The following is a 144,179-nucleotide window of genomic DNA, read 5'->3' as shown; positions in this document are numbered from 1 at the left end:
CACAAAGTAAATGGAAAGATAACTAAAACCAAGCCAAATTCTAAGTAACTGAAGAACCAATGGTATAAGAGAATATATGATTAATTAGCCCTCCTTCCTCATTCATGAGAAGTAGGGAATTTCTGGGGCAGAAAAGGATCCTAATGCTGATCTACAGATAGTCTGAATTGCTCTAGAAATTTCTGGAGCATTTACATAAATACTTTCAACTAATGCTTGAGTGTCATGAGTCATCTTCTCTTTCCTCAGTTGGTCATCTCATCTCCTCCAATCAACTACCATCTCTATCATGCTTTCTAATAAATATACCCAGCCCTAGTCTCCCTCTCCTGAAATTCAGTCATTCATCACTAATTGATGTTTGAACAATTGAACTATGTCCCAAACTCATTATGTCCAAAACAGAACTCATTATCTTTTTTTCCCTCAAAACTTTTTCCCTTTTGCAAAATTGTCCTTCCTAACCGCTGAAGGCCTCCCATTCTCCTAATTGCTCAAATTCATAACCTTCATATGAGTTTTGTTATCTCACTTTCCCTCATTATTCAATCAGTAATCAAATATTTTTTTCTTGACTGTCAGATATATGACCTTCTCTCTATATGTCAAACATACTAGTCTGCATACTCTTCCTAGACACTAATTCTATTTCCTTCCCTCTATGTTTCAGCTATTTGTCTAGCATACCTAGGATCTTTTCCCTGCTTACTTATACCACTTAGTTTCCCTGAATATCTTCAAGACTCAGCTCAAATTCCTCTTTCTGTAGGAGACTTTTTGAGTTGTTGCATCTGCTAGTACCTTGGAAATTAGTTTTCATTTTCACTGTATATTTACATATTGTTTCTCCCTTTAAAACAAGAGCTCTTTAAGGGCAAGGAACATTGTTTGATTTTCTTTGGGTTTCTAGGACAGTGAAGCACAAGGCCAGGACACATAAATATTTTCTGACCAAACGACTGAAACCAGAGGACTAGCTGTTTCATAAACTTAATGTTCTGTTTCCTGCTTGTGTGATTTGCATAGATATCCTCAATCTTCTGGTTCAGTGAAAAGACAATGAAGAAACTAGCATTCAAAAAATCTGACTCAAATTCCTGTCTGGAGTACTTTAGACAAAACACATCAACTCTACAGGCTTTAGTCTCCTCATTTATAAAATGGGAAGTTAAATTTCACATTCTAAAAATATGAACTGCCCTATTTCTTAAAATACTAATCTTCACTCCAGGCTCAGCTCAAATGTGCCTCCTCCATGAACTCTCCCCAACTTAAGTTGCTAAAACTCACACCCTTTCCTAATTACCTTGCACTGTACTTTTCTGTATGTTTGTTGAAGATTCTGATACCCCTAATGGTGGGTAATCTCTTGTTTTTCATATTATTGTGAGATGTGTGTGTGTGTGTGTGTGTGTGTGTGCTTACTACCTTACATAGTGCTTAGGGGCACCCTTCAACTTGCAGGGCAGGTGCCCAAGAGAATGGTGCTCTGTATCCACATCTCATAAAATTATAGCTTATGAGTCTCCACAAACATTTTTGGCCTTCTTAGTTATTTGAAGACCACTAAGAATATAAAAATAAAAAGAAATACAAAGAAAAACAAAAACAGGGTCCCTGCCTTTAAGGAGTTCATATTATAACAGGAAGTGACATATCTACATATCATTTGTAGATATGTCCTACATCTACAAATACATATATTGAGAGAGAGACAGAGACAGAGAGAGAGAAAGACAGAGAGAGAGAGAAACAGAGACAGAGAGACAGAGAGACAGAGAGAGGCAGACAGAGACAGAGACAGAGAAAGAGACAGAGATTTTTAGGGGTTTTGGAAAGGTCTCCTACAGAAAGTTATATTTGATGTGAGTCATGAATGAAGTCAGGGTAGCCAGGAAACATAGATGAGGGCAGCTAGGTGGCGCAGTGGCTAGAGCACCAGCTTTGAATTCAGGAGGACACGAGTTCAAATCTGGTCTCAGACACTTAACACTTCCTAGCTGTGTGACCCTGGGCAAGTCACTTAACGCCAACCTCAGGGGGGAAAAAATGAATTCGAATCCCAAACATAATTAATCCTGCCAAACTTTTAATTAATTAAAAACTATCTGGATATGGAGTGGGCTAGTAGAAATTTACAAGATGGTAATGAATAAGTATTCATTAATGTAATGACATTTTATCTGAATTGATAAAGATGAGGTGTTTAGACTGCTTAAAATCTAACAACTACTATAGAGTTTTTGTAGAGATGACTATTTTTATTATTTATATTAAAATATAATATAAATATAAAATGAAATAAAATAATGACAAGAATATTTATATATTTACTACATATTCCCTTACCTTAATTTAGTTTTTAAAAAAACATGAATCATACATACATCTACACATATAATAGCATTTTAAATTTACCCTAGGTATTTATTCAAAATGTGGTGTCAGGAAATCTGACAGTCCAGTTTTCCACCATGGCTACTGATAAAATATATAGATAGAGATATAGAGATATAGAGAAATTCCTGTGAGTATAAGAGGTAGATGCTCCAGCCTATCTCTGCCCCCAAAATAATAGAAATAGCAAAGTATAAGACTCCAGATAATACAAATGAGTACTTTCAGGATTTAACAAATAAACCTTCTCTCTTTGCCATCTCTAGCCTCATCAAGATATTACCTAAAGTTTTGAGTTATTGCTGACAATGACATGCTGCTGGAGAAGATTACATTGAGACAAACGATAATTTTATTCCAAAGGTAGTATAATATTGTTTGAAAAAATAGAGAGATGGACTGGTAGATGACCAGTTGCAACAGGCTTGGGAGGGAGGAAGCCCAATAATTATAATCTTAACATTATTTAGTTGTATGAACTTAACTATTTGGGGATCCATTTTAAAAATACAATGAGTATCTTGGCCAAAATTAACCCAATCATACTGTCAACTCTAAAATTTAATGAGTCTATGAATCCCTTTGAATTCATTTCCCACTTTAAAATTCTTAGTTTCTTTCTAATCCTCACAGAATGCCATTAACAGCTCCCTATAAAGTGAGATGTATTACAGGATTAGTGTCTAATATATGAGTCACAAATACAAGCTACTGAGAATTTGGTATAATATGAATAATAAAAGGATGCACTAATTCTAAACATCAGAGTATTTGCCTTTCCTCTCCTCTTCTCCTTACTCTGAACACAAAGAAAAGCTATAGAGTAGAGTAGGTCACTGTGTTTGTAGTTGATAAATTAACTTCAAAATACCCTTTACATTGTTCTCTTTGAGTCCAAGGATGAAATCTTCATCACAGAAAAGTATCATGAATAAAAGATGCCTCATTTACATTCATTGCTTTGTCTACATAGGAATTTGGTTGTTTGCCAACATCTTAATGTCTTGAGAAAGCTGTAGGTCATTTTGCAGCCCAGAATTTGATGGCATGGTGTCACCAAATCTCATTTAATCTTCCCATTTTGTCATCAGTTTGGGGTTCAAAATGCATTCTAAGTGATGAAACATTAATAGTATATAAATGATTTTTGTTTTGTCCCCAAATATATCCTTACTATAGAAAAAACTCTATGAACTCCTTATCCCCAGCACATTTTATAAAGATATTCATTCTAGCTAAAATAAACCAACCACAATAAAAACAACAATACATCAAGCACTTTGACGATAAACAAAGAATAATTTGGGATAAGGGAAAAGTTATATAAACTTGATAGTTTCTATTGAATAATGTAAGAAAACAAAGAGAAGCTTTGAGTAAATCAAAATATGAAATAATAAAACTTTTAAAAATGAGTCTTAAATATGTTTTTTGAAAAATATATAGTCATTGAAAATGTGGCCAGACTCTTGATTTTGCATTGGCCATGCTGATATTAATCAGTATCTCTTCAGTGATGTCACCTAGTTCAAAAAATCATGGGATAAATTCACATTGGCTGTTCTCTTTGACAAAAGGTAGATTTATTTAGGGGAATAGGTTACAGACAAAATGAAGAGATACAATAGACACCAGAAATAGTAAATATGAAAGAAATGGGAGAGCAGATAGTCTAAAGAAAAAAAAATGTTCTCCAGGAAAACACAATTATCCAGGGGAAAAAAAATACTCCATAAGGTGGGAAAAAGTCATTATCTGACCGGTTACACTGACCAGAGTTAGCTAGAGTAAGGAGAATGACACCATTAGAAGGAAGACACTATGAGAGAAGGGGGGGGGGGGAGGAAAGAGAGAGAGGGAGGGAGAGAATACCTCATATTGGGCTTAGTACTGAAGAGAGCTTAACAAAGATTTTTTAAAAATCATAAATAAGAGCTTTTATAGCAGAAAATAACATTGAGGATTTCCTAGGTGTAAAGGCACAAACTCAAGAGGGAGGGGAGAGGCAGATTAAGGAGGAGAGGAAGTGTCAGTTAGCTCAAAAGTGAGGAAATTGAGCCAGATTGAACACACCTGGCAAATGTTCCCAAACCTGTCTAAAAATATGCTAATCAATATTTCAAAAAGTTGTTTTAAGATAGCCAGGTTAGGAGATTGATAATGGGAGTTGCTAAAGAGTTCCTTCCTAGATAATTTGGGAATTATCTGATAATAGAATTGTAATAGTTTCTTCCTGACAGGGAAAGAGTAAATTACATCACCCAGACTTACTCAGCTGCCTAACAGTGCTAGTGAAGAGGGAGGGAAACTGTTCCCTTCAAGATTCCCTTTATTGTGTCTCCTTTTCTAATCTCAGAGATCAGGATCTCCTAGGCTCCAAGGAGTCTAGAGACAGGGCTCATCATCCCAGGATGAGAAAAGTAATACCATTCAGGGCAAATCAACTCCCATAGATCTTTTTGGAATTCTAAATTCTCATTCAATTGAGAAATCCTGGTCTGATCAACTCAGGCTGTCCCAGCCCCACAGAGATGCCCATATAACAGCTTCCTTCATCTCATCTCCTTGCAGAAGGCCCACGAAATTTGCTAGGACCCTTCTGCTCACTGAGAAAGCATTCTCAGTGCCAAATTCCATTTCCCTACTATGTCTTTGCCATTATAGAAGTCAGTACCTTAGCAAACTGGTTTCTATCCAACAATAAACTTTCATTTTACAATTAATAATTTGGGAGCAAGTGAATTCTTTCGCTTTAATACCTGCAGCCAATTAAAAGGGGATTTTAAATAGCTATCTTATTGCTACTAACCTCATCACCACCAGGAATTGAGGGGATTCAAACCTCATCACTAAAATTGGAATCAGGTTATCTAGGATAGACTACTAATTACTGACTGGAGAATGTTGGGCAAGTCCCTTAACCTTTCTTAGCTTCAGTTTCCTTATTTATAAAATGAAGGTTCCAGAATTGTGCCACTCATGAGACCAAGTGCTTTTAAAAATCTTATATTTCTATAGTAATATGAAGTCTGATCATCATCAAATACTTTTCCTCTACACTACAGCCAAAATGATATTCCTAAAGTATATGTAGGATATGTAGAATAAAGACTCTGTCCTGTTGAATTAGCTCCAGTGGCTTTTTTACTCCAAGATCAAACTCTATTTGACAGATAGTCTTTTATAATTTTGGCTCCAATCTATCTTTCCAGGCTTATTATACACTCAACTGAGCCATGCTAGTTTTCTTACTCTGTTTCTTCATGCAAGCATTTCCAGAAAACTTGGAATGCATTTTCTCCTCACCTTCACTTCTAAGAATTCTTAATTTCTTTCAAATGTCTTAGATGAGATTGTTCCTGACTTTTACTTGCTAGTGCTTCTCCAATAAATTGTCTAGTATCTTTCTGTATATTTCTGTGTGTCTCTGTCTCTCTTTATCTCTGTATCTCTCTCTCTCTCTCTCTGCCTCTTTGTCTCCCTCAACTCTCTATTACATACATACCCACACACACATCATGTATATGTCTCTTATCTTTGTCTCTAGCTCTCTCATTTCTATCTCTACATAGCTATAGCTATAGATATTGGGATGTTATAGGGTCAGCTCTTACCGACTCATGAAAGTCAAGACAATTTTCCTTTTCTCATCAGTGGATCACACCATCCTAGAGAACTTGACTTTTCTAGACTCATATCCTATTTCACAAGTGGAGAAGTCTCACAAGTGGAGAAGAAGTTTAGATTTAAGAAAGTAATGGAGAAAATATTAATCATGCATATTAAACTTTAAGGTATTTCTTATTTTTTCTTATTAAACATTTACTAGCAATCTATATCTATATTCTATGTATATATCTGTATTCATATCTGTATTTGTATATAGGTCTCTATCAATATACATTTTTGTAGCTAAAGTTATTAGCTATAGTTAATTCATATTAATATCTACATGTACATTCGTACTTATTATTTTCCCAGAGCATACCAGCTACTTCAGGGCAGGGATGCTTTCATTTTTGTCTTTGTATCACTAGCTTTTGTATAGTACCTGGCACATAGTAGGTATTGAATGAGTGCTTGTACAATTAGGTTCATCATCATCATCCTTATTATCCTCATTATCACCATTACTATTACTTTTTCCACATGTCTTTTCTAAGTGAGTGGAATCAGATAAACCTTGTAGTCAAAGTTATCAGATAATTGAGACAATTTTTGCTCCACCTCTACTATTTAAATATTTCAGATTTTTTTTTATGTGTATGTTTACATATACTATACATATATGTATGTATTTATGTATGTAAGGGATAGAGCTCCACCTTACTCTGCCTTTCTTCCTATATGCATACTTATGAAATATTTATATTTAATAAAATATTCTATGGCCTCATACTTTTAACATAACAATCAATATAATTGTGTAAATAGGATTGTCAGCATCCTAAATCTATTGAGTTGAGTCAGGTAGATAAAAAGCATGAGTAGGTAAGGTAAAGACTAACTTTAAGCATAATAAATAATAGCTAGGACTTATATAGTGCTTTAAATTTTGAAAAGTGTTTTCCATACATTATTTCATTTGATCTATGTAACAAGCCTGTGCATTCAGTGACTTGAATGGGAACATAGATAGCAAGTTAGTGTTTGAAGCAGGATTTGAGCCCAACTCTTTCTGACTTCAATTCTAGCACTCTATCTAAATTTTTTGAAGTATTTGACAAAATACCCCAAATCAAGTCAACAATAGCTAATTTTTATATATGGCTTTAGAGCCTATAAAACATTTCACCTTCAGAAAAGTGACATTGTTTTGAGTTGCTTGTTGTTCAATTGTGTCTGACTCTTCATGACCCCATTTGGGTCATTTTCCAGCTCATTTTACAGGTGAGAAAACTCATCTGTAAAATAAGGTTAAGGGTCACACAAATAATAGTCATGAAGTCATGTTGGAACTTATATACTCTTAACTCTGAGACTGGTACTCTATCTATTGCATCACTTAGCCACCCCAAAAGAAATTTAGATATCTATGAAGCTCCTTCCAACTGTAGATACCAATGAGATATTGGTATAATATGTCATTATGATATAAATTTTTAAAAGAAGTTATCTCTAGATAAGCCAAATTTAAAATAATATTTTAAAATGCTTCCAACTAATATACTTCACCAGAGCTTCATACAAAATAATGCTTTTATAAAACAGAGCTAATAAAGCAAAGAAAAATTCTAGGTAGTTAGTCTCCAAAACAATTGACAAGCTTTGATTAAATTCCTATTGTATGCCAAATGTTGTTTTAGATGGTAGGGATATAAATACAAGAATGAAACATTCCCTGCCTTGAAGGTTTGGTTTTCTTTGAAGAGGTAACCTAGATGTATATGTCTACATACAAAACAGATACAATATCACTTTGGGGATGGAGTACTAGTAAGTACAAGTCCTCATGTTACAAAGTAGTTTTGAAAGGGAGAGGAATAAGGAGTGCATTCCAGGACAGGAAAACAATCTATACAAAGGCATTTTGTCCTCATATATGAGGACTAGCAAGAAATCTAGTTTGAGACCTCAGAACACTGGGAAGGGGACCAATGTATAATAAGACAGGGAAGATAGTTTGGAGCCAAGGCTTCAAATTCTAGACAGAGGATTAATAAACAGGATCTTGTTTGTTTGTTACTATGATGGAGCCTGATTTTACATGAAACATTACAACTGCATCAGTTTTGGTTCAACTTGCTCCCATGATGGATTGTAATAGTTTGTCAGTCATTTAGTTAAAATTGATACTATGAAATTATGATGTGCAAGATTGGCCCCCAAAAAGAGATGTGAGAATGCACATTCCTCTCTTCTTTGAAGATATGACAGACAATAAAAGTAGAATATTGTGAGTAATATTGCAATTGGTCAACAAGTTGGTTAATTTTGTTGAATTTTTTTTCTTCTTTGTTAACAAGTGATGGTTTTCTGGATATATGGAGACATGCATAAAAGGTAATATAAAAAAATAGACATCAAAAATTAAAAATTAAATCAGTATTTCAAGGATATCATCTCTAATAAGGAAAAAAAGAGATTATTCTTTAGGTCCACATGCTAGTAATAGATGTGTAGTCAAACATTCTCTGGTTTGTGTAAGAATTTCAGTGAAGCATGTCTCAGAGGTATTTTATATAAATATAATTAATATTAATTCAGTTATTAGAAAAATGGTATCATATGTTCAATGGGATGCTAAGTAATATGATTACATTTAATCATATGAAATAGATTGTGCTATGTGTTTTGGTCTTGTGATATGTTTTTTTTTTTCAAAATATAATTACATTATAAACTTTTAGCCAACAGTAATAAATCAGCAATGATGAATTTATTTGTTGTTGTTTTTTCACATCCACCCACATCAAGCACAGATGTTCAGCAAAAGATTTAGGAAATATTTTGGAAGCACTTCTCTGCTAAGGTAAATTAGCGGACTATTTATGATTAAATTAAATTATTCATTTTATTTGCTTCCTTGATTATTTTATACTCATCTCATATCTCAGTATCTAAAGCAGCAACAGATGACTGGTTTGACCTTTAGGACATCCTTACAGATGCCAGCACTAGAGAGATACATCATTTTAATATTTTGTTTTAAATGTTTTCCAATCTAAAAGTGGAAGTTTGAGGACTAAATGTCACCAAGAGCATCTTGAAATAAAGCCAAAGTACTTAGTCACCACAGAACTTCCTTCTTGATATAAGCCCTAGTATCTGCAATAATTCTGAGGTAGCTCAGCACAGTTTATTTAAGTATAGAGTTAAACATCTGGTTTGAGCTAGGTTTATCCTGGTCCAAGGAGATCAGTATGAAAAAGAGACTTCTGACCTATTTAGAGAGCAAGCAGAAAGTGAAACTAAAGAGTTCTCTACTTTCTGTTCATTCTGATTTTGTTTTCCTTGGTCCTGATCAAATTGCTGCCATGCTTCAAATTTCATACGTAGACTAGAATCCTTAAGAGACCTCTAGATTAGGTTGTATTTCCTCCCAAGATTACCCATCCCATCCTTAGATTGGTTTTAATCTAAATCTGCCTCATCAATCTGTGTAGGTATCTATTGGGATATTCCCACATCTAACACCTATATTATAGATCCCCTCATGCAGAACATTTCTACCAGACTTGTTAAAATTATTCTAAATTGTCTGAATGCAAAATGGGGGGGGGGGTTACTGGTCCAGTTTGTCTTTTTCTGTTACTTATGAGAAGGTTTCTCTTCTTAGGACAAAATATTTCCCAGAATATTCTGGAAAAGTTTATTATAAATATTCTAAGATTATTGAAAGGTCATGGAATTCACAAAGAAACAAGGACATATCATGACCATTGTAGTTGTTATTTTGAAGGACATTATTTGTGTCATTAAAAAAAGCAAAAAAAGAAAAACAAATGTTGGGGATTTTGTCACCTCTATTTTTAAAAATATTTTTGAAAGTAGCAACTTAGCAGTTTTTAAACCTGATTACTTTTAGCTAAATGATGATTATTAAAAATTTGTGGGCTTCCAAATTTATGGAGGAAGGGTGGAATTAACAAACTTTGGTACATCTTACTTATATAAACCAAAATCATTTTCATGATGTCAAAAAAGGAAAAAAAGGAAAAGATTAGCATATGTTCATCCAAAATATGTGCACATGATCTTTGATTTTTATTCTAGTAACCCTGAAATTCAGCTGCAAAATTGGCCTTCAAGGCAACCTTCCCTACCATCCCGTTTTCTCAGAAAAGAGCAGCTCCTCATTTACTTATCGCTCTTATCACAAGGCCAAGCATCTGGTAAAAGAAATAACATTGACTGGAGTTTGTGTGTGTGTTTCCTTTCAACAAAATATATCAAATATTTTTCCATGATATATCAGTGATTTTCCAAAGATAATTGTGACTCATCTCCACCTATGGCTCCACTTCTGTATTCTTTAATTTGTATTCTGAAATACTATTCAGTCAGTGGAAGCATCTCAGGCTCAATTTGTTTTGAATTCTAAAAATTATTTATGATCTTACAGCTGGAGGACTGAAATTCAGTTCTTAAGATGCTTTGCCTTTGAATATCCACAACACTTCTAGAAAACCCCATCTATCTTTTTGGTTATACAATATTATATAATACAACCAGTTATACAATATTATAATCAAAGAACCATATGGCATATTATATTATAAAATGTATTGGCCTTGGAATCAAAATAAAGGTATTTTTTCCTTTGCTTCTTCCTGGTTGTATGACTTCAGACAAGTCACTTTATAACTCTTCTCATCTGTAAAGTGAAGAAAATAAATGAGTCAACCAAGTTTTTTTTTTTAAGTGCCTACAACTGACCAAAATCAAAGTAGAAATATAACGAATGAAACAATATTACTAGCAAATAATTTACATTCTAGAATCCTTCTCTGACTGCTTTGCCATAAGATTATGAGGCTCAAATTAAGTAATGTATGGTTTAATACATTTAATACAATTAAATATTGGATGATTTGAAACATTACAATTACAAAGTGTAACAGCAAATAATTGTAAGTTATTGTTTGTAAGGATAGCCAGATACAATGTAGAAAGTGCCAGGTCAGGAGTCAAGAAAACTTATCATCCTGAATTCAAATGTGGCCTCAGACCTTGTGACCCAAAAGTCTATTAACGCCATTTGTATCAGTTTCTTCATTTATAAAATGAGCTAGAGAATAAAATGGAAAACCACTCTAGTATCTTTGCCAAGAAAACCTCATGTTTTCTTGATAATAATAATCTCTGTCAAGATCACAGAAAATCAGACATGATTCAACAACAACAAAGTGTTATTAAAGACAGGTATATGAAGTACCAATTATACAGAGATGAGAATTATTCATCAATCATCAAATATTTATAATAAAGATTTACTATATTCCAGACATTGTGATAAGCTCTATTAATATAAAGGCAAAAACTACCCTTGCCCTTTGTTGTTTTGTTAATTGTCTGGACTTCAGGAAGAGAGGGAAAAAATATTAATAGTGTAGATTAAACATAAAGTTGTATCTAGTATATATTCTTTTTGTCAGAGGGTTAGTTGTTAAACATTTACCAGCTTATACTTGTTTCTGTTGTGCCACAGTTCCCCTAATTGTCCTGCCTCAGTTTCCCTAAATTATTATGCCTCAATCCCTCTGGTTGTAACCCTCTTCCTGACCATCAGGATTGAGACAATTAGGGCTGTAGCTGGCCATTCTGGCATTCCAAAAGATAAAACTTCAGATGTTCTATCTCAGATACCTAATTGGTATCCTCTATCTCTAAGTTCCAGACTTTATGTCTGTAACCAAGTACTACAAGTTTATCCAAATTTATGGTCCTACCCCCCAACCTGTCAGAATCAAATCCATGGTCCCTGCTGGAAATTCCCCTCATTTGCCAATGCTTGGATTCCACCCCTGCCTTTGTCTACCCTGACCTATGGAAACATATATATTTCATTGGAAAGTCACATTCCTTGCTGATGCTAAAGCTGAAGCTGCTGCTGAATACTTTGAGATAGCAGTCCTGGGACCAAAATGGATCCTTTGGTCCCAGAAAACTCTCCCTCTCAGAAATCCAAATAAAATATTAAAAACTCTCTAATCTCTATCTTGCCTCAATTTCTCCAGCATTACATTTCTTATTCATAATCTTATTTCCCCTTTCTACAATCAAATTGACTTTCTGTACTTTGTATAAGAAGACATACTTTCCATCTCTAGGCTTTTGCACTGGAATGTATTCCCTCATTGCCTTTGTGCCTTAGAATCTCTAGCCTCTTTCAAAGTCCAGTTTTAAATCTATCTGCTACATGAAGCCTTCCTAATATGAATTCCGTCTCCAAATATAATTACTTTGTATGTACTTTGAATCTACTTGCACTTGTCTATTGAATGTTTATTCACATTTTATCTATAAGTATTTACCTACTTTTTAAACTAGAAATACTTATACACATTTTTTCATCTATAAGTATTTATATATTTATCTACTTAAAAAAACACCTATAAATATTTATTTACTTTACATTTCTCCAAGTAAAAAGTTATCTCCTTGATGACAGCAACTATTTTGTTATTAGTCTTGTATCCCTAGTGTCTAGTATAATGTGTGTGGGACAGTGACCCTCACCCAAATTAAAACTAGAAACTTGAGATAAAAAGCAAAAAATAATTTAATTAAGATCTCTGGAGAAAGGGCAACTCCCAACAGACAAGGTGTCAGTAGAGGAGTACAAAGTACAAACTACAAAACACAAGATTATATAGACTCTGAAGCTCTCTTCTCACCCACCCCCACCTTTTCTCCCATTATCTGAGGGTTACACTCTAAATGAGGAAAATCTATGCTACAAACAAGAAAATATTAGTGAATAACAATCTCTTTACTCATCAAGTACTTAAATGCTAATTAAAAGTGGGGGGAACAGGAGGAGAAATGTTCATTCAATACAATGGAACATCTGCAGCTTTTTTGATATAGGTCAACTTGTTTTTGCAAAGTATCAAGGCACAATTAGGGCATAAGTCAAAGCCACATCCTTATGAGAGGCCTTCACTCAGTTTATCCCATTCAAATGTTTTATCTCACAAGTACTTTGTTGTTGATAATCAAAAAGAAATTGGGGAAAAAAACCTTTTCCTTAAGAATCAAAGAATCATAGGAACAGAATTTGAAGGCTGGAAGGGATCTTAGAGATTATCTAGTTTTTCCTTCACAAATCAGGACTTTGTTAAATCATCTGATAGTTTGTAAGTTGTGCCCCTAAAGAAGGAACCCTGATTTCTTGGATTCCATTTGAATTTGGTCATAGGAGAAGGCTTAAATTGAAATGGAAATGCACATTTTCAATTAGGGAGCTATAAATACTCTTTCCTGGATGTCATTTGGCAGTGGAGCTAGTTGGGAATGTGTGCAAGTACTACCCCATAGGAAAAAAAAGCACAACAAAAACTAGGCATGAAATGAAAAAGCAACTAGACCCTCAGTTTTTTTAGATTCTAGTCTGCAGAGGATCTCTTTGTAAGTAGGGTGGCAAAGTTCCAGGTCCTAAGTACTTGGCTATTGCATTAGGATTTAAAGAGATCCCAAGTCATAAATTCTGGTTGCAATTAGAGCTGATGAAAAGAAAAATGCCCTAGGAGCAATAAATATGCAAATCTAGTAATTTGGGGAATGAGATTAGACCAAGTTAGGGTTTTTTGAATTTATATAATCTAATTTGACCTAAATTACATCACACTTCAATAGTTCTGCATAAATTTAGGGCAAATTATATAATATTTTTTTAAAAAGAATATAGAGGGAGGGAATATCATGGAAGAGAATAAAAGAAGAACACATATTTAGGCTCTAATGTGTCAGATAACCTCTACAAATTCAAATCAGCACTTTCTCTACAATTGTTGAGTGACAAACACATAGTCACATGACTGCATTTGTCAGAGGTAAGAATTCTGACTTTGAGAATAGTTATCTAACCACTAAATCATGTTTCCTTTTATATATTTATGTTTATCTACTTTTTAATCTAGAAAGACTTATACACATTTTTTCATCTATAAGCATTTATATATTTATCTACTTAAAAATTATAAATATTTATTTACTTTGTATTTCTCCAAGTAAAAAGTTAGCTCCTTGAGGATAATGACTATTTTGTTATTGGTCATGTAGACCCAGTATTAATAAACCTAATATTGATTATTGTTGTTGTTTGCTCTTCATTCTCAAAGAGGCCCATGACATCATGGAAGTGATGCCATCATATGCAAGTAAATTGGATTAAAGTGAGGGTGGGCTGTGCAAGGTCATCTGTCTCACTTTCCCCTCCAGAGCCATCTGGGTCCAGTGGCAAGATATAAATCAAGGTTAATGGAGATGACCCTGGATAAAATGATAAACCTTTACCTTTTTTTAAACTAAGATCTTCAGCAGGTCTCAGTCTAACTGAAGTAGCACCCATTCAGTGATTAAGGCTAGGTAGCAATTGAGGCAAAGAATCTCCTCTTGAGAGGGGAAGATTCTGAGGGTTTCTGGCCAAAGAAAAAAATAATTGCTGTTTATGTTCAATCTGAGTCAAATTTGGTCTGTGATCAAGCAATATTGTAATGATGATCAACAGTGAAAGATTGAGTTATTCTGATCAAGACAATGATCCATGATCCATGATATTTCCAAAGGACCATGAGGAAAAAGGCAATCTAAATACAAAGTGAGAACTTATGAACTCTGAGTCCAAATTGGAACATATTTTTACTGCTTTCCTTTCCTTTTTTTTTTTTTGTTTATGTTTTCTTTTGAAATATGGCTAATATGAAAATTGAATTTCCAAATACCCTACTTCCCATATTTCCCTTATGCTTGATATTGCTTACACATATGATGATATGAAAAAAAAAAAAAGCACATTGAATAACTTTTCTGAATGAGTACCTTGCTAGCCTCTTTTGAGGCTTTTTGAGATTAATTCAAACTTAAACTTGAAGATATTTTTGTCAAGACTTCTATTCATACCAAGGTGAGAAAACTTGAGAATAGGCCTGACCTCTTTTTAGAGATCTCTTTCTCCCAGGACTGAACCAAGTCCCAGTGGATCTGAAGAGGAATGGGGAGGAGTCCCCCCTGGGGCAGGATTAGTTTGGATTAAATTTAGTTACAGTGAAACTCGTTTTAATTTAAATGTTATGTCCCTCTGTTTATCTATGGAAAGAAAAACTATTTGAATCTCAGCTTTGATTCTCACTAACTGTGAGATCACGGACGAATAAGTTATTCAACTTATCTGAACTTTATATTTACAAATATAAAATAGAAAGTGTATATTATGTAATTGTAACTAGCATTTATATAGTGCTTAACATTTTCAAAATGATTTATTTATATTAAGTCAATTTATTTACTTATATTAACTCATTTATGTTACAATAACCCTATAACATAGGTGCTGAATATTATTTTCATTTTATGGATGAAGAACCTGAGGCTGAAAGAGATGAAGTGGATTAACTAGAATCATACAACTAATCAGTGTTAGAGGTCAGGATTTGAACTCAGATTTTACTGATTCCATGCCCAGTATAGTACCACCAAGCTACCCTATTATATTAATATATAATATAAACCTTAGATATGTATATGCACATTATTACATCCAATAATAATTTATTGGCAAATTGTTTTGTGATATTTCTTTTTTCTGCTATCTGGCTTCTTTTATTATTGAATCTTTCTTTCTTTCTTTCTTTCTTTCTTTCTTTCTTTCTTTCTTTCTTTCTTTCTTTCTCTCTTCTTTCTTTCTTTCTTTCTTTCTTTCTTTCTTTCTTTCTTTCTTTCTTTCTTTCTTTCTTTCTTTCTTTCTTTCTTTCTTTCTTTCTTTCTTTCTTTCTTTCTTTCTTTCTTTCTTTTTTTTTTCTGAGGCTGGGGTTAAGTGACTTGGTCACACAGCTAGGAAATGTTAAGTGTCTGAGAGCACATTTGAACTCGGGTTCTCCTGAATTTAGGGCTGGTGCTCTATCCACTGCACCACTTAGTTGCCCCCATTATTGAATCTTTAATATATATTTTCTTTGTCTGACTTTGTAAGCTCCTTTAGGAGAGAGGTCATGTTCAGAATTCTCATGTATGTCTCACATGTCTTTGTTGGCTGATTGATATGTCTTCTTGTTTGAGAAAATTTCTTTCAGTTCTGTCAGAACTTACAAAGTACTTTAAGGGCCATTCAAAACCAAATAAAATATCAACATCCTTTAAAGTAGTTTTGTCAGTGATACAAGAATGAAATTATCAACTCTTGTAACAGTTAAAAAATCCAACTGAAGATCTTAAAGCAATGGGTCTTTAAAACAACAGAAGGTCCAAGAATACCAATTGACACACAAAAAAATTGTTCTTTTGAGATATTCTTAAATTCTGGATTTACTTTTCAGACAAGGACACAAAAGTAGAATACAGGTTTAATACAGTTTATTTGTTCTACTTTACAGGAAACATCTAATCAGTATAAAAAGCATGTTTATTAATTATATAAATCTGTAAGGAAGAAAATTCAAGCATTATTATTATCTTCATTTTAGATTAAAAAACAAACAAACAAACAAACAAACCTGAGATTGAACAATGAAAAAATAGCTTTCCTAAGACTTAGATATCTTAAGATATCAGAAACATGAAGTAGAAGCAAATCCAATTTGATTAAGGACCTGCTTATGTCAATCAGTCAATAAACATTTATTAAGCAACTACCATATGTAAGGCTGGGAATATAAAAGAAGCCAAAAAATAGTCTTTACCCTTGAGGAATTTACACTGTATGAAGTGTTAGATTCAAACAAAAAAGACATTCCTCATTCTCAAAGGATCCATAAATTCTGCGACTCGAAATGAAATGAAATGAAAATTAAATTTAAATAAAGCAAAGGTAGCTAAAATAAGAAGGAAAGAAAAAGATTGTAGTCTGGGGAATGGTTTATAGATAATTTCTCAGATAAAGCTTTCATATTTCAATATACGAAGAACTTTGTCAAATCATTAAGAACATGAGTATTTCCTCAAGTGATAAATGGTCAAAGAATATGAATAGATAGTTTCCTCATAAAGAACTCAAAACAACTTATGGTCATATAAAAAGTCCTAAATCATTATTGATTAGAGAGATGCAAATTAAAACAACCTTAAAATATCATTTTATACTTCTCAGATCGACTAAAATGGTTGAAGGGGAAAACAACAATTGTTGGGAAGGATGTGAAAAAATTAGAACAGTAATTCAATATTGGTAGAATTGTAGATTTTGGAGAGCAATCTGGAATTATACCCCAAAAGTTATTATATTGTTTAGACCCTTGGACCAGTAATAACACTAATAGACTTATTTCCAAAGAGGATTACGGAAAAAGGAAAAGAACCTATATGTTCTAACATGTTTACAATAGGTTTCTTTGTTGTGGCAGATTACTAGAAATTGCAAAGATGCCTATCATTTGGGGAATGGCTGAACAAGTTATATACCTATAATTGTAATGGAATACTACTGTGCTACAATAAATAATGAACTCAATGATTTTATTAAAATATGAGCTTAATGACCTTGTTAAACCATGGATGTCCAAATTAATGAAGATCAAAATGAGCAGAACCAAGAAAATATTGTATACAGTAATAGCCATATTTTTTAAAATTGGAAATATTTTTATTTTTTTTCCTCTTTGTAGTCTACTTTCATTCTTTTATAAAGCCTTTTATTTTCAAAACACATGCATAGTTTTCAGTATTTAACCTTGCAAAATCTTGTTATAATTTTTTTTCTCCTTCCTTTCCCCCTATCTCCTCTCCTAGACAGTAAATAATCCAATATATGTTAAATATGTGCAATTCTTCTACATATATTTCATAGTTATTACGAAGCACAAGAAAATCCAGATCAAAAAAGGGAAACAAATGAGAAAGAAAACAAAATGGAAGGAAACAACAACAACAAAAAAAGTGGAAATATTGTGTTGTGATCCATATTCAATTCCCACAGTCCTCTCTCTGGATACAGATTAGCCATATTATTTTAAGAAGAACTTTTGCGTGATCAAGTTATTTTGATCATTATAAATGACCCAAAATAATGAAAATAGATAAATAATAAAGAACAGATGAAGAAACACATTGTATGTACCCAGAGAAAGAAGTGATATATAAAATTATGTATAGAATAATTTCTGTGTATGTATGTGTGTGTGTGTGTGTGTGTGTGTGTGTGTGTGTGTGTGTGTGTGTGTGTAATGATAGCCATCTTTGGGGCGATGGGGAGCAGAGGAAAGGATAAAAGGAGAAAAAAGAAAAAGAAATTTACACAATAACTTTATTATACATTTAAAAGATAATAAAAGGAATAGTAAGTTATATATAATAGATTTTTAGTTTGATGTGCAAACGTCTTTTTTACTATATCATGTTATGAAAATGCTTGTTTTATTCAATAAATTAAAAGTAAAATAAAATAATTGTTTTAAAATAAAAAAAAAAGAAATTAAATCTTATTTCTAGTATGCTGTGTTGTTTCTTCAAATCTAATAGTTTTGAATGGGCAAAATCAAAAAAGAGGAGAGCCTATCCCCAAGCATAGTTGGCATCTATATGCACATATGTTTGTTTCACTATGTGAGTCTAGTAAATTTAGAAAGATACATGAACTCTAGATAATCGCTTATTCTTTTCTATGTTCTTATGAACATTATCGACTCTAAATAAAAGAGATTGGATGATAAAGTTCTTAAAAAATGATAAATTTCAAGTGGAAAGGGACTTCAGAAATGATCACCTCTAACTCCTCCTTTAACAGATGAGGAAAGAGGCTCAAAGAAGGTAAAGATATTTATTTAGGGTCTCATAGCTAATAAATCTCAAAGGCCTACTACAAAGTCTTCTTGGCTTTCTAGCCAGCATTGTGTTTATCACACCATGTTGCCTTTCTAACTCCTTTTAAAAAATAAGCTCATTTTTGGGCTAGATTAGCTATATTCATCAATATCTCCCCCATTTTCACTAAGAAGCTTCCCAATCAGTATAGACTTTTATTTTAAAGGGTGTTATTTAGATTCTAAGAAAACAGAAAAAGCGCTGTCTTCATTCCTGAAGGACAGCTGAAAAAGGTTACTTGAAATGAACTTAGATAGCTTCTGTGTAAGTCTTTCTCTCTCCAAATTCCCATAATTAATCTTCTCCAGGGTAGCTATAACTCAACAGCCTCTAGCTCACAGGCACACAATTCATGTGTTTTCTCAGCACTTCAAATAACTTATTACTAGATTAAAGAGAAATTGAGAGTGATACTTCAGCTTTGTGTAGATTCCTTGTATTTGTCTTCAGAGCCAGCCTAACTAAACTGTGACAGATGGTGTACATCCCCCTACCCTCATGATGGAGCTATCCAGAAATGTCAAAGGCATTTAAATTCTTGGGAGAGGGTGAGCTTACTGATTACTGAGTTTTTTACCTCCCCACTATAATACTCATAAATGACAACACAAATGGAATTTACTTTATGCTAAATTTTAATGATGTTTTTGAAAGAAATTCTGTGATTTTCCTCTAATATCCATTCTTTAAGGACTCCTTGCTAAATGGATATTGGGATACTTGGATCACAAGCTATAATTTATATTAATTATAATTTGTGTGTTAAAAATGGACCTTATATTCTAAAATAAATCCAATATCTTTGAACCCTAATTGATTAACTTCAAGAAACTTGGGCAAAAAGAAAATTGGTTTATTGACTATCAGTATAGTCAGTCAATCTATATAATATTAACTGGCACAACTTGCTTTTTTAAACCTTTATTTTACAAAAACAAAAATGAAAAAAAGTCAAACTTTTGGGTAAATCTCATTTATATAGGTGATTGCCCTATCCAGATTTTCCCTGTCAGAATCAGTCAGATCTGTTCAATCTCTTAACTATTCCTTCAAGGTTCAATGGGAGCCTTGAGATATCTTGGAAAGGATACTGAAATTGGAATCTAAAGGCCTGGATTTCCATCTTTGTTCTATCTTTCATTCTCCATGTGACTTTGGGCAAGATGCTCTAGTAGGTATTTCATAAATGCTTGTTGATTGACATTGAGTCAACATACTACTGAAGAACTGAATTTCATGGTATTCTCATGCATAAACAAAACAGGAAGGAAGAAGCAAGTATAAGCTAAACTGAAGAATGAGACACTGTTTATTTTTTCAAATAAATAAAATTTTTGTAACAATAACTTATGTAAACATCCAGGTGTTTCTTGATGAGAATATTTGTATGGGATATTCAGGAGGACTACCACCTCTGGTGTGATGGCTTGCCAAGACTTTTTCAAGGTTGCTTATCCATCTTTCTTGTCCATCTGATTCACTCAATTCTCCCCTGTGGCTCCAAGAAATTGTAGTATGCACAGTAAAGTTAAAACCATCTTGGCAGACAGGCTTAATCATGTTGGGTAACCAACAAGCCTCAAAGCAGTTGATGAATCACGGGGATGTCTACCCCAACAATGTGATTATTATGATGAATGGGCATATGAAAATAATTTGTTCTTTCCTGAAACAGGCACCGTGGAGCACTTACAGCTTAGATGACACCAAAGTCATCTCCCACATCCTAAGTCATTGAAAGTTGTCTTGACTTTTGTCCAGCGACTGGACTTCAATGACTCTGGAAGTGAGAAGTTATTGACTTTATGCAACTCTATTTCAATTCATGCAAAACTGTGATGTCACTGGTCTGCTTCAAAAATGAAGCATAAATAACATTTGTATGGAAGGGGAAGGCTTTTGCAAGCAATATTCTCCTATCCAAATGTTTATAAAATCCTTTTTTTTAATTTAAAATTTTTCAAAGATTTAAAAAATCCTGCCTTTTGCCAAATGTTACAAAATAAAGAAGTTTTTCAATCCTGTGATCATTATTATCAGGTAAGGCAGATCTCAAAAGATTGTCTATTTATCTCAGTTGTTCACCAAGATGATGGGGGAAGTCTAGGACTAGGATCAAATTGAAGATGTGGTAATTATTGCAGGATTTGCTTTAAGAGATCTCTAATTACTCAAATATGGTTGCCAAATTATAACACATAATTACATGAAACAATCTACAAAGGTCATTCAAATATATTTCTGTATGTACACAGATACATATACATATACACATACTTGCATATATATATATTTATCTTAGTTAGACACTGCAAATAGACAATAAGTTGAACCCAAAAATAAACATAAGGAAAAGAGTTAGCTAGACTAACTTTAAGAAATGGCAAGATTTCTTTAATGACAATATTTATTCCTGAAACAAAGGTCCTTCTTTTCAATACTATCCTACTAAATCATTCTCTAAATGATTAAGAATGAGTGTCTCTCAGAGAAGAATGAAAAGGTATGTGGTAGATAAGACCAAGCTGCAACAGAATAAATAAGAAGCAATAAGAAAAAGAGAAAAAGATGTACTCAAGGAAATATATGATTGAAAAAGAAAATGGTCTGATTTTTTGAGAAGGTTCAGTGATAATTGATGAGTATCTTATGTACTCCATTTTTAACTACCCTGTATCAGATGGGGGGTGATCAAAAAGTTTCCAGAAATATTGGGTGCAACAAAATCTTTCTCACCTACAATTGTGATCTCTTTTGAATGTGGGCAGGAGTCATAAAAATGACTAAAAATGAGAGTTGCTATCTTTACAGTAGAAGACTGTCCATTGATAAAATTGGAGATTCATTTGAGAATGTATGAATCTTGGAGGTAATTAATATGCATTCCATAGCAAAAACTTCCTTGTCAGCTTTTTAAAGGGAGTCTTTTAATCATTATTTTTTTCAACTCTTAAATGGCTTCATTTCATGTGTTAAGCTTATCCAATCACTTAATATTTAACACATCTATGTTTTAAAATTATCCAGTGAAATTCACTTTTCAACATCTAATCAGTGTTATTTTTCAGAAAACCAACAGGAAGGATAATTTGACTTCCTTTATAACAACTATTTTTGCATATTTGTATAATTAAAATATTAATGATAAATAGAAATGGGAATGATGACTTTTTTTCCTCCACTGGGGGAAAAAGTATTGTTTTGAGTTTGATAAATGTATAAACAGTTCTTTGAGAGAAAAAGTATCCTTGTTAGGCTTCCTGGCAGAGGTGATTAGAAAAAAGAATTCAATTCCAGTCTGTCCCAATTAGTTTTGGGACTGGCCTTGGAAACATGGCTAACAGTTCTGAGTATATTTAAATAAGCTTTTGATTCTCAGGTTTTCCATCTTAATTTATGGAAATAAAGGGGAACAAGTAATATCTCAAGAATTTTTCTTTCCCTCTTCCTCTGTCCCTCCCTCCTCTCTCTTCCTTCCTTCCTTATCTTTTCCTCATACCTCCATTTATCTTTATCTCTCCCTCCTCCCCCACGTCCTTTCCCTTCCAACTCCCAGAAAGAGAGTTGATTTTCAGGCACAGAAGAGATCCTTTGACATAATTATGGCTTTCCTAGAAATAACAGGGTCTAGGGGGTCAGGCTTTAGGGCTATGGATGAAGTCTTAGGGAAGGAAGGTGAGAATTTTGGGTATACCAGTGTCTAAGATCAATGAAACACTTTAAATGTCTATAGCAATGTCATAGGTCTGATACTCTAAGAGCTCTTTTGACACTTCTGAACTACAAAGTAGATAAAACAAGTCCTGATTCTGGAATTATGAGATTTGGGTTTGTAATGCCAGAGAAACTGAGGCCAGATAGATTAGAGAGTTTTAAATAATAGGAAGGGGTCAATTCAGGGAAAAAGGCAGAAAAGGGAAACTGTGGCATAACAGCTTAAAATTCTAGTTTTGCCATTTAATTCTTTTGTGATCTTAGATAAACATAGCTTGACGAGGGGAGCCCCGAAACTTTCTCATTCTTTCTCTGACTTGGGAGGGGAGCATGAGGTAGAAACTCTTTGAAGGAGACACTCTCCTTGAACCCTTCCCTTCCCAAAAGACCCACCCTATGGAATCAAGGCAAGTAGTTTCATTCCATTATATTGAAGTGGATTCCCATTGATATCCATAGGATACCAGGATATCCTGAGTGGGTTCAGTGTTATCCCACTGATAACACTCACTACTGATTGAGTTGAAAATTAGTCTAGACATACTCATTCAATTCAAAGATTATTCTGATTTCAACTCAAACTGCCCCCAATCTCTAGCCAAAGTTTCAATTATAAAAAGAGGCAACTGGGCTCAATACCTTTCAGAGGACCTAAAAGCCAGAATCATGCCAGGCCAAGGAATCTCCTATGGCATAGGTGCCTGAGAGGACCCTCTGCCCACTCTCTTCTCAGCATCAATCCCTCTTTATCTCTCTCACCTATTTCCCTGAAAGGACTACACCCCTCTTTACCTCTCTGTCATGATTTGTCTGCTGGGAGATTCTGCTAGGAACTTTATTTCTCTCTGCCAGCACTCCTCTGTAGGCCTTTACTTCTCTGTTGGGAGCCTTCCTAGCAAAGGCTGGCTTCTCAGTTCCAACAATAAACTTCTTTTGCCAGTCTAACTTTTCAGGTTCATAAATTCATTTACAAAAGATCTGCCCTGACCAGAAGGAGTTCCCACAACTCTCTGCCCTGTGTGGAACTTCATCAAACTCACTGGGTTTCAGTATACTTTATGTGTATTGTGCCACAGTTCTGTTTTAATGTCATGACCCAGTTTCCCTAATTGTCCTACCTCAGTTACTCTGTCCGAAGGCCTCAGGCTATAACCATTCCCTCTTAATGTTAGATAGGATAGAGGTCTTATATATCTTAGACATCATTAGAATATCAGGAGCCTCTCCAGTACCTCCCTCCATTATATCATCCTAGGTGCATTCCCCCATTAGTTCATCCTTATCTCATGTCAGTTTAATCTTCACCTTTGAAGATAAAAGATCCTATCCTTGGGTATTTTTTTGAGCAGTTTTAAAATTGCGGGAATTAATTTTACTGTTGTCTATGCAGGCTAAATTTAGTTATCTTTGAGTATAAGATCTTAAGAACTTATTGAAGTGAAGTTCTGTTAACTTGCCTGAAGGGCAATTAAGTAAAGAAAGGTCTGACTTTTTCTAAAGGCTCCAACTCTGGCCAAAGTTGGAGCTTAGGAGAAGTCCATTGGGAATAATGCTACATGGGGCAGAGAGAGAGAAAGAAAAACTTGCTGTTTAGTGAAATTCATTATTTGAAATATGCTAGCAAATGCAGTTTTATATTATTGGGAATTTAAAGCTGTATTTAGTTTGGTTCAGAATTTGTTCCATATATTATAACATTATAAGTTATGCTTTAAATTCAGTTCTGTTGGGCATGTGGGTTTTATGGAATCATTTAGCTATCCACTGTATAGTTTTGAAAGTGATTTAGGAGAGACTAAAAAGAAAATTTGCATGTGGAAAAAGAGGTTGGGTGACAGGGTAGAATCTTTTGTCTTCAAAGGTGAAGATTAAACTCACCCCCCCCCCACCTCCCCACCTCTACTTCTCTCTCTTACTTTAACAATGGAAAGTCTAGTTAGTCTGGGGTTCAATTTAGCTTGCCTTCCTCCCCCCTGCCTCTTTGGAGGTGGAATTCTTCCCCTCCTTCCCCCTTTCTCCCTTACTAAGTATGTTCTAACTGCTTTCTACAGAGGCTTGGTGTTGGCAAATGATTTCAAGAGATAGGCCCATTTTTTAAGTTAATTGACTGAATATACATAATGGTTTCCTTGGTTAATGAATATGGTCATAAATGTGATACATAATTTGGTAGGGCTATTTCTAGAATCTTTCAGATTCTCTTATGTGGAATTAGGATATTCTATATAAGTTTTACATGATTGTATTGATTGTATCCTAAGGTCATGCTTATCATTTAAAAGGCTTCTGATATATTGGGTATTTTAAAGCAAACTGATTTGTATCAATATAAGATTATGGTAAACATCTGTTTAAGATTTATCTGAAACTTTGGTTAATGGGTTTTGTTATTGGAAGTAAAATTTCTTGGACTTGTAGTTAATATTATTTGGGAGATTTAAAGCTCCATTGGGACAATTATCTGGAGTAAAACTCGGATAAAGTGGCTATTTATCCTATATGAGCTTAGGGATCAGTTTTGGTTGCTTATGTTATGTTGTAGTTATGTCCCTGCATTTTTTCCTCCTGTAATTGATTTCTATAATCAGAGGAATGGTCAATAAGAAACTGTTAATGCAATTCAATTATGTTTCCAATCTGGTTATCTGTAATCATTATATCCTCAATACTTGAGCAAATAAATATTTAGTTCTGGTCATCTATAAGTTACTAGATATTGTGTCTGGATATTCAAGTTTTGTTTTTTGTTTTTTTTCTTAAGGTTTCTAACTAATGAGAGGCCACATCTTGTAGCAGTTCTTGTGGACCAGTCTTTTGCTCTCAGACTGTTCTAAACTTTCTTTGTTAGATTTGTTTTTTGTTTCTAGTTTTGTTCAAATTACAGACTTGCTTCTGGGACCTAGATAAGCTCTGATTATTAGCAATCCACACCACACCCATCCCCCTCTCTGGACTGAGCATCTCCAACCATCTTTAGGGAAGCAATTTTTGAGAAGACCATCTCCCCTGCTTCTGATGTAATTTGGACTGATATGGGGGAGTGGGAAAGTGATTGAATTATTATTAAAATTTTAACTGTATTTCTGTGTTTAAGACTTGTGATGGAAATTGTTAAACTTGTATAATTATCGCTGTTTTGTTTGAGGGATTTTTAGTCTGTTATGTTTAGGAAATTTGATTCACTCTTGGGATTTATATGTGGAATGGTTATTTGATAATTCCTTTCCATGAGAAAGCAAAGGGAAGAAGAGATAGGAAATTGGGGAAACTGGTATATTTTTCTTAGGAACTTCTGCCCCACCCCTTATCTCACTAGTTCAGATTGAATTGGAAATCCTTTAAACAGTTCTTTTTGTTTTTACTCCTTGCTTAAATTTACTGGACTATGATTTGATAGTTATGCTTTAACTTTGAAATCCTTTATTCTGTTGGAATTGCCCTGGCAGACTCAGTTTTGGGGATTATTTTTTTAGAAACAACCAGAAATCAGACACCTGTCTTGGGACCAGCAGTCTCTCTGAACTGTTTGTCCACTCCTGTAACCCCAATTCCTTAATTAGTATTTCAACATTCTCAAAACACCTTGCAGTTTGGTGTCAGGGCTCTAAAAGTTCCAGGTTTTCCTGCCTTGATCTAACTTTGCACTGATCAGAAATCTGGATCCTTTCTGAAGCCTTGTCTCTTCCTCTGGGAGGGAAAAGGTGGAGCTACTCCAAGCCTCACCTTTCTCCCCTGGAGTGGGTTGCTCCTCTGATAAGCAGAGGCTAAATTAAGAGCACAAATGACTGCAGACCATCTAACTCACAGTGAACTGTCTATCTCAAATTAGATTTTCTGGCTAAGATGCTCCCCAACTGCAGAGGACCTGACTTGATAGCCTTTGTATTGCTGATTAACTCTGGGGTTATCAGGGAGGGACTTGTCCTCACCATAAGTCCTTACATTGTTCTAGTTTTATTTTTATTTATTTACTTCATATAGGGTTGGTCAAAATTATGGTGGTAAGACCTATTAGAGGAAGGTAATTCAATATTTTGAATACTCAGAAGAGAGAGAATGTGGAAAGTTATGCCACAGTTCCCTTTTAATGTCTTGACCCAGTTTCCCTAATTGTCCTATCTCAGTTACTCTGCCCCAAGACCTCAACCATTCCCTCTTAATCATTAGAATGTTTGATAGGATAAAGTTCTTATATCTTATACCTCAGGCTATAATCATTCCCTCTTAATATTTGATAGGATAAAGGTATTATTTCTTAGCCATCATTAGACTATCAGGACTCTCTCTAGTATCTCCCTCCATTAGATGCCTCTCCCCATTACATCATCCCCATCTCAGATACCTCCCTCATTATGTCATCGTTCTTGTTACTCTATAAAAGAATATTGTATCTGACATTCATTGCGGGATTCTTGGAGATGATAGTCTCATTCAGATCTGGGACCAAACCATGGATCCATTTGGTCCCAGCACAATCTCTCCCTTTCAAATAAAATATTAAATACTCTTTAATGTCTATCTTGCCTCAGATTCTCTAGCATTATATGTGGAAAGTGAGGAAATTGAACTAGGAAACCTTTAATATCCTTTCTAAATTGATGAGCTAAGTTTCTGATTATCTCTTCTAAAGGACTGGGTTAGTGGCTAGCCTTGCCTTCCCACTGGACATTTTGAAGCTACCTAAGGCATCAGAGAAAGAAGTCAATAACTTTGCTAATCATTTCTAAAAAAAATCCATGCCTGGAATAATAATGATGTGTGCAAAAGAGGACTGATTGTAAAAAGTAAGTTGTTCATACTCCATGTAGAGCCTGATGTTTGTCCTCTTAAATTCAACCCAGAACCACAAACACACACACACACACACACACACACACACACACACACACACACACACACACGCAATTTTAAAGATTTAAAAGCAAGTAATTTATTCTTTCCCAAAGAGAGAAGGTTCCTAAAGGACAACTGAAGGCTGTGATGTTAGTTAGAAGATGCTTTCTGGAAAACGATTCTCATAAAACCTTCTGTAAATCTACCTGCAATAACAAGCCCAAATAGTAATAAAGTCTGATTGTTTTGCTTTAGTGCCCCTAAGAAGGTAATGCTTTTTGATGTCTGGGGGATGGTATTCTCTTGATAACTCCTGATTCTTCCCAAGAATTACCATACAAACTACTTGCAATACTGTAAATTAGAGAAATATAAACATAAATTAGCACACTGGCACTTGACAATTGAACTGCAACAATTGAGGGCTGTACTTGAAATGTTGTAAACAGACTTGTAAAATGCATGCAAAATAATTGCTTTTGTGGAGAAGGCCTAGAAGGGCCCCTCCCTCCAGAGTGCAGACTCTCCAAAAAGAGAGTAGTTTTCTAGCCTTTAGAGTTTAGACAGCAGCCTGAATAATGAAGAATAGGCTGTGTATAGAGGACCTGATAGAGTCCTTACTCCAATTGTAAAGCCATTTCTCTTATTAGTAATAACTTAATTGTTTCTGTTTATAATGGAAGCTATGTCTTGGCTGTAGATAAACATTCTGCCCAGAACTGAGTGTTGTAAATTCTTTCATGACTCTCTAACATGTCTTTAGTTAAGTAATAATAAAGAGATCAAGAAAAATAATACTACTTATCCTTTATAAAGTTTGCAAAAACACTTTACATATGTGGTCTGCTCCTCTGAACCTCACAATAACTTTTGAGGTAGGTATAGATATTATCTCTGCTTTATAGTTGAGGAAACAGCCTCTGGGTCTGACTAGCCCAGAGTCACTTAGCTCTTAGGAATCATTTAGATTTTAGCGTGGAATCTACCTCAGTTTATCCCTTCCATATTTCCACATTTTGTGGTTTCAATATATCAAAGGTCAGCATAAGAAATTTAGGGTTAAGATTGAATTGAAAGGATTAGGGTTAACATTAGTTGTTAGGAGGATTAGGTCTAGGGTTAGAGTCTAAAGGCATTTAGGTTAGGGTTAGGTTTAGGGGCATGCATTTTGGGTTAATTTTAGGGGAGTTTTGCAGAAAGTGCAACAAAAGTTTAGAAACTCAAAAATATGTATATAGTATTACATAATATCAAGATATTTTATCTTTTAGTGCTATAAAGATACCATAAAAGAAAAATGAAAAATTTCAGACATTTGTACAAAGGAAAGGTCAAAAGTTTTCATGCAGATTTTCCAGATGGTATAGGGTCCAATGCCTCTAATCCCTGCAATATGAAAGGAATAACTGTACATTTTCTGTATTCTAAAAACCCTATAATCTAAATATAAAAGAGAATGAAATGGATCATTAATCTCTGTTCTCTCTCCACAATGTATTAGTTTTTTCTTTCTTTCTTCTTCTTTTTTTTTTTTTTCTAATAGGATAATTTCCTCCTTCCCTACCCTATTATTCTAGACAGTTATTCTCAGTCTCAGTTTATATCTCAGCTGGTTGCCAATTTATTATTCCTTAATAAGAAATTAACTGATAATTAACTGATAACACCTAGAGATCTCTAGGTATATGGTTAAAAACAAAGACCTCAGAGTTAAAATTGGAAGGTCTGAATCACAAATCTGCCACTTATTAGGTTACTGTGCATGATCTCTGAACTTCATTATTCTGCATTTGTGGAATGGGATTAAAAAATAATATTTGTCTTACCTAACACTCAAAATTGTGAATAAATAAAATACAAGGTAATGCATGGGGAAAATACTTTGAAGTCAGACACATTTATTAAATGTGTCATATACTATGCTAAAAATACAAGAAAGGTTAAAAAATCTAGTTCTTGTATGCTCAAAAAGTTATCAAACTGTGGATACCCTTTGATCCAGCAGTGTTACTACTACACTTATATCCCAAAGAGATCTTAAAGAAGGGAAAGGGACCTGTATATACAAAAGTGTTTGTGGCATCCCTTTCTGTAGTGTCCAGAAACTGGAAATTAAATGGATGCCCATCAATTGGAGAATTGCTGAATAAGTTGTGGTATATGAATATTATGGAATAGTATTGTTCTGTAAGAAATGACCAGCAGGATGTTTCAGAAAGGCCTGGAGAGACTTATATGAACTGTTGCTGAGTGAAGGGAGCAGGACCAGGACATCATTATATACTTCAACAACAGTGCTATGTGATGATCAAATCTGCTGGACTTGGCTCTCTTCAACAAGGAGATGAACCAAATCAGTTCCATTTGTTCAATATTGAAGAGAACCAGCTATGCCCAGTGAAAGAACTATGGGAAATGAGTGTGAACCACAATATAGCATTTCCACTCCCTCTGTTTTTGTCTGCTTGCATTTTTGATTTCCTCATCAGGTTATTTTTACCTTATGTCTTAGTCTGATTTTTTTTTGTGCAGCAAAATAACTGTATGGGTATTTAAATGTATTTAACATATACTTTAACATATTTAGCATGTATGGGTCTACCTGCCAGGTAGGGGGGGAGGGAAGGGGAAGGAGGGGAAAAGTTGGAACTAAAGGTTTTGCAAAGTCAGTGCTGAAAATTACCCATGCATGTGCCTTGTAAATAAAAATCTATTAAAAAAAAGGTCACGGAAAAAAAATATAGTTCTTGATTTCAAAGACCTCACTGTCTAATGGAGGAGAAAACATGCAAATAACTATATGTAAATGATATACAAGATAAAGTGGAAATGATCAATAGAGGGAAGGCAATATAATTTGGATGGTTTGGAATTTTACCTGGCACTTAAAAGAAGTTTGGGAAGCCAGAAGGCAATGATGAGAAAGGAGATCTTTCTGGGTATATTGAACACCCAGTGAAAATGCCAGGAGTTGAAAGTAGCAATGCCTTATTTGAGAAACAAAAAGGAAGACTAGAAAAATAACGTGTGTGTGTGTGTGTGTGTGTGTGTGTGTGTGTGCGTGCGCGTATGGGGGTGGGGAGAAGTTATGAAGGGCTTTAAATGCCAAATACAGGGTATTATATTTGATCTTGGAGGTGATAGGGAACCAATGGAGTTTACTGAGCAAGGGAGTGAAATGATGAGATCTTAATGGTGAGTAGAGGATGAATAGGATTTGGGAGAGACTTGAAGCAAGCAGACCCACCAGCAGCCTATTGCCATAGTCCTGAGTTTTAGGTGATAAAGGAATGCATGAAGATGGTGGCAGTGTCAGAGAAGAGAAGGGGAATATGGGAAATGCCACAAAATATAATTAAAAGACCTTGGCAACAGATTGTATTTGGGGGTGAAAGAAATTAAGAAGTGGGAGAATAACAACTTGTAAATAGTAAAGTAGTATACAAATGTAAGAAATTTCTAATAATATTCTATTTAAAGTATGATCCTCCTCAAGAGTAATTTTTTAAAGGGAATTTTAAATTCATCTAGTATTAGAGCTGAACCAGACAGAGGATTTTTGTGGAGGGTAATAGGAAAACCTGATTTCTGCTTGTTTATACCAACTACTGGGTCACTAAATCTAAGTGAAACATAGCTAATTAGTATCTCCATTCTTCCCCAATCCTTTCATGGCTGTCTTTTATGAAAACTTGAACTATATCCTTATATCAAAGAATCAAAAAACAAAAAACAAAAACAAAAAAATACTCTCAATGCTAGAAGCTACTTTGAAGGTTATCTAATTTAGCTGGTACCTAATCAAGAATTTGTATCAATTTACTACTTATTAAGTACCTATTTTGTGCAAGATACTAGATAATTCAAAGACAAATTACAATATAGCTCTTGTCCTCAAGGATCTTATATTTTACTTAATGAATAAAACCTGTATGTGAATGAATACAAAGTAATTACAAGAGGTAGAGAATGTTAATAACTGGGGGCAATCAGCAAAGGCCAGATTGTTTTAAAGGAAATTTAGTATTTTAAGGGGAAGAATAAGAAAAGTATATTCCAGACAAGACAAATTCCTCTTATACTAAGACTTGGAGGCAGAAGATAGAATGTCACCTATCCACTTTGAAGCATTAGGCCACTTTGATTAGGAGAGAGGGTATGGAAGGGAAAAGTTAAATAAACTATAATGGTAATTAGGAGTCTGATAATAAATTATATAGAACTTTAAAGGTCTAATTATAGAGGGTTTTAAAGGAGTGGCTAAGGATTTTTTGTATTTTTTCCCTAGAAGTACTTGAGGAACCAATGAAGATTTTTTTATCAGAAAATACTGTGTGTGTGAAATTACATTAGGAATATTATTTTGGTGTAATGGGAAATAAAAATTAAAGAGGAGAGAGAATGAAAGCTTTAAGCCCAATTAGAAAGCTATTCCTATAATCTAGGCAAGAGGTAATGAAGACCTGAAGTGGAATGATGATCATAATAGTGGAATGAAGCAAGTAGATATCAGAGATATGGAGGCAAGATAAACAAGAGTTGGCAATTGTCTGGATGTGGAAGATGAGAGAAAGGGAGAAGCAAAGTTGTCTCCAAGATTATAAAGTTAGATGTGACTAAAAATGATCATGCTGTATAAATAAATGGGAAATCTTAAACGAAAAATGAAATTGGAAAAGTGAAATGAGTTACATTTCAGATGTGTTGAGTTTGAAATGCCTATGGGGCATCCAATTAGAAATATATGAGAGGCAAGAGTTGATAATACTGGACTAGAATTCAGGAGATAGATTATAGATGACATAAAAATTTGGGTATAATCTACATTCAGATGATAAATGAAGGCGTGGGAACTGATGAGATGATCAAATGAGACAATTGTTTTTATTCATCCTTTGTTTTCAAAGAGGACCAATGATGATAGGGGTTGAGGTCCCTTTAAGATTCCTAATTGCCCAACCCCCATGGCTGACCTTGATTCACAAATCCTGGTCAAAAGCACCCTTTTGAATATCCGGGGCCCAGCCCCACTATCAGCTCAGCTTCCCCCAGCCCTCACCTTATCTGAGCTAACTGAAAAGCCCACCAAGAACTTGGAGTACCGCCCATCTCCTTTTAGGTACAAAAGGGCTAAACTGGAGCTCTCTCTTTGCAGGAGCCCTTCCCCCTTCCAACACATGGTATCCTTCCGGCCTTGTAAGGGTTCCTGCCCACCCAGCGGCCACCTTCGGCCCTGGCATCTTTCTAACTGAACTTTACTTCCAAATTCCTACAATAAACCTTTTATTTATCAATCTAGATTTTCGGGCCTGTAAATTCATTTACAGGGAACACTGTGCCTCATGGGATTATCTTACTATCTTTGCACCAGCAAACGGGGTTCCCCCTTTCCTTTCCCTCATCAATGATACCTTGTGTCTTGACTTGTACAGAACTTGGATTTAAGTGAGATAGTTACACAAAATTGTCACCCTCTCTCTTCTAATAAAGAGAAAGCAAGATCCAGGAGAGAGCTTTGGCAGGATCCCTTACTAAGTGAACCTGAGGAGAAAAGGAGACAGATAAGTAGGAGAAGGACCAAGAAAACAGAATGAGAGAAGTCAGAAAGTCCCAGATGAGGGTGGGGTTGATAGTTTCAAAAGCTACAGAAAGTATAGGAACTGAAAAAAAAAAAGTCCTTTGGATTTAGAATTCAAGACATCATAGGTTTATTGAAGTGGGCAATTTCAATAAAGTAGTGAAGGTCATGAAGTTCTGGTGAGGAAAGGGAGACAATGTAAACGATGTTTTCTAGAAGTTTGTCAAGAAAACAAAATGAAGAAGAGACATAAAAAATAATTATTTGAGAGGATTGGAAGATTAGGCAAAGGTTTTTTAAAAGGTGGGGAGATAGGAAAGCATTGAAGGAGAGGAGATCAGGGAATGAGGGAAATGACAAGCTTCCAAGAAAAACAAGAAGGGAATGGAGTTAATCCTGAGATGAAGAATATTTTTTTCTTCTCTTTTACAAATTTATCATTTATTTATTTTGACATTCTTTAAAAATACTTTTTTTTTTTTATTAGAAGAACATAGGATAGTTTATCTCTCAGACCTGTGGAAGAGGGAGAAATTTGTAACAAAAAAAAAACTAGAGATTTAACATATTTAACATGTATGGGTCTACCTGACATCTAGGGGAGGTGGTGGGGGGAAGGAGGGGAAAAGTTGGAACAGAAGGCTTTGCAAGGATCAGTGATGAAAAATTATTCATGTATATGTTTTGTAAATAAAAAGATATATATATATGCATATATGTACATATATATAAATGCATATATATATATAAATCAATAACTTTTTTTGTTAAAATTCTTTCTCTCCTTTGATTCCCTTCCCCACCCACTGAAACAGCAAACAATATATCAATTAGACATGTGAAATCATGCAAAACATTTACACATTAGCCATGTTGTAAAGAAAAAAAAGCAAAAAAAACTAAAGAAAATGAAGACATTATACTTTAAATTGCACTCATAGTTCACCAGTTTATTCTCTGATTTGAATAACCTTTTTTTTTTAAATAAATATGTGTTTATTATTCTCTCTTTAAACTCATTGCCATGAAAGTGAGAGATTCAAGCATTCCTCCTCTATCCCCAATGGTTTTTTATTTTTCTTTCATTAGATAATTTTCCCATTTCTAAAGAGAATCTTTTCTACAGAATTCTCCAACAATAGTCATATACCTTTATCTGAAGACTTCGAGTGGGAACAACTCATTATTTCCCCATTCAGACTTTTGCTAATCTTGATTCTGTTCTTTGGAGCCACGCAATTTTGTTCTCTTTAAATATTTGAAAGCAGTTAAAATGCCTTTTGTTCTAAATCTTCTCCAAGCTAAATTTCCATAGTTCCTTTATCTTAGCATATCATAATTTCTGGTATTCTTGCTATCCTAGCCAGATTCCTCTGAATGTTTATTAATGTCCTTGATGTCTTCTGCCCAGAACTATACTCTGGATTTGGGCTGCTCAGGACCATAAATACCAGAACAAGCACTACCTCCCCTTTTCTCCAGTCATGGACTCTACATTTCTCTCAATGTATTTGAAGACCACTTTAGCTTTCTGTACTTATTATACAACAATGTTGATTCATATGGTACAGGACCAAACCATGGATCATATATTTAGTTGTTTTTCATTCACATCTGACTCTTTATGAACCCATTGGGAGTTTTCTTGGCAAAGATATTGGAATAGTTCATTATTTTCTGCTCCAACTAGTTTTATAGATGAGGAAACAGGCAGATAGGATTAAATGTTTTGCTCAAGGTTGCACAGGTAATAAGTATTAGAGGTCACATTCAAACTTCTGAAGATAAATCTTCCTGACTCTAGGCCTAGCACTTTGTGCACTGAACCATCTAGTTGCTTATGGAAGACACCTGGACCACTCACGATCAAATCCCCATGGAGATGAGTGTCAGTGATCCATTGTGGAGATCAGGGTCAGAGACTCCTATGGAGATCAGGTCAGAAACCTCCCCTGGAGCGGACCCCGTGGAAATCAGGGAGAAAGACTCCACATAGAGATCTGTCTCAGAGACCCAGTATCGAGATCAGAGTTCCCCCATGGAAATAAGACTCCAAAACCACCTAGGGCAAAGAACCACTGTGGAGATTGGGGTCACAGAGTAACCTTGATCAGGGGCATAAATGAAGGTTAAGGTGCAGAAGTCACTATTAAGAATATAATCTAAAAGCCTATAATTACCAAAATTCTGGTTTTTTTTGAGGGGAGGGGTGGACCTGTGACTTCTTAGATGTAGGAAATTCCTAGTAAGGAAATGGCCTCCACTGATATACCTTGACAACTGTTCTAAATTTTAAAGGTCTTAAAAAGTTGCCTGCTTTGTTTCTTTGGGTGGATTCTTATGCAAGATGCACATGACCAGCTTAGAAATAGCTATTGTCCACGTGGGTGTTTCTCTTTTATTGTGGTTGTTATTAGTTCCATTTTGACTTTTAGGATTAACTACACTGAGGATGTTTGTGGATGCCAGAATCTTGGTTAATACCATTTTTTTCTTGCTTGCTCCTTCAAACTTCCTGATTTTACTCAAACATTTCACAATAGGTTTTTGGTCCAAAAACAAAGTAAAACAACAGCAAGCAGCAAGAACAAAAACTAAAAGTATTAATGAAGTCTGATGATCTTTTAAGGTAGACTGATAGCTCATTTAATTAAAAATATTTGAAAGCACCTATTAGGTATGAGGCACTGTGCTAGGAATCTCAAAATGCTTAAGTTGATTTTGTATCATGCATAGGGGAGGTTCAATCATTGATTCAGAATCAATAAGCATGCAACATTTCAATGAAATGGTCAATTTTATCTAATATCTCTTGCTTCTTCATAGTGGGTGAATATACAAATTGTACGAAACAGTGAAACGCAGGCTATCTCTGTATGTGTGTGTGTGTGTGTGTGTGTGTGTGTGTGTGTGTGTGTGTGTGTGTGTGTATGTGTGTGTGTGTGTGTGTGTGTGTGTGTGTGTGTGTGTGTGTGTGTGTGTTTTCCTGTGTGCTTCCACTTATAACATTAAGGGATAATTGAAGCTTTAATTGCCTCTGATGGAGAGGTTGTAGCTGATAGGATCCAGATGGGGGCAGCGATGATGTGCATGCCCCTCTACTTAGTATTACAGATTGGAAACTAGAGGACTTTCAATAAATGGGGAAGAAGCTAACTATTATCTTAAAGCCAGAATTGAGTCAAGAGGGTTCTAACAGTCAAGTCATCCTCCAAAACCAGGAAGTCAGACTAAGGGTGGGGAGAAGAGTGTCAAAATACCACAGTATGAAGAGGAAAGGAAAAATTAACAAAGGTCATACATCATTGCAAAAGGTCAATTGGCTTGCTGGACAGGAAAATCCTATGAGGTAATCTTAAAATTACCTTGAAGAAGTTCATCTCCTATTCATTTTACAGTAGACCAGAATTAGGGACAATCAACTGAAGTGGAATGGGTATTCAGAAAGATGATATTCTCATACTTCTTCTTTTACAGACACCAATCTTAATCTTGATAGTAATGTTAAGAACAGAGAAGAAAGCTTCTTTCTTGTAATCATGATCCTTACACCAGCAACATTTTTCTCCCATTGAAATATTGATATCATCATTTCTGCTATCCTACTATACTGGTTATAGAAGGGAAAGAGAACAGATATTGAAAAAGGCAGTGAGGTGGTTTTTGTTGTCTATTGGTTACATAACTTTTATAACAAACTCAAATCTCTGATAAGCTATACAGTGAAAGGTACATTATCTTTGAGAACTGTATCTATAGAATCTGAAAATCTGTTAGGATAAGACACAGGGTGGGGGAGGGAGGCAGTGAGGTCCTTTCTCAAACTGAACTGCCAGGTATTACAACTCTACTGCAGAAACCACAACTCCTTTGGATTGGCTGCATTGTTTGAATGCTAAATGTATGCTTGCCAAAAAGATTACTTTATGGAAAACTCACATAAGGCAAGCACTCACAAGATGGTCAGAAAATGTGATATAAGGACACTCTAAAGGTCTCTCTAAAGGACTTTAGAATCAGTTGTATGACACGGGAGACACTGGTACAGGACTGCTCAGCATAGTGTGCCCTCATCAGAGAAGGTGCTGTATTCTATGAGTAAAGCAGAATTAAATTGGTCCAAAAGAAATGTGAGATACACAAAATTAGAGAAGCCAACCCAAATATTCATATGAACTATCTGTATCTGACCTGTGGCAGAGCATTGTGAGCTCATGCTGGTTTGATCATCCACAGTCGGACACACTGCAACCCAGCTCTTAATACAGTGATATCATTTTGATTCTCTTAGAGAACATACAATAACCAACCAACCAACCAACCATGTAGTAATAATCTAGGAAATGTTGATATAGTATCTTTTATGTTTATTTCTATATTCTGTTTTCCAGAAATTTTCAAAGATGAAAAGCAGAGAGTAATGATAAAATTCTAGCTCTAGATTATGCCATCTTTTTCATGCACAAGTTATATCACTTCAAAATTTAGCCATTCAGTATCAAAAGCAAAGAAAAAATGTTGAATAAAAATTAGAAATCTAATCCATAAATTCAGGGAACTTCCTTTCTTTTCAAATCATGTACTTACTTCAGATTCCCAAAGGAACAGCTGCACATTTTCCAACCAAAAATAAGTGGGTTGATATATGAGACTGAAAGCAGCACCAGACTCTTACTTCTGACTTTGTCAATAAAAGTTCAAATCAGTAAAGAAAGAATTAGAAAACTCAGCTTCTACTGTGAATTGCCTACAGTTATTTATTGATGATGCAAAAGGGAGGATTTCAGATTCCATCACCACACCTTCCATCTCTCAAAATCAACTGGCAACATTTGAATAAAGTGAAAATTAGCATAAGAAATGCATTGTTTTAAAATTATATATCTTTTGTTTCTATGTTATCTGCATTTTTTGGACACATTTCTCCCATTTTTTTCATTTTAACAGTTAAAAAAAATTATTCCTTTTTATTTCCTATTGGTGTTTTATCCCTTTTAAGTTTCCATATTTCTATTCTCTATAGCTAAACAATTAAAATGAGGGCCAGAGAAATTAAATAAGCTTATTGAAGCAGCATTGGTAGTAAGGAACTTTGTCCAAAGTTAGTATACAGCCCAAAAAAACACTGTTACATCCTGTTCTGCTTCTAGACTGCTTCTAGACTGCTTCTAGACTTTCAGCCCTCACATGTACAAAGAAACCAGAAGTTAAAGAATTGTATAATGACACTAGATTTGTTAAAGAGTTACTATGAGAATATTCTTCCTATTCTAACACCTTGTGCTTTAACACATATAAGTTGTTATTTATTTATTTATTTATTTTTATTGTGGTGTCTAGCATTATTTTGCATAGAGGATTGTACTTTCAGGAATGTTTTAGCACATGTGAGTAAGTTTAAAGTTACAATTACAATGGTGCTGAAAGGAAATCGTGCAGTAATTATAAAGAAGCAAAATAACTGGTGGTAGATGAAATGTGTGGAACCAACTGATCCACAAAATGTCTTTGCTGAAACATCCTTCTTTGGCAAACTGAATTAGCAATCTTTTAAACTAGGGAAGATGTGTTAGAGGTAGGATGGGCACTGCACTGACCATACAATAAATATTTAGCTTCCTTTATAGTTTAACACAACTATTTTGCCTAAACTGAAATTGTAATTTGAAGAAGAAAAATTGGAAGGAAAATTTAAGCAAAACTTTAAATTCCCTCCCCAAATAAAAGTTTATTTAATATTAAGGGCTATAATTCTTGCCTTTTCTAATCCAGTGAGCCATAGAATGTTACAGTTTGAAGGATCATCTAGTCTAGCCCTCTCATTTTACAGATTGAAATAATTTTATACATTGTAGGGATTATCATAGTCACTATTGAATTTTATTTTCTATTTAACAGGTATGTGATTGTGGGTTTAAAAAAACTACTCTTTAACTGTATTTTGAGAATTAAAATAGCAAGATTTAAAAATATCAGTCTTTGGAGTTTTTGTTGCGGGGGAGGAGAAAGTATCTTAACTTGTACAAAAGAGAAGGTGGAACATGTGCTGAACAGATGTTCTCCTCAAATGCATGCCAGAACAAATTAAAAATCAGACCCCAGCTTACTTGTAATTTAGATGATAAACTCATCTCTATAGTTGCATGAAGGCCTGGTAGGGGGTGGGGGAATGATGCTTCTCCATAGGAAACTTAGAGTTTTGTAAATTATGGGAATCAGCTTTCCAAATGCAACCTAGGCTCAATTACTTAAGCAGAAATGTTTTTTTGTTTGGGGGCTGTCTAAAATTGAGAAATCCTGATGTGAAACTAGCAGTACCTGGGAACCTGAGAATGAAATATTAGTAAGTTATGGACACCAAACAGAAAAGCACAAGGAGCATTTCTGAGAAAAATTATTGGAAAGTATGATGAATTATCCAAATAGCACTCAGGATAATGATTTGTTTAAAAAATGACACATGTTGCTATCTTACCATAGGGGAAGAGGTGAGAAGGAGAGGGGGAATTTACACTTCAAAATTTAAAAAAAATGTTAAAATTGTTTTTTCATGTTAATTGAAAAAAATGAAACATTGCAAAAAGAAAAAAGTGACATTTTTCTGGAGCTATTTTGATTTTACTTCTATGCAAAAATCCATGTTAGTCCAAGTGAATTTTAAGCATTTCTCTTTTTAGGAAAGTCAATTGAACTGGCTTCTTTGCAGTTCATTTGGGCAACATTTCAAACAGATATTTCCACTGACAGTAGTAAACAGACCCTTTATCTTATAAGTTAAATAAACTGTGAGATCCACTAACACACAACAAATGTCCAAAAGAAAGAAATATAAACTGTGTAACACTGACATTTCAAGCTAAGGTAATGCAATGACTTGGATAACATAAATTGCTTCCTCACTCCCACCCCTCACCCCCGAATTGAAAATAAGAACTATTTAAGTTTATTAATATCCTTTTTAATATTTGAACAATGTAAGAGGCTGTGGGAAAAAAGTCCAATAATACCCCATCTTATATATGAGGGGGTCAGAAGCAGAAATAAAGAATAACCATTTAGTTCCATGTGATGATTTAGCAGCAGTTTCCCCTAAATTCATGACCATAAAGAGCAAGGACTTAGGATCACTGTGAACAAGATAGAGGAGAAAAAATAGAAATTGGAGAATCAGTTGCATAATAACTTTTCACTCCCTTTAACCTAAAATCTGCTGGTTAAATCAGGGTGGTTCTGATTTTGACTGGTAAGATTAAGAAAAGTGTTTAGGAGTAACAAAAGCCATGAAATTTTCATAAGAGGAGATTTTATTCTAGTAGGGTTATTTTTGAGGCAAAAACACAGTTTGTATGTTTTGAGTTTCAAAATTTGTGTATCTGAATTTTTCTATAAAATAGTAAACCAAATTAAAAGAAAAAAATAATATGTGTATGGCAGCTTTTGCTTGTTTAAATTCCTAGATAATTTGAACTAGAAATTACTTTATAGAGAACCTACCATAACTTTTTTGTTTTACTGATGAGAAGATGAAGACTAAGGGATGCTATTTGACTGACTCAGGATCATAACATTAGTAAGATAGATTGAATCTGAACCCAAATTGTAAAACTTACATGGTAGTGTTCTGTGCACAATAAAAGAGAAGACTTTCTTGTCCCAACTGTGATTATCAATGGCTTTGAACATGCATGAATAATGCATACTTTCTACCAAATGTCTGTCAAGAGAAAATGAAGATTATTCAGACTTCTGGGAGTATAGTTAAAAAGCTATGGCCTGACAAACTTTTATTTCTCAAAGATACTGGGCAACTTTTTTTTAAAAGAAATCTTAGCTGCTGAACTATAATTGAGTCAGCAGCATTATTTAAAAGAATAGATCTGGGGGCAGCTAGGTAGCACAGTGGATAGAGCACCAGCCTTGAAGTTAGGAGGACCTGAGTTCAAATCTGGGGCCAGACACTTAATACTTTGTAGCTGTATGACTGGGCAAGTCACTTAACCTCAATTGCTTCAGAAAAAAAAAAAAAAAGAAAAAAAAAAGAAGGAATAAATCTGAACAATTTCTCTTATGACTGTATTGTGCTCTCTGTTACTACAGCAAGATAAGTAGGCCTTTTAGACAGATACCAGATTGGTTATCTTAAAGAAATTTCTGAAGAAGAAAATGTTCTGGGTTGGAGCAAAAATAATATTATTGCTTACTGAAAAATGATTTCGGGGGTGGGGAGTGGTTTTATTTTTTAACTATTAAATTTAGAACTAATATTTTAAAATTTGAGAGAAATATCAATGAGTTTGCATGAAAAATTTATAATATTTAAAATCCTATTGTAAGATGTTAGAATCTTATCAAGAATTCTTCAGATTCACTAATAAAGCCAGCAAAAGATTTTTATTCATGATCTGGCAAGTCTGAATGTCCAGAAGAAGGCACAACTTAAAATCACCAAAACATGATTTTTTTATACCTTGTTCCTAAAACTCAAGTTCCTCTCTTGATTCCCCATTATTTGGATACTGCAGAGGTTACAGCCTATCCAGAGAGCCTAATTTCCCCACAAGAGTATGAGTCCACATCACTTTTATCAGTATTTCACCTTACTTTCTTTTACCCTTTTAGGGTATATCCCTTCTGCATCTAAAAGGCAGTTGCTTATTTTAATTCATGATTTCCCTCTGTAAATTTTATATCCATTGTTCCATTAGCCTCCCCTTTAGGCTTCATTTCTCTGATTTAAGATTTATTTCTCTACATTTCTCTGATTTAAATTTTTTAACTCAGTGGAAAGTAGACGCTCATCCAATTCTCACACAATAAAGCAATATAATCTTTACAAAGCAGTTTACAATATTTTTCATCATCTCAACAGTCCTATGAGATATTAAATGCAAATGTACTACTATAATAGATGATAAGCTCCAAATTTTCTTGAGAGGATATTCTGCCTTTATCAGGTGTCAAAGGCAAGCTTTTAATCCTAATCCAAGTACTGTGCTCAATCTAGGTGCCACAGTTTAAGGATAAACTGACAGTTGTGCAGAGGACAGTCAGACTGATGGAGGGTCTTGAAGCCATGTCACAAAGATTATTTGAAAGAACTTGGAATATTTAACTTGAAGAAAGGAAGACTGAGGGGGAAGAGAAGAGATAATAGCTATATTTAAGTAGCTGATGGATTGTCATATAAAAGAGGGATTAAATTTATTCTATTTGGCCCCAGAGAATAGAACTAGAAAAAGTGGATAGGAACTAAGAAAAGTCAGAATTAGGGTTATAATCAGGAAAACAACAACAACAACAACAACAACAACAAAAAAGAAAAGAAAAAAAAAAGAAAAAACAATTAGATGATTCACTTGATCTTTGTTTGAATCAGTTTTTTCATCTGAAAAATGGACATGATAGTGATAGGGATTTAATTCCCAAGAGTTTTGTGAAGATTGGATGAGATGACAATTATAAAGAGCTTAGCATAGTGCCTGGTGCTATATAAAGATTAGTTATTAATACTATTAAGTGGAACAGTCTTCCTTTAGAGGTTGTGGGTTTCTCATCTTCAAGGGAAGGGTGGATCATTACTTGACAGATTTATAAACAATGTTTTCTGTATATGTTGGACTAGATGGCCTTTGGAGTCTCTTCCAATTCTCAAATTTGGTGATTCTATGAATTAAACAGTTTCATTTTACAGTATGCCTTGGTAAAAGGTTTTTTATTTTTATTTTTTATTTTTTTTAGCTCCTGATTTAGAACCATTTTAGCAAAACTTTTTTCTTATCTGGAGGACATTTGACCTGGATCATGATTGATGAGCAAAACATCAACAGGAAGTGATAGGGAGAGTATGTGAAAGTATCAATTTATTCCTTTGTGCTACATCACTAAAGTAATGATCAGCACTACATTAAAGCAGTATAAAAACCCAAATTTCTTCAAAATGTTAGTGAGATATGATGGTTCTTATTTTAACCCTGCAACAGTGCAGTTGTCAAAGAATCATAGATCTAAAGATGAAAAGGACTTTAGAAACTATCTAATTTTAACATTTTAATTTTGTAGATGAGAAAATTGAGGTCTACAGAGGTAAAAGTTACATAGGTCATAGAAGTATCAAATATTAGAAAAAGGATTTTAATTTCAACTTTTGTTATAGTTGTGAATGGGTATGAACTGATTACTTTAGAAGTTTTGTTAACAAATAGTGATGTTGTTTAGAAAATGACATCTAAAATATCATCAATGTAATTCAAAGAATAATGCATTATAATGACTATTGGGGATGCTATTATCACCTCAGTAACTCCATTATATTAGTTCTATGGAAAATATATTAGAGGTTATATGCTTTAAAATTCTTCATGTATATTTTTTTTTTTTTTGGGGGGGAGAATTTGGCTTTTTTCTCCATAATAGTGAAACTATACAAAACAGGACAATCTGAGCAGTAGTTTTTTTTTTTTTTTTTTTTTTTTTTGTTTTGTTTTTTTTTTATTCTTTTGGGTTTTTTTGAAGCTATGCTAACAAATAGTGATATGTATCAGAGAATAGCAATATCTAAGCCATTATAAATGTAATCCATAGAATGATATATTATGATGATTTGGAAAAGCTATGACTTTTTTCATACAAGTTAATATGAAATATATTCAGCTACAAAAAACTTTTTTTCCGATATTAAAAATAGTAAAATCAAAAATAAATTAAAATGACAAAAATATGCTTACTATGTTGAAAAACTGAAATGGTCTTATTAATAATTTAATCATAATCCTTGGATGGTAAATATCACTTACTACATCAACTTGCTCTTCCATTGCTTAATGACTCTCATATTTTATATTTTGTGAATTGATTGGATCATGGTACATGAAAATAATTTAAACTGATTTGAATCTCTACTTAAGGAAAGATAGGGAGGGGAGAAAAGAAGAAAAGAAAGAAAAATACATAATGATAAAACTTAACGATCTATATGCACAGCAACAATAAAACATTTTTTAAAAGTTGGTTTGTTTATTGTTTGATTTTGTCTTATTAAATGCTAAGAGTTTTGGGTCAGATTTTACATTTATTTTGCATTTTTGTTTCTAAATATTTAGCTTATGCTTTTAAAATGCTGTGAGAGGCTGAGTTGCTCAGGAGGATAATCTTTAGTAGTTTATGCTAAAAAATAGTTGTTGATCTGTATTGGAAAAAGGTGTTTCTTTCTCATAAGTACCATAAGTAGTTTTACTCTCTGTGACCCTTTACAAAAATTATTGGGAGACCCAAAAGCTTTTGTTTATGTGAGTTATAGCTATCAAAACTGATCATACTATAAATTAAAACTGATAAAATTTAAAAATACTTAATTTATGTGAACAAACAAGATTTATTATATTAACATAAATAATATTTTAAGATGCAAAATAGATATATTTCCAAATAAAAACATTAGTGAGAATAATTCCATTATTTTATATAATTTTGTAAAACTCTTTACTGTCTGGTTTAATAAAAGACAGCTGGGATCCTCATCTCTGCTTTTGTGTTTAATCTCTTGGGTTATGTTATTTTGGTTGATGTGAATAAAAATAATTTGATCTTTCATAGACATGTAATTGGAAAAGGAAAGAAAACTTTAATAGGCATAAGTATGAAAATAGTTGTGCCCTTGCAGACCTCTTGAAAGTTTCTTTGAGCAGACCAAACTTTTTGAAAACTGTTGCTCTACATTGATAAAATTGTGGGTCTGAACAAAAAAAAAAGCCATTCAAAATGTTTGTATATTAAGAAGAAACTATTTGCTTTTTGGAAAAGGTTCATGGTGACATTTGACTGGAGCTGGACCTTGAGAGATAGGTAGAATTCTGATAGCTAGAAATCAGAAAAGGGATAAGGGATATTCTAAGCATTAGGAATTAGCTGCAACAATAAAGCCTTTGGTATGCAATTAATTAGCTAAAAAGCATTTCCTAGACATCTAATACATGCCTGGTCCTAGAAAAAACAAAACCAAAAGATTCTGTCCCTCAAGGAACTTATGTTCTACTAGGAAAACCAAATAAATAGATAAGAACAATATAACAAAAAAAAGTAATCACAAGGTAATTTTGGGAAGTGGGGAACACTAAGAGCTGTATGAGACTCTTGAGCTGATCTTTGAAGGAAATTAGATTCTAAAAGGAGAAGATGAAGATGAAGAGTAATTCATTTTAGGACTTTAGAACCTGTGTAAAGACTTGAAGGCAAAATAGGCCTGTGTGTGAATGGCTTACAGGAATTATAATATGCGTGAAGAGGAATAATGTATAATAATATTGGAAAAAGTAGCTGATGCCAGACTGTGAATGACTTTAGATGATAAGTAGAGAAATTTGTATTTTATCCTAGAAGCAATAGGGAACCATAGAATTCTTTGAGTATGGAAGTAACTGTCTATTATGAATATCACTTTGGTAGCTCTTTGGAGGATAAATTGGAAAGGGAAGCTTAAGTGAAGACAATAAATTAGGAGGATATCAAACAGTTCAAGGGAAACATGATGATGGTCTGAAGTAGGATAGTAGCTGTGTGATTAGACAAAAGCAGATGTAGATGAGAGTCATTATACAGAATTGACAAGATTTACTTATTGTTTGGATATTGACAGTGAGAGTCAAGATCCAAAAACCTCTGGACAGTTTTAATCATTGGGCTGAATTGAATAAGATGAAATTCAATAAGGATAAAAGTAAAGCATCACACTTGGGTACAAAAAAAAGCCAATTTTTAAATTAGAAAATGAAAGAAACAGACTTAGTAATTATTCTGAATAAAGATGTAGAGTTTTTAGGATTCTATAAGCTCAACATGTCAACTAATGTATTGGCCAAAATTTCTAATGTGATCTTGGGCTGAATTAAGGAAGGAACAGGTTCCAAGAATAGGGAAGTAATAGTCCCTCTAAATTCTACCTTTGTCATAAATCTTTTAGAAGAGAAGTATCAAACTTGCCTCCTTAAAAACATCTGGCAAAATTATTGAGTGCAGCCTAAACCAGATTAAAATATAATTAGAAAATGTTAAACAAAGTAAAAATACAATTCAATACACATAATACTTATTTGCATTTTAAAGATCAATATGTGAATCATAGGCAATTTGTTTCTATTTCAAGTTAACATCCCTGTTCTAGATTATTGTGTTTAGTTCTGGATTACCAGAGTTTAAGAAAGACTGATAAACTGGTGAAGAATTGAGGATCAGTTGAAAGACCTGGTTATGTTTATACTGCAGAAGAGAAGGCTACTAGAGGAGAGAAACAAATAGCTATCATGTAGATGAGAAATAAGAGTTGTTCTGAATAACTCTAGAAGACAGAATCAAGAATAGTGAATAGAAGTTGCAAAAAAACAAAACAAAACAAAACAAAACAAACAAAAAAACCAATTTGGGTGTGATATTAGGAAAACTTCCTAAGAATGAGAATTATCCAAAAGGGGAATGGATAGCCTTGAGAAGTGGGTACATTTCCCATTCCAGCAGGATATGGACAGCAATTTATTGTCTATGTTAGAGTGGGCATTCCTTTCATGTATGGGTTGGACTGCATGACTTGTAAGGACTCTTTCAACCCTTCAATTTTGTAATACTGTCATTCTTAGGAGTGAAAAATCAAGGGTAACTCTTAATTACCAATCTTTGGTCCTTACAAGGGTGGTTGTTGTGATAAGGAAGCCACTTGTCAATGGCTGCTGGAGGTCTAACTCAGACCTGTAGAATGGATCTCTTCATGTGAGAGGAGAAGGAGGAAGAGGAAGAGAACAAGGAAGAGGAAGAGGAGAACAAAGAGGAAGAGGAGGAAGAGGAGGAGAAGGATGATACAAGGAGATTGACAGGCAGTTGTGTTGTCTAACCCCTCTCCTCTTCTCTCTTGCCTCCAATTTATTTCATTCCTAATCCAAAAAAAAACATTTGCAAAGGCTACTTTGCAACTCCTTCAAATTTATGATTCACAGCTGGGAAGGCCCTCAGAGAACTGACCTGCCCCTTCACTTAGGCATGGTCCTTCATAGGTGGTGGTACTCTTGACCGCGATAGGGACATTTTATAAAAGAGTAGATATCCAAGTGTAAATATTCAGTAAACAATTGATGATTAATGACTCACGAGAGAGACTAAGGATGTATATATTGAATGAAGAAGAGTTGAAGTAATCCCTGAAACAGTACACAGATAGAGCAGGGTCTAGGGTAAGATCTTTGAGAATATTCACACACAGAAGGTGAAAGATGATCTAGCAAAGAAGACTAAATAGGGACCAGGAGGAGTATTGGAGGAAAAAATAAGGGAAAATAATGTCATTAAAACCCAAAGAAGAAAGTATCCAGAAGGAGAGTTTGGTCAAATACTGCAAAAAGGCCAGGAAAGATGAGGAGTTAGAAAAGACTATTGGATAGTCCAGATTGACTGGTGTTAGATGTGTAAAGAATATTCATTACTTGGTAAAGTCAAGCTGGAATCATATTTTGGAGAAAACTTGCATAATAAGCTAAAAAGTTGGGACTTTATATTACCTAGTCAAATGGAATCACTGGACTTTGTGTGCATGTGTATGTGTGAGTAAGAGAGTCATATGACCAAAGTTATTCTTTTTTTATATAATATTATCCCTTGTATTCATTTTTCCAAATTATCCCCTCCCTCCCTACACTCCCTCCCCCCGATGACAGGTAATCCCATACATTTTACATGTGTTACAATATAACCTAGATACAACATATGTGTGTAAATACCATTTTCTTGTTGCACATTAAGTATTAGCTTCCGAAGGTATAAGTAACCTGGGCAGATAGACAGTAGTGCTAACAATTTACATTCACTTCCCAGTGTTCCTTCTCTGGGTGTAGTTATTTCTGTTCATCATTGATCAATTGGAAGTGAGTTGGATTTTCTTTATGTTGAAGATTTCCACTTCCATCACAATACCTCTTCATACAGCATTGAAGTATACAGCGATCTTCTGGTTCTGTTCATTTCACTCAGCATCAGTTGATGTAAGTCTCTCCAAGCCTCTCTGTATTCCTCCTGCTGGTCATTTCTAACAGAGCAATAATATTCCATAACCTTCATATACCATAATTTACCCAACCATTCTCCAATTGATGGGCATCCATTCAACTTCCAGTTTCCAGCTACAACAAAAAGAGCTGCCACAAACATTATGGCACATACAGGTCCCTTTCCCTTTTTTAGTATTTCTTCAGGATATAATCCCAATAATAGCAATGCTGGGTCAAAGGGTATGCACAGTTTGATAACTTTTTGGGCATAATTCCAAATTGCTCTCCAGAATGGCTGGATTCTTTCACAACTCCACCAACAATGTATCAGTGTCCCAGTTTTCCCACATCCCCTCCAACATTCATCATTGTTTGTTCCTGTCATCTTAGCTAACCTGACAGGTGTGTAGTGGTATCTCAGAGTTGTCTTAATTTGCATTTCTCTGATCAGTAGTGATTTGGAACACTCTTTCATATGAGTGGAAATAGTTTCAATTTCATCATCTGAGAATTGTCTGTTCATATCCTTTGACCATTTATCAATTGGAGAATGGTTTGATTTCTTATAAATTGGGGTCAGTTCTCTATATATTTTGGAAATGAGACCTTTGTCAGAACCTTTACTTTTAAAAATATTTTCCCAATTTGTTACTTCCCTTCTAATCTTGTTTACATTAGTATTGTTTGTACAGAAACTTTTTAGTTTGATGTAATCAAAATCTTCTATTTTGTGATCAATAATGATCTCTAATTCTCCTTTGGTCATAAATTCCTTCCTCCTCCACAGGTCTGATAGGTAGACTATTTTCTGTTTCTCTAATCTATTTATTATCTCACTCTTTATGCCTGAATCATGGACCCATTTTGATCTTATCTTGGTATATGGTGTTAAGTGTGGATCCATATCTAATTTCTGCCATACTAATCTCCAGTTTTCCCAACAGTTTTTTCCAAATAATGAATTTTTGTCCCTAATGTTGGTATCTTTGGGTTTGTCAAAGATTAGATTGCTATAGATGTACCCTTTTTTGTCCTTTGTATCTAATCTGTTCCACTGATCTACCGGTCTATTTCTTAGCCAGTACCAAATGATTTTGATGACTGCTGCTATATAATATAGCTTTAGATCAGGTACACTTAGACCACCTTCCTCTGACTTTTTTTTTCATTAGTTCCCTTGCAATTCTCGACCTTTTATTCTTCCATATGAATTTTGTTGTTATTTTTTTTTAGGTCATTAAAATAGTTTCTTGGGAGTCTGATTGGTATAGCACTAAATAAATAGATTAGTTTGGGGAGTATTGTCATCTTTATTATATTCGCTTGGCCTATCCAAGAGCACTGAATGTCTTTCCAATTATTTAAATCTGACTTTATTTTTGTGGCAAGTGTTTTGTAATTTTTCTCATATAATTCCTGACTATTCTTTGGTAGATAGATTTATACTCTCAACATTTGTTTGGAATGGAATTTCTCTTTGTATCTCTTGCTGTTGCATTTTGTTGGTGATATATAAAAATGCTGAGGATTTATGTGGATTTATTTTGTATCCTTCCACATTGCTAAAATTCTGAATTATTTCTAATAGCTTTTTAGCAGAGTCTTTGGGGTTCTTTCTGTAAGTATACCATCATGTCATCTGCAAAGAATGATAGTTTGATTTCCTCATTTCCTACTCTAATTCCTTGAATCTCTTTCTCGGCTCTTATTGCTGAGGCTAGCGTTTCTAGTACTATATTGAATAGTAATGGTGATAGTGGACAACCTTGTTTCACTCCTGATCTTACTGGGAAAGGTTGCAGTTTATTTCTATTGCATATTATGCTTACTGACGGTCTTAAATATATGCTCCTGATTATTCTAAGGAATAGTCCATTTATTCCTATACTCTCAAGAGTTTTTAGTAAGAATGGATGTTGGATTTTGTCAAATGCTTTTTCTGCATCTATTGAGATGATCATATGGTTTTTATTAATTTGATTATTAATATGGTCAATTATACTAATAGTTTTCCTAATATTAAACCAGCCCTGCATTCCTGGTATGAATCCTACTTGATCATAGTGTATTATCCTATGGATGATTTTCTGAAGGCTTTTTGCGAATATCTTATTTAAGATTTTAGCATCAATATTCATTAAGGAAATTGGTCTATAATTTTCTTTCTTAGTTTTCGATCGACCTGGTTTAGGTATCAGTACCATGTCTTTATATTCCAGTGGGGGGGAGGGGAAGACAACACACAAAGGAGAGGTGAGAAGGTAGGGGATAGGTGAAAGTATCTGGCATGGAGTCATAGTTTTAAAATCCAGAAAATTAAGACAGGGTCAAGAGGAGAATAGAAAGAGAAAGTCAGATTAGATCCTTCTCCAAAATGGAAACTCTAGGAGAAATGATGCAACAAGGCAGAATCAAAGGTGAGAATATTATCTATGCATATTTATACAGTTATCTTGCTGTCCAAGAAAGATTGGATCTAGAAAGAAAGTAAAATAACTTGAGAAGGAAAAACAAAAATGCAAGCAAACAATAACAGTAAGAATGGAAATGCTATGTTGTGGTCCACACTCATTTCTCATAGTTCTGTCTCTGGGGATAGCTGATTATCTTCATTACTGAACAATTGGAACTGGTTTGGATCATCTCATTGTTTAAGAGAGCCACATCCATCAGAAATGATCATCATATAGTATTGTTGTTGAGGTGTTAATGATCTCTTGATTCTGCTCATTTCACTTAGAATCAGTTCATGTAAGTCTCTCCAGGCCTCTCTGAAATCATCTTGTGGTCATTTATTACAAAACAATCTATAACATTCAAATATCACAATTTATTCAACCATTCTCCAATTGATGAGAAACCATTCAATTTCCAGTTTCCGGCCACTACAAAAGGGCTGCCACAAACATTTTTGCACATATGGGTTCCTTTCCCTTTTTAAAGATCTCTTTGGGATATAAGCCCAGGAGTAACACTGCTGTATCAAAGGGTATGCACAGTTTGATAACTTTTTAAAGCTCCTTGTCCATTTAAATTTAATAGCATTATAAAGGAAATCAATTGTTAAAATTGCAACATTATTATAAAACAAAATAAAAAAGCAAAATATATATATATTTAAAAGTCCACAGATACTAGGTAAAAAACCTTTGTCTTATATAACCTTCCCACAGGCATATAACAATCATTTGATTTATATTTTTTTTCTAATATATCCTTTAAAATTCTGAATTTCTTCACAGTTCTACCTTGACAGAGGTTCTTCAAAAAAGTTCATTCATCTGAAGGGGAATTCCCTGATACTCAAAATAACTTATATCTCTATTCAACATTTTACCTTAGAGGTTGTTGTTTTTTTTTTTTAAAGTTAATTTTTTTTAAAGTTGGTTTCCCTTACAAGATTTTTATTCTTTCTTGTTCACCAGATGGAATGTCTGTGTTCAAAAAGGGAAGTACCTTACAATAGAAAAAGGGGAAGGCAAATGCAGAATAAGAGATGAAAGATGAAGTAAAGAGGAACTGATAAATAGAGAAAAAATGTAGAAGAGGTTGGATGAAGGTTTTTGGATGAGAGTTAGTTTTGGAAAATGGAGGGATAACTCTCCCTCTGAAATAGGAGAAAAGTAGGCAAGGATGGATATCGATATTTTTTGAGGTGAGGACAATGATTACATGATTTCTTTTTTAACACTTACATTTAGTTATTGTATCAATTTGTCATAATGTATTTATACATTTGATGGTAAGCTTTCTAATTCCTTCCCTGATAATTCCTTAATTTCACCTAATCATACTTCAGCAGAGGAAGGACTAATTTTGACATAAAAATATAGAATAGATTGGATTTAAAGGTGCCGACCATTGTACAAGAAATTATAGTATTTTCATAGTTGAATGATGTGTTCAGTATAGATTTATGGGAGAAAAGCTCTATGATTATTTTTTCTATGATGTCATCTCAGCAAAAATGCCTTACCTTTGAGATAATTGTCTACTTAGCTTACTGTCAAAGATAGACGTATTGGTAGGGACTTGTGAACTATTATTTTAGAAAGCAAATCTAAGGTATACCATGAATTTAGGAGGAATTTTTCCATTGAGCACCCACTTTGGACCCAGATCTTATTCACCATAAAAGTGTTCCTATGACTATTTGGATATACGTTTCACCTTTGTTTGTGCTTTTCATCTCCTTAGGATAAATGCTTGCATTTCATATTGATTATATAAACTTGGTCTCATAGAAAACAGTTAACCACTTTCGATAATGTCTGTGTCTAAATAAAGGTAAGCTCTAATTGACAGATTTTAAAAAGTGGAAATACAGAATTTGACTCTGTAAACCAAACTTTTCACAGTATTCAACTTGAACAAGATTTAAACTCTGTGTCAAAAACATTACTCGTCAAAATTAGTGTTATTTGTTTTGTTCACTGTATTTTGGGAGGGAGTGGGTGTGGTCTCATTGTCTTTTTGTTTCTTATTTCATTTTGGAACTATCCATATCTGCACTGAAATTTGAAGAAGTTAAATTAAGGAATTATTTGAAAACACTATATAAACAAACAGGATAAATTCCTCCAATCCTTAAAGCTATGAATGCTAAAAAGTAAATCCCTCAACTTCCCCTCCTCTCCAAACATATGGATATTTGAATTAGGCTAATAACTGGAGTCTCTAGTCATGCATTTTATGTCATCTATCACTGAAACTTCTCAGCCCTTAGAAATGTAGGACTGGAATATAAATGAGCAGGCTGTTCCAAATGGTAGGGGACCACCTGTCTAAAAATGGCAGCAGTCCAGAAACCCAGCATCTAATTTATGCTTTACCACTGATATGGGCCTACTCCTGAATGGTCATTCTTGGAACTATTTGTCAAAAAAAAAAAAAAAAAAAACACATTGTGGGGGGAAAAAAACGAAAAACAACTTGTCTTTATGATAAGTCTAAAATGGCAAAACCCACTTCCTGCACTTGGTAATTCAAAAGTAGGTGTTAGGATCTGAGGAAGCAGTTGGGGAAGCAGTTAGGTTTGCCTCATAATCTGGAAGTTTTGACACTCTCTCTAACCCTTTGACTTTAGTTTCTAACCCAGAATCTGTTTGTTTCAGTAAAAGATAATCCAGTAATTTAATTCTTACTATTTACATGGCATTGCACCTTTGCCTATTCTCTTTCATGCCTATGGCTTCCCTCAAAAATGGTCTCTAATTTAATTGGTTTATATCTTGTTTATTCATAAATGCATGTTGTCTTCCTCATTAGACTAGGTACTCATTGAAAGCAGGAAGTGCCTTTTTTTTTTTTTTTTGTATTTCCAGCATGTAGTGTAATGCTAGACACACAGAATGAGCTAAATAAAATTTTTGTCAACTACCTATTGACTAGAATTTAATCTACAGACTGCTGTGCTATTGAGATGCAGAAAGAAAACAGATAGTACCTGACAACCTGGAAATTATAGACTAATAAGGAGATGAGACGTAAATAAATAGCCATAATATATGTTAGAAAATAACTAAATACATAGGAAAGGCTAATGGGAATGGCCTGAGAGACTGGGATTGCTTCCAATTGGGGAAATCAGAGAAGGTATTATGGAGCAAGTGATACCAAAGTTGAATCTCAAAGGAGGGGAAATGGCAATAGAAAGAGATCCAATATAATCCATTCCAGTTATGGAGAAATAGTGTGCCAAAAACTCAGAGGGGAAGGGGCAGGATGAAAGCAGCAAATAATGAATGAGTTTGGCCAGAGTGAAGAATGTTTGAAGGAGAAATATTCTGAAATAAGATTGGATTGGTAAATTGCCACTTTGAATTTAAATCTAAGAAGTTTTTATTCCATGGGCAATATGAAACCAATGAAACTTTAATTAAATCAATTAATCAGTTGATTTTTCAGGGAACACTATGTACAGGCTTATATATAAAGAACATTCTATAATAATGTATTAGAGTTGGAACTCTACACTTTATTTTATAACTATATCACTAATTGACATTTATATAATGCTTTAAAGTTTGCAAAGCACTTTAGCTTCATTTTTTCGTTTGATTCTGACATCTCTGTGAGTTAAGTACTTTCTATAGGTCTTGTTATATCCATTTTATGCATGAAAACACTAGAGTTCAGTGATTGGTCTAGGCCATATAATTAGGATGTGTCAGAGTCAGGATTCAAATTCATTTCTCAACTAATTTCAAGTCTAGTGCTCTTCCCATTATGGCATGCAATAATGCCATAGGTTTTGCTAGAAAAAAAAATGCAGTAGTAGTATTTTTATCTCAAATACTATCCTCACCCCTATTTTTCTTACAAATTAGCACTTAGGGATTAAAATAATGCTATGTTTATTTGTCTAGTCTCTAATTTTTGTCTTTTTAGACATATGTATATATGTGTATATTAATATACACCTATATGTATATATCTGTATCAATTGGGCCCTGCCTCTTTAATAATAATAATAATGGCAATAGTTAACTTCATATAGCACCTAGTATGAGCCAGACACTGTGCTAAGCAGTTTATAAATATTTCCACAGTTGAACCTCATAACAACTCTGGGTAATAGGTGTTTTATTATTATAACCATTTTACAGAGGAAGAAACTGAGGCAAATAGTAGTTAAATGACTTAGAGACCTATCTAGGTAAATGTCTGAGGACAAATTTGAATCCAGATTTTCTTGTCTCTAGGATCAAAACTCTATCCACTGTATATCTTGGCTGCCTTTTTATATAAAGGATTGGACCCAGATTAGTGGGTCCTCAGTAATAATGTATATACTTCTTTTGCCTCCCTCCAGCATTCCCCTGCATTGACAGAATTGGAGTTGTGTCTATTCCTAAATATATATCTCTTAAGAGAACTTTCAACTGTCTTATAAGTATTCAGGTTAACAAGACATTGTATTTAGGACAGATTTTATTTAGTCCAACAAAACACAAGTTACTCCATAAACCATTCAAACCACTTTCACCTCTAGGAGTTTCATCTTCCTTTGGAATGTCAAAACTTCCAGATTATGAGACAAACCTAACTGTTTCCCCAACTGCTTCCTCAGATCCTAACACCTACTTTTGAATTACCAATTCCTTTTCTACCTGACTATATACTGAAGAAGAGATTATTCCAGTTTGTTCCTCTGCATGTGTTCTCTGCTGGGCAGATTGTTTTATTTGGGACAGCTTGCCCAAATTGTCTTGGTGTATTATTCCAAAACATTAAAATTAGTCCTGTCACAAAAATCTAAAAAATCGAGAATTGAAATTGCCCTGGGGGCTATTTAAAGCAACCTATTCCTGACCAAGAATGCCTTCTACATAATTCTCTTTTTTTTCCACAAATAATTTTCTTTTTTATTTCACTTTGTATATTGATATGTCCTCAATTTTTCTCCTTCCCTATCTCTTTTCTCTTTTTAAAAATTAATTTTATAATTATAACATTTTTTACAACATTATCCCTTGTACTCCCTTCTGTTCCAAATTTTCCCCTACTTCCCTCCACCCCCTCCCCTAGATGGCAGGCATTCCCATACATATTAAATATGTTATAGTATATCCTAGGTACAATATATATGTGCAGAACCGAATTTTGATGTTGTTGTTGTTGCAAAGGAAGAATTGGATTCAGAAGGTAAAAATAACCTGGGGAGAAAAACAAAAAATGCTAACAGTTTACACTCATTTCCCAGTGTTTCTTTTCTGGGTGTAGCTGATTCTGTCCATCACTGATCAATTGGAATTGGATTAGCTCTTCTCTATGTTGAAGATATCCACTTCCATCAGAATACATCCTCATACAGTATCATTGCTGAAGTGTATAATGATCTCCTAGTTCTGCTCATTTCACTCAGCATCAGTTGATGTAAGTCTCTCCAAGCCTCTCTGTATTCATTTTGTTGGTCATTTCTTACAGAACAATAATATTCCATAACATTCATATACCATAATTTACCCAACTATTCTCCAATTGATGGGCATCCATTCATTTTCTAGTTTCTATCCACTACAAAAAGGGCTGCCACAAACATTTTTGGCACATACAGGTCCCTTTCCCTTCTTTAGTATTTCCTTGGGATATAAGCCCAGTAGTAGCACTGCTGGATCAAAGGGTATGCACAGTTTGATAACTTTTTGGGCATAATTCCAGAATGCTCTCCAGAATGGTTGGATTCTTTCACAACTCCACCAACAATGCATCAGTGTCCCAGTTTTCCCACATCCCCTCCAACATTCATCATTATTTGTTCCTGTCATCTTAGACAATCTGACAGGTATGTAGTGATATCTCAGAGTTGTCTTAATTTACATTTCTCTGATCAATAGTGATTTGGAACACTCTTTCATATGAGTGGAAATAGTTTCAACTTCATCATCTGAAAATTGTCTGTTCATATCCTTTGACCATTTATCAATTGGAGAATGGCTTGATTTCTTCTAAATTAAAGTCAATTCTCTGTATATTTTGGAGATGAGGCCTCTATCAGAACCTTTAACTGTAAAAATGTTTTCCCAATTTGTTACTTCCCTTCTAATCTTGTTTACATTAGTTTTGTTTGTGCAAAAGCTTTTTAATTTGATGTAATAAAATGTTTCTATTTTGTGATCAATAATGGTCTCTAGTTCTCCTTTGGACACAAATTCTTTCCCTCTCCACAAGTCTGAGATGTAAACTATACTATGTTCCTCTAATTTATTTATGATCTTGTTCTTTATGCCTAAATCTTGGACCCATTTTGATCTTATCTTAGTATGTGGTGTTAAATGTGGCTCCATGCCTAGTTTCTGCCATGCTAATTTCCAGTTTTCCCAGTAGTTTTTGTCAAATAATGAATTCTTATCCCAACAGTTGAGATCTTTGGGTTTGTCAAACACTAGATTGTTATTTTTATTCACTATCTTTCCCTTTGAACCTAACCTATTCCACTGATCAACTAGTCTATTTCTTAGCCAATACCAAATGGTTTTGGTGACTGCTGCTTTATAATATAGTTCTAGATCAGGTACAGCTAGGCCACCTTCATTTGATTTTTTTTTTTTTTCATTACTTCCCTTGAAATTCTCGACCTTTTGTTCTTCCATATGAATTTTGTTGCTATTTTTTCTAGGTCATTAAAATAGTTTCTTGGGAGTCTGATTGGTATAGCACTAAATAAATAGATTCGATTAGGGAGTATTGTCATCTTGATTATATTTGCTCGGCCTATCCAAGAGCACTTAATGTCTTTCCAATTATTTAAATCTGACTTTATTTTTGTGGCAAGTGTTTTGTAATTTTGCTCATGTAATTCTTGACTTTCTTTTGGTAGATATATTCCCAAATATTTTATACTATCGACAGTTATTTTGAATGGAATTTCTCTTTGTATCTCTTGCTGTTGGATTGTGTTGGTAATGTATTAAAATGCTGAGGATTTATGTGGGTTTATTTTGTATCCTGCAACTTTGCTAAAGTTCTGAATTATTTCTAATAGCTTTTTAGCAGAATCTTTGGGGTTCTGTAAGTATACAATCATGTCATCTGCAAAGAGTGATAGTTTGACCTTCTACATAATTCTCAATAATTATTTAGTTGGATAGTTTTTACTTAAAGACCTTGAATAAGATAGATATATTTAGAAAGAGCTTGTTCTCTTATTTTTCCTATTTTTGCCTTTTGTAGATAAGCAGGTCCACTCTAATCCTTTATGTAGAAGCCCCTTCAAACAATTTAAAGACAATTATTATTTTCCTAATGAGTCTTTACTTTCATAATTGTCTAGTTTCTTAAATCATATGGTATATTTTTCAATGGTCTCATCATCCTGGGCACCCTTTTCTGGAAAGGTCATTCCTAAATTATGAGATCTAAATCTGAACATAGTATTCCATATGTAGTTTAGCTAAAGAAGAATAAGAAGAATGTGCGTGTTGGGGAACCACATTTATTAAGTATGTACAAAGCATTCTGTTAAGTGCCGGGAATATTATTTCTTTCAATGCAGCTTGGCTGCCATGTCACAATATTGACTTATATTGAGAATTCAATCCACTAAAATCACGACATTCTTTTTATAATAATTGTCAGTTAGTCTTATCATCCCCTTGTGAAATTGTTTTTAATCCAAATATAGAACCTTATCTTTATCCTTATTAGGTTTAATCGCATACAAGTCAAACTATTATTTTAGTCTTTTGAGACCTTTTTAGATCCAGACTCTATCATTTCATATGTTAAATATTTCTTAAAATTTAAGCTCATCTTCAAATTTGATAAGTATTCCATGTAAACTTTAATCTAAATGTCTAATAAAATTATTGAACACAAGGCTAAGTAAAGACAAATGATAACGAAGGCACTTGACCATTTATAACTAATTTTGGGATCTTACTTTTCAACCAAGTCCAAATCCACTTACGTCTACTTTTACATATTTCATCTCATTTCATAAACATTTCATGAGAGACTTTGTCAAATGCTTTTCTTAAATCTAAATATATTATATTTACAAAATTCCCCTGGTTAACTAGTCTCTATGCCCTATGCAAAAAAGGAAATGAAATCAGCCTGGTAATGATCTAGTCTTCATATTTTTATTCAGTGATCATTGCTTCCCTTTCTAAATGCTTACAAACTATCTCCTTAATAGTGTGTTCTTGAATTCTATCGGCAATAAAAGTGAAGCTCACTTATGTACAGTTTGAAGAATCATTTCTGTTGCCCAATTTTTTTTAAAGAAGTCATTTGCTCTTTTTGAGTCTTTCACTATTTTTCCTGCACTCCCATATCTTTCAGAGATCACTGACAATAGCATAATTATCAAATCTAATTTTTTTTCTTTCAGTACTCAGGGATATAGGTTGTCTTTTATTGGTAACTTATATGGTCCACATATCATGAGTTTCTATTATCTGCTAAGCATTTCCATTGTATCTTCTTTAGTCCAAAGCACTTTGATTAAGAAAACAGAAATATAATAATAGTCAAGTAGTTTAGCCTTCTTGTCATCATCTGTGATGATTATTCCATATAACCCACAGAAGGATTCTAACCCTTCCTTGCTCCTTCTTTTGTCCTCACCAAATTAAAATTACACATTGAGAATTCACTCAGTTCATTGTGGGTATTTATATTCTTGTCATAGTTCTTATAAGACAATACTACACTTTCATAATGATAATACTTTTATGAATTTTTGCTGAACAATAGTTTCTCATTGGTTTACTTTTTGCCTCATAAGAATCATTTCTGCTTTAATCTTTAATTCTTTTTTATTATATTGAATTCAGTTAACAAACATTTATTCTCTATCTCCCAATCCTCTTTTAAAAATGGGGGAATATTATATTACAATGATACAGACAAGCAAAACAAATCCTCATATTGCCTCTGTCAAGAATATGTTTCCTTCTGCCTCTCTAGAATTTTGTTCTTGAACATTTCTGATCCTTTGTGTGCTGACTTCTCTATCAATTACCATTCTCTTTTCTAGGGTGCTCGTCAAGCTGGATAAAGCTATGCTCTCTTCTATTATACAGATGCTCTGTAGTGGTTCCTAGCAAACAAAGTTTCTGCCATTTCTATTTCAGCAGCCAGTTCTAATTTTGATCAAGACTGGGCTCAGAATAGCAACTCTACTTGTCATCATTAATGTATGTTACAAACTATAAGTTACTTTGCTTTTAGTAGAGAGAGAGGGCAGCCCCAAAAGTCCTGACACATGATTATTCTGTCATCCCTCTTCCTATACTATTTCGTGATTTCTGTTCTCTTTGATTCTGATTTGTTGTTGGAAAGAAAATATGGTATAATAAACAACTTATTGGCTCAGAAGTCAAGAAACATAGGCTCTTTTATTAATTATTTATATATTATATTATATATTATTTATTAATTAGCTGTATGAGTTCAAGTCTCTCGAAGTATCTGGACTTCAGTTCTTCATACTTAAAATAAAGGATTTGAACTGGATGACCTCTATGATCCTTTCTATATATCTATCTATCTATAAGATTATGTATTTCCAGGATTGTGAGATATAAAATCATAAAATGTTAGCACTTCAAGGGTACATAGACAAATCACCTTATTTTATAGATGTGTAAACTGAGGCCTATAGATTTTTTCCAGGTGAGATTCTTAGAGACAGAGTCTGAAGCATTGATTTTATTTATTTAGAGAACTTCTTGATGAAGAGCCTCCCTGTAATAATGCAAGTTGGTAGCTTCATGAAATTTTTAATCTTAGAGTGCTGTGTTGAATATGGAGAGGTTAAGTTACTTACTTTTGTCACACAGTCACATATATGTCAATTATTCTTAACTTCAAGGCTAGCTTTCTAAACATTACATTGGTATTAGAAAACCTTGCTTTCATAAATTTACCAAATAAAATCTGTAGATTTAGTTAAATGACTTGCTAAGAAGACATATGGTTAATTAGAGGAATTGGATGTGGTGTTCTTTCCACTTCACCCTGAAGTTTTCTAATCATCTTAAGCTTCTACAGATTCCATGATATTATTCATTAGACTTATAAAATCATCAGCAGTTGCCCTGAATGGAATGTTTCTGTTTCAATATTTGACATTACTTTATTTGATATTCACTATTAACACTTCATTACTTGTCATTTTGGTCATTTACTCATTAAGCTGCTTTTCAGAGATCAGACCCACTAACTATTTTATACACACACACACACACACACACACACACACACACACTCACACACACACTCACACACACACACACACATACAAATATACTGAGACATGCCTGTAGAAGTCTATTTATCTTTGTTTTCCCAGAATTTAAAATACCTGACACATTGTAAGCATTTAATAAATTGATCAAATTGTTACATAATATCTCTTTTTGCAATCTCCTCTCCCATCAGGTTGGGCAACTGATGCACAAGCTTGACTGTTTAACCCATTTTTGGAAGCTCAGATATATTAAACTCACACAATATTAATATATCAATGTATTAGTGCCAGAAAAGAAGCAGATTTATTCCAGACTCATATTCCCACAGCAACCTCTTCTCATACCTTTAGGTATACTGAATATTTTCCTTCCACTACATTATAAGCAAAAATCAATCTTTCTTTTTAGGGTTCAGAAGCAATTTAGCATTTCCCCAGGCATGGAAACAACCACCATAGTCACCAAGACACTGAGAAACCTTTTTCCTCACAGCATGAAGTTAGTTTTTATCATGACAACTCACCAGTATTCAATGATAGAAGTTTCTTCCATTTCATATGATTTATTTGAATATAATTCATTCCTTGAACACATTGATGCTGAACTCAGATGGCATCTTTAAGTATTCTTAATGGCTCCATTTAGGATTTAAGACTATACTGTGAACTTAAAAATCTTCTCGGAAAAGAATATGAATGATCTTTGCAGGCTGATGTCTCCAAACAGTGGGATTCCAACCAAAGATATTATCTCATTCACAACCTGTCTTTAGGTTGTGAACTTACAATGAAAATACCATGATAACTTGATGATAACTTTACAATAACTATTACATGACTATTATCTTTGCTTTCAGTGGATCTTTTGGCTCCAGGATACAATGTGAAATCCTTAAACTAGCATTTTCTATCTCTGGGAATTTTGTAAATCAGAGCAATAACTATTAATATTTTCTTATGGGACCAAAACAAGGGATAGAGAAAAGGAAACAGAGTGTTGCTATGTCAGGAGAAGGACTGGTTTGGTCTTTTCTTTGAGGGGCATTGGCAGGGGAAAGATGGAGTCTGTGACAAGACACTATAGCAACTTGGATTCTTGATGTGAGTGTGGCCTGAAGAGAACTGCATGGTATGGTGGGATGAGTAGGACTATGAGATAAATTATGGTTGGGGAGACAACAGTCATGATGTTGAGTAAGCTCACTAGATGTCTGCATTGTGAGTTCCCAAATTAACTGATGAGAGACATCTTCAGGTACAAAGAGAAAGCATTTATTAGTCCCTGCAGGGAGAGGTCCAAGCACACCTGGGACATCTCAGCTCCCAATATGTGCTTATGGACTTGACAACGGAGAAACAGGAAAGGGGCGAAATAGCAAAATAGCCTTTTCATTAGATAGACTAAAAAGAAGTAACCAGCACTGACCTATGGTCACCAATGTTGTCTGCTTCCTGTGGGTCACATCACTTTCTGTCACTGACCTAGGGTCTCACCTTTAGAGACCTCTAGGCCTTAGAGATCTTGTGCTTTCCTGCAATGTGGGCCCAAGACCTGATCTTTTGGCTCTGCAGTTCTCTGGGAATAGGGATCACATGACTTAGGCCTTAGTCTTGGATTTTTTGAGAAAGCTTCACCTGTCTCTCAGCATCTTGGACAAAGTCCTGTTTGCTCCATGCTAAATTACAATTTAGATGAAGGCTCTCCCTTGTCACTAAAATGTACTTATCCTTTCTGTCTTTTAGAATCCCTCTTTTCCTCAAGACTCAGCAAAGATGCTATCTATTTTCTAGTAACCTTCCCTGATACAGGAAATTTGATGGTTTTTTCCCCTCTAAATATTCTTTTAACAATACTTTACTACTTTTCTTTCCTACAATTTCTACTTACCTTGTTTTGTATTTATCTGTGTTTATATTCTATCCTACCTCTTCTACTGCTTCTACCTAACAGAGTATAACAATTCAGGGCAGGGATTTAATAATTCTAACCCTTTATTTTACAGATGAGGAAAAATAGGGTTCCAAAACTCATAGAATCATAGCTCTAAAGCATGTAGGGACTTTAGAATCCATCTTGTCTAAACTTCTCAGTTGATAGATGAAGAAACAGGGAGTTGGGGAGTTACAAGATTTGAATGAAAACCTCTCCTTTATCAAGGTGGTATCATACATGAAGCGAATGGTTCAAACAGTTAGTTAATAACTTACATCATTTCTGACTTGCAATATTATGTATTTTTCCCCCTGAATGACTAGAAAGCCATATACCCAATATTTCCACATTTCAGCTTTAGAGGAATCTGCGAATAAGATTAGAAATCAAACAGATGCTGGTAGACACTAGGTAGATACTGCCATCTGACTTCTCAACAGAGGTAAAAACATTTTCTGTTATTTTATTTTGGCTGGTTCTTTTCCATGTTCTGTCTCTTCAGTTGTAATTCTGCTTCCTTTATAACATAATCTACTGCACACAAAGTAGGAAGAATTGGGTCTTTGTTTTCATTTTTTTTTTTTTTTGAAGTAGTGATCTTTTGTGAATGCTGTGACTGGATGACCTTAATCTTAGTAAATCAGGAAGGCCTAGCATCAAGCCCATTTTTTTTTAATCTAAGGAATATGGAGAGTAGATGTGGTTACTGTAACTCTGATATTATGTGCAGAAAAAGCTTTTTTCTCCTTTTTTTCTGATCTATCTGTAAAATTGTGTCTTTTAGAATGAACATATACATATCTCTCTATAGAAACACTTATTCTCACACATATGTAATACATACCAACAAATATAAGTGTGTGTAGGAGTGTAAATACATATATATGTATATACATTTTATTTATGTATGCACACAGAAATGCATTTACCATGATTAAAGCATGATTTCATGTCTAGGTCATATCTATGAGTTAGGACATAAATTTTAAAAATGCATGTTAATGATTTCTTAATGTTGAAATTAATTTTACTCCAAATTTCCCTTCTATTCTATTCTAGAGCTCCTGATCAAAATAACTAATTTATTTGATGCAATAAAATGAAATCATTAGTATGAATCGAGGGACCCAAGTTCTGGTCTTTCAATCTAGTCAAACTTGAAAAAATTTTTGAATCATTTTGTGCCTTGGTTTTTTCATCTGTTAAATGGAGACAATGATCCCTACTTTCCTACCTCACCAGATTTTGTTGTGAAACTTAAATGAGACAAGTTCTCAGAAGGCTATTTAGAATTAAAAAAAACATCCAGTCAAATCACAATACTAGAGACACAAAGAAAGGCAAAAGACAGTTCCTGCTTTTAAGGAGCTCACAATGTAATTAGGGAGATAACATGTTAATTAGTATGTACATACAAATTATATAAAGGGCAAGGTAGAAATAGCCAGCATTGGGAAGGCAGTATAATTATGAGGGATTCAGAGAAATTGGAACTTCAATTGAGACTTGAAGGAATCAGGAAATCTAGGAGGTGGTATTGAAGAGAGAGCAAATTTCAGGTATAGGGATAGCTAGAGAAAATGTGAGCTAGGAGATGGAGTGTCATGTTTCAGGAAGAGTAAAGGAGGTTCACCTCACCAGATCAAAGAAGGACAGTGGAGAGAAGGAAGAATACTGGAAAGGAAAGGGATTAGTATATGAAAGAGTTTGAATGTTAAACAGATGACTGTGTGTTTTATCCTGAAGGTGATGGAGTACACTGAAATGTATTGAGTAGGAAAGACATATGATTGGCCTTCTGCTTTAGGAAAATCAGTTTGGTATCTGAATGGAGGATGGATTGAAGTGAGGAGAGACTTGAGGCAGGCAGACTCACTAGCAGGCTATTATGACAGCATAGGCACATACCATTTTGGCGGTAGTATCAGGACAAGAAGGCTAATTTGAGAGATATTGAAAAGGTGAGATCAACATACTTTGGCTTGCTCAAATAACTTCAGAAATATGTGTGTGTGTGTGTGTGTGTGTGTGTGTGTGTGTGTGTGTGTAAATGTAAATAAAACATATTTATAGTTAACGAAACTACAATTCAATGTAGTTGGTTTTCTTTGTAATCCTTTGTATTTTTTCTGTATTTAAAAATGTTCTGGTAGGGATCCCTAAGCTTCACCAGACTGCCTAGAAGGGCATCTTTTCTATCGCTCTCTGTCTCTTCTTTTTCTCTCTCATATATACACAGACACACAGACATACATACACACATACACACATAGACACATACACACACAAGCACACACATCTCTGATGTAAATATCGATATAATATATAAGACAGCACAATTGGAATCATATGTACCTATAAATATGTCTATAGCTTTCAAATATTAATGATAATCTTTAAATTTCCTCTCAACTCTAACATTCTAAGAACTTACTGGGTCCTTTAAAATGTGGTCAAGATATCACATTGTTTGGAATTATAAATATGGATTATGTTATATAAAATGAACATAACCCTAATAACACATTAGGCATCAAAGCAGAAATTTTATGGAGGATTTTGTAACTATCAGTCACCATATATATATATATATATATATATATATATATATATATATATATATATATATATATATATATACAAATTAATATTATTGCCATTATAATGCCATTGTTAAAGATTTTGTACAACTATTTTTTTGTACCAGAATTTAGGGAACATTTAACAGCATAAATATATTTTGAAATATCATTTCATAGGTTATCTCTCTTCAATATTTAAAAGAATACACATCTATCAAAATATTTCTGCAACACATTGAATAAGGTTGACTTGGAGACAATGAAAAAAGTTTTACTTTCAAAGTTGATTTTCTGCAAAATGTTATGCCCTTATGCTAAAGTTCAATGGAATTTGCCAATGTTTTTGTTTTTCAGAATGACTCAGTCAATTGTGCAATGAAACAAAAATCAGTCATGAGAAATGAAAATAGTGGATAAATTAGGAACTCTGTGTTTCTCTTTTACTTGTTTCTTCCACAGGGGAATCAGCATAAAAATCTCATGTCACCACATCCTATGGAGGAAAAAAAAAGTAGCATTAAATCATTCACTTCTCTTTATAATAAAAGCTGATTTCTAAGTATATTTGCTCATGTTTTGATTTGGATACATTCCCTAGAAGGCAATATAATATTCTCTATTATTTCTATAATATTACAAGTGCTTCTGTGGTTAAAACTGATTCATATAAAGCAATACAATTTTGAAAATGAGAACTACCAAAAAGAGGAATTGAGTCAAATGTTATGGCTCAGGAGATTTGTGGGAAATTATTGTAAACTACTGAAAACTAAATCATTTCCAAATTTTTTTTCTGTTTTTATTTTCTTAGCACACAACACATACGCACATACACACACATCCTGAAAAAATATTTCTGTTTCTTTTTAAATGAAATTACATAGTGGGATTTTCATTTGGGGAAGTAAAATCATTCAGTGTTAGACATATACAATATTTGAGTTCATAAATAAAATCATTATTTGTGTGTAATGCTGGAGAAACTGAGGCAAGATAGAGATTAGAGAGTATTTAATAATTAATTAAAAAGGGAGAGATATACTGGGACCAAATGGATCCATAGTTTGGTCCCAGGGCTGAATGAGGCTGTTGTCTCCAAGAATTCAGCAAACAATGTGAGTTCTCAATGACATATATATACATACACCTCAGACTCAGGGGGTAGACTGAGGCAGGTGCGAAGTCAGGGTGCTGAGAGCAGGAACAGGACTCTGACAGGGTGGGGTAAGCCACCTGAGAGGGCGATGACATAATAGGGGGAGGCACCCCAGAGATGGGAAGAGGCATCTTGACATTCAGATATCTTGGGATGGGGAGAGGCATTCGGATATTCTAAAACATAAGATCTTTTATCCTTATCAGATATTCTGATTAAGATGGAGGGGTGATTTCACTGGACTGAGCAGATAATTATAAATTGAAGCAGAACAATTAGGAAAACCAAGGCAGGACTGGATCAGGATTATTAGGGAAACTGAGTCAGGACAATAAAAGAGAACTGTGGCATAACAGTTGGATCCCAGAAATAACTCTTTTGAAAAACTAAAATTCAGAGAAAATAGAACTCCTGAAAAGAGTATACCAACAAATGCTCTCCATACACTTCAGGCAGTTCCCTTCTGGTCCCTTCTTTTTATCAGCTTTTTCTCAAATAAGCAGGTCAGACTACATTCTAGAATGTGCCAGATTCCTTTTTTTTTTTTTTTTTTTTTAACAAAATTTAATGTTTCCTTCTGTGTCAAGTGGCAGATGTTACAAGTCCTTTAGTTTGTGTTTAGGGAATCTTTACAATGGCAATTAATCTCACACCAGTACATTTTTCTAGTGCTCTCATGCCTATAATCTCCTTACTCTGACAACAATCATATCCTCTCTAACCCCATTTAAATAAGAAAACATTGTGTCATTGAGAGGTAAGTGATTTGTCTCATTTGCATAGCTAGTAACACCTTTCTGTTATACTATTGTACCTTTCAAGGGATAAACTTCATACTAGAATCTGATGATAGAAAAAACATCCTAGATAAAAAGTCAAGAAAAATAGTTTCCATCCAACATGAAAACCAAAATATGAGAACTGGGAAAAATCAGACTAAACAAAAATTAAATACTAAAATGAAAGAGATTAAGATAAAATGAAATATGAAGGGAAAAACTAAATGATAAAAAGATATATTGGTATGATATACACAGAGAAAAAAGGTGAAGTCTTGGTCTGGGACATGTTGGCCAATCAAGGAGAGCCAGAGGGATTTGGATTTAAGACATTGTTCGTTAGAAAGAAATCTAGTTTGTATATCTTGTGAGAGGAGAGGACAGAGTGGAGAGGAGAGGAGGGAAGGGAATGATGAATCTAGTACAAACCAATGTTGATTATCAATTGTTAATAATGGTTTTGTGTAGATAAAAATGAAAGATATGTCAAGTTCTCAGTTGATTTTATAGATCACGGGTAATATACTGATGCATAAAAATCATTTATAACATCTAATTGTTTATTATTAAAGACAAATTTAATCATTTAATTGAATGATTTGTGTCATTGGGAAACAGGATATATTTGATAAACATTTTTACTACCTATGTAGTAGTTTACTATTGAGGTAAAGGGTTGATAAAACAATAATAGCAACCAACTAGTATTGATTATATTTTGGTAAAACCTGCTATATATAATATAAACCTTAGTTCACTTTGAGTAAACACAAGAGAGACTTCAAAAGTCACTCATTGTTTTAAGAACAAAAGATGATACATGGTGGACTTAGAAATCAATTTAAAAATTCCTTTAGCAACCAATTATTATGGAAACTCCCAAACTTGAAGAAATAGCCTTGAATAATATTTTATGGTAAAAGGTGGACTCTTAATCAAAGCTAAAGTAGCATGTGATTATACCATTATGTGGTCTATTAAAGCTTTTGTGGAGGAAAATGGTCTAATTGAAATAGCAAGGGCTATGGTTTTTAAATAAATACAAAGAAATGTTGGTTTGTTCTTTGGAAACTATTTAATGATTAATTGAACATTAATGGGAGCCCTTTGACTTCAGGGAAATTGGAGATCCAATATAGGGAATTAAAGAATTAAAGAAGGCATACTGGAGAAAGAAAATGTAGATGTTTCTGCCCTAGAACTTAGGTAACAGGTACACTAAGACAATCTTCTGCTTAAAGGTTATAAAATTTTTATTTCAAGAGAAATATTCTCAGATATAATTCTTGGTGCATATTTTAAAGTACAGAATATAAGGATTTAACTATGCTTATAATAAATACTATTTAGAAATAAAAGTTGTCAGACTTTAAATGTTGGGGTTAAAAGAATTAGATAAAAACATATTGGTAGGAGAGAGAAAATGCATATTGGAAGCAGCATGTAATATATAAAAGAAACAAACAAAAATTGTACTCATTTGTTAAAGATGATCATAGTAATTAATGTGGGTAAAAAAGCATAAATATAATTTTTGAGGTTATAATTCATACAAACAAGAATTGTTTTAAAATTATTAGAAGTAATTGAAAAGAAAGCTACAGTTCAGTTCAGACATGCATGATAGGGAATTTCAGACTATTATGAAGGAATGACCATAATGCTATTGGATTTTTACCAGAAAAAAGCTTATCTGTTTTCAAGTTTTAACTAAAATATACACAAGATTAAACATTAAAAATAATTTTGCCATTTCTCTCTATAATAAATCATGTTTTTCCTGTAATCAATGGAATGACAAGTAGAGAGAAATGCTGGATGAACAAACAGTACTGGCGGATAATGCTATAAGTGTTGATCTACTTATATAGCCTAAGTAAAAAAGAAAGAAAATATATCTTTGTATTTCACATAATAGAAAATGTGATGCCACATTAGAATTGCAATTACACTTGCATTTGTAGTGAATAGCCCTGGCTTTGAGTCCAAGCTCTACGCACACTACCTGTGTGGTCCTGGGCAAAATTTCTTCTATTCTCTTGGCCCCAGTTTCCTCATCTATAAAAATGTGAGAATTACACTAGCTGATCTCTAATATTCCTTCTAGTTTTAAACCCTATGATCTATGACCCTAAATTTATTTGCCATGTTAGGTTTCTACTAAATCAAAAAAAAAAAACCTACATAAAAACAAAAATTCATCATCTTATCTTCAGTATTTAATGAGGCAATCTTTATTCCATTAATATTAAAGTAAAATGTTAAAGACATCTACTATTTTGTTATAAATATGAAGTGTTACTTACTAAAAAAAAGAATCCAAATTTCCGACCAGCTCTTATGTGTTCTCTTAATATTACTGGAAATGTGGTCATGCAAATATATTGAAAATGTTAGATTTTGGAAAGTCAGCTCATTTTGCTGATTTTGCTTAAATCCCCAGCTGCCTAAGAACTTCCTAGTCAGCATCTGCCAAGTATCTTGAGATTTCACATCATGTTACTTTCCATTCTAGTCCCAAAGGAAATCTTGAGTATCATGTTTTTTGTAGTAAAAACATGACCATAATTTCACTGTTCCCATTACCATGTGTATCCTGTCCTCTCTAGCATGTGCCTTTAAAGGCAATCATTTTAACTGTTCCAAAAAGGTTTTAGTCTAAGGAAGTTAATGATACTGTAGTTGACTGTAGCGATTAAGCCAGGGTTCATCTACTTTAAAACAGAGACATTTACTTTGTAATGTACAGTAAATGAAAACAAGTTGTTTCTCCTAGAGGAGTGCCTTTATGCAAGACTATTATTAGTATAGTTAATGTTTGTGCGTAGCATTAAGGCTTCTAAAACATTGTAGCATAGTTGAAAAAAATTAAACTATCTTAACTTGAATTCAGATTTAGGTAAATTTGAATGATAATTCCATATGACATAGAAATGGGTCAAAATTAGATCTTAAGAACATAAATATAGAGTTAGAAGGATTTTTAAAAGGCATCTTGTCCTATCCCTTCATTTTGTAGTTGAAAATCTAAAGCATAAAGAGATTAAATAATTTGTCCAAGACTATCGAGGCACCCAGGAAAATAAGTTTGAACCTAACTCTAAGCACCCTACATCCAGTATTCTTTTCACTATATCACATTAGCTATCATAAAAAATGTGATAGCATAACTAGGAATTTTTGCATTTGTTTCACAAAAAATGTGCATTTCCTATGGTATATATAAATTATTAGATATGTTTATCCAATTAGTATATTGTTAGGGATTATAATATTCGCTGGATTGGATGTAACTTCCTTGGTTACATTATTAACTGAGGTTAACATTATTTGCATTTGAGGTTCAAGTCTGAGTTGGTTGGAGTTTCCAGTATAACTTCTAGAACAACTCTATTATTGTTCATTTATTAATTACTGAAAAACAGAGGGACAACAGAATATAGTATATAGAGGGTTGACCTTGGAATTAGCAAGACCAAGATTCAAGTCCTGCCTTGGACACAAATTGATTACATGATCATGGGAAAAATTATAGTTTGTGGCTAAGTGATTAATCATTTTGTGCTCATTCATTCACTTTCCAGGTATGTCCAACTTTTTGTGACCCCATTTGGGGTTTTTGTGGCAAAGATACTAGAAACATTCTCTACATCATGGTTACAGATGATGAACTAAGGCAAAAAGACTTTAAGTAATTTGCTCAGTATCACACAGCTATTAAGTATTTGAGGCCAAATTTGAACTTGCTGACCCCAAGTCCTGCACTCATTCAGACATGTCAGTTAGCTATCCTACTGGTTAGTTTACTATAAAGCAAAGTCAGGAATAAATAATATAATATATTCCACATGTAAACCTGGGTCACATTCTCCCATTAATAAACTTGGGGCTCACAAGCCCCATTACTGGGGAAAAATTTGCTCATGGTATTTGGAGTATTATGTATTGATATTTATTACATTATCTATGGCATCTTTAAACATAATGCAGTCTCCTTGTTTCATTTTTTTAACCATGTCTATTTTTATTGATGCCTTGTCTGAGATCAGGATGACAACCCCCACTTTTAAAAAATTCACTCAAAGCAAAATAAATTTTGGTGTGGTCCTTCAGTTTAGCTCCATGTGAATAAAAAATTTAATAATGAGATTTAAGCAGTTGCTCTGATTTAAGGGCAATTGAGGATATTTACCAGTCAGATATGTAAGTATGTATGTGGGAATAAACTATATAACTAATAGGTAGCCCACATTCTCCATTACTAGCCATGCAGTGCTAAGAGACTGAGAGGAAGACCTTCCAAATGCTGAGTGATCCCTGTGGAGAATTTACAGGATTTAAACAAGGTTCACTTTGGATAGGCAGGCATACATAGCTGTAATCCCTACTCTTGAGGAAGTACTCAACTCCACAGCCTACCATTAAAGTATATAAAAGTACTCTTGTTTCTAAAATAACATTCAAATTCCCTGCCATTATTATGGATGTGGTTTCATCATCTAAAATGATCTTATATTCTAATTCTCTTTCACATTTTATTTTGTCAGACCATAATTTAAACACTATGGTAAGAAAGTTTTCCAGAAAGAAATAACAAATGATAAAACTTAGCATTTCTCCCCACAGAACAAACCACTTTGACTATAGGATTTTCTTTACTTGAACTAGTTTTCTGCTTGTCCTTAGCTCCTGATATTAAGGACATATTTTAATGAGAAGATACTTTAGGGAGAAACTAATTTTTCTTTTTGTTGGAGGCATAGCAAGAAGATTCAAAGGAAGTGCCTATTAATTATAGCTTGTTTTGCCAGACACTTTAGTTCAAATTGTGGACAATTTCTATCCCATGTGAAATCTCTCACTAGAAAGAACTGAAGTGAACTTTAAAATCCCCAAGTGTGAAAATAAAGCTTTGACTCCTGGGCTCTGGAAGATCATTTAGTGGTTGCCACCCCATTGTAGAAAATATAGCCATGTATAGGGAATCATAGCAAGGAAATCCAGTGAGTCCCAGGTATGCCTTTGGTTAAATTTGTTTTCTGAGAACTTTGAAATGTACTCCTAGCTATCTGATAAATCTCAAGAAGCATTAGGAGGATTAGCCATCCTTCTATCACCTTTTTTTTTTTTTTTTTTTTTTTTTTTAAGAATAAATATCCTTATAGCAGGTCTGTTAAATCCAGAAACCTGGCTAGTTCCTGGAGTAAATATAATTTTTATGAAGGGATAAATATTCTCTTTGTTGGACGTCTTTTGATAGAGCAGCTCTATACCTCAAAGGGTGCTCTGTCTCAAGGGAAATGTGTCAACTGAGAATATTAAGTGTGGTACCTTCTTTGTTCTCAGTCTGTAAAAACCTCTTAGTGAAAAAGAACTTTGAGAACTCAGAAAATTTGGTACCATTTCCCTTACAAAGCTTCCCACTTGACTCTGGATAGTTGTGATCTGGGTTCTCCCAGCTGTTAGAATTCAGATGTTGGTGTTTTCTTGGAGTAGTGATGATATATGTTGCATGTTGTCTATTGTCTGTTTGTTTCTTATACTGTCTTGACAATCACTATGTTTGTTAATTGCACATTATTTTCAAGCTATATTTCCTCTTTTCTTATATCTTGTTTAAATCAAGGTTCTGAGCAGTAAAAACTTGTGCCCACCCTCTTTAAGACTGCCTGTTGAATGCAAATTCTGAACCTGGATTAACATGTCCCTCAAGTCCATGTATGAAAGAATGTGATTCAGTTACACTTGAAGTAGCCTTGATAACAGAGTGTTGTCCCTGGCCTTTAACCTCATGTCAGAAGGCTTGAATGGGTTGTTAACAGAGCAGAAAGAAATATGGCAAAAGAACAAGCCTAAATTACCTCACTTGTTCTCCTTATACAGTAAAACTTTTGTAGCTTGTGCTGTAAAAAGTTCAAGGCTTTTATAGAAATTCTGTATATGTCTTACTGATGGGGTAAGGATTTTTTTTTTTTTAATCTTTAAGGGTGTTACAGCAGTTGAGGTATATTGATAAAAATGCAAACTGTATGTAGTGAGAAAGCCCAAATCTTGACACTTCCTCCCTCTTGTGGCTTGTATACAGTTGGCACCTGTGAGCTCTGATAAAGAGCAATACAAATGCTGCCTATAAAGCAGCTACTTCTGGAGGAAAATAAATCCCCATACAGATTTGTTTCTAGTTTTCTCCTGCTCTCAGCAACTATAAAGTACTCGGAGGGCCAGGTTTCCTATAAAACTGCACAAAGTTGATGGCTTTTCAGGAAAACTTAATAGAAATGTAATTTCATTTCACAAGGAGAATTAAAAGGAATTTTTTTCTAAAAAAGCAGATTTGAGTTTATGTGTTAGTGATGTTTATTGACTTATAGGAGCAGTTAGATAGTGTAATAGATAGAGCAGTAGAGTCAATGGGGTCTTCTGAGGTTCTATTCTGACCTCAGGCAGATATTAGCTGTGTGATGGTCTCATCTGTAAAATGAGCTGGAGAAGGAAATAGCAAGCCACTTCAGTATCTATACCAAGATAGGGGGGTCACAAATAGTCAGATATGTCTCACCACCAACAACATGGATTTATATTGAAATCAAGGGTATTTGGGCAAAAGTTCTTATTTAGATAATTCTCACTTTCTACTGGGACACTGATACATTGTTGGTGGAGTTGTGAAAGAATCCAGCCATTCTGGAGAGCAATTTGGAACTATGCCCAAAAAGTTGTCAAACTGTGCATACCCTTTGACCCAGCATTGCTGTTATTGGGATTATATCCCAAAGAAATACTAAAGAGTGGAAAGGGACCTATATGTGCCAAAATGTTTGTGGCAGCTCTTTTTGTTGTAGCTAGAAACTGGAAGATGAATGGATGTCCATCAATTGGAGAATGGTTGGGTAAATTGTGGTATATGAAGGTTATGGAATATTATTGCTCTGTAAGAAATGACCAGCAGGAGGAATACAGAGAGGCTTGGAGAGACTTACATCAACTGATGCTGAGTGAAATGAGCAGAACCAGAAGAAACCCTGTGATTATCTGGAGTGTCTTAGTGAACCTTAAAACCTTAAAAGCAGCATTCCTAGGCACTGTGACAGACAATGCAAGTCTCAGAATAATAAGCCATAGTCATAAAGAGAAACAGGAAATAGTTTTTTATTTATTTACTTTTTGTCATTCTAACAGTACTTTTCCCTCAGTTACATATCAAGACAATTTTTAGCATTCATTTTTTATAAGAATTTTTAGTTTCAAAATTTTTCCCTTCCCTCTTCCTAAGTTGATGATCAATTTGATATAGGTTATACAAGTAATATGTATATTCCCATAGTAGTTACAATTGTGAAAGAAGAGTCAGACCAAAAGGAAAAAAAACACAAAAAAGAGAATAGAGTAAGTGGAAAAATATGACTCAATATTAATTTAGAGTCTATCAGTTCTTCATCTGGAAATGAATAGCATTTCCCTTTGTGAGTCCTCATTTTTTCATTTTTGATTATTGTGTGGCTGAGAACAGCTGAGTCATTCATAGTTGATCATGTAATATGTAAAATATTTTCTTGATTCTGCTCATTTTATCTTGCTTCAGTTCATATAAGCCTTTCCAGGTTTTTCTGAAATCTGGCTGTTCTTCATTTTTCACTGCACAATAGAATTCTATCACATTCATATCACATGTTCAACCATTCCCCAGTTGAGGAGCATCCCTTCAATTTTCAACATTTTGCCATTACAAAAGGCCTACTATAAATATTTTTGCACATATAGGTCCTTTCCTCCTTTTTTATGATCTCTTTGTGTACACACAGGGTACACACAGTTTGGTTACCCGTTAGGTGTAGTTCCAAATTGTTCAACATAATGGTTGGGTCAGTCTTTTTAAAAGAGTCTGGGAATTAGTGAATTATGTATTTGAATTATGTATCTCAGGGGCCCTAAGAATTGAACAGTGAGAGTTTGAGGTATAACTTTTCAATTTTTTAAATACTGCACATACCTATTATTAATCTTGGGAATACTATAATCTTTAATCATGTTATTTAGAATTGTGCTGTGATGTGTTTTTTATTTTATCAAATAAAATCTATTAATAAGGTATATATACTTTTGATTGACTGGAAATTTGGAAATGTAATTGATGATATATACTTATGAGTTAGTACAAAATGAAGAAGCAGATTAATTAAATTTTTATTTGCCTTAAAAGTAATTAAAATCAGTTACTTCTAAAGTCTTGCCTTACACCAAAATCTTATGACACTATCACCATTACAAATATGAAAAGATGATGCAGTCAATGCAAAACAACAAACAAACAATCAACAACAACAACAACAACAGTAACAAAACAATCGACTCTTAATACTAAGAAATGTTGTTTAGTTTGGAATTGTGTAGGTGGGGCCAAAGTTTTTCCCCTTTGCTTCCTTTATTCCTATTGTCTTTTAGGAGATAGCTTTGAGGAATTGCAGCAGCAATGAATATAATGGAAAATATAGATGATATAAAAGCAAAAAGATATCAAAAATTTTAAAATAAAAGCCACCAACATAAATAAATTTTAAAGTATGGACTTTCCTTGGCTTTATATACTACATTCTTTGTGAGGACAAAAAATGAGAAACTAAAGTGATATTCATCAATTGAAAACTGGCTGAATTAGGGAATATATGGGAAGAAATAAGGTTTTTTTTTTCCCCCAGAAGGACATGAAAAGATTTATATGAATGGATACAGAATGAATTAAGAAAAAATAAAACAATTTACACAATTTGTAAATGAACAATTTTAAAGACATTGATAATCTGATAAAGAATGAAATGAGCCAAAACCAGGAGATAGATGTTGGTATCCAAAATAAAGGTTTCCTTGCAAAAATGAATAATTAAATTTTTTAGTTTTCAGCAATGTTTTACATTCTCTAGATGAAAGGCTCATAATGTGTGTTCTGTAAATTTTTTAAAAAATATTTTGATAACTATATTCCAATATAGGTTTTTTTGGTAATTCATTTTGTGTATTGAAAAAAGTATCTTTCTTTTTCCTTATCTAAACAATCTCTCCCTATTAAAATGTAAGCATCTTGAAGGCAGAGACTGTATTTGTTTTTGAATTTATATTTCCAATTATTCAGATAATACTTAGCACTTAATAATTACTTTTTAAATTCATTCATCACTCTTCAGGAAAAGCCAATTATTTTCAGAGAAAAAAGAGAAAGGGTGTCTGAAAAAAAGGAAAAAAAAAGATGGGAAGAATGGGTACTAGAAAGAATTATCCTGGATATATGTGAAAGGATTTAAAGACTTTTGTAATATTTCTCAAGTCTCTTGGTTACAATATTTTACTCTCTTGAGGCAGGATGTATATTTATAGACTATTTACTAAGTAACTGAAACTTTTATTCTTCTTTTAGAAAAAAAAAGTAAAATGCTAACCTTTAAGAGAGCTTCATCTCTAGGCACCTTAAAATATATACAAAAACCAAACAAACCCTAAAGCCCTCATGTGGTTTCAGCTGTGGTGTTTTCAGAATATTCTTTAGTGATTCAAAACAGTTACACAGAGCCCCTTAATTGCCAAGACTTCTTAAAATGTCATCTAGAAGAAAGTATTTTCAGATTAAGTAACTTTTCAGAGAAATATTTTAATAAATATACATGATCTAGATATAAAAGTTTACATTATAAACAAATTGCAAAAACATGGGGAAATTTACTCATCAAATCTATAAAAAAAAGTTGGTGACTACACAAAGGACAGAGAAGACCACAGAAGATAAAATTGAAAATTTTGATTACATAAAATCTTTTTTTAAAAATTAATTTTATAATTATAATTTTTGACAGTACATATGCATGAGTAATTTTTTTTACAACATCTCTTGTATTCATTTTTCCAAATTTGTCCCTCCCTCTCTCTACTCCCTCCCCTAGATGACAGGCAATTCCATATATATTAAATGTGTTACAGTATAACCTAGATACAATATAGATTACATAAAATCTTAAAGATTTTGCAGAAACAATCCAACAAAGCTAAGATTCTTTCTTTGCAAATTCTTTGTAGCAAATTTCCCTGATAATTTCCAAGGTATATAAGGAACTGAATCAAATTTATAAAAACTCTTCCTCATATGATTAATGGTCAGAACATGAAATGACCCTTCTCAAGAAAGAAACCCAGATGATCGATAGCCATGTTGAAAAAAAAAGTTCCATATTTCTTTGAATTAGAGAAGTACAGATTAAAGAAACTCAGCTCTGAGGTCTATGCCATCTCCATCAAAGTGGCAAGATAACAAAAAAAAGAAAATTATATGTTAGAAGGGATATGGGAATAGAGGCACATTGATGCACTAAGATGGACCTGTGAATGGGTACAAAAATTCTGAAAAGCAATTTAGAATTATACATAAAAATATTAAACAGTCTCTATCCTTTGACCCAGCTATATTACTGTTTGGTCTATAACCAAAAGAGAGCAAAGAAAGAAGAAAAGATCCTAGGTTTATAAAATATTTATTATAAATTGTAATTTTTCCTCATTGTAGGAGGAAAGAAGAAGGAATAGATCTAACCCACATTGTGGGGAAGTGCTGGTAGGTAGCACTCCTATTACAAACAGCTAGTGTAGATGGAATTACCATATTTCCTATTCTGCTTTTTCCAATTTGCCACTTGAGACCCCTAAGTTATTAGGACTATTAATTCAAATCCTAATAGAGTCAGTTAGGATCCTGCATGGGCTTTTGTAACATCTATTTGTGTGACTCAAAATAAAAATATATCAATATATTTTTAACTCAATCTGCAATTTGATTAGTGTCAGAAAATCTCAGAGAAAGCTACTTCTACCAATTGAAATGCTAAAAGTTACTAATTTTCAGAAAACCTTATAATTTTATTTCTTCTCTCCAAGATTACTGCATCTACTTCCTACTCCATTTTCTCTCTTGGAATCTGTTGGCCACATGTCTTTGTGAAATTTGAGATGTGCAATCCACTTTGGGTAAAGTAAGAAATGCCCCTTATGAAAGTTCACTTTGTATTTCAAGTGCTCATGCTGCAAACAGAAGTGCTTGGGTCCCGTGAGAATAAGCTTAAAGGGAAGTAGGAAGTGCTGCAAATGAAATGAAACCACATGCATATTGTGTCAGAATTCTTCATTCCAAATTTTTCTTTGTAGACATTTTTTTCATTAAAAATCATGAAGTTGGATTGAAACTCTAATCTTTTCTGGTAAACATTAACTGTATGGTGGAGAACATGCTAGTGTTATTTTTAAATGTAAAAATTTTTGCTATTTAGAGACCTGGATGGGATGAACCCAGTTTCAATTTGTGGTAGTGGCCCTGGGACATATTTATAGAAAAATGGGTTAGTGTAGTAAACAAAATCCTGAAGAATCTAAATCCTAGTTCAGGCTCTGCCATTGATATTTTTTCCTTCTTGCCAATAGGTTTCATGTCAATGAACTGAATGATTACATTTTCATTAAATACCCTTTAATTTTTACTCATATGGTTCCTACATTGATCCTGTAAGGGATTGGAATACTTTTTTGTTTACATATTACATGTGTGGAAAGTGAGTCGTAGAGAATTTAAGATCAGGTGACTAGTTAATGGCAGATCTGGGACTAGGGATTCAAGTTTCCTGACCTGTAGTTGCACTGCTTTGTATTTGACTGCAATATTCATTCCACTAACTAGCACTGACCTCAGTCACATTTGGGAAATACTAATGCAGCTTCTTCCTATTACTTTTCTGTAATACCAGGCCAGAAAATCTAAGGGTTCAATTACCATAAATATACTAGGCACAGACTTGGTTTCCTATCAACTATTTGTTTATTAATTAAAATACTTTTTGAATGCCCATTATGTGCAAAGCAGTGCACTATATTGGAAAAAAAACCCACTCCTTTTAGAGTCAGAAAACTTATGCTTATCTTGTTACCATTTTAAGAATTACTTACTTATTTGTTAAAAAAAAACAAAAACACTTTGAATTCCAAATTCTCTCCCTTCCTCTAGACCTTCCTTTACCCATAAGATAAACAATTACAATTATATATATGAACTAATGCAAATTATATATTGCAATTATATAATCATGAAAATTGTACAATTATACATGCAAAATGTATTTCCATATTACTTAATTAATTGCTTGTATGACCAAGTGGCACAGTAGACAGAGTGCTAGGTCTGGAGTTTAGAATATTCATCTTTGTGAGTCAAAGTCTCACTTATTAATCTTAGACATTTACTAGTTGTGTGGCCCTGGAGAAACCACTTAATCCTATTTGCCTCAGTTTTCTCATCTGTCAAATGAGAAAGGAATGGCAAGTTTCTCCAGCAACTTTTGCCAAAAAAATCCCTGTTGGGTTTGAGAACTAAAAAAATGACTGAACAACACTATTATTAGCTATGTGACCCTTAAACTTTCTGAGTCCTGAGTTCCTACATATGTAAAATAGTGATAATAATATTTATATATGTATCTCACCTGGCTGTAATAGCTAACATTTATATAGCATTTAGTATGTGTTAGATCCCAGCTTCTTAAACTGTGGTTTATAACTTCATGGAGGTAGTAAAATTATAATTTATTATCAATAAATGTCTGATTTGTATATCTATTTTATATATTTATGTACTTGAGATAATGTAAAAATTTCTCTTTTGAGAAGGGATCACGAGTGGAAAAAATTTAAAAAGTCTTGTGCTAAGTACTGTGCTAAGAACTTTACAATTATTATCTCATTTGATCCTTACCACAACTCTGGGAAGTAGTTAGTGTTATTCCCATTTTTAAAGGAAGAAACTGAGGCAAAGATAATATAAATTATTTACCCAGTATGAGTTCCTGATTCCAGGTCCAGCACTATGTTACTATGCCAACTAGTTGCCCATAGCCTTTTTGTGAGGCTTCTATTATGTTAGTCTTCTACTTTGAGCTTTTTTTAAAAGAGTATATTATATATACTATATATATATAGTATATATAATATACTAAATATATACATACTACATGTATTATATACTTAATAATTGTCTTACTTTTTGTGTTCTAAATTACTAAAAGCAAGACAGTTATTATTATTTCTATTTTGTAGATTAGGAAATTAAGGTCTACAGAGATTATTATTTGTAGGTGACATAGCAGATAGAGTGATTGGAGTCAACAAGGCTCATTTTCCTGAGTTCAAATCTGGCCTCAACACTAATTATGTAACCCTAAGTAAGTTACTTTGTTCTATTTGCCTCAGTTTCTTCATTTGTAAGATAACTTAGAAACTACTCCAGTATCTTTGTCAAGAAAAGTCCAAATGGAGTCACAAAGAATTGGACATGACTGAAAAATGGTGAATAATAACAAATAAAAGAAGTAGGATTTAAATCCAAGTCTTATTAAACCCAATACCACACAGGGCATCTATTTCCTCAGCTACAAAATTAGGTGGTTGGGATAGATGGTGATAGTTAAGATTCCTTTCAGTCTCTGAGTCTAATTGTTTTTTGCTTTCTCTGACAGCATGTCTCCAAAGACATTGATATTCCTAATCTTAGTAACCTGACCTTAATTTTTGTGAAGCTAAAAGGGATTAGTTTTTGGATTTTAACCTTGGAGATTAGGACTATAGAGTTAGAGATGGAAGAGATTTTAAAGGTCATCTAGTTCAACTCCCACATTTAAAAATAAATAAAGTGAGGTTCCCCTTAAGTTAAGAAACTTTCTTAAATAGTACTTAAATTATACTCAAATACATTTACATAGAAGTATTGGGATTCCAAATCTATTGTTCTTTCCAGGATATTTTACTGATTCCATTATATACTCCAGACACTCAATCCACTATGGCATTTACAAGTCATAATCTCTGTAGATCTTAATTTCCTAATCAGCAAAATGGAAATAATAATAACTGTCTTGTTTTTACTAATATATTAGGCTTTTCTTAAATCCCTAGAATTTTTTCCACTCACATAGAAGTTTAATTTTAGGTTTTAAGATTAAGACCTAAAACTCACACATGAAGTGCTGCAACACCCTCCTCACTGATCTCCTTGCTTCTTGCCTTCTCTATACAATCCATCTTCCATGCAGTTGTTAAATGAATATTCCAAAAAGATAAGGATGATCAAATCATGTTCTACTCAAGATACAAACCTTTCTATTGGCTGTCTAATGTCACAATCTTCTCACTAGTCTATCTTTCTAAAGTGATCACTTCCTCTCATGCATACTATGCTCACCCAAAATGGCATTCTTGCTATGGCCTGTGTGTGAAAACAAGACGACTAGATGGCACAATGGATAGATTACCAGGCTTGGAATGAAGAAGACCTGATTTCAAATCCAGCCTCAGACACTTACTAGTCATGTGACTCTGGACAAATTGCTTCATCTGTTTGCCTCAGTTTGCTCATCTGTGAAATGAGCTAGAGAAGGAAATGACAAACACTCCAGTATCTTTGCCAAGACAACTCCAAATGGGGTCAAGAAGAATCTGAAATGACTCAATAACATGTATAGAATCCCATTTTCCATCTCCCACCTACCTGTCTGTGAATAAACTTTCACATGTCTAGGATGTTTTCCCTCCTTACCTATATCTATACCTAGCAACTTTCAATATGCAGATCAAATGGACTTCTTATATCGGAACTTCATCCTTGCTTTCTCAAAAGTTGTCAGCAACTTCTCATATCCTCAAATTATTTTTTATTTACTTTGTGAAAATTATTTATTTACCTTATCTGAATACATGCCATCTCCCCATTGTCCCACCACCACAACCATCACCATCACCACCACCACACACACAGCAGAGTATAAATTCAAGGGCTATAATTGCTTTTTATGTTTGTGTCCAGTGGCTTAGCAAAGTTCTTCCTGATACTAAACACTCAATAAGACTTGTTGAATTGAATTAATAGAGTGGTATAGTGGGAAACAAAAACATTAGATTGGGAAGAAGGAGATTTTTATTTTAGTCTCGCCTCTGCTTCTAACTGTATGTCTTTAGTCAGGTCATTTACCTTTTCCCACTATAGTTTCTAATTCAAAAGTAGGTGAATAATAGAAGAATGTTAAATAATTTCTAGATCTCTTCCAGGCCTAACCTATTATGAATCAAAGTCAGCTAACATGGTGCCATAATTACAATTAACAGTTAACAGAAGTATAGAAGGAAAGAAAGAAATAGGAGAAGGGAAGAGAAATGAGAGATTGAGAGATAGAGGACATGAGAGTAAGGAAAAAAGGAAGAAAGAAGAAAAGAAAGGAAGGAAGAAAGGAAAGAAGGAAGGAAGGAAGAAAATAAGAAAGAAAGAAAAAACAAAATAAAAGAAAGAAACCAAAACACTTTTTTTTGCATTGGTGCTTCCCTTTGTTCAGCAGTATTCTCTGTCATAATCAGAATTATAGAAATTTTTAAAATGTCTCTTAGTCTGCAGGAGTCTCACAGTATTAATCTGCAATGGCAGTGAATATAAGGCATATAAAAACACATATGTATGTACACTTGCTTAATAGAAACATTCAACATTGTCAGGACTTCACAGAATCTCCCTGAGAATCCTCTAGGGTTGAGGGGTGAGGATGGTAATGGGGTGTGAATGAAAATAGATTGTAAGAGTTTTTAATAAATGTTTCCTGGTCTGCACGAAGCTGAACCACAAAAGGTTTGGCTAGAATCAGCTGAGGAAATGAGAGAACCCAAAATGAGTGCTTAAGAGCTATCTTTTGAGAACAAGTTTTCTGGGGAAAGCAAAAGAGAATGCAAAAGGGGCAATAGTAAAATTGCCCCCCAGCTCTCTAGTACTAAAGGGAAAGGGACAGCAGCTGTGCACAGAATTGAGGCGATATGGCAATCTTATGCACCTGCTCCATACTTACATCTGGAAGCCACCCTCCCTTCACTCTCCCCTCCCCCCAAGTAATTTTTCACTCCTGAAAATGCAGTAGAGAATAATAGGGCAGACTCTTCTGAACTATTCACATTCCAGATGTCTGGTTTTCAAGGAAGGATAGGGAAAAGGGAAAGGGGAAGGAGAGAATAACCATAGGTGTTTTCAGTATTTATTTTCTTTGCTTTAAAAAAAGAAATGCTAGAGTGGTCTCTAGCAGCACATGGAAATTAATTAAAAAAATAAAATGGGGTTCTCTTAGAAAAGAAAAAGGATATGGCTCATGGTAACATGTTTTTTTATGTGTAGCTGCTCTGGTTTTCAACTCTCTCCTTTAATGTGTTAGCTGCCTATTAAGCATGTAACAGAAGTAAATGAAAATACACAAATATGCAAATAATCAAGTATATGTGTGTAGAGAGAGGAGAGACAGAGAGAGGGAGAGATTGTTGTTGATTCATTTACTTCAATGTTCAGGTGATGTTGTTGATTCATTTACTTCAATGTTCAGGTGAACTGGACATGTGAAGTCATTTACTTCTAGAAAGGAATACTGAGATGCAGATAATTAGACTCATGGTAAAAAGTCCCCTTGGTATCAGTGTTTGTGAATTTTCCTTCCCCCGATGTGGACATACCTTCTATTTCCAACTAAAGGAACCAGTTTCCTGTCAGCCCCTGTTTTCTTTATTTTTCTCTGCATAGTGAAAAAGGTGCAGAACTTGGGGAAGGCTATTTCTCATACAGAATTTTCAGAGGATAGCTCTATATTACAATATGGGGAATCATTTCAGCTATTTCCAGTAGATAGAACCTAGGTTAAAGAAATATGTCAGTAAGAAAATTAATTTTCAAAAATAATTAAATTCAATTCAAACATTCATGAAATAGATTCTATGTTCCAGGCATTGTGCTAAGTGCTAAAGATACAAAGAAAGGCAAAAAGTAGTTCCTGTCCCAATGGAGTTTAAAATCAGTAGATATCCTTTAAAAACTGATTTACATTTAAAATAAAATTAAAACAGCAAAAGGTGACAAATTTGAAGACTGAGGACCTTAGTTCAGTCTCCCACTCTGTTAGGCAAGTCCCTTAACATTTCTTGATTTCAAGTTCCTCTCACCCATAAAATTAGGAGGTTTGATTAGCAGGCCTCGCAGTTTCCTTCAGTCTTGAGGTCTATGATGAATGCTTTATCATCCTACAAAAGCAACAGCAGCAGCAGCAGCAGCATGTCACTTTTCCAAAGCATTTGACCATTTAGAATGCCCAAAATGGCGTGAAATAGTTTTTATGAGTAGTTTTACCCCTTACCACCACTCTGCAAATGAGAAAATTAAAATAGAAAGTTGTGACTTACAAATGTCATGGAGCTAACAAGCTTAGGGAGAAGAGGATAAAATCTCAATCTTTTGATACCAAAGTTCAGGACTTTATCTATCTATCTATCTATCTATCTATCTATCTGTCTGTCTGTCTGTCTGTCTGTCTGTCTGTCTATCTATCTATCTATCTATCTATCTATCTATCTATCTATCTATCTATCTATCTATCTATGTATCTATCTATTCGTTCATTCATTCATTTATCTATCTATCTATCTATTATTTATTTATTGCTGAGGCAATTGGTGTTAAGTGACTTGCCTAGGGTCACACAGCTAGAAGTGTTAAGTATCTGAGAGAAAATTTGAACTCAGATCCTTCTGATTTTAGGACTGATGCTCTATGCACTGTACCACTTAGTTGCCCCATTTTTTTTTTTTTATTGCATACTACATACTTTTCACTAGGAACAGCTAGATGGTATAGTGGATATAGTTATGCACCTGGAGTCAGGAAGATTCATCTTCCTGAATTCAAATCTGGTCTCAGACAATTATTAGCTGGAGAAGTCACTTAACCCTGTTTGTCTCATTTTTTTCATATGTAAAATGAGCTGGAAAAGGAAATGCCAAATCACTCAATTATCTTTGGGGAGAAAACTTCAAATAGCTTCGTGAAGAGTCAGATATGACTGAAGCAATTGAACAATTAAAAAAAAAAGAAATTGAGAAGGTAATATAATACCAGTTTGAGGGACACATCCAATATTGTATGATTCTTTAAAAAAAAAAACCCATAACTTCCTAAAAGAAAGCAAAAAATCCTCTCCAAAATATGATGAAAGCAATGCCAAAAATGATATGGGTATGCTCTCTAAGACACCGTGTATATGCATATCTGTGTTCCTATTTAAAAAAAAATTTTATTTAAAGTTTTCCATTTGGTATATGAATGTAATAGAATAATATTTTTCTGTAACTAGCAGGCTGGTTTCAGAAAAACCTGGAAAGACTTACATGAACTGATACTAAGTAAAATGAGTAGCACCAAGAGAATATGGTACACAGTAGCAATAAGATTATGTTGATCAACTGTGATGGACTTGGCATTTTTCAACAATAAGGTGATTTAATGCAATTCCAAAAGACTTGTGCCATCCACCTCCAGAGAGAGAATTATGGATATTTAATGTAGATAAAAGCATAGTATTTTTACCTGTTTTGTTTTGATTTGTTTTGTTTTGTTTGATTGATTGGGTTTTTTCTTTCTAATTTCCCCTTTTTTGATCTGATTTTTCTTGCACAGCAAGGGGAATATGGAAATACGTTTAGAAGAGTTCCACATGTTTAACCTCTATTGGATTGCTTGCTGTCTGGGAGTAGAGGGAAGGGAAAAGGGAAGAAGAAAAAAATTAAAAGCATGGTTTTTCAAAGGTTAATGTTGAAAACTACCTTTGTATGTATTTGGAAAAATAAATGGCTATTATATATATATATATATATATATATATATATATATATATATATATATATATATATGTGTGTGTGTGTGTGTGTGTATATATATATACATATATATATATATATAAGTTTTCCATTCCATATTCCCTCCCTTCCTCATCTCTCTTTCCCTATCCCTGAGATGGTATGGAATTAGATATAGGTTATACATGTGCAATTATGTAAAATGTTTCCATATAAGTAATTTTGTATAAAAATAATTTAATAAAAAGTGAAATAGTGAAAAATAGCATGCTTCAGTCTATTTTCAGTCAATATCAATTCTTTCTCTGGGAGGTGAATAGCATACTTCATTATTAGTTCTTTGAGATTGTCTTGGATCACTATATTGCTGAGAACAGCTAAGTCATTTTCAATTCTTCATCAAACAATATTGCTATTACTGTTTAACAACATTCTCCTGGTTTTCTTCATTTCATTTGCATCAGTTTATATAGGTCTTTCTAGGCTTTTATGAAATCATCCTGTTTGTTATTTCCTATAATGAAATAATATTTTATCATAATCATAAAAAACAGTCTGTTAAGATACTTCCCAATGAATGGGTATCCCTTTGATTTCCAGTTATTAGACACCACAAAAAGACCTACTATAAATATTTTTGCACAGATAGGTTCTTTTCCCTTAAAGATATTTTGGGGACAAAGACCTAGAAATAGTGCTGTTAGAAGAAGGGTATATACAATTTTATAACCCTTTCGCATAGTTTCAAATTGCTCTACAGAATGGTTGGATCAGTTTACAAACTCCACAATGTATTAGTGTGCCATTTTTCCACATCCCCTCCAACATCCATTTTCCTTTTTTGTCATACTAGTTAATAATATAGGTGCGAAGTTAGTTAGAATTGTTTTCATTTGCATTTCTCTAAGGAAATCTATGTATCAAGAATAACAATGCCAACAATACCAGAAAAGAAAGCAGGTATTCAAAGCTTCAACACCCATGATTGGAAGGGGAAGAGAGAAAAAAATAAAGAGTGAGAGAGAGTGGGAAGAGAGAGGAGGAAAAAGAGGAGGAGGAGGAGGAAGAGAAGAAGGAGGAAAAGGAGAAGGAGAAGAAGAAAGAGGAAAAGGAGGAATAGATGGAGGAGAAAGAAGGAGAGGAAAAGGAGGAGGAGAATGAAGAAGAAGAGAGGGAGAGAGAGAGAGAGAGAGAGAGAGAGAGAGAGAGAGAGAGAGAGAGAGAGAGAGAGAGAGAGAGAGAGAGAGAGACAAAGAGAGACTGAGAGAAATTGTTAAGTTATTCACTTCAATATTCAGGTGAATATTCAACATCATTACCTTCTGTCTATGTGATTATGATACATAGTGTGGAAATCTTAAAAATGTGATAATTTATCTGTGAAATCACACATTTGCTCTTAGAGAAAAATAAAATCCATTTCAGCAACATAAGTGAAAAACCTCAGTATTGTATCTTACAATCTGGAAATGGAATATTGATTTGTATATAATTTGATTCATGATAAAAATTCCTCTTGGTGTCAGTGTTAGTGAATTTTCCTTCCCTTAGATATGGACACACCCTCTATTTCCAACTAAAAGAATCAGTTTCCCATGCCCTGTTTTCTTTATTCTTCTGTGTATAGTAAAAAAGGTACAGAATTTTCATACAGAATTTTCAGAGGATAGCTACATATTACATCATGGAGAATCACTTTAGCTATTTCCAACAGATAGAACCTAGATGAAAGAAATATTTCAGTAAGAAAATTAATCTTTGAAAATAATTTACTAAGTAGATACAAAGAAAGGCAAAAAGTATTGCCTATCCTTATAGAATTTACAATCAGTAGGTTTTTTTTAGTGAAAAAAGTTAGATTACTTAAAAGCTGATTTACATTTAATAGAAAATTAAGCAGCAATGGTTGACAGATTTGAAGGATGGAGACCTTGGTTCAGTTTCCCACTCTGTTATTTATTTGCTAGTTATGTGATCTTAGGCAAGTCCCTTAACATTTCTAGATCTCAAGTTCCTCTCACCCATAAAATTAGGAGGTTTGATTAATAGGCCTAGAAGGTTCCTTCAACCTTGACGCCAATGATAAATGCCTTATCATCCTACAAAAGCAGCAGGAGCAGTAGCATGTCACTTTTACAAAGCATTTGACCATTTAGAAAGTCCAAAATACTGTGGAATGATTTATATGAGTAGTATTACTCCTTAGTAACACTCTGCAAATAAGAAAATTAAAATAGAAGTTGTGACTTATCAAAATCATGCAGCTAACAAGCTTAGGGGACAGAAATTGAAATCTCAATCTTTTGATTCCAAGTTCAGGATTTTTTTTTATTGCACACTACATACTTTTCACTAGGGGCAGCTAGGTGGTATAGTGAATAGAGCTTTGGGCTTGGAGTCAGGAAAATTCATCTTTTTGAAGTCAAATCTGGTTTCAGACATTCATTAGCTAGACAAATCATTTAGCCCTGTTTACCTCAGTTTTTTCATCTATAAAACGAGCTGTAAAAGGAAATGCCAAATCATTCAACTATCTTTGAGGAGAAAACCTCAAATAGGGTCATAGCTTTAGACATAATTTAAATAATAGACAATAAAAAAGATAATATAATGTCACCAATTTGAGGGATATATCCAATATTGTATGTTTCTTCAAAAAATATACCCTAAAAGAAAACAAAACTCCAAAATATAGTAGAAGAAATGCTATAAAAACATGGCATGCTTCCTTAGACATCATGTATATTTAACATATATTATTATAATTGCATTATATTTTAACATATACTTAAAATAAAAAAAATGAGATTTGCCATAAGGAATCTATCCTATTTTCCCATTTGTGTAGTTTGAAGAAGCAAGCAGTTTTGTAGTGAGACTTCTTCCTTTGTATTTTGGGTATAAATTATATTTGAGTAAATTTGAAAGGATTGACATGGTAGGAATTTGTTCATATAATATTTTCTTTGAAAAATCTCCATAAATTCCAGTAAGTACAATACCCTTGCTCTGTCGATAAGGGAGTAGCCCACTTCAGTGGAAAGCTCACTGACTCCAAATTCACTAGTTCAAATTCCAAGTCTAGTGCTTATTACTTTGCCTAAGTCACCTTCTCCTTAGAGCTTAGTTTCCTCAAGTAAAATGAAGGTGTGAGGTCCCTTCTAGATCTAGATAAGGAGTTTAAGAAAAAGTCCTCCTTTTGTGCAAAGAGTGATTCAAAATAGATCTATCAGTGATATCACATTAAAATGCTATCTTTTTATAGTGTTATATTATATTGTTATATTATAGAATCATAAGTATCTCTGAGGGGGTATTATTAATTAAAAAACTCATATATTAACATTATCATTTTTTTTGTACTGTTGTTTGTTTTTATAAATATTTCCCAGTTACATTTAAGTCTGGTTCTTGAGCTGTGTGTTTGTCCCTTTTGGTCTACAAGTTATAATGGGACCAAATGTTTAAGACTCAGAGGAAAGTGTCTAGTATATTGGGTAGATTCTCTATAGAAGATTTATGGAAAATCAAGAATTTTATAAAATAAGGAGATATAGATAGAAGTAATCTATGTGAGAAACTACACTTTTGTTGAGAGTGAGGATCTCTGGGTATATTGAAAAAATACATTTATGCCATTACCACTAAGGGAGAGAGACCCTATATTTGCAAATAAAGCTTATTTCAATTTAGGATAATTCATGAAAGATTTATGAAATGTCTCTTATGTACAAGGTACTATGTTAAATATTAGGAAGACCAAGATATTTCCTCATATTATTATGTAAATACTAATCTGTTTGCACATACTCCTTCCAACTGTCAAGTAAAACAGAAGGTACTAACTCCATGGACTGTTTTTCCCTGTTTTTGTTTCCCCAATGCGTTGCAAATAGAAAATGCTTTTAAAATGGATGCTAATAAACCAAAATTGTTCCCTGATGTCAAGAACCTTACATTCTCCCATCATCTTTCTCTAGCATTTTCTGAATTTCCTCTTACTTTCACCCTTCCCTTTTCCCACCATCTTTTGCAACTAATGTCATGATTTTTATCATTTCAAGACTCAAAAGTCAGAACAGTTAACCATAACCATAAAGGAAGAAAGATAACACAGGCAGTTCTCCTTTACACAATGCTAGGGTTTTTTGTTTTGTTTTGTTTTTGTTTTGACTACTTTTTTCTTTAAATAAGATGATAATTGGAAAAAATCCAAGATGATCCCTGCAGCAACTCCCTATAAATGAAATTATTTCATAGTTGACTTTCTCACTTTAAAATTTCATCCTTTGGGTATAATGTTTCTGGGTACTTAACCTCTTACTCCTTTTCAACAGGAAATCTCTTTATGTATTGAGAATAACAATGCCAGAAAAGGAAGCAGGTGTTTAAAGCTTCAGCACCCATAATTGGAAGAGTGAGGAGAGAGAGAGAAAGAGAAAGGGGGGGGGAGGGAGAGAAAGGGAGGAAAGGAGAAAAAACAGGGGAAAAGGAAGGGAGGGAAAGAGAGAGGGAGGAAGAAGGAGAGACAGAGAGAGGGAAAAGGAGAGAGGAGAGGGATAAGGAAAGGGAGAGAGGGGGGAGAACACACACACATAAAGAAACTACATCTTCAATTGAACTAAATATGTTTTATGCTTTTAAAAAATATGCTTCCTGAAGCATTTTATTGAAAAAATTACTGTTTGCTTGTCTTTGAGATCACAACACCATATTTCTTTGTTTTCTTGTTATTGCTAATAATAATAAAACCCTACATATTATAATCTTTCTGTGAAGAACACATCCTTATTTAGAATTCAAGAATTTCACTTAGGAATGAGAACAAGATATGCTTTTTCAGGAAAATACATACTCTTCACTGGAAGCCAAATTTCTCTAAGTCCTTTAGTCTGATGATCATCATATACACATTTTTAATAATTTGGATCCTATGTAAACAAAGTCTGAAGTATTGCAAATTTTACTTTTCAATGTGAATCAACATTTTCCATTTCTATGCAATATTTTGCAATATGTAATGTAACCTATTCATGCAAAATAACATCAGTACTCACTTCCTCCAGTAGGTCTATGATCTCATTGATGTGGATACTCCTCATAATTATGATCCTCAAATCATCCATCCCTGCGCATCCTGCATGATTCTTGTTCAAAACAGGTATTCAAAACAAGAATGGATTGTAAGTGATAGCAACTCATAATTTTGACAAGAAATAAAAGGTACTACATTCCAACTATACTTAAAATCTTTGCTATTTAGGTAAAAGATGTGATCCAAAATACATTAGAGCAGCAACTTGAAAAAATGTTTATAAAGTTTTCAAATTTGCTTTGAAAAATTTTGTGTCAGTTGAATGAGTCCTCTGCATATAGGGCTGCACTCTTTAAAGTTGTTTTGATTGGCTCTATTAAGCTGATGAAATTTAGGAAGAGGCAATATTTTCTTTACCTGTGTTGCTTCCTTCTTAATTTTTCTAATTGTTTTATACCTGACACTTTAAAAGAAAAAACAGGATTTGAGGGGAACTTTTCAATTCTTCCCCTCAAATATTCTAGAGAACAGAATTTCTTTATAATCAATATTATTCTAGCATAACTCTTTTTTTAGAGTTTAATAAAAAAAAAACTTTTAGCTAAATAGATGGTATTATTTGTAGAGGGTTGGAACTCTGAAAAGGTGTACTTGAATCTAAGACAGCAGAGTAGGCAAGGCTAAGTACTCAATGTGAGATAATGGTTCTATAAACATATACTTAGATAATATGGTGATGTGATGGCTCTCCTCATGATTTGTGCCTGGTGAATATGCCGTGGTGAGGTAATTGTAGGGAAAGATTGGAGGGCTGAGGGAGAAAGTCAGAGTCTCTCTGCCACAGCATGCTCAGCAAAGAAGATTTCAGGCTCCAGACTTCAGAATCCCGGATCCATCTTTGACGAGGCACGTGGAAGGTTGCCTTCCTCCTTCACTTCTCCTCCTAAAGACCAAGGACTTTGACTGATCCTGATTCTGGCTGATTCTGAGGCCCTCCACAGAGCTATCCCAGACATTAAAATTAATATTACTATTATCATCATCATTGGTTATAAAAAATCAATATAGCACTTCAAGCCTTATGATAAGGTAGGAAATTCAGTTACCTAGACTTATAGAGGAGGACATGGAAGCTTGGAGAGATTTGTTTAAGACAATATAATGATTCTCAGATTCTTTTTAAGATATTTCAGAATGCAGAAGGCATGAACAGCTGGAGAAGATTGGGAAAGATCTCATAACAAATGATAACACAAAGTCTTGAAGTAAGGCAGGATTTCTTTAAAACAAAGGTGTGGAGTGAGAGCATTTTGTATCTGATTGGCAGTTAGTTCAAAAGCATTTGAATGGGAAAAGACTTGCTAAATCACATTATAGACTTTTCAAATAGTCCACTATTGCTGGACTAGACTATAGAATTTCTAAAAGAAAGTAGTATATAAGAATAGTGGAAAGAGAAGAAGGTTCGAGGTTGTGAATAATTTTATATGCAAGGAAAAATTGTTAACTTTCAGTAATTACAGAAGTTCTATCACAGTAAAAGCTCCTTTTTTGAAATAAACAAATCAGTGAATCCATATTGCTGAGACTAATAAATACAATTGTTCTGAAAGGATAAAAGTTACAAATAACCTGAAGAACAATGGAAATTGGCAAATATAGGTAGGCTGCAACATATTACCAATAACTACTTGCACTCCTGAAATGAACACAAGAAATTCTATACCCAGAAAATGAGGTTGGCCAGTCATCTACCAAGTGAGAGATAACAGATCAGTTGCCTTATGTGGTACTCTGGCATTGTGATAATAAAAATTCAAGAGGAAGACCTCCAGTTTTTGGATAGATCCTTTTGGGAGGATTTATGGAAAATAAAAGATGGACATGAACTAAATAGGATGAAAATATCAGGAATACATATGACAGCAAGTGCCTCACAGTAAAGAAATCATGGATTCAAAGTACCTGCAAGTCAAAAATTATATCACATAGCACATAAGATATTCTTAATCTAAACAATACAATGGAAATTTTCTTGATTTGCTACTTGGTTAAATTTTAGTGATGAATCACTCTGTTTGGAACTTTTCTCTCAAATATGATCAGGAGGAAATATCTCAAGAACTTGGATTTGCAAAACTTTGAAATTATCTTTGTCTTCCAGTCCTGTGAAATTGGATAAAAGAGCAAAAAAGAAAAGAAAAATTGCCAAAACTCATTTTGATGTCCTTATGGTGGCAGGTTTTGAGGTCTTCTACATGAAACATGAAAATGGTTGAAGTAAATAGGATTAACCAAATATGACTCCTGTTTCTGGCTCATAGATTTAATCAGCAGATTATTCCTTATCATGTACTACTTTGAAACATATGGCAAGAAATCCTAAAATCATAGAAATGTTATCATAGAAGAAATCTTGGAATTGCTTTAATGCTATCCCTTAGTTACTCTTCCATAAATTAAATTCTTTCTATAAAGCCTCAACAATCACCTTTCTATTAAGTACCAGGTGTTGTGAGATATGGTTGAATTATAGGATAATTTGGACTTTTAAATTCCATTCAATTAAAATTTATAATCTGTTTTCTGGATAAATATAGTTGTTTGTGATATCTAGAATTAGTCTTCTGGTCTCCTTTTTATTTATTCTATACCATAAATTAAACCACAAACCTATTCTTTTTAAAATAACAAATAGCCTTTTATTTTCAAAATATGTGCAAAGATAGTTTTCAGCATTCACCACTGCAAAACTCTGTATACCAAATTTTTCTCCCTCCTTTCTTCTGGCCCCCTCCCCTATATAGCAAGTAATCGAATATATATTAAACATGTACAATACTTCTATTCATATTTTCACTGTTACTATGCTGCACAAAAAAAATCAGATCAAAAAGTAAAAAAAAAATGAGAAAGAAAACAAAAAGCAAGCAAATAACAACAAAAAGGTGAAAATACTATATTGTGATCCACAGTCCTCGCAATCCTCTCTCTTGGTGCAAATGCTCTCTTCAATACAAGTGTATTAGAATTGTTTTGAATCACTTCATTGTTGAAAAGAACCAAGTCCATCAGAATTGCTCATCACATAATCTTATTGCTGTGTATAATGTTCTCCTGGGTCTATTCACTTCACTTAGCATCAATTCATGTAAGTCTCTCCAGACCTCTTTGAAATCAACCTGTTGATTGTTTCTTATAGGAAAATAATATTCCATAACATTCATATACCATAACTAATTCAGCCATTCCCCAACTGATGGGCATCCACTTAGTTTCCAGTTCCTTGTCACTACAAAAAGGACTTTTACAAACATTTTTGCTATGTAGGTCCTTTTCTGTTTTTTATGATCTCTTTAGGACACAAACCCAGTAGAGACATTACTGGATCAAAGGATATACATAGTTTGATAACCCTTTGAGCATAGTTCCAAATTGCTCTTCAGAATAGTTGAATCAGTTTATAACTCCACATGAAAAAGGAACCCTGGAAGTTTTAGAGTTTAGAGATTATACCTGTGAAGGATATAATCTACACTAAAACTTCTTGAAGGAGAAAATCTTCAACTCTGCCTCAGTGAGAGACCCACCCAAGGGAAACAAGACAAACAGTTTCATTGTTATTTAGGTGAGGTTGGTTCAGTCCCAAGCAAAAGAACTCCAACCCTATTCAATTAAAGAAACTCATTCAATTCTATTCAAATAGCTCAAGCTGAAACTCAGCTTGTAGCCAAAACTCTTATTGTAAAAGAGCCAATCTAAAATCTTCTCTTTGCAGAGGTTCTAAGCATGCCGTGCTATGCCAAGGAGGCCTCTGCCCACTGGAATAATATTGTTTTCCAGTATTACCCTCTTTTTATCCTCACCTATTTCCCTAATGAGATTTTGTGCCTCTCTGTCAGGTTTCTAACCTTACTTCCCAATATCTATAATAAACCTCTTTTTTTTATCAATCTAGATTTTTCAGGTTTGTAAATTCCTTAACAAAGAATCTCTGTGCTGCAAGAAGGGGGTTCCCCCAAACTCCCTACCCTTGTGCCAAATCCCAAGGGCTATAGGAGAGCCAGATCTCTCCATTTGGTTCCCTGAACCCCAAACCTGCCACTAGACATCATTTAACTCCTTGACCACCAGAAACCCTAATCTCATTTTGGTTCCCTAAATCTAGATCTTCTCATTTGGTTCTCTATAAAAGGGAACCCCAATACCTAAACCTCATCATACTAGCCATGTATTAGTTCTCCAGTTTTCCCACATCCCTTTCAACATTCATCATTATCTTTTCTTGTCATTTTAGCCAATCTGAGAATGTGTAGTGGTATCTTAGAGCCATCTTAATTTGCATTTCTCTGCTCAATAGTGAATTAGAACATTTTTCATATGAATAAAATGGTTTTGATTTCTTCACCTGAAAATTGTTCACATCCTTTGATTATTTATCAGTGGGAGAATCACAAGTCTATCTTAATTGTAGAAATTTTCTTACTGCATTATGAGAGTATTCTTCATGCTTAGTTTTTAATTGCATTGGCTCTACAAATATTAATTATTTTTTTATTCTGCAATTTAAAAAAATAGTTGATCTTAAGTTTTGAAAAGTGCTTTGCCATGGTAGGCTTTCTATATAAAAACTGAAAACCTAAAAATAATAAGTACTCTCTTCTAATAATAATAGAGACTTTTTGTTGTACCAAATAAAATCCCTTAGGCTGGGAATTTTTCATTTTTGTCTTTGCATTTTCAGAGGCCTAGCAGAGTGATTTGCTCATTATAGGTGCTTAACAAATGTCTTCAAATTAAATAAAATTCCTTAGTAAAAAAAAAGGAAGTTTCTGTTTTAATTTGGTCACTTGCTATTTTGTCTTCTGTGTGTCCCAAAAATAATTCCTATAGATGATTATTTATTTTGCCCCTAAAAGTGGCCATTAAAACTATATAAGAAACACATGTGCTACACCATAAACTGTGAAAGGTATAATAATACCAGGGCATATCATTGGTTGGATTTACTGTTGTCATAGCCAGGGAAATATTTTGATCAAGTTATCTGTCTTTTACCAGCTTGAAATTGTGTTGATTTTCCTCTGAATCTGTCTCAGGATTGATTTTTGTGTGGATTCTACCAAAAGCATAAAATGCTTAGTATAAAATAATGATATGACTCCTGAAATGATAATCAATCAGCCAGGATTTTTTAAGCACCTTCTATGTGCCAGGCATTATTCAAAGTGCTAGAGACACAAGTCAGAAATGAAGCAATCCATCTGGATGCTACTTAAATATTTTGCTGTGGGATGTTTTTCATGTTGACTCATGGATGATGATTTCTGTCACTGGGAAGGGCAGTGACCATTTTTACCTAGAAAACCTGAAAATGGCTAATCCATTACCTTCTGTCTGAATAACAACTGCTAACTCATCATTGCTGACAGAATGTATGTTCATTTCTAGGAAATGAGATTTATTTTTTCTTGATAGATACTATTATCTTTTTAAACCAGCATGTCTTTAGAGAGATGGTAGGAGATGTGCTCTTTCAATCCATGTGTTATAAAATCTTTTGGGCTTCTGAGAGGAAAAATATAAAATGAAAAGCAATCATATCAGACCATTTTCTTAAGACAAATCATTGTCAGTATACATGGATAAGGAAACCAAGAAAAACATGTGAGATTCAGAGAAAGAGTACATTGATTTTCATGTGTATTGCCTTGGATTTTCACAAATTGTTCTGGTTACTTATCCAGAGCATTGGACAACTTTCTAAAGCTCTTTTGCTAAAGTTATAGTCAGAAGGCTGTTGTTTTGTCCGACCTGTAATTTATTGGTTCTCCATGAGGAAACAATGTACATCTAAAATTTCTTTGCTGCTTCTAGTTTTAAAGAGTTGCCTTTGTCAGGGAGGTGTGAAGTGGTTTGCTCAAAGTCACAGAGTTAGTATGTTTCAAAGACAGTATTTGAATACAGTTCTACATTCTGAACCCAGCATTCTATCTCCTGCTCAGTGTTGCCTCTCTTATATGATTTGTAATTTGAAAAACAAATGGTACTGCATATAATGACATGTACAGAGACAGCTTCTGGATTAAGAAGACCAGGTTTCAAGTTCCATCCCTGGGGTATATTGGTAGTTTTTACTCTGGAAAAGTCATCTAATTTCTCAGCATCTTGGATTACCCTTTAACTCTGGAAGTTGTAAAGAAAATGCTGATCTGAACTGGAAAAGTGGTTTCTTCACCAGTAGCTCTTTACATGGATGAAATTACAAATTCCATTAAAAAAGGTATATTCTTAATATATAATGTATACTTTAATTTTATCCACAATTAATTATATATTTAAATGCTTGAATATATAATTTTAATTTTTTATATATTTAAAATACATATAAATATTTCTTTATACATATATTAAGAATCCATGTATTTATTAATAATATATTCTGTGTATATATTCAAAGGCATATATATGCATATATCATATATGTATATATAAACACATATGTATAGGCATAAACACTTTGAATACACACATATACATAGAGGCAAATGAATACTCAGTGGGTAGAGTACTGAGGCAGGAAGACCTGAAATCAAATCTAGTCTCAGATACTTCCTAGCTAAGTACCCTTAGCAAGTCATTAAGCTCTGATGGTCTGACAAAATGGATCTACTGGTCCATTGGAGAAGAAAATGGCTAACTATTCCAGTATCTTTGCCCAAAAATACCTAAATGGGGTTACAAAGATTTGGATATGATTGAAACAAATTAATAATAACATTAACACACACATATATATGTATGTGTGTGTATATATATATATGTATGTATAAGTGCATATATACACATAGAGGGACAAGTATATACACATATGTATATATGTGTGTGTGCACACATGTATGTTGTGCATGCTTATGTGTGTATGTGACAATAACAACGAGGCTTGAATTGGCTATCACTGAGCCATCCCCTTCTCTACCAAAATTATTTCACTGGTCCCCACTACCTAATGACCAGATTTAGTCCTGGGGGTACTTAAAGAGAAAAAATTATTTTTTCTTGTATTCTTTGGGTTGTTGCATCATCCACATGTTGTTTTTCTAGGGGTGTGTGCTTATTTGTTTGTGTGTGTGTGTGTGTGTGTGTATGTGTTTATTTGTGTGTGTGTATGTGTGTGTGTGTAAATTCCTCAGAGATTAGGTTTAGTTCATGTCTAGGATATCCAATTGGTTTTGTACAGCAAAATAACTGTATGGACATATATACATATATTATTTTTAACTTATACTTTAACATATTTAACATGTATTGGTCAGCCTGCCATCTGGGAGAAGGGGTAAGGGGAAGGAGGGAAACAGGTGGAACAAAAGGTTTTGCAGTTGTCAATGCTGAAAAATTGCCCATGCACGTATCTTGTAAATAAAAAGCCATAATAAAAATAAATAAATAAATATTTGAGGCCAGATTTGAACTCAAGTCTTTCTGATTCCAGGCCTAGTGTTTTAGTTCCCCCGACCTGACCTATTTTTCTGACCTTACTACATAATATTCTCCTTCATGTATTCTAAACTCAAACCACATTAACTCTTTTTTTTTCCATATGTGGCCCTCCATCTCTTATCTCTACATTTGTATTGGTTGCCCAACATATACATATATATATATATATATATATATATATATATATAATAATAATAAACTCCTTTCTTATCTCTCTTATTTCCTCTTTCAAAATGCCACCTCAAACACAACATTTTTCCTGATTCCCTCCAGCTATAACAGACATAAACATTGAAAAGATCTATCAGAGTTTCTATATGAAATGATTTTTTCCCCATCAATGACAGTGGGACATAATATCACAATCTATAAGTTACAACATGAAAAATCAAAAATGTCTCAAAAAATAGAGGTTGAAAGAGAAACAATTAAAATGAGTATAAAGGTGGTTATACTGAAGGCATTGAGGACTTCTCAAGAAATATATATGAGAAGAGGATGCCAAAATCAAACAAAAAATTCAAAGACATCATTTTTAAAAGGCCTACATGCACACAGGTCATCTTGCTAAAACTAGTGGGAACATAATTGGTTTTTTTTGACTGATAATTGGTAAAGATGGGAAAAGGGAAACATAAGTATTCCCAAGCAGTATTCTATAACCTTCTACATCGTTATCTTAACACAATTCACAAAGAGGAGAACATTCATGATTTTTTTGTGCTTATTGATTATTGGTTGTATATATATATATGTATATATATATATATATATATGTGAAACATGCTTCAGTAGAACCTTAAGGGCTGGTCCCTGCAAAGTCTTCTAATACATATTTTAAAGTAAGATAGAATTGCTTGAAAGCAGTAAAATGCATGACTTCAAAAATTCCTTGACCAGGGGGGCGGAGCCAAGATGGCAGAGAAGAAACACACGACTCAGTGAACGTCCTCAATCCCTCACAACCAATTAGATAAATTAAGTCTCAAAATTAGCTCAGGACTGATAGATACCACAAGGACTGGAAGCACGACTTACCAGCTGAAGAGAATCTGGAGTTTCAACAGGAAAGGTCAGTTCTCAGGGGAGGAATAAGAGAGACCAGCACAAACGGTGGGGTAGGGGCACACTGCGCCCATTGCGCTGGGAGGGGCTCTGGGATCAGAGAAGCCACTGAGGTAAAGGAATCTGGCACAGGCTGTTAGCTCTTCTCTGCTAATTATTTAGCAGTTCAGAAGAGAAAGCCAAAATATTTTAAAACTCAGATTAGATTCTTAGATTTCCCTCCCCCCCCTCCCGCCCCCCCCTCCCCCGTGACTCAGCAGAGACTCGGCACCAGGGGGTGTGGCCTCAGCTACCACCTGAGAATAATTAAGAGATTGACAAGTGGGTGGATACGGCCCAAGGCAACACACACTGCCTAGTTTAGCTGGAGGGAGTGGAACTCAGCTCCAGGAAGTCCCAGAGAAGCGGAACCTTTGAACTAGGGGCCGCGGTTTCTGGCAGACACTTCCAGTTTGAGCACAGGGGCTTTCCACGTCACCTGCTGCAGACATCCACTCCCCACCCGGACACATAGGCTGGGCTTTGTGCTGTCTTTACTATTCTACGCCCTCGAAGCACAGTAGTGCTAATCACCTCTGAGGCACTTCCAGGGAGGGGGTGGGGAACTCTCTCCCAGAGCTCTATCTTAGCTCAGGCTCAGGAGCCGCTGCATCCATCCGGTCTGGGAGGAAGCTGGTAAAGAAGTAAATAAATAATTTCCTACCCCAGGGACAGACCCCAAAAGATTTTTTAAGTATGAGCAAAAAAGCTAGAAAAACCATAGATTCCTTCTATACAGAGAAAGAGCGGGTATCCAACCCCAAGGAAGTTAACAGCAGAGAGACAGCAGATAACAACCTAAAGGGGAACGATCCCTGCCCCCCATCACATAACTCTCTCCTAGAAGAATCTCTTAAAAAATTGAGGGAGATTGAAGAAAAATGGGGAAAGGAAAGGGAAGCTATGATAGAGAATAACAACGTCCTGAAATTGGAGTTGGAAAAAATAAAGAATTCACAGGAGATGCAGGGAAACAAAATTTATGAATTAGAAAAGGTTAAAAAAACACAGGAAAGTAGGATTTCTGAATTGGAAAAGATAAAAAAGTCTCAAGAAAATAGAATTTCTGAATTGGAAAAAGAAAATAATTCTCAAAAAAAAAATTAGGGAAATGGAAAAAAATTCAATAGAGCAAAATAATTCATTTAAAAACGAAATTGGGCATTTACAAAAAGAACTAAAAACTGTGAAAGAAGAAAATAACTCCTTAAAAGTCAGGATGGAACAAATAGAAATGAATGATTCACAGAGAACCCAAGAATCAGTCAAACAAAACAAAAAAAATGAGAAGCTGGAGAACAACGTCAAATACTTACTGGGAAAATCTATAGACCTGGAAAATAGATCTAGGAGAGATAATCTGCGGATCATTGGACTTCCAGAAAACTATGACCAAAAAAAGACCCTAGATTCTATTTTACAGGAAATTATCAAGGAGAACTGTCCAGAGATAATAGAAACAGAAGGGAAAGTAGATGTGGAAAGAATTCATCGAACTCCTTCTGAAATAGACCCTAAAAAAAGAACACCACGGAAAATAGTGGCTAAGCTGCAGAATTACCACACAAAGGAGAAAATCCTGCAAGCAGCTAGAAAAAAACAATTTAAATACCAAGGTGCCACAATAAGGGTCACCCAAGATCTGGCTGCCTCCACATTAAAAGATAGAAGGGCCTGGAACCTGATATTCCGTAAGGCAAAAGATCAAGGACTGCAACCAAGAATGAACTACCCAGTTAAGTTTAGCATCTTTTTCCATGGAAGAAGATGGTCATTCAATGAAACAGAGGAATTCTATATGTTTCTAAGAAAAAAACCAGACTTAAACAAAAAATTTGATCTACATCCACAAGACTGAAGAGAAACAGAAAAAGGTACACAGAACCCTTGAGAACTGTAACTCTGTTGTGGGTATATAAAAAAATACTCAAGGATAACTTGATTTTACTGATATAAAAGAAAAAAAGGGGGGTGTAGTAAAGGGAAGGAGGTCGGTTCAGAAAAAGGGGAAGGAGTGATAAAAAGAGGGAAACTACATCCCAGGAAGAGGCATAGAAAATACACCATATATGAGGGAACTTAGTGAGGGGGAGAATCATTGTGTGAATCTTACTCTCATCAGGAGAGGCTCAAAGAGTAAATAATTAACATATTTGTTTTTCAGAGAATTTTCTCTCACCTCATTAAAAGGGGGGAGAGGAAAAGGGAAAAGGAAAAGGAGAATAAGTGAAGGGACTTGGAGGGAGGGGGGAGGGATCCTAAAAAAAAAAAAAAAAAGAGGGAGGGTTGCGTGTCACAAGGGGGGTCTGTAAATTAAATATCGGGGAGGGGGATCAGGGGGGTCAAGGGAAAAAAGCATAATCTGGGGATAATACGATGGCAGGAAATACAGAATTAGTAATTTTAACTGTAAATGTAAATGGGATGAACGATCCCATCAAACGGAGACGGATAGCAGATTGGATCAAAAAGCAGAACCCTACAATATGTTGCCTACAGGAAACACACTTAAAGCAGGGAGATACATACAGAATAAAGGTAAAAGGTTGGAACAGAGCCTATTATGCTTCAGGTAAAGCCAAAAAAGCAGGGGTAGCTATCCTTATCTCAGATCAAGCAAAAGCAGAAGTAGATCTCGTTAAAAAAGATAAGGAAACTATATCCTGCTGAAAGGTAGCATAAATAATGAAGCCATATCAATACTAAACATATATGCACCAAGTGGTATAGCATCTAACTTTCTAAAGGAAAAGTTAAGAGAACTGCAAGAAGAAATAGACAGTAAAACTATAATAGTGGGAGATCTCAACCTTGCACTCTCAGATTTAGACAAATCAAACCACAAAACAAACAAGAAAGAAATTAAAAAAGTAAATAGAATATTAGAAAAACTAGGTATGATAGACCTTTGGAGAAAACTGAATGGCAATAGAAAGGAATATACTTTCTTCTCAGCAGTTCATGGATCCTATACAAAAATTGACCATATATTAGGACATAAAGATCTCAAAATTAAATGTAGGAAGGCAGAAATAATAAATGCCTTCTTCTCAGATCACAATGCAATAAAAGCTACATTCAGTAAAAAGTTAGGGGTAAATAGACCAAAAAGTAATTGGAAACTGAATAATCTCATCTTAAAGAATGACTGGGTGAAAGAGCAAATTATAGAAACAATTAACAATTTCACCCAAGATAATGACAATGATGAGACATCATATCAAAATCTTTGGGATGCAGCAAAAGCAGTAATAAGGGGAAATTTTATATCTTTAGAGGCTTATTTGAAGAAAATTGAGAAAGAGAAGATTAACGAATTGGGCTTACAACTTAAAAGGCTAGAAAAAGACCAAATTATAAACCCCCAACCAAAAATTAAACTTGAAATACAAAAATTAAAAGGAGAAATCAATAAAATTGAAAGTAAAAAAACTATTGAATTAATAAATAAAACCAAGAGTTGGTTTTATGAAAAAGCCAATAAAATAGATAAACCTTTGGTAAATTTGATCAAAAAAAAGAAAGAGGAAAATCAAATTGATAGTCTTACAAATGAAAAGGGGGATCTTTCCACCAATGAAGAGGAAATTAGAGAAATAATAAGGAGTTACTTTGCCCAACTTTATGCCAATAAATTTGATAACTTAAGTGAAATGGATGACTTCCTCCAAAAATATAGGCTCCCTAGACTAACAGAGGAGGAGATAAATTGCTTAAATAGTCCCATTTCAGAAAAAGAAATAGAACAAGCTATTAATCAACTCCCCAGGAAAAAATCCCCAGGGCCAGATGGATTCACATGTGAATTCTACCAAACATTTAAAGAACAATTAGCCCCAATGTTATATAAATTATTTGAAAAAATAGGGGATGAAGGAGTCCTACCAAACTCCTTTTATGACACAGACATGGTACTGATACCTAAACCAGGTAGATCGAAAACTGAGAAAGAAAATTATAGACCAATCTCCTTAATGAATATCGATGCTAAAATCTTAAATAAGATATTAGCAAAAAGACTTCAGAAAATCATCTCCAAGATAATACACTATGATCAAGTAGGATTTATTCCAGGAATGCAGGGCTGGTTTAATATTAGGAAAACTATTAATATAATTGACCATATTAATAATCAAATTAATAAGAACCATATGATCATCTCAATAGATGCAGAAAAAGCATTTGACAAAATCCAACATCCATTCCTACTAAAAACTCTTGAGAGTATAGGAATAAATGGACTATTCCTTAGAATAATCAGGAGCATATATTTAAGACCGTCAGTAAGCATAATATGCAATAGAAACAAACTGCAACCTTTCCCAGTAAGATCAGGAGTGAAACAAGGTTGCCCACTATCACCATTACTATTCAATATAGTACTAGAAACGCTAGCCTCGGCAATAAGAGCCGAGAAAGAGATTCAAGGAATTAGAGTAGGAAATGAGGAAATTAAACTATCACTTTTTGCAGATGACATGATGGTATACTTAGAGAACCCCAAAGACTCTGCTAAAAAGCTACTAGAAATAATTCAAAATTTCAGCAAAGTGGCAGGATACAAAATAAATCCACATAAATCCTCGGCATTTTTATATATCACTAACAAAATGCAACAGCAAGAGATACAAAGAGAAATTCCATTCCAAACAAATGTTGAGAGTATAAAATATTTGGGAATCCATCTACCAAAGAAAAGTCAGGAATTATATGAGAAAAATTACAAAACACTTGCCACAAAAATAAAATCAGATTTAAATAATTGGAAAGACATTCAGTGCTCTTGGATAGGCCGAGCGAATATAATAAAGATGACAATACTCCCCAAACTAATCTATTTATTTAGTGCTATACCAATCAGACTCCCAAGAAACTATTTCAATGACCTAGAAAAAATAACAACAAAATTCATATGGAAGAATAAAAGGTCGAGAATTGCAAGGGAACTGATGAAAAAAAAAAAAAGTCAGAGGAAGGTAGTCTAAGTGTACCTGATCTAAAGCTATATTATATAGCAGCAGTCACCAAAACCATTTGGTATTGGCTACGAAATAGACCGGTAGATCAGTGGAACAGATTAGATACAAAGGACAAAAAAGGGTACATCTATAGCAATCTAATCTTTGACAAACCCAAAGATTCCAAGATTAGGGATAAAAATTCATTATTCGGAAAAAACTGTTGGGAAAACTGGAAATTAGTATGGCAGAAATTAGATATGGATCCACACTTAACACCATATACCAAGATAAGATCAAAATGGATCCATGATTTAGGCATAAAGAGGGAGATAATAAATAGATTAGAGGAACAGAGGATAATCTACCTCTCAGACTTGTGGAGGAGGAAGGAATTTATGACCAGAGGAGAACTAGAGATCATTATTGATCACAAAATAGAAGATTTTGATTACATCAAACTAAAAAGTTTCTGTACAAATAATACTAATGCAAACAAGATTAGAAGGGAAGTAACAAATTGGGAAAATATTTCTAAAAACAAAGGTTCTGACAAAGGTCTCATTTCCAAAATATATAGAGAACTGACCATAATTTATAAGAAACCGAACCATTCTCCAATTGATAAATGGTCAAAGGATATGAACAGACAATTCTCAGAGGGAGAAATTGAAACTATATCCACTCACATGAAAGAGTGTTCCAAATCACTACTGATCAGAGAAATGCAAATTAAGACCACTCTGAGATACCACTACACACCTGTCAGATTGGCTAAGATGACAGGAACAAATAATGATAAATGTTGGAGGGGATGTGGGGAAATTGGGACACTAATACATTGCTGGTGGAGTTGCGAAAGAATCCAGCCATTCTGGAGAGCAATCTGGAATTATGCCCAAAAAGTTATCAAACTGTGCATACCCTTTGACCCAGCAGCGCTACTACTGGGATTATATCCCAAAGAAATACTAAAGAGCGGAAAGAAACATATATGTGCCAAAATGTTTGTGGCAGCTCTTTTTGTTGTGGCTAGAAACTGGAAGATGAATGGATGTCCATCAGTTGGAGAATGATTGGGTAAATTGTGGTATATGAAGGTTATGGAATATTATTGCTCTGTAAGAAATGACCAGCAGGAGGAATACAGAGAGGCCTGGAGAGACTTAAATCAACTGATGCTGAGTGAAATGAGCAGAACCAGAAGATCACTGTACACTTCAACAACAATACTGTATGAGGATGTATTCTGATGGAAGTGGAAATCTTCAACATAAAGAAGATCCAACTCACTTCCAGTTGATCAATGATGGACAGAGGTAGCTACACCCAGAGAAGAAACACTGGGAAGTGAATGTAAATTGTTAGCACTAATATCTGTCTGCCCAGGTTGCATGTACCTTCTGATTCTAATGTTTATTGTGCAACAAGAAAATGGTATTCACACACATGTATTGTACCTAGACTATATTGTAACACATGTAAAATGTATGGGATTGCCTGTCATCGGGGGGAGGGAGGGGGGGTAATTTGGAAAAATGAATACAAAAATAAAAAAAATTAAAAATTCCTTGACCATGATTATCAAGTGAGACCAAAAACTAGGGAGATGTATTTGCACAAAGTATTTGCTTTTGTTGAAGATATACCAGAGTCCTAATTGAGCAGGAATTCCCGTTGTTGATAAAATTCTCAAAATGTTCAGAAGATATTATGCCTATTGCAATAAGTCCTATAAACTTTCAATGTCTCTCAAAGGCCTCTATATTCACTCCATCTTTAGACATATTATCCATAGGAAAAAATTTGAATAGATGAGACTAGACATGCATTTAAATAGGTAGACCATAAAGATGTTTCATCAGAATATATGTTTGAAAAACACCACAACAGCAACAACTATAACAACATCAAAAGACTAAGTAATGCAATAAATAAAGCATAAATTAGGAAGACTCAACCTCATGAATTCAATACTAGCCTCAGACTTACTAGCCTCAGACTTACTAGTTATTTGACCTTCAGCAAGTCACTTAGCCCTATTTGCCTCAGTTTCCTCATCTGTAAAATTAGCTGGAAAAGAAAATGACAAAACTTCTCTCTAAAAGAAAGGCTTGTCTTTAAAAAATTGTTTCATACATCATTTGCATTTTTCAATATATTCTTTCCTCTTCTCCCTTTCAGAGAACTATGCTTTATAATAAAAAGGTATGTAAAGTTCAATAAAACCAACAAACATATGAAAAAGGTGGAAATTATTTTCAGTGTTCCATATTCATAGTTCCTTACCTATGCAAAGAAGCAGTGGAAGTTGCCTCCTCATACCTTGTCTTTGGAGCCATGCTTTGTCAACATAATTTCATAACATTTAATTTTCATTATTTTGTTGTTGTTCTAGAATTTTATATTGTAGTCATTATTTAAAATACTTCCTGATTCTGTTTATTTCACTTTATATCAGTTCATATAGGTGCACTGTTCTTCTATGCCTTCAATATATGTATCATTCATTTTAACATATTAATTTGTCATTTAGTAATTTTTCAGTTATATAAGACTCTTTGTAATCTTATTTGGGTTATAAATTTGTAACCCTATTTTCTTGGCAAAGGTACTGAAGAGGTTTACCATTTTGTTCTCTAGTTCATTTTACAGTTGAGAAAACTGAGACAAATAGGATTTAGTGACTTGCTCACGGTCATACAGCTAGTAATTGTTTAGACAGATTTGAATTCAGTAAGAAGTGTCTTTTTGATTCAAAGTCTGATATTTTATCCACTGTACTATCTAGCTGCCCATCTCTGGGCTTTACATCACCTGAGTTTCTGAGGGAATTTCGCAGCTTTTATCATCTTTATAAGCATAGCTCCACCAAGTTCCAAGTCCAAAGCTACCCCTCACCTCTACTTCTCTGGCTTGTATCCTAACACCTTGGCTTTTTAATACTTCCTTGTTGTGAAGACCACAATATCTAGGCAACATCTCTATGGCTAGAGATTCTGCATTTGAGAACATTATCACTTAAACCCAGGGCTGAAAAGACAAATGAAATAAGACCAAAACTCCGAGAAGAGGAAGGTAGCTTTTCCCAACTCTGTTTAGTGCATAGTGGTCATGCTTCAGATGAATGAACCTTCAACCCCTACTCAGATAACTAAATATAGAAAAAGACAGTCCCTCAGATAATGTCAGATAGATGTAATTATACAACCCATTCTAGGCAATTCCAAGCAGACAATAGAAAGTGAATGTTCCAATCCATTTGGAAATGGAGCACAAAATATCTTCTTCCAGAAGCAAGTCCATTATATTTCCCATATTTTATTTTCCATCTTAGTTGATCTGGGCGCAAGCTTAACTCTGCTATACTTGTCAAATAGAGAGGTTCTAGTCAATTTGTATTGGGTGAATATCAAATAGATTACTTCTAATATTTCCTTGACTCGTTTGCTACATTTATTAACTTTTCTATTTTTTTAAACCAATACTAAGTTGCTTTGATGATTACTATTTTGTTATATAGTTTAAAGTCTAGGAGTGATATAACCACTTCAATCATATTTTTAAAAATATTTTGCTCTGATCTTTTGTTCCTTCAAATGAATTTTGTTATTTTATTTAGCTCTGCAAATTGTTTTTTGATAATTTGTTTTATATAACACCAAATCTATAAATTAAGTTTTATTTTCATTTTTATTTTTTCCCTAGTATAATCATGAGTGCTTATTATTTCTTCAGTTAATTAATTTGGTTTTAAATTATTATTATTATTTGCTGAGATAATTGGGGTTAAGTGACTTGCCAAGGGTCACACAGCTAGGAAGCATTAAGTGTCTGAGACCAGATTTAAAATCAGGTCCTCCTAACTTTAGGGCTGGTGCTCTATCTACTGCACTACCTAATTATCCTGATTTTAAAAATTATCAAAGGAGCATTTTATAATTATAATTATCCAAGTATTAAGAATTTTGAACTCCCTACTATTTAATTCATTTTGTAGTTATTTTGAATGGAACTTTGCTTTTCTTAATATTTTTTGAATTTCATTATTGCTATTGGGTTTTGTGGGTATATTTTACAGCCTGCAATTTTTTTTTTTCCTTTTTCTGAGGCTGGGGTTAAGTGACTTGCCCAGGGTCACATAGCTAGGAAGTATTAAGTGTCTGAGACCAGATTTGAACTCGGGTCCTCCTGAATTCAGGGCTGGTGCTCTATCCACTGTGCCACCTAGCTGCCCCCTACAGCCTGCAATTTTAATGGAGTTATTGATTATTTCAGTTTCTTGGCTAATTCTCTAGATTTTTTTCTATATTAGCCATCATGCTATCAGATTAAATGAATAGTTTTGTTTTTACTTATCTTTATGTCTTTAACCTCTTTCTTTTGTCCTTTTTTTAAGGTAATATTTTTTAAAAATATATATCAAACAACTCTTAGGAAAAAGGATATTTTTGTTTTATTCCTGTATTACTGTAAAACCTTCTAGGGTTTCCCTCTTAGATATAATAAATGTTTTTAGTTTTAGATAGAAAAACCTATATTTTTGTATTTTTTTCAGAGAATAAATAGGTATTGTATTGTACTTTACAAAATATTTTTCTACATCCACTGAAATGATTATATGATTTTTTTTTCTGAGGCAATTAGGGTTAAGTGATTTGCCCAAGCATTAAGTGTCTCAGGTCAGATTTGAACTCAGGAACTCGGGTCCTCCGGAGTTCAGGGCTGGTGCTCTATCCACTGTGCCACCTAGGTGCCCCTGATTGTTTTTTTTTAATATAATTAATAAAGTTAACTATTCTTATGAAGTTGAACCGTTCTTGCATCTCTAGGATGAATAGAATATTATTACATATAGTGAATGACATTTAGCTCTTTTTGATCCAGCCCTCAAGCTGCCTACACTTTCCCTTTTAAGATTACCTCTTACCTATCTTGTATCTTGTATGGATGTGTGCATATATCTCCCCTACTAGAATATAAGCTCATTGAAGGTTCAAGACATTTCATTTTAGTCTTTGTATCTCTAGCACATAGCACAACGACTGTCATACTTAATGAATGTTTGCTGAGCGATAGTTTAATATCTTCTTTCAGATATCATCATCACGTGAAATATTCCTACTTCTTTCAATGGATCTCTTAGCACATGTCTCTAGTTTTAACAGCCAGCTTGTTTATATTATTTACTGTTTTGTCAGAATTTCTATAAAGGTTTTATCCATTTATATTAATTTCCTTCATGCCACAGATACTTTTATTTTTCTTTAAGAAGGAATGAAGATTAGCTGTCTATCATCTTCTTTGTATTAGAACTTGTAGTACATTTTATATTAATGCATTTCATTGACTAGTTTGATTAGTTTACAAGATCATTTTAATACAAATTCTTTAGACTCACTAAAAGGCCTTAACAATCCAGCTCCAACCTTTGCACCCTCATTCCAAATTACTATCCTTCATGCACTCTATGTTCTAGCCAAATTGTAATGCTTACTTTCCCCCATCCTTGCCTGCCATGACCTGCCTTTTCTCTTTTGCTCAAGATATTACCTAGCCCTGGATTTCAATTACCCAATACTTTTGCCTATTGAAAAAAATATATATCATGTCCTAAGCTTATTCCATATGGTGCCATCTTAGTGAAGATACTAGATACTAGAAACTGTCTCTACCATTTCCAGTACTGCATGCTACTGAACTTAAATGTTCTAAATACTTTGTCGACTCAAAATCATATTTTTTGTCTACACATCACATCTTCTCTTTCTATATTGTAACCTTCTACAATAAATAGACTATGTCATTTTTATATTTGAATTTGATTTTTATCTTGGCACAATGCTTGCCCATAGTAGATAACTAATAAATGTTACTTGAATTGATATAGATTTTAGCAGGCCTTAATACTGTCCCACCTTCCAAACAAAGAAAAATAAAATTGCTTCTTATATTATAGCTGACTGAATTTATCTGATCTACAGATTACTTAATGGATTTTAAAAAAAATCCTTACAAACTAAAATAGAGCATATCAGCTAGAATTTCTAGTTAAATTTGCTTAATTTTTTTTTAGAGTTTTGAGGACATGCATAAAAGCTGTGAATGCTAAGACTCCCTAGAGTTGGAAAATGGTGACAACAATGGCATTTCTCTAATCTAATACAGGATGGAGAGGATTTTTCTTAACTGCCATTTAACTGCTGGATTATTGAGAATGGTTGATTTCATGACTTTTGATAGGAATAGTTTCTCTAGTGGTTACTATAATTGTGGCCCAAGATAATTAACTCTATGACCATTAGTCTTCAGTTGGCTGACTGACATAACCTAAAAGTGGCCTAATCACCTAACCAAGCCAGCAGTAAAAACTCCAGAGAAGTGTCACCCTCTAAATATATGAATATAATATTCTTTTTAACTACTAGATAAAGGCAGGCTATTTTTCTCCTTGATCAGCTTAACTACAAAAGAGTCAAGTTGATGTTGAAGAAAACACTATGATGGTATTTTCTATGATTCACAATGAAGGGTATTTTTTTTAATCCATCACATTTTGAGAAAGCTCTTTTTAGCATCTCAGCATGCAGGACAACAAATCATCTCAAATGATACTTAATCTTTAGAAAGTATTTACAACAAGCCAATGCCCTCTAGAATAAAAGAGAGCATTTAATGTGACAGACCATGATGTAGGAGAAGTCATATAAAGGGAAAACACAGCTTGAATTGCAGTATTACTGGGTGACTTACACCTCCCTGCTGAAGGCAGCAGACTTGCAGTTACTGAACTGCTAATCTGTTCTACTGTTTTTTAATCAGATGTTGGCATTATCTGCCACTAATTGCTTTTTCATTTCCACTTGTAATTATTCCATTGCATGTTTGTAGTGAGAAGCTGAAAATGAGTCAGATCACTGAGAAAGAATTAATTGTTAATGAATAATCATCAGGAGGAAGCCAATTTCATTATCTTCAAAGAGGTAGCCAGAGATTAACCGCTAACAGTAGTTCTCCTACTTTCTGTGCATGACTGTAAAGTAATCACAAATAATCACACCCTCCAACTTCATCAATTATTTTCTATTATGTGGATTGATACCCATTTTTGTCTTTGTTGTTTAATGATAATGGTGGGGCTCGTGCTGGGGAGTGCTAATTGGAAGGTGTTACATTCAGTGGGCTCAAGGCCTAATTATTAGAGCATCTTCTTCATTAGCACATGATCATACAAGGGTTGCATGATGGGAGTTAGTAATTTTTTTCAGGCATAGGAAAATCATGTAGGCACATTTCTCATGCCTGTAGGCCCAACAGCCTTCAGAAAAAATCAGCCTCTATATCTTTATTTTATGTTCTGCTTATGTAATTGCTTCTTATAAACAAGGCAGGATGAGCAAAACATGAGAGAATCAGAATTTTTCTTTTGTTATTGTTATTGTTATTAATCTGATATTGGTTTCCTGTAAGTCTTCAAAACAAAAGGTTTGTTTGGAGGTCATTAATCATTTTGTGTATTTTAAGTTTTTCTCTTTTCCCACCTTTTCCAATCTTCCCTTTTCCCCTAATTTTGACATGAATTTCCTCTGGAGTCATGATGACTTACTGTCATGTAATTTTGGAGATCCAAATGTTACCTGAATAATCAGACAATATTACCTTCAAACCAGTCTCTGACAGAGGCAGAAAATCATAATTCTTTACATCTGCATAACATAGCATTGTTTTAAGAATCTCTCTCCCATCACATCCTGATTTTGCTCTTCCAAATATGGTGAGGAATAAGGATGTACTACACTAACATTCAATAAATTGACATCAAAGCTATATTTATTCATATTTCCTTCTTAATCGCAAAGACCTTTCTATGGCTTTGACATCACTTTTCCTGGACTTCCACATTGAAAAGAATATCTATCTTTGGCTTAGTTTCTAACATAAGATGTAGGAAAGTATACGCCACTATATCTAAATGGTGGGTCCAGGGTTGTCTTACCATTTTAGAGATTCATTTTCAGATGTTTCTATTAAAAGGTGCATAACATAATAACAACTTAATAAGCATTTATTAACTCTTTACTATGTATCTGGCATTAAGCTAAGCACTGGGGATACAAAAAAAAAGGAAAAAAGAAAGATGATCCAGTTCTTTTTAATGAGGGAAGAGAATTTTAATGGAATAAAGCAATGTACACAAGGAAGCTGAATGTAGAGCATGGCTGTAGATGTACTCACACAAGAATGTGGTGAAGAAAGAAGCCCAGAAAATCAGGAACAGCTATCAGAGAGGAATGAAAACATAAATGTGATTAGTTTGAAAGTCCTTCCTTGAAATGAAGGTTTGGGAAGAAATAAGCAATCAAAGGAAGGGGATATATGACAAGAGGGATTTTTCAGAATGAGAAGACCACAGGAGAAGGGTTTATGAGAATGTGAAGTCTGGTGGAGCATGGAAGTGATGGCAATTTCCAGGATAAGAAGACTTATCATTATAAACTGTACCACTATCATGAAAAGGAGTACCCACTATTTACAAAAAGATATCTACAATGTTACTACACCATAAACAGTAAGGGGATTGAAAAGCTGGTTAGAATAAGGTCTCTATTAGCACTGAGGAAGGTCTCTGTTGCTTTAGCATATTCGTACTTACAGCTACAGGCAGTGGGACCCTCTTCATAGTTCCAGGGCAGAAAAGAGTGCTTATAATTAGATCCTTAGAAGGATCTCTGAAAACAGTTGCACAAAACTCTTGAGGCTTGAGGCATTACACCTTCTACCCTAGAAATAGATTCCTACTTTAATAAAGAAATAAATATGGGTATAGGTTAGGAAAAAGAGCAAAGAACTGAAACGTTTTCTGACCATAGAAATTTACCATGGTGACAAGGAAGATCAAAATACACACTCAGAATAAGATAAAGAAATCTCCTATATCTAAAGCATCCAAGAAAAATGAGAATTGGTCTCAGGCCATGGAAGAACTCAAAAGAAATTTTGAAAATCAAGTAAGAGACAGAGAGGAAAAATTGAGAAAAAAGTGAGAGTGATGTAAAAGGAAATACAAAATTCTAATGAAGATAAGAATGCTTTCAAAAGCAAAATTGGCAAATTGGGAAAAGAGCTACAGAAGTTCATTGAGAAAAATAATTCCTTAAAAATTATAATTGAGCAGATGGAAGATAATGACTTCATGAGAAATCAAGAAACAATAAAACAAAACCAAAAGAATGAAAAAATAGAAAACAATGTAATTGTTACTACATAGAGACACATGATGACTCTTTAGGCAACTAATCATAGAGCAATATGTTTGGGCCTAAAATATAATGCTCAAATAACTCAGTGGATCCATGGTCTCAAGTATGTGGCTATCTCACCTATTAATATAGACAAAACTCATCCATGCCTACCCATTATTCTTTTTCATGTCCTATCAAAAATTCCCCACAAAGAATCCATTGAACATTCTAGGAAACATTTTCAAGTTTTTATTATATAAAGATTCCATTGGAAAACATGGACTTTGCATTTATTATCCCCTGTTCTCAGCATGTGCTCAACCCTCTTCCTCTAGGTTTTATTTCATTGATGATGTCCATACTCCTCCTTGTGATGTCTTATTTGTAATGGGTTGCATCTTGCTGATGCTTATGTGCTTATCTTGATGCCTCATTGTGGCATAGGTAGCAAAGAAGCAGACACAAATCCCAAATCCCACAGACTATGAAATATTAAACAATTATTATATAGGAATGTAATATAATATTCAATGAAGTAACAAATATAATGAATAAAAAGACACATGGAAAGATTTACATGAACTAATACAAAATGAAATAAGCAGAAACAAGAAGCAACAGATACAATGGTTACAATAATGTAAATTGGCAAGAACAACCACAAAACAATTAAAAATAAGTGTCAAAAATTACAAAGAATAAATATAGTCCTAAAGAAGAGAAAAGAGAAGTAACCTCCCTTCACTCTTTGCAGAGATGAAGATCCATAGGTATGGAACAATGCTTTTGTTTTTTGATTATTTCAAAGCAATTAGCTTATTTTGCTCATATCTTTATTTAATTAAGCCTGCTTTTTACTGATCAGCCAATTAACATAGACACACTTATCACCTGTTTTTTTGGCTGGCTAGATGATCATGAATTCTTTAGCTATGACAACTCATGAAACACTGAAAAACACAAAATTACAGTTGGGTCTGGGTAGCTCTCTTTTAACTCTATAATGATTAAGGCAAAGTAGAAAGCAGGAATCATAAACAAAAAACATTAATAATAATTTTGTCATATTTATAAGGAAATTTAAAAATATAAATATTGCAATGTAGGGGAGACATTTCAATCTGGTGATAGTAAAAGAGATCCAAATGGAAATGAAAGGAAGATGTCTTCCTGACTCCTTCAAGATTGTCTGGAGACTAGAGGTTCAGCTGTGGGAACTTTAAGAATGAAGAACAGCTTCTAGAGTTGAGATTGGCACTCCTTACCCATTTTGTCCCCATCTAGAACTCCATTTCAACATTGTCAAGGCAGGACAATTTTGAAGTATTTTACTTTGTATTGGGCTGGGGCAATCAAAAAAAAGTTTGTTGGTTTGTTTTTTCCTCTAAGGAAGGGCTTGTGGTACTTCAGGAGTGAAAGTAAATCTAGCAGTTAATGGAACCAAGAAAGGTATCATAGGGAATATTTCTCCAGAGTGACAACACTGTGGACCTGTAAGAAGCAGTGCCTTGCAAGAACCCTATTGAAGCTATATACATATCTTAGGAAATGTGTCAATTATTTTTCCATGAGCCTTAAGATGAATTTTATTCATTTTCTTTGACTTAGAGATAAAATTTTTGTTCTTTGAATTATATGAAGTGTGTGATTGCAATGGGAGTTGGCAATAGTACCCTGGTTGGTGTGATATAGTAATTTCTGAGATTTCAGAGTAGGGTTAATGAGTTAGAAAAGAAAACCCTTCTTCTTCTCCTCCCTCTGTACCTCCCCACTCATGTATTCAGGTCCTTACTTTATGCTATGTGGGAACTTTTTAACCTTTGTATGGTTCTTTAAAGATTTGCAAAACACTTCCCCACCAAAACTGTAAAATATAAAGCATAAATATTATCAAGTTTCTATTTGACAAAAGTGAACACTAAGGGGAAAAGGGTCAAAGTGACCTGCCTTATGGTAACAAATTTAAAAATCAGAACTGGGATTCAAACTCCTGATTCTAATGGCTGGATTATACTGGGTTGTACTCTGGTATACTGTAGCTTTTATGTAGACATTTTCAAGAGTAGTTTCAAATAAATCATATCTTTTCCCTGATCTTTTCCCTAGCTCACCCTTGTTGTCAACATGTAATTAAACAAGAAAAAGGAAAAAGAATCACATTCCTAGTAAAGAGAAGTAAACATGGCATAGTTGAAATAGGAATGGCTTTGGGCTCAGAAGGTTTGGACTTAGTTTCTGACTTTACTACACACTGTAAACAATCTTGTTCAAATCACATTCATGACCTTTGATTTCTTCATTTCAAAAATAGTGCAAATAACCCATTTCCTATTTATTATTTGGGTGTATTCATCCAAAGGATATCAGGGTTGTCATAGAAGGAATTAGTAAGATTTGGCTATTGACTCTTTAAATTAGCCTTAAACTGTGATTCACAATCCATATATGGGGTCTTGTAACTGAATGTGGGGGTTGTGAAATAATGACATACCTAAATGTCCAGAGTCCCACAAAAAATTCTTGGATGAAAAAAGGGTCATAAGTGGAAATTGTGTAAGAAGCCCTGCCAAGACGACCAGAAGTTAAGTATGACATCTGGGGTAACCGTCTTGAGATGTCACACCTGCCAGATATAAGCCAGTATGAAGAATGAGAAGAAGATACATTTCTTCCCTGCATGTTGTTCCCTAGCACAGAGGGAAGAATATACTGTATCTTCTTTTAATAAATGTCTTAACATGGTTGAGTATAACAATAGTGACAATAAAGATGCTTCATATTTCTTTGATGCAAATATAATTTTTCAAAATATTTTCATATATATTCATTCACCACAATAATAGTTTTATTCAGAGCCATTAATAGCAGTGAGGTATTTGGGCTTTGGAGGAGATGAGGGAAAGGGCAACAGGGAATTCTTTCTCTGCTCCCTGAGTCTCACTTTGTGATCCCTGAATCCCCCCAAGGCCAGGTCTCTCTGGATGAAGGAAGATCCCTTCCTAATGTGACTGTAGTCATGGAGGTCTGTCTTTTACATAACCCCCCCTCCCAACTGATTTTGCTCCAGGCACAGTTTTAACTTGTCCTAGCTACTCTTCAGCCCTAGTAATATTCCCAGTGGGATGATGTGTCAATGAAGAACAAAAAGATTCCTAAAGGAAAACACTTGGTGCTGATTTAGAAATAATTATATTTTAGACATATAAATATTACTGCTTTGAGAAATATGTAACTCTTCATGAGTTTATAGCACTAAACTTGAAGATGAAAGTCATTCATTTCATTGCTTTTTTTTTTTTCATTTCATTGCTTTTTAAACATATTGTAGGTCAGGGTGGTTTATGATTAGAAGAAAGGTGAATAAATCTTGGCACAATTAAAGAAACTGCTGTAGAGCTGTTTCTGTCTGCAGCCCAGACTTTGGGAGCATTAATTCTGACAGTCACCTCCAGCCACTATGCACAACTTGCTCTTACAAATGGGATCTTATTAACACTTAATAAATTTTCTGTACTGTATGCAGGAGATATGAGCTAATTACACACCACTGAGTTCACATCCTATTCCTCTCCATGGGAAGAATCGGGCTGTGAATCAAGTGGAACGTGAGGCAGTGCTTCCCAGGAACTCTGCCATCAACAGAACCCCTCAAAGCAAGTGAAAGACAATCCTCCAAGCGATGCTAATGTTCCTATTTTGTCATGTGATATCAATTTCAATAGTTTATGTCTCATCAGAGAGGAGTGATTCTATAACATGCTCCCTCCTGGTGCAAGATGGCAGCTAGTAAAATATAAATCACAATAGACAATTGCCAGAGGTAGAGCCAATTCTTTTCATTGAAAACACCAGCATGTTAATTTCTGGGTTTGGATGCCACTTTTTATGCTGTGAAATGAGTATATATGTTATAATGGGTGTCAACTAGTACATTGATATATACTTCAAACCCCGTATGTTTTACATTTAGAATAAGATGACTTTCATCATCTTTCTTTCCTTCTTTGTGCTAATTTTTGGCATGGATTCTGGCAATCTATTAAATAAATATTAATCCCTAGTTGCCATCAAAATAGGCTTTGCCATATTACGACTTTAAATATCTTCATTAATTGCTTAACTACATTTTTTCAAAGTCCCTAAGGGATCCTTTCATGCTAGTCCCTCTAATGTGTTACTGAGTGATTCATGACTTCAACCTGCTTAATACAGAAAGTGTTTTTAACTGGAAATTTTGCAGATACTTTTGCCGGGAAAAAAGCAATCTTTTTTGACTTTAAAGTGATAAAGCTATAAAAGTTGGTTAAAAGCTTCCACTTGTGCTAGATAAAAATAAATCTGCTGCCATTTTTGTGTTGACTATCTAAAATGAACTAATACGTTCAAGGAAATTCATTCAATTAGATAACTATATAAAAATGAAGTCAAAGATCCCATCCACATTCCATGGAAGACAAGCACTATGAGAAAGAAAGTTATGCTATTGTCAATTTTCTATTCACTCTCATTAGATTGTATAGAAAAGTTTTGTTTTGTTTTACAGGAAAGTTAGAAAAAAGAAGAGAAATAAGGACAAATAATAATAGTTAGGTTAAATGACATTAGTAAACATTTTATACATAACAAAACTTCTTAAACTGTGGGTCCTGATCCCACATGAGGTTGTGTAACTAAATATGGGGGTCATAACATTATCATATATTATCAGTAAATCTTTGATTTGCATGCCTATTTTATATAGATATATGTCTGGCATCTTGTAAAAATTTCTCAGGAAAAAAAGGGATTGTGAGTAGAAAAAGTTTGAGGAGCTTTGATTGATATATATAGCACTTTGAAGTTTACAAAATGCTTCACAAATATCTCAACTGATCTTCACAACAAACTTGAAAACAAAACTAAGGCTATTATTATCCTGTTTCACAAATGAAGCAACTGAGACGGAGAGAGACTGGTTTGGACACAGCCAGTAAGCATTTAAGACAGAGTTTGAATAAAGAATTTATAATTCTAAGTTCTTTATCCAATGTAACAATTAGATACCTTGGGAGAAACCAATATGTAAAGGATGAAAGGGATAGTAAAAGACAGAAAGAAAAATAGAGGATAAGAAACATGATAATCATACAGTGTTATGAAATATTAGGAAAATGAGAAGACAAAGAAGGAAAGACAATTTTGTGAAAAGTTGAGAAAGGTCAAGGTAAGAAAGAGAGATTGGGATTTGAGTGATAAAAAAGTCTTTAGTAACTTTAGATGAAGTGATTTTGACAGAATTGTGTGCAATTATGTGTGGAAGCATATTTAAAGAGTGGCTTGGTCATAAGGAAGTAGAAAAATTCACTGTTCTTTCTAGGAGGTATATTAATGAAACAAAGTAAAGGGATAGGACAACAGAATGAAGAGAACACAGCACAAATGGACAGACATCTCTTAGTTTTTGTTCCTGTTTGGTTTTGTCTAGGGGAAAATTGAGAATGTTTATAGTTACAGAGAAAAGAGTCAATAGAGAGTGAGAGAGTTTCAATGGAAGAGAAAAAAAGATATTATTGAACATATGAGTGTCAGGGAAGATCCAAAGAGTTGGGCTTGAGAGCAAAAGAGTGGATCACTAAACTCTCTGAAATATTAGAGATAAGAATAATGAGTGAACACACAAGGAAAGTATTAGCCAGTCCAAAAAAGACTAAAAAGGAAACTCTCCTGTCCCAAAAGATAAAAAGTAAGGAAGAAAACATGAAAGGAGATCCTATATGTGTAGTCTCCATGAAGATAGGAACCAAGTATAATTTAAAGTTTGTATCATGAATTCCAACATGCTTTAAAGTTTTCAAAGAACTATGTATTTATGTCATTTCATCTAATCTCTTCATCTTTGTGAGGCTGGTACGCTAGGTATGATTAACCCCATTTTATAGATAAGTAAACTAATGCTCAAGGACAAATGACAAAATTGTGGGCCTTTCTTGCCTTAATTTCTTTTCCTTTCATTCATTTTTAATTCCCTACAGTATGGATACTATCCTCATCAGCCAATGGAAAATTCTCTTTCCAAAGTTATCAAGCTCTCTTAATTTAAAACTCTGTTGGGACTTTACTCAAATCTCCTTTTTCTTGAACTCTGAAACATTTGATCATTCTGTCATTTGTCTGATTTTTCTCACTCTCCTTTGTGGATCATCATTTAAATCCTTCTTCCTAACTATAGTTGTTTTCCAACATTCTTTTCCAGGTCATTGTTTTTCTTTATTCTGTCTTGGTAACCATATCAATTGCACTGAGTTTGATGAATATCATTATGAAGATTATGCTCAAATTTATACATCTAGCCTTAGCTTTCTCCTTAATCATAGTTTCACATCAACAACTGCCTATTGTTATAATACTTTATAGATATTGTGAGTTTAGTTCCAGACCATCTCAATAAATCAAAAATCTGAATAAAGAAAGTCACATGAATTTCTTGGTTTTCCAGTGCATATAAAAGTTATGTTTATACTATTCTTTTATATATTAAGTGTGCAATAGTATTATGTCAAAAAAGAAATATACACACTTTAATTAAAATGTTTTGTTTCTTAAAAATGTTAAACATCATCTGTCTCATCAGAAAGTCATAATCTTTTTGCTGGGAGGTATGGGTGAGTCTTGCCTTGATGTTCATGGCTAAAGACTAAAGAGTAGTGGTTGCTGAGGGTTGAAGCACTTATGACAATTTCAAATAATGAAATTTAATGCCTTAATTCACTCTTTTTTCATCTAAATATTTAGAAGCTATCGTAAGTTTAATAATTTGCCTTATTTAAATATTGTTATGTCTTAGGGAATAGGGAAACCTGAGTAGAGGGAAAGAGATGGGGAACAGCCATTTTTGAACAAGGAGAACACATACAACATGCCCATTCAGTATGGGCATGGTTCATGGCACCTCAAACAATTTCAATAGTAACATCAAAGATCACTGATCACAGATTACCATGATGGAAATAATAATAATGAAAATTGAAAGAATTACCAAAATGTAATACAGATATATGATGTGAGCACATTAGAAAATGGTGCAAGTGATTAATTTGAAGCAAGATTGACAAAAACTTTCAATTTGTAAAAAATCACAATATTTGCAAAGTGCAAAAAAGCCACAGTGCAATAAAATGTATGCCTGTATTTCCATATATATGTTTCATAGATATATCAAACTAAACAATTTTAATACAGACTGCATTATTCTATGTTTCTTATCACCACTATCCAACCAGTTCCTTTTTCTAACTTCTCTTTTGAAAATCAACAAAGTATCAATCAATTCTGTGTTATTTGTGCTAATTTTGACCTAACAATCAATACCAAGAAAACAGAGCCTTCAGCCGCCACCATCATACTATCAATTCATGGAATCATTGGTTACAGCAAATGTTGAAATTTTGAATGCTATGAATGAATTCACTTACTTCAGGAGAATACTGAATTTTTTAACCTCGTGAATAATGCAGATTATTCAAGAGTCAAGCATTAAACAGAGGACTTTGTCAGTGGGGGAAAAAAAGAAATGGAAAGAAAAACAAATCTGGAAAGACATACGTGAGAGAAAATGCCCAATTCTTGTACATATATTTGAGTGACAAAACTGGTCAATAATTTGAAGGATGCATTTAGGAAGTAGCATAACATGTCCTTTCAGCATCACTATTGGGATTTTTGCAGCTGTAACATTTTAGTAATGATAAATACATCTGGGCAGCATTCTTTGAACTTTACTTTTTACAAATATAGAGAGGATTACCACCTTTCTAGTCACTCAGATTTGAAACCTTGAAGTCATTCTTACTATCTCACATTCAACATAGCTCAATAGCTTCTAAATCTTGTCCATCATATCCTCAGAAGATTTTCTACACCTGTTCCCTTCTCTTCATTCACATGTCCATGCCTCTAGTTTTGGCCTTCACTATTTCTATAAAGTGACTACATTGAAGTAACCTCTGGAAACTGATCATGGGAAAATTAAGCAGGGAGATCTATTCTCAGAATTTGGTATATGATGTCCATCAAACATTGCTTGTTGAAAAAATTGGTATTCTTAAGAGGGAGACATAGCAGAAAAAAGAAAAGCTGGAATAGCATCTAAAAAGACAATAATATAGAAATTTGAAGAGGGGGGAAGGGCCCTTAGAACTAATATTTTAATGGTTTTAACCTTATGATAGATCAAATATGAAATTTTTAAAAAGAATAAGAGGATTGCTTATGATCTATAAAATGAAAATCCAAATAGACCACAAAGGAAAAGATTCAAGGAAGACAATGAGAATAATATGGAAAGTCGTATGGTACCACACAGAAAGAGTACTGGTTCTGGAGTTGAAGTAATCTTACCTCTTTTGACTACTACTTCTGTGACTCAATCACAGCCTCTTTGGGTCTCAGTTTTTTCAATTGTGAAATGTAAAAGTTGTACTTAAATGGTCTCTGAAGGTTGTCTTATTATTTTAATAACTATATACCTTAATAACTACTCTTAAAACTTAATAACTTCCTATCATCTTAATTTTTAAAGAAATATTTTTAAATATATTTATCTCTTCCATTTTTCCACATAACAACAAAAACAAAAACTGGAGAATAAAACTATATCATAAACATGTAAATAACAGCAAATCAAATGCCCACATTGGCCACAATCCAAATTGAACATCTCTGCATTTAATTCATCATCTCTCTTCTAGGTGTGCTTCTTCTATGATCTTCTGGCTTTGTGACTTCTAATTGCATCAATCAGAATTCTCAACTCTTTAAAATTTTATTCTTTATAATACTATCTTTGTATGAATTATTCTCCTAGTTCTGTTCCCTCAGATCAAAAAGATCTTTCTAATTTCTTGTGACCTGTCAATTTCATAATTCATTATGGCACAAAAACATTATATTTATATACTATATCTTGTTTTGTCATTGCAGACTTAAATGATATCCCTTTAGTTTCCAATTTTGGATTACAATGAAAAGAGCTGCTAAATTTTTTGGGGGGTACATATAGGTTAATTTTCTATTTCTGTGATCTTTTTGTTTCTTAGAATGGCTAGAAAACCATGCATCATTTTACCAATAGAGTAGTTTCATGCAAATCCTCCAACATTTTTTTGGGGTCATCTTTGCCAGTTTGTTGGTAGGTGGAACTCAAAGTTACTTTAATATGTACTTCATTGATTATTAGTAATTTAGAACATTTTTCATTAGATTATTAATAGTTTGGATTTCTTCCCTTGAAAACCTCTTTAATTGGTTAAAATGTAAAACCTGTGATCTTATGACAAAGCAAAGGAAAATATTTTGGAAAAGAATTCAGCAAAAGGTAGTTACTCATGTAAGAGGATGCAGAGAAGGGAAAACATTGAACTATTCATTTAACTGGGCAGAGAAAGAAAAAAATGACAAAAGAAGAAGAAATAAAATTTTTTTAAAGAAATTAAATTTTGCTTAAATAAAATCCAAGTATCTATTACATATGTATAGTTCCCTTTTGCATATATTATGATATAGTTAACCAGCCACTTTACTATTCCTAATTTAAATAAGTAAATAAATCTGGGAGGGGAATTCCCTTAAGATTTCTCGCCAAAACAGAAATGATTGCTATTTACATTGACTTTGAGTCAATCCTCTTCAAGAATGAAGTATAAACAACAAGAACAACAACTATTCCTAATATAAGACATATTCTATTTTCTGTTTCAGTCTTTGAATAAGTTATTCTCTCCTTCAACTCCAATTTTCTTTTTTTTTCTGTCATAGAATCCCTAGCCTCTTTCAAAGCTCAAATCAAGTGCACCTATTAATACAAGTGCACTATGAAGACTTTCACAGTCTCCTCAGCTGCTAGTGCTGCTTCCTTGAAATTACTTTGTATGCCAGACCTCTATGATTATCTCTCCACTCTGCCATTATAGGTTTACAGATGACTGTCACAGGTTATATAGAATATTTTAAATTTATACTCCCCAAATCCCTATCAATTCCCTATCAATGAGATTACCCTTAATGGTCAGCATAAAGAAATTTATTAGGCTAGCATATTAAGAACAATAGCTACTAATACCCTTTCCTCTTTATAAACCCAGGTGTACTCTGTTCCAACTATATAGTGTCTATTGAAAGAATGTGCAAATTTTAAATTATAATAGTAAAAAGGCACAAATGTAGAAAACAAGCAGATGGGACATTTTATACTTTCTTCTGTCGAATTATTTTTTACTTCTTACCACACCCGCCATCACTATATCTAATTGCTATGACTCCTGCTACTTAATTAAAAATGCTGATCATTACTTATCTCTTCTATTTTTGCACTGTTCTTGTTTGATTTTTTCTATCTCCTATTAATTTTTTTATACTTCTAAGATTTTCCAAGAAAAGTGCTAATCCTTATTCATTATTCCTCAGTAAATTTAATAGAATGTCACTTGCTCAGTTAACAATAGCATCGATCACTCAAGGATTAAATAAGTATACTTATTCTGACTGAAAAAAGGTGCATATTTTTATACTCTGCAGTAAAAATCAAAACAAAATATCAGCAACAATGGCTTCAAATTGCAGTTTCCCCAATGCACAGAGAGGGCTTGACTTTTTCCTCCCCCAGTAAATGCAGATGATAGCTCTGGTTCCCACAAACTCATGCTCCAACATGATTCAGGGACCATTGATTACTTCCCAGATTCAATGTACTAATTGTATTTGCCATTTATCCAAGCCAGAAATCAAGCCATCACCAAATAACCTCTGTAACAGGCCATACAAAAGTAACATGAATTGAGATTCAAAAAAGACATTTAATGAAAGCAAAATAAAAAAGGTAAATAAAAATGAATTTAAACAGGTAGTAGAATTCTCTTTATTGTTACACAAAACAGATTCTGTCTCCAATGAGGTCAGGGTAATAATAGTAGACTTTCTTTTTAATCCCTCTCCTTTCCTAAGCAAAAGAAAGACACAGTTAATTCAAAGTTACTGAACAAGGGGTAAAACTGAGACTGAATTACATGTGCTTCTTGAGTTTCTTTCCCTCTAGTTTCAAAGAATCATCCTGCAGACTCAAGATTGACTTCATTCATCATGAGACTAGAATAATTACTCAATGGGTCAGCTTCAATATAGTCTCTTTGTGCATTTTAAAAATAGGAACAATCATCAACAAACAGAAACATTTCAACATACAAAGAAAAAAAACAGTGTATGAATTCATGACATTTTGTGTAAATACATTTTAAAAATTATGCTTAGAGTAACAAAATTGCCCTGTATGTGTTCCATTTTGAATTTTTTGTTTTCTGCGGTGTATTTTTAAATATTTTATTGATGTTCTTTCCTTATCCATAATAAGGCAACTTAAGCAAAATAAATTAGCACTATTAGTTATATATGAAAATGAACATCTCATTCTAATCCATCACTTCCCTTCCAAGATACAAAGCCTTCCTGAATTTCAGCCTCCAATTTAGCTTGTTTCCTCCCATTTTGCTAGTACTCATGTCTCTCATGCTAAGTCTTAGAATTCTTTCTATATCTATAAGGTTTCTCTGGTATGAATTGATACTACCTGTTCTCTAACTGTTGTTGAATGCTACTATGCCATTGTTTTAAGACTTTTAATAGGTTGTCACTTGCACTGACATTATTTATCATAATATTGACAGGGTTTTCCTATATAAGTAAGATAAATTATTTTGAGTAATTATGGATGCATTTTAAGCAGTATAGCAGTATTCAAGAACAACATCTAATTAGTACAGTACATCATTTTTATAAGACTTTATATTCTAAATTTTCTCTCCTTCCCTTCCCTCTCCTCTCTCCAAGACAGCAAGCAATCTGATATAAGTTAAATAGTTGCAATTCTTTTAAACATGAGAAAGAAAAAAAAAACAAAAAGGTGAAAATACTATATTTTGATCCATATTCAGTCTCCATAGTTCTCTGTTTGGATGTAGATAGTATTTTCCATCCAAAGTCTAATGGAATTGCCTTGAATCACCAAACTCTTGAGGAGAATCAAGTCCACACAGTCGATCATCACATAATCTTTTTGGTGCTATTTTGGTTCTGCTCACTTCACTCAGTCTCAGTTCATTTCTAAGCTTTTCTGAAATCAGCCTGCTTATCAGGAAATTTGCATTTTCTACAGCTATTTGTATGATGGTAAAGATGTGATCTTATGCTAAGTTCACAAGTTATGCTATGTTACCTTCTAATATATCCCATGTGATAGGAACATTATTTCTTTTATACATCTTTTTCCACCTATAAGTGGGAAGCCTTTTCTTAAAAGAAGATAGTACTGCCCTAAGACCTGATTAACTTCAACTTCTATGGATACAGCTTTATGGTCATATAAGGATACAAACAGTCCTAGCCATATAGAGTCATACTTGATAGGCTTCTGAAGCCCCTTGAATTACCAAGTACTTCATTATATCTTTCTTAGATAACTAGATATATTTGCATATGGTGAATAGAGGACCCAGTGAAGCTAAATGATACTTGATCCCTATTGTATATCCTTAATGTGTTAGGAAAAACTAAATCCTTCTGTTCTTAACCATTCAGTGACATGAGAGAGCCAGACTCATAGAGGCCCAATTTGGAACTCAAATTAAGAAAGTTCTTGTGCTAGAGTCATCTCTCCAGTCTGCCAAGGATTCCCCTGATGTATAAATTTATTCTCACAAATATTTTCTATAAACAGGAAGGGAAGGATATAGATAGGTAGTTATTGATGTTCTTTAGATAATAGGTAAGTAGGTTTCCATCCTGTCTCAGTCCTTATATAACTTCTTTTCCTTTAGATATTTTAAGAATCAATCTCTCTGGAATATAATTATTCTATGGGAAATAATGAGCAGTAAGCTCTCAGAAAAAAAGAACGTCCTTAATGAACTCAAGCAGTGTTCTAGTATGACCAACTGTAAATGACTTTGCTATTCTCAGTAGTACAATAATTTATGACTATTCTGATGAAAAAAATTCTATCCATACCCAAAGAAGGATGAATACATATTGAAGCCCTTTCTCTTTCTCTTTTTTTTTTAAACTTAATTTTTCTTAAGTGTTTTTGTTTTTATTAGGGTGGAAAATGTATGCTTTCTTTCACAACTTGGATTTTCTAAAAATGTTTTGTAAAACTTCACATGCAGTTTCTTAATTGTGGGTGGAGATAAGGAAGAGAATCTAGAATTCAAAAATTTCAAAAACAAATGTAAAACTTGTTTTTTTAATGTAAATGGGGAAATATTAAATAAATTATGTATAAAAAATTTAAAATGCAGTAGCCTGTTCTCTGCACACACACACACACACACACACACACACACACACACACACATACAAACATATACATAGCAGAAGGGAGCCTGGGAACAGATTTTTTAAAATAACAGAAAAAAGTCCCCTAAATAAACCCACTAAAAAAAAATCAAGCCCAAACAGAAACAAAACAAAAGAAAACAAAAACAAGATGAAACCGAGAAACACCCGAATGGCTCCATTCACACTGAGCGGCTTCCTGAGGAGTCAACCTTGCTTTTTAACCCAGTCTCTTTTTAATACAACTTTTAATACACACAAAGAATCAATCTTTCAATACCTGCACATTTTTGCAAATACAGACTTCCTAGCCTACTGCTTTTCTTATTTTTGTTTTCTTTGCATGATTTCCACATTTTCATTGAGTATATTGGGGTCTATGACATTAGAGTTCAAATATAATGGTTCCACTATCCTTGATGATAGAGTTAATTATAAAAACTTTTAATAAATATTTTACATTTTTTTCCTCTCTTGTTTTTCTGGTTTCATTCTTATATGAACATGAAATGACTGCTTAATTGTTTGGCTCAATATACTTTCTTTAACTGTTAAATGAAATGTTCTCTAAAATGTAATGTTCTCTGTTGAGGTTTTCTGGGGTCTCTGGAGGCAGCTTTCGTTTCAGTTCAGTAATCACTACAAGTACAGCCAGGTGTTAAAGTCCAAATCCTTTATTATCTCTTTCAAAGTGCTATCTCCTTCACTTGGGTCTGGGCTAGTTTTCTGGAGGCCTTCCGGAGTTTTGGTTTCAGTGGAGAAACAAAGGAGGAGAGCCTGCCACCGAGGTGTTGTGAGATGGGATGAATCTGTCTGAGTACAAGGGTTTGTGCTCCAGACTTTAGACTCCAGACTTCTGTTCAATTGTCTCTGAATCTCTGAATTTCCTTGGCTGAGGCTTCTAGCTCATGCTACACACTGAGTACAAACCAATCATTATATTACTAGGAAAACATTATTTGTTGTAGAATTAGATCAATGCTAAACTACATTTAACCATTGTCTCCTCAATTCCATTTAGTACCTTGTTTCAAGTTCTGGCCTATAACATTTCCTTGTAGGATTAAATCAATCATACTGAATCATGCTAAATTAGATAACTATTGTCTCTATCAATTCCACTGACTTAGTATCTTGTAAGAATCCTTTGTTTCAAGTTCAGAGTTCTGGCCCATAACAGTTAAAACTCCTGATTTCTTGCTCATTTATGAGGTCATGCTGTTAATAAGGATCCATTGTCCTTCTTTGTAAAATTTTACAAATAAGTATATATTTAAATTGGTGCCGAGTTCTACTGCCATGGCTTTCCACTTGGCAAGTAACTCAAGTGTTTACTGCCTAATGTTTTTTTCAAGCATTTTGATCTCATAATTATACCATATGATTTTGGTTATTTAAACTTTTGAATAAAATGACTACAGATAGTGACAATGTGCTCTCTTTTATCCCCTTCCCCATTTTATCAATCATTTGGTTTTAGTATCATAGATATAATTCCTTTAAATGTACATTATATTTTTCCTCATTTTTATTCTTGTTTTGCATTAATTTTGACTTTTGCTCCAAGAAGTTGGTGGGCTGTGTGTATATAGACAGCAAATTCAGGAATGACTTCCACATTAGTAACAAGACATTTCCTGTTTGTGTAAATATAATCAATTTCGTTTTTGTTGAATTGTTTGATATTTGTCCTGCCTAGCACTATCCTATTCCCATGCCCAAATGCTTTGATAACATGTATAAGGCTTTTGTACAGTTTATCCTAATTTGTCTATTATCATTTTTTTCCTTTAAGTTCTTATTACACATTGACATAATTTGGAAGGTCAAAATCAGTTGTTAAAAGAATTTCTCTATTGTAACAAATGTTGTTTCTTCTGCAAGTACTTAATAGGAACACAGGAATATGTCCTATGAAATAATGTTTCTTACTGAATGGATGCCCATCAGTTGGAAAACAGCTGAATAAATTATGGAATATGAATATTATAGAATATCATTGTTCTATTAGAAAGGATCAGTAAAATGATTTTAGAGAGACTTACATGAACTGATACTAAGTGAAATGAGTAGAACCAGGAGATCATTGTGGTCAGTAACAACAAGATTACATGATGATCAATTCTGCTGGATGTGACTCTTTTCAACAATGAGATGATTCAATCTAGTTCCAATGATCTTGTGATGAAGAGAGCCATTTACACCCAGTAAGAGGACTGTGGGAAGTGAATATATATAACAATATAGCATTTTAACTCTTTTTGTTATTGTTTGCTTTCATTTTATTCTATTTCTCAGTTTTCCTTTGTGATTTGATTTTTCTTATGCAGTAAGATAATTGTATAAATATGTATGCATATATTGGATTTAACATATATATTTCACCATGTTTAATATATATTGGATTACTTGCCATCTAAGGAAAGAGATGGTGGAAAATTGGAACGCAAGTTTTTGCAAGGTTAATGTTGAAAAATTATCAATGCATATGTTTTGAAAATTAAAAAGCTTTAACAAAAATATTGTTTTTTGTTGCTTTTGGACACATATTTAAAAACTAATTCCATACACTTTTTTGTCATGGGATAATTATGGAAGCCATCCATTCATCTAACTATATCTTTTTTCTATCTTTTAGTTTTGTTCATACTACAAATTTTAAAATTTATCCAATTCTACTATTTTAATTATCCAAGCATATTATGTCTGTCTCTTGGAGTACCAAGAGCTAAATGCTCTTAAGCAACCTAGAAAGCTTAGGGTGCTTCTTTTACTCTCTTGCCTCTTTTTTATCACTCTGTGATAACCACTGAAGAATCAAACAGGGGCTAGTTATTCAGAACTGGCATCCATTTTATATTTCTTTCTGTTTACTTTACCATGGACAATTAGTTCATAATAAAATGGTCAGTATTTCTAATGAATCTCTCTATACTTATTTCCATATTTTCATCTGGAAAGCAAACAATCTGTTGCTGCAACCATATTCAAAGCTTTTCCAACATGTCAGAATGTACCAGAGTGTATAGCCTTTGAGAAACAATAGTCACCCAGGTGAACTGGTTAGGTATTGAAGAAGTACTTTGTAAACATCACAATAATATATATTGGAAGATAATAAAAGATTAAATAGAAATGATAAATAAAACAATTATGTAGCTGTAGAATTATGTGTGGCTGATATATTATGTATACTGATAAAGAACATTTTTGATGGAACTTTTGAAAATAGCAAAGATTGAATAGAACCAGGGTCCATATATGTTGACATTTTCTTGCCTAAGTGTAGTTTGGGTAAGCTCTGAAATAAGCTTTTAATTGTCATATTGTGAGAAGAAACTAATAGCTTCATTTTCACTTCAAATATCCTTTCTATACATCATAGACAATCATGGTGAAATTTTTGTAACCCAGGGAAGGGCTCCTCTATTCACCATATGCAAATATATCTAGTTATTTAAGAAGGATATAATGAAGGACATGGTAATTCAAGTAGCTTCAGAAGTCTATCAAGTATGACTCCATATGGCTAGGACTGCTTATATCCTTATATGACCAGAAAGCTGTATCCATAGAGCAAAACAACTCATTTAAAATTCTATTAGCCAAATACAAAAATAACTAAAAAAGGTAACTGAAGAAAATGATTTACTAAAAATCAGAACTTAACATATGGAAATGAATGACTCAATAAGAATCAAGTCAAGCAAAACCCCACCACAAAAAAAAATGAAAAGATAGATGACAATGTAAAATACTTACTTGGAAAAACAACTGACCTGGAAAATAGATCCAGGAAAGGCAATGTAAGGATTATTGGACTTCCGGAACACCATGATGAAAAAAAGAACTTAGTCATTATCTTTCAGGAACTTATCAAAGAAAACTTCCTTGATGTCCTAGAATCAGAAGGTAAAATAGTCATTACAAGAATTCACCAATCACCTCCTGAAAGAGACCCCAAAATGAAAACTCCAAGGAATATTATGGTAAATTTCAGAACTGTCAGACCAAAATATTGCAAGCAATCAGAAAGAAACAATTCAAATACTGAGGAGCCATAATCAGGATTACCTAGGACCTAGCATCTTCTACCTTAAAGGATAGAATGGCCTGGATATTCTGAAAGGAAAAGAACTTGTAATGCTGCCAAGAGTAAACTATCCAGCTACACTGACCATTTTCTTTCAGGGAAGAAGATGGATATTCAATGATACAGATGAATTTAATTTATTTCTGATGAAAAGACCAGAGCTGAAAAAAACATAGACTTCCAAATATAGAACTCAAGTGAAGCATAAAAAAAGGTAAAATGGAAAGAACTCTTGAGAACTATATCTCTGTTCTGAGTACAAAGAGAGTACAGGTATAATTTGATTTTACTGTCATAATATAAAAAAAAACCTAGGGGTAGAAAGGGGATTGTACTGAAAAAGGGGAAAATTGAGGTAAAATGAGGGAAATTACATCTCATGAAGAGGCAAAGAAGACCTATTATAATTGAGGGAAAGAAGGGAGAGGGATTAACATTATGTAATTCTTACACTTATAAGATTTGACTCAATGAGAAAATATTAGACATAGTTGGTTTCACAGAGAAATTTGTCTCATCTTGTGGGGCAGTGGGAGGGGGAAAGGGAAAAGGAAAAGGGTAGGTTAATAGAAGAGAAAACAGAAATAGTAGGGGAAAGATATAAGAAAGGGGGAGGGGCTATAAAAGAAAAGGGCTGCTTGAGGGAAGTGGTGGTCAGAAGCAAAATACAGGGGAGCAGGGAAAAGGGAGGAGGAAAAAGTTATTTGGGGTAACTGAGTGGATATCCATCAGTTGGAGAATGGATGGATAAGTAATAGAATGTGAATGCTATGGAATATTATTGTTCTGTAAGAAAGAACAGCAGAATGATTTCAGAGGCCTGGAGAGACATACATGAACTGGTGCTAAGTGAAATGAGCAGAATCAGGAGATCATTATACATGGCAACAAAATTATACAATGATCAATTCCAATTAATATGGCTCTCTTCAACAATGTAACAATTCAGACCAGTTCCAATGATCGTGTGATGAAGAAAGCCATCTATACTCAGAGAGAGGACTATGGGAAATAAGTGTGGTTCACAACATAGCATTTTCATTCTTTTTGTTGTTTGCTTGCTTGCATTTTTTTTCATTTTTTCTACTTTAATTGATTTTTCTTGTGTGGCAAGATAAATATGTATGCATATATTGGATTTAACATATATTTTTACCATGTTTAACATATATTGGATTATTTGCCGTCTAGGGGAAGAAGGGGGTGAAAATTGGAACACAAGGTTTTGCAAGGGTTAATGTAGAAGAATTATTATTGCATATGGTTTGAAAAAATAAAAATCTTTAATAAAAATAAATTAAAAAAGAAAAAAGATGTAGAAAACTATCCTTATGTGTAATGTAAAAATACTATTTAAAAACAAAAACAAAAACAAAAACTATATCAAAACTGGTTTTCAATATGCACCTTGACCATATGCAATAATAGTATAATATCTCTACATATATCTATATATCTATATCTATATATCTATATCTATATATCTATATCTATATCTATAACTATATCTATATCTATATCTATATCTATATATTATCTTGGTTATGAGGTGGTTAGCATATTTTATGATAGGATTTCTGGAATAGTGATTGGTCACTGTATTAGTTATAAAGATAAACTTAAAAGAATTAAAGACAAAGAGCATGGTTTTAAGTAAGTTTGTTTCCAACAAGTTCATGATTTAGAAAGTTAGAATTTTCACATTGCTCCTTAACTTAAAAGGTAAATCATGTTTTAAAGCTAATTACTTATAATTTTATTTAGATTGGTTTTACTTAGTATTTATATGGAAATATGAAAACAAGACCCAAGTCCTTATAAGATTTTCTTATGGAATTTCTAGTGTTAAAGATGACATGAAAAGATTGTAGGTACTTGGATACTTATGTTTGCTAACAATTTTATGTAAGCAACACCTAAGTATTATTTTAAGACATTTTAAAAGCAAAGTAAAACTGTTTAGTGTTATCACCAGGGGCCTAGGGCAGAGGAAATAGGTTCTGTCTAAAAGAAAATTATGAATAAGAAAAAAAACAAGCAAAATTGAAAATTCAATATATTGTTCTTCTTTAGATTTATTGAGATTATTAACTTATTGACTAATCAATCAACTAGTTGTGAAATACTTAATATGTGCCAGGCACTATGTTAGATACTAATGATACAAATACAAAAAATTATGTACAAGCTATACTCCCAAGAAATATACATTTTATGGGGAGGGAAACAAAGTACATACATACACACACACGCACACACACACACACACACAAACATATATAGACACTATAAACTAAAATGTATAACTACAAATATTTGCAAATTAGTTAAATAAATAGGAGTGGTATTAGCAGTTGGGGAGGACAGACTTCATGTGGCCATTCAAAGTTAATATTTCTGATTCTTGTCCCTATGAATTCCTATCAAATAGCACTTAGGATGATAGAATGTCTTCATCTCCCAAGGCAATTGTACTTTGCCTCAGTTCTACTTAAGCTAATTAAATCTCTACTGCTAGTTTCCCACTCTAGGAAATATCACTCTAGATTTTGGACAGTCTTTAGGTCTGGGCCAAAGCTGATTCCATTCCTGGACCTGCCCTAAGATGGAATCTGAAGAAACAGTATTAGCAAATAGTATAAGTTGGGGTGGTAGATGACACAGTGAATAGAGCAATGACCCTGGATACAGCAAAAGTTCAAATCCTGCCTCAGACCCTCAACACTTACTAGCTGCATGATCCTGGGCACTGTCACGTAACCCTAATTGCCTCACAATAAAAAGTATAGGTTAATTAACAATCTTTACAAATTTCATGCTGTGTTATAGATCTTTATTCAGATATTACTTCAGTAATTTTTGACACATTACAGTTTGAGGGATAGTGGTGGGTTGGTTCATGTTGTTTCCTTTAGAATCTCTTCTGAACATGCAGTTAGTGTGGGTACTATGTATGTATAGTCAAGCCAAACCACAAAACTGGAGAAATACTATAAAATATTTATCCAAGAATATACATCAGTTGGAGTGGGGGTTTCTAAGCCAAAAAGGTTTAGGCTCTTATCATTTCCCTTCATTATACCCCAGAGCACAAGTGCACATCATAGATTAATGTCTTGCAAAAATTCCATTTTTAAATTGGACTATTTTTATTTCTACCCTCTGCATGCCTGAGTGCACTAACTTTTTATTTTATTCTGTGCTCTGATATAAGGAAAAGCCAAAGAGACCCCAAATAGAAATGTATAATGTAAATGCTGCCACAACCTTCCTCATAATGGTATCAACATTCTTTTTAAAATAATGTTACTTGAAGAGGTAATTTTTTGCATTTTTTTCAGTGCCAACACTGTCAAGAGTAGCCATCTTTATGAGAGCTCTGAAAGTCTCAGTGATGGAAAGAATTTTGATTTCTTTCTTTTTTTTATTAATTTTATAATTATAACATTTTTTTTGACAGTACATATGCATAGGTAATTTGTTTTTACAACATTATCCCTTGTACTCCCTTCTGTTCTGAATTTTTCCCCTCCTTCCCTCCACCCCCTCCCCTAGATGTCAGGCATTTCCATACATATTAAATATTTTATAGTATATGCTTGGTACAATATATATATGCAGAACCGAATTTTGTTGTTGTTGTTGTTGCAAAGGAAGAATTGTATTCGGATAATTTTGATTTCTTTAGCATATATTTTCAGCTCTATTTCTAATGCTAGAAAAAAATTTCATTATAGCATGTGTAATTTAGTCTGGTTTTAGGATTTTCACTAAACTAAAAGTGAATTGCCCTTCTGGCTGCAAAGCTGTTTTCTATTTCTCTTCCCTTGCTTCCTTCTTCCCTCTTCTCTCTACCCATTCTCTTTAATTCCACATAGATTCTGTGTATTTTATTTAAGCAGGACCAACTTGTACAAACACATTTACCCTAGAGAAGTTTACCTTTTTTAACATGCAACTCATTACTAATGTTCCTTTTTCATTTAGGTTTTTAATTTGGATGAATTCCAAATTACCATTTATTCTGATAGGAACACTACAAATTACACAAAGCATCTTAATAAAGAAGGAAAAAAAAGATTCAGAACTTTCTCCTTGTGGTATTCTAATGCTCAGTAGCTTTGAGATAGAGGGAAGGCACTTTCTCTTTACAGCCTTTCTCTAATCCTTAAAAAATCTCTCTTTGGCAATTATTATAATAATTTACTGCCAAAATACATAGTCTATACTAAATACACCTCAGACTATATCTACGTGGAGGAGATGTATCAGAGAGAAGCTATTAGACATATGAGCTGATACAATTTCTTATGCAGCTCCAGTTTGGAGCACCCCTGTGTTTTTTAATTATCTCAAGAGTTGAATTCAATTTAATTTTTAGGAAAAATTAAATGTATATGTTATAACCTAGTTGGATAAAGCTGGAGGGAGAAGCTTCTTTAGTATCAAACCAAAGGCGTCTTACTTTAATTAGATTTAAGGGTTCTTAACCCTTTTTTGAGTCAAGAACCCCTTTGGCAATCTGTTTTCCTCATAATAAGATTTTTAAGTGCATAAAATACAAAGAAAGGAAAGCATACAATTATCAAAATATTTCAAATTCACAGGCCCCATGGGTTATATAAAATTTTGAGTATAACTTCCTTTATCAGCTTGGTATAGGCTTCTTGGTTAGGAGGGAACTGCATAAAACCCAGAGCATGGCAGATACTTGGATGGACAAGGTATTCTATTCCTCAAGAGAAAGGCATAAGCCAATCTCACAATTCTTGTTATGAGGGCTGTATCCTTTAGTCTTTCAGTAACTAGGCCTATTGTTTATTTCCTCTTCTTCAGCCTGGAGGTCAGTTCCTTTTCCCTGACCCAAAGACAGTATATTTGTTCCCATCCCATAATGGTTGTTATTTGTCCTTCATTCTCAAAGAAGACCATGAATCAAGGAGGTGATGCCATGACAAGCAAGTGAATTAGAATTAAGTGAGGGAGGACTGTGCAAGGTAACCTCCCCTCACTTTCCCCTCCTTTACTTTCTGAGCCTAGTGACCAGACATAGATCCATAGATCAAGAAGATTGGAGATGGCCCTAGGGCTCGGATGAAATGGGAGACTTTGGCTTTTTTAAGCTAAGGTCTTCCACAGGTCTCAGTTTGATAAGGCTGTACCCATTCGGTGATTAACTAGGTAGCAAATGAGACAAATAATCTCCTCTTTCATCTAGTCCAAAAAATCAAAATAAATGAATGAATGAATCTGGGAGGGTAAGACTCCGAGACTTCTGATTGTTCCCATCCAAAGATTATAGGGAGTGTCAAAGTTTTCTAGAATGACCCTCCTCCATTCTTTGTCTTGTGGTTCAGCTTCCTCATCTACTCTTTTGGAGATGTGGCAAGTACTATGGCAGCTCAAGCTCCCCACAAGCTAATGCTATCCTTTAAGCATCTCTGTCTTTTCACAAACTGTCCTGTAGAAAAAAGGCTTGCCACTCAAAAAAGTCTCTTCCTCCATGAATGCTACTACTAAATTTTAAGGCTTCTAAGTTAAAGATTCTTTACTTGCTGAGGTCACTTGCTGAGGTGCCTGAAATTTAGGGAAGCCTTTTGAGAAAGCTAGATTCTAGCTGACAACTTCATTCTCTGGCTTGAATAATTCTGAAGCTTAAGGCTAATTCTACTGGGCTCAGCCACACTCCAGAATGCAAGACTTTTAAGTTCTCACAGTGTGTCCAGCTGGGATTTAAGCTCTTTTAGCAAAAAATATCAAAAAAGAAAAATGTTCACAACAATATCCTGTAACTGAAGAACCTTCACTAAGATGTAGAAAATATAAATAAATCTGAGTGTCAGTCCTTTGGGGGATAGGGAGGGAAGAGGGGGAGGATATTAATGCTGACACATCTTTTCTACTGTTTAATTATGTCCAACGGTACATCATTCAGCAGCTTCCCCTTTATCATTTACTTGGAAGGAATTTAAGCAGCAGAAATTACCCCCAAGTGCCTTTAGAAATGAAATACATAGGCAGAAGCAAACAAGGACTAGTTCCAAGCAATAGATTAATAATTCTTAGATACCAGCCATGCTTGTGTGACTATGATTGTTTACATGACTTGATCCTTTATCCCCTCATTATTTGGGCCTCCAGGATGTATAGTTCCTATATGAAGTAGGATCCTGGCACTTCTAGAGTACAATTAAAATGGTGCTAAAGAATAATCTGTGCCCCCTCTGATGGCTTACATGCCCATGTGAATATAGCGGTGGAAACATGCATATTTTCTGCATCAATGTGTTTAAGGTTCAAATGCATATTTCATTTAGCATTACAAATTGACTGTCTGACAGAATTAGGTAGAAGAAATATATATAAAACTCATGATGATTTGTGGATAATTGACTAACCACACAGGTGCATGACTTCTCCCATGAGATATCCCTTTCCACTGTGGCTCATGTGTTGTCATGAGACCATGGAAGCAAAATTCCAATCATGCCTTAGAGCTTTTTAGAGTCCATTAATTTAGAGTCCAGAATTACTTATTTTATCATCCAAAGTTTCACAAAATCCTTTCCATTATAAATATTAACATTAATGCTAGGATAATAATAAAAGAGCATTGCTTTTCAATCCAGTAGGCATGATTATACCATAGAGAGAAGTAGCCTTATTCCAGGGATCATTGTTTTACTAAAAAAAGAAGAAAGTTTCTGCTTCCTCCAATATTCTCCCTTAATCTGGAATGTCCTGGGACACTGGTCATATCATACGCTAGTCTGTAATATCATGCAGGAGGATGCCAGGACAAAAACTTTCTTAGTTGGTGTCATATCAGGGTGTATGCCTATGAGATCATCAACTCTGAGAGATATGTGTTATTATGCTATTTTTAAGGGTACATCATTAAGGAAATAGGTAAAGAATTAAAGAGAATTTATAAGCCATGAAACCGCAGCTGTTATAATTTGTCTTTGTTTCCTTAGTATCTTTCAATCTCTTAAACATGAAGGCATTTAACAGAAGACTGTTAAATTGAACACTTTTTGAAGATTGATAGATGACTGAAGAAACCAATATGTAGATATATCAAAGAATGAAGAAGAATGAGTGTCCAATGATTACATTATATTAGAATAAATGCATTCAACAGATGCCTAATGATCACTTACAAGTGCTATAAAAATTTTTAAGTGTTAAGTGGAAGTGAGCTTTGATCATGATTTAATTATCATCAAAATCATCATCTTACTCTTCTCATATTTTTAATAGGATTCAGGTAAAAACAGTCAGTATATTTGATGTTCTATTGATTACTACAAAGGTTAATAAAATAATTACTTTTTGTAGTTGAATAAAAGTATTAGGATGTAATCTCATCATTTGTAGTTTTACTAAAAGCATTCTTTGAGTAAACCAAGTAATAGATAGGATGACCGACATGACAGATGTAGATCTCATTGTATACCCACATGACTTTGATCTCCTTTGCTTTATCTTTATATTTTGAAAGCTTTTTGTTCCCAGCAGGTAGAAATGATGGATGTTTGGTATAATGCTACCTACTCAAAACATTGTTCTAAAGTTTTTATGGATCGATGTTACATCTTGGCAATTCCAAGCAATAACTTAGTCTGCAGTGATAGTCCAATTCATGTACATTTTATTGATTGGGTTCTCCAGGTTAATATGAGGTCAATATTGACAGCATAGGAATTTATTTACCAGTTGATGAAAAATAGATATTCCTTGAACTTCTGAGAGATATTCCTAGACATTATGTCTTGCTGGGCATTTTGATAGGTGTTGAATTTTTATAACCCAAAGTTTCCTTGTATTATTTGTCATTACCACCATTATTATTAATATCATGTGCAAGATACTAATCTAAGTACTAGGAGGTCCTACACGCACAAGACTCACAATCTAATGATAGTGGTTATATGAGTGTGTGAGTGGTGGGTGGGAGTGATTTATGTTAAGGGAGAAGTGAGGAGATATATAGGGGTAAGCTCAATATCTATTATCTTACTAAAAACACCCTCAGCATTGCTACTGTAATAGGGAGAATATCAGGGATGACATACTATTCTGTTCCCACATGATTTTGACCTTTTCTAGAAGATCACTATATTTTGAATATGGTTATAGATAGCTATTATATAGCTATAGGTATATCTATATCTATAGATATAGATATGTTCATATACATGAATAATTATAATAACTACTCAGTACCAAATAATTCATGTGAACAATAACTGTTGTAGGATTCTGGGAAGTGAAAGATTACTTCCTGGTTTCATATAAACTATTTAAATTATCAAAAGCACTTGGTATAATCCTTAAAACTTAAAATATTTGACAATTAATAAACCTAATATATTATCCCCCCTTATTTTATATAATACCACTGGGTTCCATATTGAAAATGACTAATGTTCTAATATCAGACTCATTCTTTAAAGATCGTTTGACCAAGGACAACAGTAAGGTGGAACCATAGGAAAGGCACACATCTTAAGAAACTGTCAGACATCAGTCTACATTGCCTGCAGACAGCTGGCTGATTCAACTCCAGTAGACTAACCATTTCTGGCAACTGGATTCCTGGGGGCAGGGAAGGAGGAAACCCATCAAAATCATTTAAATCTTTGAAGTGTAAATGGATTACAGCTGACACTAAGGGACTGTTTTTCAGGAGGGAGGTGAGTGTCCCATTGTCTATTGGCCTTTAACAAGAATGGCCCTGACAGCATCCAGAGTATTTGGAGAATGTCACTAGGTAGGATTTAGAGAACAGAAATAGTACAGAAAGAATTTTAAAACCATTGACTAGAGCTTGAATGGCATGAAAAGCAAATAGATGAATTTGTATTTGTTTTCTTTCTCTTATCACAGAAACATGCAATGTAAAACCATATGGAGATAGCTTTTGCTACTATTGATTTTTTTCTTTTTTTTACACTCAACATTTTCTCCCATTTCAAATTTAGAAATCTCTTGGATAATTTATCAACACAATGCCAAGTATCCAGATGTTTAGAAATATTCAGGTGATTGCTGCTGAGTTCTTCATTTTTCAGTTAACTCTCTGACATCACAAGGACACAACCAGAATCAATCCTGGCTAAAGCCTAGAGGTACATTGAGTTATTACACCTCATGTCAGAGGTCTATGAAGTTGAATGGAGAAAAAATATATCTTTATTTTCACTAACCTCTAAATGAAATTAAAATTTTTTAAAATTATAAATGTAGTCCACACCTGTCAGAATGGCTAAGATAACAGGAAAAAATAATGATGAATGTTGGAGGGGATGCAGGAAAACTGGCACACTGATGCATTGTTGGTGGAGTTGTGAACAAATCCAACCATTCTGGAGAGCAATCTGGAATTATGCCCAAAAAGTTATCAATCTGTGCATATCCAGCAGTGCTATTATTGGGCTATATCCCAAAGAAATACTAAAGAAGGGAAAGGGAACTGTATGTGCCAAAATGTTTGTGACAGCCCTTTTTGTGGTGGCTAGAAACTGGAAAATGAAGGGATGCCCATCAATTGGAGAATGGTTGGGTAAATTATGGTATATGAATGTTATGGAACATTATTGTTTTATAAGAAATGACCAGCAGGATGAATACATAGAGACTTGGAAAGACTTACACGAACTGATGCTGAGTGAAATGAGCAGAACGAAGAGATCATTATACATTTCAACAACAATACTGTATGAGAACGTATTCTGATGGAAGTGGATATCTTCAACAAAGAGAAGATATAATTCAGTTCCAATTGATCAATGATGGATAGAATCAGCTACACCCAGAGAAGGAACACTGGGAAATGAGTGTGAACTATTTGCATTTTTGTTCTCCTTCTCAAGTTATTTTTACCTTCTGAATCCAATTCTTCCTGTGCAACAAGAGAACTGTTTGGTTCTACACACATATATTGTATCTAGGATATATTATAACATATTTAACATGTATAAGACTGGCTGCCATTTAGGGGAGGGGGTGGAGGGAGGGAAAGGAAAAGTCAGAACAGAAGTGAGTGAGAGGGATAATGCTGTAAAAAATTACCCATGCATATGTATTGTCAATAAAAAGTTATCCAAAAAGTAAATTATGAATGTAGTCAACAAACTATTTTCAGAAGACATCATAGGTTTCTAGATTTCATAAGACTGCCTAAGGAATCCATGATGCCAAAGGGTTTAAAAAAAAAACTCCTGTCCAGTTAGGATATTCCAGATGGAGGAATTGTGTAAGGAAAGAAGGGTTGGCAGGGACAGGTTGGTTTTTAGGTTCCAGTATAAAATCCCCTTTGCCATCAGCTTTAATCACAACCCTGGGAGAAAATTCAGATGTATAACAATATGCATCCAACGTAACTTTCCAACATTCTTCCAAATTATTCCCTTTCAAGCATTTTCTATTCCAACAAAATATAATTTCCAAATATTCCCCAAATTAAATATTCCATCATCTAATTTCCTTTTATAAGCCATGTCATTTCCCCTACCTTTGCTTCTCAAAATCCTTATCTTTCTTGAAGTTTCAATTAAAGAATGCCCAATCTCAAGGAGATTCTTGCTTCATATCTTGATTGCTCTGCCTTCCAAATTGCAATGATTAAACTGTGTACCATTTCTTCATATTTCACATCTTTCCCATGAAACCTCTCCAGTTTCTGTTTTTCCTAACTTCTTTGAACTCTTAACATGAACTTTTGCCATATTATAAACATTCCATTGATAGTTTAACTCTGGCTCCCAATTCTGCCATTCTTGGCCTAAATTCTCAGTATAGATTCCCACAATGCCTTTGAAAATTTGCCTACTAAGAACTCCCATACTCGACATTCCTATCCAATTGTGTCTACCTCAATATTAGGCTTAGCTGCCTTTTGATACATCCATAGTATCACTGTTTGGTGAGATGTTACTTATTCAGTGAGTTGTCTTCTATACCTAAACGTGGTAAATGTTTAGGAGATAATGAGTAGAACACTCTATCACATCTTATTACTAGGTAATGTATAATCAAGGGTTAAAGACTTGCAGCAAAACTCAGCTGTTGAAGGAACCTAGAATACCGATAAGATGAGAGATGAAAAAAAGTCACAAATGACTAAACAATGAAGAATCAAAACAACTATTAAAATGCCAGAGTCAGATCTGGATAAAACAGACAGAAATCCGGGTGAGACAGAATAAAGAGTCCAGAAGCCAAGTTCAAATATGTCACAGAAATTAGTTCTGGTTTAAGAGCTCATATTCATCAGAGGAATGACAATTTTCTGTGCTCAGTATATGCTTCAGTACTGCACCCTTTAAGCAATTGATCATTGTGTCCCAGGCATATCTCCTCTGCCTATTAAAATAGCAGACTTGTCATAAGTTAGGATATAGATGCAATCTAGTTGTACTGGAGAATTCATGTAGAAAAATGGTTATAAATAAGATCAGAAATGTATTGAAGGCGAATGTCAGGCTAAAGAATTTAAACTCTGTCATGAAGATAATAGAGAACCATTTGTGAACAGTGTTGTCATAATATTTGAGTCATCTTTTAGTAAAGTTGATCTGTCAATACTATTCAGGATGATTGGAGGGGGTTAGAAAATGGAGACAAAGAGAACAGGAAATAAGATACTAAAAAGGAATGGTCATAGTGGGAATGAAAACAGTATCAGGTGAAATTATTTAGAAAGAATTAACAGTATTTACTTATATTGAGGGCAATACCCCATTGATTGATTAATGGGGCATCCATTTATATTGATGCAAAATTATGATAAAGAAAGACAAATTTTAAGGAAAGTTGCTGAGATTTTGTCAGGTCAAATTCAATGTAATGTTGTGCTAACTAAATAGAAAGAAACTAGAATTCAGGAGAGAGGTGGAAGCTAGAGAGATTTATGTTTGGAATGAAAATTACATAGAAGTAATAAGAATGCATGAGATATAGGAGAAATTGTAGAGAGTGAGAAAATAATGAGTCTGCCTTAGGGCAAATATTTAGGGGACAAAAGACAAAACAGTAAATAAAATAGAGAAGCTGAAGTGAGGATGATAAGAAGGCAATATTCAGACAATCATCTGTGTAATGAGAAGAATGAAGTAAGAACTTTTCTAATCCTAAAATCACTGGAGTGGGATTCATCTGCTGATTCTTCCACTGCTTACAATCAAGTGAAGGAGGTGGCAACTTATGATGTTCTAAGGATAAAAGAGTTATCTTTCCAGCATATTTATCTCCATAGTATTCAAACTCTGACAGTTTAGGCTCTATGAGTAGTCTGTAGCCCTAGATGGGGCCAGACTATCAACAAGGCTGTGAAAGCAAAAGTGACTCTCTGAGATAAGGTCCTAATCCATAGTACTTCTACATGAATGTCTGAGGTGTTAACATCCAAGAGGGAGCCCATCCCAGTGTACAATCACAGAATCCAGAAGAAAAAAAGTTTCAGAAAGATGGTCAGTGGTATTAAATTCTTTAGAGATAAAAGACAATGAGCTCCAAGAAGAAACTGGAGAGGAGGAAATGTCTAAGAGATCACTGATGTGTCTGAAGGGGGCAATCTTGGTGGAGGGGTGTGAAGAGAAGACAGATTACAGGGAGTTCAAAAGTCATATATGGAAAGCTCAAAACAACCAGAATGTCAGGAAGTCTAGCACTCATATTACTATAGGCTAACCATCATGTGGCTCTGTTCAACAGTGAGATGATTCAAACCAGTTCCAATTGTTCAGATAGATAGGACTATGGAAACAGAATGTGGTTCACAACATAGCATTTTCACTCTTTGTTGTTGCTTATTTTCATTTTATTTTGCTTTTTTTTTTTTACTGGTTTGATTTGATTTTTCTTCTGTAGCACGATAATTGTATAAGTATGTAGGAATATATTAACATATATTTCTACCATGTTTAACATATATGGGACTACTTGCCATCTAGGGGAGGACATGGGGAAGGGGAAGGCATGGGGGAATGGAGGGAAAATTAGAACACAA

Source organism: Sminthopsis crassicaudata, chromosome 3, assembly GCF_048593235.1.
Source record: "Sminthopsis crassicaudata isolate SCR6 chromosome 3, ASM4859323v1, whole genome shotgun sequence".
In the NCBI taxonomy this organism is placed as follows: domain Eukaryota; kingdom Metazoa; phylum Chordata; class Mammalia; order Dasyuromorphia; family Dasyuridae; genus Sminthopsis; species Sminthopsis crassicaudata.
Note: the sequence above shows the minus strand (reverse complement) of the source record.